The sequence below is a fragment of the Xenopus tropicalis genome, chromosome 8 (assembly GCF_000004195.4).
Source record: "Xenopus tropicalis strain Nigerian chromosome 8, UCB_Xtro_10.0, whole genome shotgun sequence".
Classification (NCBI taxonomy): Eukaryota; Metazoa; Chordata; class Amphibia; order Anura; family Pipidae; genus Xenopus; species Xenopus tropicalis.
The window spans coordinates 20,479,581-20,601,476 of NC_030684.2; the positions used below are offsets into that span (position 1 = coordinate 20,479,581).

At 45.1% G+C, this 121,896-nt stretch overlaps 3 long non-coding RNA genes across 8 annotated transcripts in view; 2 read left to right on the top strand and 1 right to left on the bottom strand.

Moving 5' to 3' along the window:
• LOC116406606 overlaps positions 1-18,982 on the bottom strand; it is a 23,913-nt gene extending 4,931 nt beyond the window's left edge. The window contains exons 1-4 of one of the 3 annotated variants that reach the window (XR_004219676.1): positions 8,046-8,088; positions 7,107-7,265; positions 4,024-4,213; positions 1-3 (exon numbers count right to left, since the gene is read on the bottom strand). The exon at positions 1-3 is cut by the window's left edge and continues 82 nt beyond it. This is a non-coding gene — a long non-coding RNA (uncharacterized LOC116406606). Of the gene's footprint in view, positions 4-4,023; positions 4,214-7,106; positions 7,266-8,045; positions 8,089-18,827 lie in introns of those variants that run through there. The other 2 variants (XR_004219677.1, XR_004219678.1) reach the window with 2 other exon arrangements.
• An 11,313-nt stretch (positions 18,983-30,295) lies between these two features.
• LOC108645168 lies at positions 30,296-31,911 on the top strand. Its single transcript, XR_004219707.1, has 2 exons — positions 30,296-30,383; positions 30,940-31,911. It is a non-coding gene; the product is annotated as an uncharacterized LOC108645168 (long non-coding RNA).
• A 6,297-nt stretch (positions 31,912-38,208) lies between these two features.
• Positions 38,209-115,868, top strand: LOC105948261. Of its 4 annotated transcripts, XR_004219661.1 has the most exons (5): positions 38,209-38,295; positions 38,537-38,653; positions 112,617-112,701; positions 113,089-113,196; positions 114,434-115,868. It is a non-coding gene; the product is annotated as an uncharacterized LOC105948261 (long non-coding RNA). The 4 variants fall into 4 exon arrangements; XR_004219662.1 differs by lacking the exons at positions 112,617-112,701; positions 113,089-113,196; positions 114,434-115,868 and adding an exon at positions 51,799-51,838; XR_004219664.1 differs by lacking the exons at positions 112,617-112,701; positions 113,089-113,196; positions 114,434-115,868 and adding an exon at positions 42,978-42,992.
• The last annotated feature ends 6,028 nt before the right edge of the window (positions 115,869-121,896 follow it).

The following is a 121,896-nucleotide window of genomic DNA, read 5'->3' on the forward strand; positions in this document are numbered from 1 at the left end:
TACCTGAGAGAACAATTCACTGACGTTAATATACTCGGCTCATTACGGCAGAACAGTAGAAGGGAATACAGAATGTGAGTTCTAGAGTACGGTAAGGATCTGACTGATCACTGCGCAGCCATACAGATCCCACAGGAAACGTATCTCCCAAAATACAAAGTAAAAAAGGGACCCAGTCTAAGGGTAATGGCACAGGGGGAGACGCCTGCGGTACCTACAGTCCCCACCGTATTGGCCACTCACTGTAGCACCCAGGCATTTCCATGTGCTCACACTACAGAGCAAACTGACATATCCTTTATGTTTCATCCATGTTGGCCTTTATAGCATTTAGTTCTGTTAGCCTAGAGCAGGGGTCCTCAAACTTTTTTAAACAGGGGACCAGTTCACGGGCCCTCAGACTGTTGGGGGGCGGAATACAGTGTGCATCAGCGCGTCACACCGGCCCAAGTGTCTAAGGGGCTAAGGACCACGCTGAGGCAGACAGGTAGTAGTCAGGGGTGAGGACGCAGCAGGAGCCGATAAATGACCTTGGCAGGCCGTATCTGGCCCACGGCCTATGGTTTGAGGAGCCCTGGCCTAGAGTCTTACTCGTGTCCTACTAAACTGTGTGCGGAACTAAAACTTGCAGTCTTGAACTTTTTGCAGTTTCTATTCTAATAATTGCTTTGTCTGTTGTTACTTTATAATACAAAAGAGCAATGAATATCCTAAAAAGTATATCCTTATAACTCCACACAAATTTAACATTAAGTCCAGTGGATCTCAGGTGTCCAGGGGTACATATAATACATGTACAGTATAATATATATATAAAATCAATAAAGTTTATTAATATGCCTCTTGCTCTAAAATACCCTACAGGGGGCCCTACAACAACAGTAACTCCTGTATAGACAAATACATTTTACCCAAACGAGAACCATTCCCAAAAGAAATAAAATAATAAGTCACACAAATCAATCGGTTGGGATTGGGAGTCGCACCACTCAATAGATTTAATATCAACAGGTTGATATATTTTCTTTAAGACAAGTCACAGAGTCTCAGTGGGGGTATGTGAATCCACATGACATTCAATGATTATATAATAAGGCTCCAAATTGATAATGCCTTGTATTTGATGGTAACTAAGCTGACTAGATCCATATTAGTGGCAAAACAATCCTACTGGGTTTATTAAAACCTAAATAGTTATTTATTGGGTTTATTTAACGCTTAAATGGTTTTAATCAGACTTAAGGCATGGTGATCCAAATTACAGAAAGATCCCTTATCCAGAAAACCCCAAAGCATTGGATAATAGATCCTATCCCTGTGCTTCAGAATATGTGCGCTGGTATTTCCCCACTCTTTGAAGGTTTGAACATAATTGTTATAGATCACAAACTCCCAGCAGCACACTGACCCATTCCTACAGCACTGCTCCAGTAAGCTGCACACTTCTGATTTCAAGGCCAAATGTTCCTCTAACAGTAGGTTTCCCCTAGCAAACCATACATTTCTGGAAAGAACAGATTCTGACAAATCCAATATAGGTAATTGTGCCTTTCTACTCCAAATCACCAAACTGCAATGCTTTACTAAAATTATCGTTTTTGTTAATAAAAATGTGTGAACTTTTTTAAAAATGGTTTCAGTCTACAGCATCTTATCTCCCACAGGTCATTAGGTACCAAAATAAAACACCCTAAATATGAATGCCAGGGGTCCAATAACCAGTTTGATGTCCAATGTACATAGGTACATGGCTAAATATGTGCCATTTAGGGGCCCCAAAATAAAAATAATTTTAGCTACTGGAAAAATAACACATTTATTGCATTTCATGTACTCTCACCCCAGAAAGTCATATAGTTTTGAAAAGTACACATTCCCCCAGAACCAAAACAAGCGCGCCTCTTTCAACTCCAACTATCAAACGGCAAAGCTTTCCTAGAGTTGGTGATTTTGATGACATTTCCAAAAATCCCCTCAAGGCTTCCACTCTGCAGCTTCTTATATCCCACATATTATTAGGTACCAAGATTAAATACCCGAAGTATGAATGCCAGGGGTCCTCTGAACAATTTGTAAAGGCCCCAAGATGAAAACAAACTATATTTTTATATATTTATATATTATTCCCTCAAATCCATCCAAATGTCTTTCTACTCCAAAGTACCAAGCCGCATAGCTTTGCTAAAATCACCATAAAACTTCCACTCTGCAGAATCTTATCTGCTACATATCATTAGGTACCAAGATAAAACACTCTATATATGAATGCCAGGGGTCCTCTGAACAGTTTAATGCCCAACGTACAAAGGTTTATGAAAGTACAAGGCATAAAGAGACCCCAAAATATACCTTGGGCATACAAATTTCATGTTTTACATTTACACTAATTCGTAAACACACCACCAGTTTCAGGGTATTAGCACATAGGGAGATTAGCCGCCCGAGATAAATCTTCACTACCTCAGATCTCCCTGAAACACTTTCCCACCGGTTTCCTCACAAGGAAACTTCTTCAAAAACCTCAGACGGCAGCGCCCCCGGAGTTACCTGGGGTGGCAAAAAGCCGTTCCTGGTAACTTTAAAGGAGAAGGAAAGGCTAAGTCACTTGGGGGTGCCAAAATGTTAGGCACCCCCAAGTGACTTAGATCGCTCACCTCATACCCCGGGCTGGTGCCCCTGTACGGAGAGAACAGCACCAGCCCGGGGTAGCAGCGAGAGCTTCCTCCTTCCTGTAGCGCCGCGCGCACATGCGCAGTAGAGTGAAAAGCCGAACTTAAAAAACAAAGTCGGCTTTTTACTCTACTGCGCATGCGCCGGCCGACGGATTTCGCCCGGAGAAGAGAGAGGAAGGAGGAAGCGCTTCCTACAGGTACCCTGGGCTGGTGCTTTTTTCTCCTAACAGGGGCACCAGCCCAGGGTACAAGGTAAGCGATCTAAGTCACTTGGGGGTGCTTAACATTTTGGCACCCCCAAGTGACTTAGCCTTTCCTTCTCCTTTAAGAGCCAAATTTCCATTTCTTAATATGGAATTTCGGCTCTGCTAGTGTAGAGAGCTCTATTACACTCTCTACACCAGCGCTGCGCCCCCCTCTGGCGCTGTAAAGGTAAGCACAGGGGGGCCGAGAGGGGCAGCCCACCAGAGAGTAACATTATCGGCAGTGGGAAAGCATTTTAAAGAAAGCGTTTGCCCGCAGTAGGTAAGATTTATTGCCGGCGACTAATCTCCCCGTGTGCAGTCACCCTTAAATAATCTCTCCAAAATCGCAGACCTGTATCTGTAAGAGACCTGCTGTATGTACCCACATGTATAGCAGCCCCATGCAATAAACAGTAACGCCCCCATGTTCCTTACTATACACTCTATCCAAATACTGTCTCACTCCAGTTTTCAACGGAAAAAAAGAAGGAAAAAGTGAAAGAAGGGAAATCTGCCAAAACACAGCAAATGTCATTTAGAAAATTCTATTGTGGTTCAGCTATAACATACAGTATGTCAATATAAAAAAATTGAAATTTTAGATGGCTTTAGTTGAAAACTATTACAGACCAAATAGTTTTTTTTTTTTATCTGTGAAAGGGTCACAATCCACAATGTGCAAACAAAAAACGCATTAATAATAAAACATGTAAAATAATAATAATTTTAAACATTTTCATAAAACTTTGACACATTGCTCCCTGACACGTTTGGTCTCTTCAGCTTTATCCTGAGCATAAAAACATTGCTAATTCTTATTTCCAAATGATATAAAAATCCCTGAGCAAATGCCCTAAGCCGGACGTTGCAGGAAGTTGGTGCTAAAAGAAAAACCCTTCTGTGCCAATGTGCCACACACCCATGTGGTTTCCTCCTTGGTAGAGCAAACGTGGCTGTAATAGCTATATGGGCCATACTAGGGAACCATAACTATAAATAATATTTGTTTTATATTTTATTTATTTTTTTTGGTGTAAATTGAATTACTCTCATCAGTTTCCTACCATCTCCTAATTGTTTCCCCCACCCCACATGAGAGACTTTACCTTTTCTGGTAACTGTATTTTTCTGGTTTTCTTCCCAAGGTTGTTAGGATGAATGTGGGGCGGTGGCTGCAGCAGAGGCCAGAGAACCCCCTCCAATCTGACCCTCCTTCTACTGATTTCTTCTTTTTCACAATACAAGGCAGAGGCCGGAACTTGGAACCAACAGAGAAAGCTTCCGGAAGTCTCACTGCTGCAGTAATAAAAGTGAGTGAATGAAAGAGCAGCGCCCCCTGCTGTCCAAACCTGCTTCAGCTCTCCAGCGCTCCATAGAACTCAGTCGGGTGTGAAAGGCTTTCAGCGACTCTCATTCTGGGTTAAGCCCCGCCCCTCTGCTTGGGAATGTGAAATGGAACAGCCGGAAGCAGGAAGCGGAACTGGATTTGTGCTAAGAGGAGACTGATTTCAATTACCTGGGGGAGGTTACTAAATGGAGTAATGCATATTGGCAAATGAACCAAAGTGTATAATAATGTGTAATGCCTCAAACACCCAAAGCAAAATCAACTACAAAAAGCCCAAGATTGTAAAAATACATATATAATAAATTACAAAAATGTATTAAAGAAAACTGCTACTGGGTTTTATTGTGATGTGCTGCTATGTGAGTCTATAGGCCGGCACATGGGATGCCACTGAAGGAGGGGCGTATGATAGGCAGCACTGTCCCAGAGTACATTGGGGGCGGATAAATGTCTCTCCACAAGAGAAAGGGTAAATTAGACCAAATGTGTTTGTGGGAAACACACAGTCATTTAAGACAAATTGCACATAGGCTGCTCCTCTGCCCAACAGGTACAACTTCCACTCCCACTTAAAGGGGAAGCATGTCTTTTCACAAAATAATACAAAATCTGTTTATATATTATTTCCCCTAAATATTTCTTTGCAGGTAGGGATTAGTCTGTGGTTCTCCTTTAAGAGGAGAGGCTACCCATATAATTCATGTATATAATCTCTGGGTTTGGAAAATGATCCTCCCCTTTTCCCTCACTAGGGTTGTTCCCAATACACTGCTTACTAATGTTGCAAAGTCCTCAGAGCACTTCAAGAGAATATCAAAGTGCGTGTTATGTCTCCTCCAGACCCTGCAGACCAGTCAGGGTTCTCCTTTTTAGAATTTAGTTAATAACAATTTGGATAAAAAATGAGATTTTATCCGAGAGGCATTGCAGATACAAAGCGGCCATGTTACTAAGGTTCTGTTCCAAAGACCCACAGTAGGAGACCATTGCTTTCTCCTCCACTCCTTGACCTTCAGATAAATCATTTGGAGGACAATTTTCATTGTTACCAAACTTGCCATAAATAAAGCCATTTCCTGAATTTAACATGCTGATTTGATGCGTTCCTTCTTCCTGGAAATGATGAGAGAAAAGTCTTAAATTGAATGAAGCTGCTGATCCCTGGAACGAGCACTGTACTTTGTAGCACTTTGAGGTAAAGGGAATCGTGAAGGAGAAGGTCTTTCTGGCGATGGCCAACCCGATGATTGCAGGGTACATGGAGCTGTACTCAGTTTAGTTGGTAAGGCATTAGTACATCCAGCAGACTGGAGAGCGTCCTTGGTCTTATTCGGTGTAGGGTGGGAAAATGACTTGCCATTACGTGTAAATATCAATTTCAAGGGAAACCCCAGTGATAGCAGATCTTGTGAGATCTGGGGATCTGATCGATGTGCAGAAACTGAGATGGTAAATGGTAAAGCATTCTTGCAATTCTGACTCCAAGTGCTTATAAGATTCTGGAATTCCTCGTTTTCTTATCTCGACAAAACCTGTTCTCCAGGTATTCTAATTTCAATTGGAGGTTCAGAACCTGTTGTTTAATTCAATTACTTAATTAAGTCCATTTCCTGGGCCTCTAAAACCATTTTTCGTATTGTCCATCCTTGATTCGAGTGTATCTGTGTGTCTTGCCAATTCTTTATCTTTCTCAGAAACAGTAGTGATTCGTGCAGTAGCCTTGTCCATTAATGACTGGAACACCACTAGAACACTGTCAGATTGGTCCAAAGTTAGAGGACTTGTTTGAGTAGTTTGGGAAGTGGGAATTGCCGATTCCGCTTCCGTCCCCATCCGAGTTGTGTGCAGATTGTATCAAACAACCAATTTGTTGCTTCAAGAAAGCGACAATTGGTTTTGTGGATAAAGGAAGGGAGAGGTTTTGCTTTTTTCTTTGATCATTAAAGATAAATGAAATTGTAATCCAGGAGAAAGTTAAGTGGCACAGTAATGTGGAGGAAAATACTTGTAAAGAGAAATATTTAGCTGCACAGTAATAAAACATCACCTTTCCAAGATTATTTGGTGTTATGGTGCCATCTTATGGTGAAGGAGTTGAATTACAAAAGTATTTGACAATACAGTCCATAACCTCACAGTCCCAAAATGACTGAATATAACAGTGCATTTTTAAAGTGTTGAGAAAAAGCTGAAAGCCAGTGATAGGTTCTCCAATATCATAGAGCGATTTGAGATATAAACCTTTCAAAGTGTTGTAGGAGATCTTAACGTCAATACGTCAGGTTATTAAACTCTTTATGCAGTTGTATTAGTCCAAGGGGCATATTCATTATAGTGTGGAAGCCAACATCACCAGTCATGTTGCCAATAAAAACCAATTAGCAATTAGAATTTGAACGGTCAACTACAAAAACAAAGATCTTATTGGCTGCTATGGGCAACATCACCAGTAATGTTTGCCTCCAATGTTAATAATTACTGCCCCAAGTGTAAGACTAATAACCTTATGACTTACAATAACCATATGAATGCCATGGTCAGAACATAAAGTAAATCAGCCTATGCTTTCCCAAGTAGAAGCAACAAGGTCAATAAATTCATTCCAAGGCTTAATAGTTGCTATAGTTGCCTGGAGCTAAAACAAAAACAATTATGCCTCCATATAACTATAGAAAAAAGTCCAGAAAAATGGTAGAGAGGTTTTCCAAATGTCAATCAAATATACTTAAATTTGCATGTAGTTGACCGCTTAAAAGCTCAAAAAAGAGATAGGTATGTGGCAAAGCTAACTGGGCGCCAGGGTGAGAGATTCAACAAGAATAATTAGAAGCCAAAACTCACAATTTCCCTGTGAGCTGAAAAGCCTTAAGTACGTCACACCAGCCCTCCTGCCGGATACCGCGACTCACCATCCACACTGTAGGGAGCAGAGTCAGACAGAGATTTGCAGCCTCCAAATGGGCAGCGGGCGTCTCACTCAGGAGTACTCCAAGTCCATCTCTGTAAAGAAAAGGGACAGCTAGCGGGGGAAAAGGCATCCCTAATTTCACAAGAGAGACTGCAAATAGTCAACTCCAGTCAAGATTAACTGGCGCTCCGAGATCTGCGGCCTGCTTGCTGGGCGATGGCCATGCTCAGAAATACTTAGTACAAGTATTAAGTGAAGGGCTGTCATGTTCACTTACTAGAGTTTTTAATATCTTCCAAACAATTGTTGTTGTTTACTGCTTTGTTCAAAAAATAGCCTTAAAGAAATATTTTTCTATATATATTTTTCATGCAGGGAACTGGAGTTGTGAGAGTTGTGAGAGGGATGTTCCCTTGCAAGAACAATGTAATAAGGAACTGATAGATACTACCAAGTTTAAGCATAAGAGCAACTTTATCCTGGGCAATATGGAGGGACACTTCTAGATCCAGTTGTTCTGACCCAGTACAATAAGGCACTGGGCAGGTTAATAACAGAAGCTGCTGACACAGCAAATAAGTTTCTCTTTGATGCTGTTCAGATTCCCAAAGCTTGCTATTGAACCTTATAAACGCATACTGATTTGCAGAATGCAGTACGCTAGACTCAGGGATAACATTCCCCGTGTTGCTGCTGTTCAGTGCGTAACTGCATCTCCCACAGAGGCTTCTGGGAATCATAGTCGAACAACAGAAAGGCCAGTGACTGCTTGAGACCTGTGCCTGGGGAGAAACCTGTGTATTTGCCGGAAGGATGAAGAAGGCCTGCACAGAATGATGAGCACCATATAAAAACAATAAAAAAAATCTTACCTGACAACAATCTGCTTTCTGATTCCCAGCGTCCCTAAGTATATGTAGGGACCCATAGGGTTAAGCTCCCTATGGTGTTATCCCCTATCTTTAGTAATCTGTTTTGTTATAGGGCAGAGCCCTCTGATCTCAGGTTACTGTTATTAGGCTGCCCTCTATAGGTTTAGCCCAGGTTGACCACTCCCCTTGTGCAGACTATATAGTGTCTGGCACAAGGAAGTGTCTTCCTCTTTGGCTGCTGTTCTCTCAGGCTGCATGTCATCGGGCCTGAGACACACGGTCTCAGTAAAGAGAACTGCCAGTTTTGTAAGTCGGGGACAGGGCCCCGTGAATGAGAACTAGCCAGCACAGACAGGTTTACTTATAGCACCCTCTAGGAGTGGTGAGAGTAGTCAGATTATTTAGTAAGGGCAGTTAATAGCCCCAACCAGGAGTTGTAAAAGGGTTTAGTCCACCCCGGCTCTGTAGTCGTTCTTTAGGGACCGGTTTTATTAGACGCCAGGTACCAGTGTTAGGAGCTCTCCCCTGGACCACAGTCGGACGGAACACTCCCTTCTGAAAGGTCTATATCTCAGGTGTCAACTAATCCTCTGTGCATCCTCCAAGTGGGTTATTCTGTGCCTAAGTGTCACCTTTGTATTATCCACGGTGATCATACATTCTATACTGCTGTGTCTGTGAGTATACCCTGCTGCACTATTAAGCTGTGCCTTTGTCCAATAAATTGTACCATAGTTATTAAGCAAGAATCCTCTGGCGTCCATTATTCTCTATTTGCACTACACACCTCAGCTAGTGGTAGTTCAACTACACCCTCAGCTCCATCTAATTCTCCCATATAGCGGAGGCTCACCCCTTTGTATTAAGTGTCGCAATGTAACCCATGTTCATACTATCACTACTAGCCTGGGTTTGGTAAATTGGGTCAGAAAAGCGTTACATATAGATGACAAGAAACATTTTATGTTTAACTGTGGAGAGAGGCAAAACAGGTGTAAGAACAACATAGAAACTGGTTGGCATAGTTCCATCTGCAACATGTAGGCAGTTAACTTATGGGCAAACTTTGTCTTTAAAGGCACAGTAATACCAAAAAATAAAATTGTTTTTAAGTAATCATAATACAATGCACTGTTGCCCTGCACTGGTAAAATTTGCACATTTGCTTTAGAAACACTTCTATAGTTTATATAAAAAACTGCTGTGTAGTCATGGGGGCAGCCATTCAAGCTGGAAAAAGGAGAAAAGGCACAGGTTACATAGCAGATAACAGATAAAACACCATTGTATTGTACAGAACTTATCTGTTATCTGCTATGTAACCTGTGCCTTTTCTCTTTTAAATGGCTGCCCCCATGGCTACACAGCAGCTTAATTTACTAAACTATAGTAATGTTTCTAAAGCAAATACACCAGTTGCACCAGTGCAGGGCAACAGTACATTATACTGTAGTTCCTTTTATACTCTTTGATTTTTTGGTGTTACTGTTCCTTGAAGTGATAGAGCTCCTAATTTGTGTATGGCCACTCGGGAATTATTGGCCCTGCAAATTCATAGAACTGGGCAGCACTGCAACTAAAGCTCTGCAGCACCACTTGCCAATTCTTTAATACACATTGGGGCACATTCATCAAAGTACGAGTTCGAATCCCGAAATGGGAAAAATTTGGATTAAATACGATAATTTCTGATGATCGCAAATCGGAACAGTCATGGTAATATATTGTAAAATATTGTACATAAAATTTTCGTATCGAACGATCGTAAACGGCGGGAAAACCTTTCTGAATTTGATCCTTCAGTGCATGATTTTGGAAGTCTCCCATAGGACTCAATGGCACTCTGCAGCTCCAACCCGGCCCAAGGAAAGTCTCCCATAGGGCTCAATGGCACTCTGCAGCTCCAACCCGGCCCAAGGAAAGTCTCCCATAGGGCTCAATGGCACTCTGCAGCTCCAACCCGGCCCAAGGAAAGTCTCCCATAGGGCTCAATGGCACTCTGCAGCTCCAACCTGGCCCAAGGAAAGTCTCCCATAGGGCTCAATGGCACTCTGCAGCTCCAACCCGGCCCAAGGAAAGTCTCCCATAGGACTCAATGGCACTCTGCAGCTCCAACCCGGCCCAAGGAACGTCTCCCATAGGGCTCAATGGCACTCTGCAGCTCCAACCCGGCCCAAGGAAAGTCTCCCATAGGGCTTAATGGCACTCTGCAGCTCCAACCTGGCCCAAGGAAAGTCTCCCATAGGGCTCAATGGCACTCTGTAGCTCCAACCCGGCCCAAGGAAAGTCTCCCATAGGGCTTCAATGGCACTCTGCAGCTCCAACCCGGCCCAAGGAAAGTCTCCCATAGGACTCAATGGCACTCTGCAGCTCCAACCTGGCCCAAGGAAAGTCTCCCATAGGACTCAATGGCACTCTGCAGCTGCAACCCGGCCCAAGGAAAGTCTCCCATAGGGCTCAATGGCACTCTGCAGCTCCAACCCGGCCCAAGGAAAGTCTCCCATAGGACTCAATGGCACTCTGCAGCTCCAACCTGGCCCAAGGAAAGTCTCCCATAGGGCTCAATGGCACTCTGCAGCTCACACCCGGCCCAAGGAAAGTCTCCCATAGGGCTCAATGGCACTCTGCAGCTCCAACCCGGCCCAAGGAAAGTCTTCCCATAGGGCTCAATGGCACTCTGCAGCTCCAACCCGGCCCAAGGAAAGTCTCCCATAGGGCTCAATGGCACTCTGCAGCTCCAAACCTGGCCCAAGGAAAGTCTCCCATTAGGACTCAATGGCACTCTGCAGCTGCAACCTGGCCCAAGGAAAGTCTCCCATAGGACTCAATGGCACTCTGCAGCTGCAACCCGGCCCAAGGAAAGTCTCCCATAGGGCTCAATGGCACTCTGCAGCTCCAACCCGGCCCAAGGAAAGTCTCCCATAGGACTCAATGGCACTCTGCAGCTCCAACCTGCCCAAGGAAAGTCTCCCATAGGGCTCAATGGCACTCTGCAGCTCACACCCGGCCCAAGGAAAGTCTCCCTAGGGCTCAATGGCACTCTGCAGCTCCAACCCGGCCCAAGGAAAGTCTCCATAGGGCTCAATGGCCACTCTGGCAGCTCCAACCCGGCCCAAGGAAAGTCTCCCATAGGGCTCAATGGCCACTCTGCAGCTCCAACCTGGCCCCAAGGAAAGTCTCCCCATAGGACTCAATGGCACTCTGCAGCTGCAACCTGGCCCAAGGAAAGTCTCCCATAGGACTCAATGGCACTCTGCAGCTGCAACCCGGCCCAAGGAAAGTCTCCCATAGGGCTCAATGGCACTCTGCAGCTCCAACCCGGCCCAAGGAAAGTCTCCCATAGGGCTCAATGGCACTCTGCAGCTCCAACCCGGCCCAAGGAAAGTCTCCCATAGGGCTCAATGGCACTCTGCAACTCCAACCTGGCCCAAGGAAAGTCATGATACCGAAGCTTGAATGAATCCGAAACTTTTGTACTCTGCGCAACAATACGATTTTGTCGCACAAATTTTGTTGCAAAGTACGAAAAAGTCACGCAAATGTGCGAAAAAGTCGTGTAAAGTATGAAAAAGTCGCAGAAAATACCCACAGTACGAACCAATATGAATTTTTTGGATTCGGAGTCAATGGTACTTTGATAAATGTGCCCCATAATGTAAGTTTATGTTGAATAATTAATGCATACGTTGCCCCTGTCCCTATCTGGGAAGGACATACCATTTGGGGGCCTCCTCTCCTTATACAATAATCTCCTTTTCTGTCATACATACAATATAAAAGCTTCTCCCGGCTGTCTCACTACAGCATGTAGGTTTCCTACTAACCAACACCTGAACGCTCAGTCCCTAACTGCTGCACAATAGCCCAGGTTACTAACTTCAAATGCTACCTCCTTGTTGGGGCAAAAGACTGCCCTTGATACCCTAACAGCTACCTAACCAGCCCCAAGGTGGCACTGGCACACTGTGCTCCTACTTCCCCTGGTCTTGGCTAAGTGCAGCCCTCCTTACAGTCTCACAGCTGTCAAACTGACAGCACTGGCACAATGGGGGTATAGCATCTTATCCCAATAACCAGAAGTGACCTCACACACAAACACATTTCCAGAAGTGACATCACGCGTATCCACAAAATCGCTGCTGAAGCGGAAATATTGTACCCCCATATGTGCAAATGCATCAAATGCCGCCACCAAATGCTTACTGCACATGCGTGCCCGAAATTCCCCAAAGGACTTTGTGAGATAAATCAGGAGAATGCTGCTTGGGGACGGGAGAACGGGAGAGAGCCACCAAAATCTGGAAACTCCAGAAGAGTGCCAGCTCTGCAGTCTAGACTAGACACTTCCTTATATAAGCTCCTATGGGAGGGGGGTTCCCAACAGGCCAACCCTAAAGTGATACTGACATAAAAAAAACAACTCTTCATAATATGAATTTATACTAAAACATAGCTCCCAACATTTGAAAAATGAAAAGAGGGACAAAAAGATTTGGCACAAGTAGCGCAGCAATTTTTGACCACGCCCACTTTTGTGACCACGCCCCAATTGACACACCCCATTTTTTTTCTAAAAATACTCCTTTTATATAGTTGAAATGGTGGGCTATAGCAAATGTGCTATACCCTCATACTGTACTACCTAAGGAAAACAATATAGCAACTCCTACACATAAAATACAAATATAGAGAGAAGGCAGTCAGTTATAAGTGAGTTATAACTATGTATCAGTTTTGCCCCCATACACAGTGCCCCCTATGGCCTAATAGGCAGTACCCTTTTATAAGGCTGCGCCCCATGTGTACGTGTGACATCAGTAAAAGGGCCTGTCGCCGCCGCACAAGGATCCATATAAGAAGCAGAGCCGAACAAGGAGCAGGAGCGCCCGGCTCAAATCAGCGCATCCCTCCGTCCAGGCTAGTTCAATGAATGTCTATTACGTAAATGCGGGACATTCCTGGAACTATCAGAGACAGCGGGATGCGCTATTAAAAGCGGGACAGTCCTGCGCAAAGCGGGACAGTTGGGGGGTATGCTAAAAGTTATTTATAGGTCATGCTGATTATTTTCTACTGATATGTCCAGTCCTAAACCTGACTGTTCCTTCTCAATCTGTCAGTTATAGCGTCTAATGCTAACGGACTGGGAACATGGGTGATCAGATAGGTAATGTAAAAGCATCAGGCAGCAGATTTACAGCAAAATAATAAAGCTCGTGAAAAGACAATGTTATGATAGTTGCTTTCGCTACAGGTACAGTTCTGAGATCTATTCAAATGCAATGACTGCAGAAGTAGGACATGGAACTATTTAAGCCAAAGCTTAGGAACAAAGGTGCAGCACTCATAGGGCACATTTACTAAACCTCTAGCATTGCTCATATCTTTATTTCCATGTATGTCTGACATTTACAAACAAATCTGAATTGAGAAAGTCAGAGTAGGAAAAAGTCACAGAAACTGCAACTTTTTCAAACTGTGGACCGAAAGCTCGAATTTATCAAATTGTCACACAAAAACCAGCATCAAAAATGGAAGGGACATCTGCCATTGACTTCTACAAGATATCAGATATAAATTTAAGCTGTCAAACTGTCAGATTTGGATTTTTAGCCATTTGCAAAAGTCACAACTTTTTTTTTCTGTGACTTTTAACCCTAAAAATCTGAAAGAAAAAAAAAATTGGGGAAAAAAAAATCCCCCATATATCCCCCATAGAGACAGCAGAATTAGGAGAATGAGCCTTGGGTACAACTCGCAGTCTTGCACAGTGTCAGTATATGAATCCGGGACAGATCATCCCTCAACAAACAGCAGGTTTTTGCTGTGAGATTATTTATGGGGCATAGTGGTTTTATTAGGACCTTTTCCCTAGTCTATATTAATCAGATTAAACTACAAACTTTACTGGTACTATTTGCCATTAAACCTCTTTTTACCCCACCATGGGTACATACTAGTGCAACAAGTTATCAGTTTCAGCTCCATATAGCCCCTAAATGTCCAATGTCAAATGTTGAGATTTTCAGGGATCAAAATTAATTTCTTCTTTACAAAATGTATTCTCACCCTACAACACCCACAGGTTCCTGAAAATCTTACTCCGTTCTGCGGAGTTTAATGGGGTTATGTACTGCCCAGTAGCTGATTACTTATGTTTTCCCATGCAACCGGCTTATAAGGCACCGTCATTTTGCCATAAGAATGTCAAATAAGGGTAAAGGCACACCAGGAGATTTGTGCTGTAACATTTAAATGCTTTAGGTGGAGGCCATTATAGTCAAGGCCTTTGGCACTGTAGGCCATGGGTAAGCAGGCCCGGATTTGTGGCAAGGCCACAAAGGCCCGGGCCTTGGGGCGGCAGAAGTTTAGGGGCGGCATGCCGCCCCGCCGCAAGAACATTTTTAAATTTATCTCCCATACGGAGCAGTCGGGACCTCTCCCCACAGCTCAGTATGGGAGTTAAAAAGAGCGCACTCGCGGCTGCGGGGGGGGGGGGGGAGGGGGGGGCGGGTGGTTGTCGCGCGTTCGCGCATGTGCACAGGTGGAGGGGGGGCACCAACAGGGGCGGTCTCGGGGCGCCCAGAAGAGAAATCCGGCCCTGTGGGTAAGAGCACTAGCAAAGCGCCACGCGTGACATTATCCGTACTCCTTTGTGCTATATTGGGCATATATTGGGCATTGCTCTGCCTTTTATGTCTCATCAAGGGAAGAGGGAGAATTTTAGGAACTAAAAAATAACGTAAAATGTCTTTTTCCCTCAAAAACATTTAATAAAAATTGATAGTACTGGGGAAGCAACAGTTACAGTGACTCCACAACAAAAAAGATGTGTCCTTTCCTCACAAGTAAAATAATATAATAGTCTCACTTGAAAAAAAAATAACATACACAAAAATCCTTTTATTAATCCCTAAGGGGCTGGACAGCTGGTTATTACCAATAAATAATTACAAATAATTGACATTTCTGTTTGGTACTAAATAACTGCACTTGGGCTGCAGCTCTGTGCGTTATTCCTGCTTCGGAAACAAAGCCACCTGTATTAGAACCGAGATGCCTCATTAGATCATTTACTGAGTTCCACATCATAGACACGCTAAGCTAAGTCTAGACCTTCAGATCTTGCTCGGGCATTCCGGATAAGGGGTCTTTCCGTAATTTGGATCTCCATACCTTAAATCTACTAAAAAATCAAACATTAATTAAACCCAATAGGATTATTTTGCATCCAATAAGTATTATTTATATCTTAGTTGGGATCAGTTACAAGGTACTGTTTTATTAAAATAGGCAATCATTTTTAAAATTCTGAATTATTTGATTAAAATGGAGTCTATGGGAAACGGGGTTTCCGTAATTCGGAGCTTTCTGGATAGCGGGTTTCTGGATAAGGGATCCCATACCTGTACTATCTGCCATTGATATCACCATGCACCCACACAGTAGCAAATGCTTACCAGTTCTCAGTTTCTGACCCATTTTTTTAGATTTTAACATATAAATGGTTTATTGGCGTGCTTCCTGTGGCTGTGTCTAACGGGTTGATTCCCTTTCAGGTTAACATTTAGTATGTTATAGAATGGCTTCTTCTTAGCAGCTTTGGATTGGTCTCCTTTATTTTTTTTCAATGTAATTTAATTGATTTTATTTAATGAAGAACAATATGCAGGGTAGTTCGGTGTCTGGTGTTTACGGTGTCTATTTCTTCTTCTGTTCTGTACTTTCATGGTGTTCGTATTGTGCAGTAAGCTTTTGTAGGGTGATCCCTAGCTTAGGAGAAGATAGTATTCTAGAGAAAACCCTGGTCTAGGGTGCTGAGTGAATTCCTCTAGATCTTTTGTCCTGTTTCATTTAATAATAGCGTATACTCCTTGGTGAGGTTCCCTAATAGTGCTGCTTGGGGTGGTGGGGTTGCTTATTTATCTGCCTGAAGCTACCAGTTTGTCCCAAGTTTGTAGCACGTACATTAACTTTCTGTCATTTCTGTCTCTAAATACTCGTTCTTTCATTGGTAGCCACTGAATCGCCCAGAGTGGGGAGTGTGTTATTATGTCCCTTACATTCCCACTTCATTTCCCAGCAGGTCTAAACGGTGCGTTATAGTAATATTGGAATTAGAAGCCCCCTCTCAGGCCCTCTCTCAGATCTAGATGTCCCTCAACCCCTGTCACAACCTCAAATCATAACAAACCCCATTGAATGGGACTTTGCTGGGATGTCCTGTACGGCCAGTCTGGTTTAAATAAATATATTGTTTCAATGCGTTGGATAGTTTCATTATAAACACGACACTACATATCAGTCATTTAGTATTTATACATTGTTTCATATATTTCTGCCACCAGCAATGATTCACAATCTTCGCAACTTTTTTCAGATAACACACAAGTTAGTAATAACATATTAAGAGAACAGGGCCGTTAAATGAATACTACATGTACTGTGAGTGCAATAATATATATTATATATCTACAAGTTGCATAGCAATAGCTATCAAAATGTAGCCAAATCTGAATGCAATGGGCTATAGGCAGGAGATGCAAACAGCTTATCTCTAACGTTCCTGTCTAATATCAATATTGTCTTTATTAGGTGCCTTGTCACAAAGAAATATGGATTTCATCAGATGCTCTATTTGTTGTCTCTTTATATATTTATTCTGCCACTCGCTATCACCATGTATTTAGCAGTAACATTAAAGGGAAGCCCCACTCAGAAACTCTTTTGTAGTGTTACAAAAACCCAATGGTTTTAAAGTTGTCTGTAAATGTTATGACAAACAAACATTTCATGACATGTGACCAGAGATGACTTCACACACAGCAATGTGACAGTTGGGTTTGTCCGTTGGTTGACTTTGTGGCGAGAGGTAAGTCTGAATCCCCTCTGAGAGATTTTTTGCTAAATAACCCTTATTTTAGCTAAAAAAAGATGGGAAATAGTTGGGTGATGCCCCCCTAGACTAGCGGATGTTGCTCCTCTCACAGATTTTAGTGAATTTGGAGAATTTTAGAGATGACATTAATCTTAGCGCTGGTTGGGAGACACAGACACAGGGTTTGGCAGTTTTGCAGGCTGCAGCAAATATATCCTTTTTCTTTTGACTGGGGACCCCATAAACATTTGGAGGCCATACAATACATACATTTTTCCTCCCAGTATTGACAGGCTCCTTAGAGTTCTGCCCCTTTGCCCCGGGTATCTGCCCTGCTCTCATGTAGCAACCTTAACATTTAACTGAATACAAATGGCAGAGAGGGTCCGGATCACAAGAGCTCACAGTCTCTTCTCTCTCTCCCCATTACATGAAATAGAGCGATTTGAGAGATTTAAAGCGATTTTGAGCTATTTGCAGCGACTCTTACGATCCTCGGTGATACAGAAGAAGACAAACAAAAGTCTTTATAAAGACTACAACCCGACATCTATAGTAGAAGAACAGGAAGAAGAAGAAGAAGAAGAAAAAGAAGAGGAATCTGCACAGTGAGTTATTACTAAATCCTTATTTGTTTATTGGGAGTCTCCACATTAACCCTAACCTTCCCTCTATTTTATATTACAGAACCATCCGACATGGGCCTCAAGAACAGCTGCCTGAGACCCAGGAAACCAGGTAAGGCCGCTCACAATTTTTTTTTTTCTGCCCCTCACAGAAGTCACTGTTGAGAAAGGTAACCAAGGGGTTAAAGGAGAGCCTAACCCAATTATAAGCAGCATTTATGTTCAATTACTTTTAAATAGAAATATAAGGGATTATACAAGTGTGTGCCCTGGGAATTACATTTCCTATATTTACTTACAAGAGTCGCCATATCATGTACGTTATCTACCATCAATACAACAGCACCCCTAGTGGTAATAAATACCTGCCACTTTGCTATTTCCCTCTGTGGTAGGAAACTGGCACATTATTATTACTATGAATTTAATAAAAACTGCTTAAGCCCTTAATGTCTTCTCTTTTCCTTCATTTCTCTAGGGCTCAGCGAGAACATCCTGTGGCCCCAACGCTGACCCCTATCTGCGCTCTATAAAGAAGAAGATCGCAGAAGAAATCCACAGAGCACAGACAGAGCTGTGGATCAGCAAAGCTGCACTGACACTGGACCTGCCCAGGAAAAGTGCAGCTGAGTGGAAGAAGGAGAAGAAGGAGATAAAGGCCAGACTCAAACACCTGAACAAGGCCTTGCAGGAGATCAACGCTGCTATCCAGCACTGCACTGTCTAGGTGCCTTCTCCTTATCCGCAGTTCCACCAGCGCTCACCCCTCCTTCCAATATATGGTTTTATACACAGGGGCACACTGAAGGTACTCGCTAAATTCTGCATTCCCTTTCACTCCATCGGTTAGACTGCAGAAGCCGGGGGTCTGCAGGCTGCCTGGGGCCCAGTGGAATGGAAGGGAATGCAGAATTCACCTAGTGCTTAACTGCGCTCATGTGTATGCCGCCATATTCCTTCTCATTTAACATCGCGCATTGATTCTGGGAGAAAATCCGATTGCCCGTTAAGGAGTCAGGAAGGAATTTTTCCCTCTAATGAAGCAGATTGGCTCAAAGTTCTCAGAGGTTTTTTTTGCCTTCCTCAGAATCAAAAAGCGCATTTTATATCATCAATAAAACTGTGTTTCACAGATTTACCATCAAGCCGCTGTGTGTGTGCCCTTTATTCTGGGTATTGGTTGTCTCATTGACAAGGTTACATATGAGGGGTGGAGAGTGGAATGTATGTGAGATTGGATCAAATTCAGCAGTGAAGAAACACTGAAAGGTTCAGTACCTGTGAGTGACAGTGCTCTTGCGGGTATGGCCTGCCCCACCAAGCATTCTCACACTGGGCCCAACAGGGCTGGAGATTCTGTTCACAAAGGCCATTCCTGGCATTCCCCCCCACCATTCCCCATCATGGCATGAGGCTGTATATACATCCATCAAAAAGCTGTGGGGAAAGAAAAACAATGATTAATCAAATAAACTCAAACCAGGGATTAATGTGATAGTCACACAGTAACAGCTAATCCTTATAAAAGGGAACAAAAAAATAAGGCAATATTTTTGATTGCATTTCAGTCTATAGGGATATTGTCCATATTCCAAAATCAAGCAGCCCCCACTCCTGCCAGCACCTTCTTCCCTAGCCTACACTGCCATTTAAAAGGATCTACAATTTTGCAATCTGCGTAACCATACCATCAAGGAGCAAATGTCTGACACTATGAATGACACCCTAAGGGCTGTACCATAAGTGGGACAGGGGGGATTAGGTGACTTGCATGATCCCAAGCAGACAGTGACTGCAGGTTACACATGGGCAGATGCTGACCAGTTTAGCTGACAAATGACTGAAGGTTATCTGGCTCTTTCTACCTAGCTTTAGGCTGTCTAAAACACACACAAAATATATACAATGTATTTAAAAATTTGAGTTTTACCATATTAATACAAACTTTTGAGCATTTAAGTTTTGTATTTAGCTCCCTCAACAATTAGAGAGATTTGATCTCTTTTATAGTCAGTGATTGCTCTGGGCAGTATATACAGCACTACATTTATACATACGAGGTTTAGAGAATTATAACAAGTCTATTAGACAGGGTTGAAACTGACTTATGTGGAGTGAGAGAGTCCGCAATGTGCTCTGTCCTATCTGAGCTGAAGCTCCATTTAGTCAGTTCATCAATTCCTGCTCTGCTACAGCTATCTCAGTCACCTGTAAATAAAGTGATTGTGAATTGGAAATGTCTAGAAGCACCAACACTTTATTCACAAGCGGTAGGCAACCTTATCTCATAGAAGGCCCTACCAAGTGCTTAGCGAGTAGTGTGCTGTCTCTGGTACATAGGTCTAAAAGAACTAAAGAAAGACACATGTCGATCAAGTGCAACCGTTTGTATCCATATCAAAGACTGTAATTAAAACATTTTACTAACCTCGTATTGTGTATAAATGAGTGCTGTAATATACTGCCCAGACAGCAATCACTGACTATAAAAGAGATCAATCCTCTCTAATTGTTGAGGGAGTAAATACAAAACTTAAATGCTCAAAGTTTGTATAATATGGTAAAACTCAAACTTTTTTTAAATACTTGTATATATTTTGTGTGTGTTTAGACAGCCTAAAGCTAGTAGAAAGAGCCAGTAACTTCGTCATTTGTCAGCTAAACTGGTCAGCATCTGCCCATGTGTAACCTGCAGTCACTGTCTGGCTTGGGATCATGCAAGTCACCTAATCCCCTGTCCCACTTATGGTCAGCCCTTAGGGTGTCATTCATAGTGTCAGACATTTGCTCCTTGATGGTATGGTTACGCAGATTGCAAAATTGTAGATCCTTTTAAATGGCAGTGTAGGCTAGGGAAGAAGGTGCTGGCAGGAGTGGGGGCTGCTTGATTTTGGAATATGGGACAATATCCTATAGACTGAAATGCCAATCAAAAATATTGCCTTATTTTTTTGTTCCCTTTTATAAGGATTAGCTGTTACTGTGTGACTATCACATTAATCCCTGGTTTGAGTTTATTTGATTAATCATTGTTTTTCTTTCCCACAGCTTTTTGATGGATGTATATACAGCCTTCATGCCATGATGGGGAATGGTGGGGGATGCCAGGAATGGCCTTTTGTGAACAGAATCTCCAGCCTGTTGGGCCAGTGTGAGAATGCTTGGTGGGGCAGCCATACCCGCAAGAGCACTGTCACTCACAGGTACTGAACCTTTCAGTGTTTCTTCACTGCTGATTTGATCCAATCTCACATACATTCCCACTCTCCACCCCTCTATATGTAACCCTTGTCAATGAGACCAACCAATACCCAGAATAAAGGGCACACACACAGCGGCTTGATGGTAAAATCTGTGAAACACACAGTTTTATTGATGATATAAAATGCGCTTTTTGATTCTGAGGAAGGCAAAAAAACCTCTGAGAAGCTTTGAGCCAATCTGCCTCATTAGAGGGAAAAATTCCTTCCTGACTCCTTAACGGCAATCGGATTTTCTCCCAGAATCAATGCGCGATGTTAAATAATGGAATATGGCGGCATACACATGAGCGCAGTTAAGCACTAGGTGAATTCTGCATTCCCTTCCATTCCACTGGGCCCCAGGGCAGCCTGCAGACCCCGGCTTCTGCAGTCTAACCGATGGAGTGAAAGGGAATGCAGAATTTAGCGAGTACCTTCAGTGTGCCCCTGTGTATAAAACCATATATTGGAAGGAGGGGTGAGCGCTGGTGGAACTGCGGATAAGGAGAAGGCACCTAGACAGTGCAGTGCTGGATAGCAGCGTTGATCTCCTGCAAGGCCTTGTTCAGGTGTTTGAGTCTGGCCTTTATCTCCTTCTTCTCCTTCTTCCACTCAGCTGCACTTTTCCTGGGCAGGTCCAGTGTCAGTGCAGCTTTGCTGATCCACAGCTCTGTCTGTGCTCTGTGGATTTCTTCTGCGATCTTCTTCTTTATAGAGCGCAGATAGGGGTCAGCGTTGGGGCCACAGATGTTCTCGCTGAGCCTAGAGAAATGAAGGAAAAGAGAAGACATTAAGGGCTTAAGCAGTTTTTATTAAATTCATAGTAATAATAATGTGCCAGTTTCCTACCACAGAGGGAAATAGCAAAGTGGCAGGTATTTATTACCACTAGGGGTGCTGTTGTATTGATGGTAGATAACGTACATGATATGGCGACTCTTGTAAGAAGTAAATATAGGAAATGTAATTCCCAGGCACACACTTGTATAATCCCTTATATTTCTATTTAAAAGTAATGGAACATAAATGCTGCTTATAATTGGGTTAGGCTCTCCTTTAACCCTTGGTTACCTTCTCAACAGTGACTTCTGTGAGGGCAGAAAAAAAAAAATAAGTTGTGAGCGGCCTTACCTGGTTCCTGGGTCTCAGGCAGCTGTTCTTGAGGCCCATGTCGGATGGTTCTGTAATATAAAATAGAGGGAAGGTTAGGGTTAATGTGGAGACTCCCAATAAACAAATAAAGATTTAGTAATAACTCACTGTGCAGATTCCTCTTCTTTTTCTTCTTCTTCTTTCTTCTTCTTCCTGTTCTTCTACTATAGATGTCGGGTTGTAGTCTTTATAAAGACTTTTGTTTGTCTTCTCTGTATCACCGAGGATCGTAAGAGTCGCTGCAAATAGCTCAAAATCGCTTTAAATCTCTCAAATCGCTCTATTTCATGTAATGGGGAGAGAGAGAAGAGACTGTGAGCTCTTGTGATCCGGACCCTCTCTGCCATTTGTATTCAGTTAAATGTTAAGGTTGCTACATGAGAGCAGGGCAGATACCCGGGGCAAAGGGGCAGAACTCTAAGGAGCCTGTCAATACTGGGAGGAAAAATGTATGTATTGTATGGCCTCCAAATGTTTATGGGGTCCCCAGTCAAAAAAATATATATATATTTGCTGCAGCCTGCAAAACTGCCAAACCCTGGTCTGTGTCTCCCAACCAGCGCTAAGATTAATGTCATCTCTAAAATTCTCCAAATTCACTAAAATCTGTGAGAGGAGCAACATCCGCTAGTCTAGGGGGGCATCACCCAACTATTTCCCATCTTTTTTTAGCTAAAAATAAGGGTTATTTGGCAAAAAATCTCTCAGAGGGGATTCAGACTTACCTCTCACCACAAAGTCAACCAACGGACAAACCCAACTGTCACATTGCTGTGTGTGAAGTCATCTCTGGTCACATGTCATGAAATGTTTTTTTTGTCATAACATTTACAGACAACTTTAAAACCATTGGGTTTTTGTAACACTACAAAAGAGTTTCTGAGTGGGGCTTCCCTTTAATGTTACTGCTAAATACATGGTGATAGCGAGTGGCAGAATAAATATATAAAGAGACAACAAATAGAGCATCTGATCAAATCCATATTTCTTTGTGACAAGGCACCTAATAAAGACAATATTGATATTAGACAGGAACGTTAGAGATAAGCTGTTTGCATCTCCTGCCTATAGCCCATTGCATTCAGATTTGGCTACATTTTGATAGCTATTGCTATGCAACTTGTAGATATATAATATATATTATTGCACTCACGGTACATGTAGTATTCATTTAACGGCCCTGTTCTCTTAATATGTTATTACTAACTTGTGTGTTATCTGAAAAAAGTTGCGAAGATTGTGAATCATTGCTGGTGGCAGAAATATATGAAACAATGTATAAATACTAAATGACTGATATGATGATTTGTCGTGTTTATAATGAAACTATCCAACGCATTGAAACAATATATTTATTTAAACCAGACTGGCCGTACAGGACATCCCAGCAAAGTCCCATTCAATGGGGTTTGTTATGATTTGCGGTTGTGACAGGGGTTGAGGGACATCTAGATCAGAGAGAGGGCCTGAGAGGGGGCTTCTAATTCCAATATTACTATAACGCACCGTTTAGGCCTGCTGGGAAATGATTGAGTGGGAATGTAAGGGATTGTAAGGGACATAATAACACACTCCCCACTCTGGGCGATTCAGTGGCTACCAATGAAAGAACGAGTATTTAGAGACAGAAATGACAGAAAGTTAATGTACGTGCTACAAACTTGGGACAAACTGGTAGCTTCAGGCAGATAAATAAGCAACCCCACCACCCCAAGCAGCACTATTAGGGAACCTCACCAAGGAGTATACGCTATTATTAAATGAAACAGGACAAAACATCTAGAGGAATTCACTCAGCACCCTAGACCAGGGTTTTCTCTAGAATACTATCTTCTCCTAAGCTAGGGATCACCCTACAAAAGCTTACTGCACAATTCGAACACCATGAAAGTACAGAACAGAAGAAGAAATAGACACCGTAAACACCAGACACCGAACTACCCTGCATATTGTTCTTCATTAAATAAAATCAATTAAATTACATTGAAAAAAAATAAAGGAGACCAATCCAAAGCTGCTAAGAAGAAGCCATTCTATAACATACTAAATGTTAGCCTGAAAGGGGAATCAACCCGTTAGACACAGCCACAGGAAGCACGCCAATAAACCATTTATATGTTAAAATCTAAAGAAATGGGTCAGAAACTGAGAACTGGTAAGCATTTGCTACTGTGTGGGTGCATGGTGATATCAATGGCAGATAGTACAGGTATGGGATCCCTTATCCAGAAACCCGCTATCCAGAAAGCTCCGAATTACGGAAACCCCGTTTCCCATAGACTCCATTTTAATCAAATAATTCAGAATTTTAAAAATGATTGCCTATTTTAATAAAACAGTACCTTGTAACTGATCCCAACTAAGATATAAATAATCCTTATTGGATGCAAAATAATCCTATTGGGTTTAATTAATGTTTGATTGATTTTTTAGTAGATTTAAGGTATGGAGATCCAAATTACGGAAAGACCCCTTATCCGGAATGCCCGAGCAAGATCTGAAGGTCTAGACTTAGCTTAGCGTGTCTATGATGTGGAACTCATAATGATCTATGAGCATCTCGGTTCTAATACAGGTGGCTTTGTTTCCGAAGCAGGAATAACGCACAGAGCTGCAGCCCAAGTGCAGTTATTTAGTACCAAACAGAAATGTCAATTATTTGTAATTATTTATTGGTAATAACCAGCTGTCCAGCCCCTTAGGGATTAATAAAAGGATTTTTGTGTATGTTATTTTTTTTTCAAGTGAGACTATTATATTATTTTACTTGTGAGGAAAGGACACATCTTTTTTGTTGGAGTCACTGTAACTGTTGCTTCCCCAGTACTATCAATTTTTATTAAATGTTTTTGAGGGAAAAATACATTTTACGTTATTTTTTAGTTCCTAAAATTCTCCCTCTTCCCTTGATGAGACATAAAAGGCAGAGCAATGCCCAATATATGCCCAATATAGCACAAAGGAGTACGGATAATGTCACGCGTGGCGCTTTGCTAGTGCTCTACCACAGGGCCGGATTTCTCTTCTGGGCGCCCCGAGACCCCCCTGTTGGTGCCCCCCTCCACCTGTGCACATGCGCGAACGCGCGACAACACCCCCCCCCCCCGCAGCCGCGAGTGCGCTCCTTTTAACTCCCATACTGAGCAGTGGGCAGAGGTCCCGACTGCTCTGTATGGGAGATAAATGTAAAATGTTTCTTGCGGCGGGGCGGCATGCCGCCCCTAAACTTCTCCCGCCCTAGGCCCGGGCCTTTGTGGCCTCGCCACAAATCCGGGCCTGCTTACCATGGCCTACAGTGCCAAAGGCCTTGACTATAATGGCCTCCACCTAAAGCATTTAAATGTTACAGCACAAATCTCCTGTGTGCCTTTACCCTTATGGACAGTGCCTGTATGAGTGGCCTTTATGGTTAAGATCAGGCAGTTTAGACGGCATGTTTACTGGGTGTATCACAAATTGCTGGAATTTTTCCAAATGAACATTCAGTGTATAGATGTTTATGGCATTTTGACATTCTTATGGCAAAATGACGGTGCCTTATAAGCCGGTTGCATGGGAAACATAAGCAATCAGCTACTGGGCAGTACATAACCCCATTAAACTCCGCAGAACGGAGTAAGATTTTCAGGAACCTGTGGGTGTTGTAGGGTGAGAATACATTTTGTAAAGAAGAAATTCATTTTGATCCCTGAAAATCTCAACATTTGACATTGGACATTTAGGGGCTATATGGAGCTGAAACTGATAACTTGTTGCACTAGTATGTACCCATGGTGGGGTAAAAAGAGGTTTAATGGCAAATAGTACCAGTAAAGTTTGTAGTTTAATCTGATTAATATAGACTAGGGAAAAGGTCCTAATAAAACCACTATGCCCCATAAATAATCTCACAGCAAAAACCTGCTGTTTGTTGAGGGATGATCTGTCCCGGATTCATATACTGACACTGTGCAAGACTGAGAGTTGTACCCAAGGCTCATTCTCCTAATTCTGCTGTCTCTATGGGGGATATATGGGGGATTTTTTTTTCCCCAATTTTTTTTTTCTTTCAGATTTTTAGGGTTAAAAGTCACAGAAAAAAAAGTTGTGACTTTTGCAAATGGCTAAAAATCCAAATCTGACAGTTTGACAGGCTTAAATTTATATCTGATATCTTGTAGAAGTCAATGGCAGATGTCCCTTCCATTTTTGATGCTGGTTTTTGTGTGACAATTTGATAAATTCGAGCTTTCGGTCCACAGTTTGAAAAAGTTGCAGTTTCTGTGACTTTTTCCTACTCTGACTTTCTCAATTCAGATTTGTTTGTAAATGTCAGACATACATGGAAATAAAGATATGAGCAATGCTAGAGGTTTAGTAAATGTGCCCTATGAGTGCTGCACCTTTGTTCCTAAGCTTTGGCTTAAATAGTTCCATGTCCTACTTCTGCAGTCATTGCATTTGAATAGATCTCAGAACTGTACCTGTAGAGAAAGCAACTATCATAACATAGTCTTTTCACGAGCTTTATTATTTTGCTGTAAATCTGCTGCCTGATGCTTTTACATTACCTATCTGATCACCCATGTTCCCAGTCCGTTAGCATTAGACGCTATAACTGACAGATTGAGAAGGAACATTCAGGTTTAGGACTGGACATATCAGTAGAAAATAATCGGCATGACCTATAAATAACTTTTAGCATACCCCCCAACTGTCCCGCTTTGCGCAGGACTGTCCCGCTTTTAATAGCGCATCCCGCTGTCTCTGATAGTTCCAGGAATGTCCCGCATTTACGTAATAGACATTCATTGAACTAGCCTGGACGGAGGGATGCGCTGATTTGAGCCGGGCGCTCCTGCTCCTTGTTCGGCTCTGCTTCTTATATGGATCCTTGTGCGGCGGCGACAGGCCCTTTTATAAGGTTGCGCCCCGTGCGTACTGATGTCACACGTACACATGGGGCGCAGCCTTATAAAAGGGTACTGCCTATTAGGCCATAGGGGGCACTGTGTATGGGGGCAAAACTGATACATAGTTATAACTCACTTATAACTGACTGCCTTCTCTCTATATTTGTATTTTATGTGTAGGAGTTGCTATATTGTTTTCCTTAGGTAGTACAGTATGAGGGTATAGCACATTTGCTATAGCCCACCATTTCAACTATATAAAAGGAGTATTTTTAGAAAAAAAATGGGGTGTGTCAATTGGGGCGTGGTCACAAAAGTGGGCGTGGTCAAAAAATTGCTGCGCTACTTGTGCCAAATCTTTTTGTCCCTCTTTTCATTTTTCAAATGTTGGGAGCTATGTTTTAGTATAAATTCATATTATGAAGAGTTGTTTTTTTTATGTCAGTATCACTTTAGGGTTGGCCTGTTGGGAGCCCCCCTCCCATAGGAGCTTATATAAGGAAGTGTCTAGTCTAGACTGCAGAGCTGTCACTCTTCTGGAGTTTCCAGATTTTGGTGGCTCTCTCCCGTTCTCCCGTCCCCAAGCAGCATTCTCCCGATTTATCTCACAAAGTCCTTTGGGGAATTTCGGGCACGCATGTGCAGTAAGCATTTGGTGGTGGCATTTGATGCATTTGCACATATGGGGGTACAATATTTCCGCTTCAGCAGCGATTTTGTGGATACGCGTGATGTCACTTCTGGAAATGTGTTTGTGTGTGAGGTCACTTCTGGTTATTGGGATAAAATGCTATACCCCCATTGTGCCAGTGCTGTCAGTTTGACAGCTGTGAGACTGTAAGGAGGGCTGCACTTAGCCAAGACCAGGGGAAGTAGGAGCACAGTGTGCCAGTGCCACCTTGGGGCTGGTTAGGTAGCTGTTAGGGTATCAAGGGCAGTCTTTTGCCCCAACAAGGAGGTAGCGTTTGGAGTTAGTAACCTGGGCTATTGTGCAGCAGTTAGGGACTGAGCGTTCAGGTGTTGGTTAGTAGGGAACCTACATGCTGTAGTGAGACAGCCGGGAGAAGCTTTTATATTGTATGTATGACAGAAAAGGAGATTATTGTATAAGGAGAGGAGGCCCCCAAATGGTCAAGACATTCTGCTAGTGCGTTTCCACAGAGAAGCGAGGGTAAATTTGATCAACCAATAAATGATGATGATTAAGTGTAGCCGCAATATAATAAAGGTTGTGTCAATAAGCCAGAGGGTGATGCTGACAAATTGGCGCCCCCGGGGTTAAACCCTTTGTTTTCCTTTAACACGTGTTACTTCATTTGTGTAGTAATTTGTGCAACTTCTCTCTTTAAATCCTTTTTTTGGTAAATATGTTCATGTCATTCTCTATGTAGGTATAGTGTATGTCCTGCGCAATGGCACTTACACTGCACTATTTATTCTTACATACCCTGGCATGCCCCAATCAGCCCCCAAACCTGCCCTCTCTGTAATATTCCCACACATGGCATGTCCTTCCCAGATAGGGACAGGGGCAACGTATGCATTAATTATTCAACGTAAACTTACATTATGGGGCACATTTATCAAAGTACCATTGACTCCGAATCCAAAAAATTCATATTGGTTCGTACTGTGGGTATTTTCTGCGACTTTTTCATACTTTACACGACTTTTTCGCACATTTGCGTGACTTTTTCGTACTTTGCAACAAAATTTGTGCGACAAAATCGTATTGTTGCGCAGAGTACAAAAGTTTCGGATTCATTCAAGCTTCGGTATCATGACTTTCCTTGGGCCGGGTTGGAGCTGCAGAGTGCCATTGAGCCCTATGGGAGACTTTCCTTGGGCCGGGTTGGAGCTGCAGAGTGCCATTGAGCCCTATGGGAGACTTTCCTTGGGCCGGGTTGGAGCTGCAGAGTGCCATTGAGCCCTATGGGAGACTTTCCTTGGGCCGGGTTGGAGCTGCAGAGTGCCATTGAGCCCTATGGGAGACTTTCCTTGGGCCGGGTTGGAGCTGCAGAGTGCCATTGAGCCCTATGGGAGACTTTCCTTGGGCCGGGTTGGAGCTGCAGAGTGCCATTGAGTCCTATGGGAGACTTCCAAAATCATGCACTGAAGGATCAAATTCAGAAAGGTTTTCCCGCCGTTTACGATCGTTCGATACGAAAATTTTGTGACTTTTGGATCGCCAATACAATATTTTACAATATATTACCATGACTGTTCCGATTTGCGATCATCAGAAATGCTCGTATTTAATCCGAATTTTTCCCATTTCGGGATTCGAACTCGTACTTTGATGAATGTGCCCCAATGTGTATTAAAGAATTGGCAAGTGGTGCTGCAGAGCTTTAGTTGCAGTGCTGCCCAGTTCTATGAATTTGCAGGGCCAATAATTCCCGAGTGGCCATACACAAATTAGGAGCTCTATCACTTAAAGACAAAGTTTGCCCATAAGTTAACTGCCTACATGTTGCAGATGGAACTATGCCAACCAGTTTCTATGTTGTTCTTACACCTGTTTTGCCTCTCTCCACAGTTAAACATAAAATGCTTCTAGTCATCTATACTTGGGGATGCTGGGAATCAGAAAGCAGATTGTTGTCAGGTAAGATTTTTTGTTTTTATTGTTTTTATATGGTGCTCATCATTCTGTGCAGCCTTCTTCATCCTTCCGGCAGATACACAGGTTTCTCCACAGGCACAGGTCTCAAGCAGTCACTGGCCTTTCTGTTGTTCGACTATGATTCCCAGAAGCCTCTGTGGGAGATGCAGTTACGCACTGAACAGCAGCAACACGGGGAATGTTATCCCTGAGTCTAGCGTACTGCATTCTGCAAATCAGTGTGCGTTTATACGGTTCAATAGCAAGCTTTGGGAATCTGAACAGCATCAAAGAGAAACTTATTTGCTGTGTCAGCAGCCTCTGTTATTAACCTTCCCAGTGCCTTATTGTACTGGGTCAGAACAACTGGATCTAGAAGTGTCCCTCCATATTGCCCAGGATAAAGTTGCTCTTATGCTTAAACTTGGTAGTATCTATCAGTTCCTTATTACATTGTTCTTGCAAGGGAACATCCCTCACAACTCTCACAACTCCAGTTCCCTGCATGAAAATATATATAGAAAAATATTTCTTTAAGGCTATTTTTTGAACAAAGCAGTAAACAACAACAATTGTTTCGAAGATATTAAAAACTCTAGTAAGTGAACATGACAGCCCTTCACTTAATACTTGTACTAAGTATTTCTGAGCATGGCCATCGCCCAGCAAGCAGGCCGCAGATCTCGGAGCGCCAGTTAATCTTGACTGGAGTTGACTATTTGCAGTCTCTCTTGTGAAATTAGGGATGCCTTTTCCCCCGCTAGCTGTCCCTTTTCTTTACAGAGATGGACTTGGAGTACTCCTGAGCGAGACGCCTGCTGCCCATTTGGAGGCTGCAAATCTCTGTCTGGACTCTGCTCCCTACAGTGTGGATGGTGAGTCGCGGTATCCGGCAGGAGGGCTGGTGTGACGTACTTAAGGCTTTTCAGCTCACAGGGAAATTGTGAGTTTTGGCTTCTAATTATTCTTGTTGAATCTCTCACCCTGGCGCCCAGTTAGCTTTGCCACATACCTATCTCTTTTTTGAGCATTGTAGCTTTTAAGCGGTCAACTACATGCAAATTTAAGTATATTTGATTGACATTTGGAAAACTTCTCTACCATTTTTCTGGACTTTTTTCTATAGTTATATGGAGGCATAATTGTTTTTGTTTTAGCTCCAGGCAACTATAGCAACTATTAAGCCTTGGAATGAATTTATTGACCTTGTTGCTTCTACTTGGGAAAGCATAGGCTGATTTACTTTATGTTCTGACCATGGCATTCATATGGTTATTGTAAGTCATAAGGTTATTAGTCTTACACTTGGGGCAGTAATTATTAACATTGGAGGCAAACATTACTGGTGATGTTGCCCATAGCAGCCAATAAGATCTTTGTTTTTGTAGTTGACCGTTCAAATTCTAATTGCTAATTGGTTTTTATTGGCAACATGACTGGTGATGTTGGCTTCCACACTATAATGAATATGCCCCTTGGTCTAATACAACTGCATAAAGAGTTTAATAACCTGACGTATTGGCGTTAAGATCTCCTACAACACTTTGAAAGGTTTATATCTCAAATCGCTCTATGATATTGGAGAACCTATCACTGGCTTTCAGCTTTTTCTCAACACTTTAAAAATGCACTGTTATATTCAGTAATTTTGGGACTGTGAGGTTATGGACTGTATTGTCAAATACTTTTGTAGTTCAACTCCTTCACCATAAGATGGCACCATAACACCAAATAATCTTGGAAAGGTGATGTTTTATTACTGTGCAGCTAAATATTTCTCTTTACAAGTATTTTCCACCACATTACTGTGCCACTTAACTTTCTCCTGGATTACAATTTCATTTATCTTTAATGATCAAAGAAAAAAGCAAAACCTCTCCCTTCCTCTATCCACAAAACCAATTGTCGCTTTCTTGAAGCAACAAATTGGTTGTTTGATACAATCTGCACACAACTCGGATGGGGCGGAAACGGAATCTGCAATTCCCACTTCCCAAACTACTCAAACAAGTCCTCTAACTTTGGACCAATCTGACAGTGTTCTAGTGGTGTTCCAGTCATTAATGGACAAGGCTACTGCACAAATCACTACTGTTTCTGAGAAAGATAAAGAATTGGCAAGACACACAGGTACACTCGAATCAAGGATGGACAATACGAAAATGGTTTTAGAGGCCCAGGAAATGGACTTAATTAAGTAATTGAATTAAACAACAGGTTCTGAACCTCCAATTGAAATTAGAATACCTGGAAAACAGGTTTTGTCGAGATAAGAAAACGAGGAATTCCAGAATCTTATAAGCACTTGGAGTCAGAATTGCAAGAATGCTTTACCATTTACCATCTCAGTTTCTGCACATCGATCAGATCCCCAGATCTCACAAGATCTGCTATCACTGGGGTTTCCCTTGAAATTGATATTTACACGTAATGGCAAGTCATTTTCCCACCCTACACCGAATAAGACCAAGGACGCTCTCCAGTCTGCTGGATGTACTAATGCCTTACCAACTAAACTGAGTACAGCTCCATGTACCCTGCAATCATCGGGTTGGCCATCGGCAGAAAGACCTTCTCCTTCACGATTCCCTTTACCTCAAAGTGCTACAAAGTACAGTGCTCGTTCCAGGGATCAGCAGCTTCATTCAATTTAAGACTTTTCTCTCATCATTTCCAGGAAGAAGGAATGCATCAAATCAGCATGTTAAATTCAGGAAATGGCTTTATTTATGGCAAGTTTGGTAACAATGAAAATTGTCCTCCAAATGATTTATCTGAAGGTCAAGGAGTGGAGGAGAAAGCAATGGTCTCCTAGTGTGGGGCTTTGGAACAGAACCTTAGTAACATGGCCGCTTTGTATCTGCAATGCCTCTCGGATAAAATCTCATTTTTTATCCAAATTGTTATTAACTAAATTCTAAAAAGGAGAACCCTGACTGGTCTGCAGGGTCTGGAGGAGACATAACACGCACTTTGATATTCTCTTGAAGTGCTCTGAGGACTTTGCAACATTAGTAAGCAGTGTATTGGGAACGACCCTAGTGAGGGAAAAGGGGAGGATCATTTTCCAAACCCAGAGATTATATACATGAATTATATGGGTAGCCTCTCCTCTTAAAGGAGAACCACAGACTAATCCCTACCTGCAAAGAAATATTTAGGGGGAATAATATATAAACAGTATTTTGTATTATTTTGTGAAGAGACATGCTTCCCCTTTAAGTGGGAGTAGAAGTTGTACCTGTTGGGCAGAGGAGCAGCCTATGTGCAATTTGTCTTAAATGACTGTGTGTTTCCCACAAACACATTTGGTCTAATTTACCCTTTCTCTTGTGGAGAGACATTTATCCGCCCCCAATGTACTCTGGGACAGTGCTGCCTATCATACGCCCCTCCTTCAGTGGCATCCCATGTGCCGGCCTATAGACTCACATAGCAGCACATCACAATAAAACCCAGTAGCAGTTTTCTTTAATACATTTTTGTAATTTATTATATATGTATTTTTACAATCTTGGGCTTTTTGTAGTTGATTTTGCTTTGGGTGTTTGAGGCATTACACATTATTATACACTTTGGTTCATTTGCCAATATGCATTACTCCATTTAGTAACCTCCCCCAGGTAATTGAAATCAGTCTCCTCTTAGCACAAATCCAGTTCCGCTTCCTGCTTCCGGCTGTTCCATTTCACATTCCCAAGCAGAGGGGCGGGGCTTAACCCAGAATGAGAGTCACTGAAAGCCTTTCACACCCGACTGAGTTCTATGGAGCGCTGGAGAGCTGAAGCAGGTTTGGACAGCAGGGGGCGCTGCTCTTTCATTCACTCACTCTTATTACTGCAGCAGGGAGACTTCCGGAAGCTTTCTCTGTTGGTTCCAAGTTCCGGCCTCTGCCTTGTATTGTGAAAAAGAAGAAATCAGTAGAAGGAGGGTCAGATTGGAGGGGGTTCTCTGGCCTCTGCTGCAGCCACCGCCCCACATTCATCCTAACAACCTTGGGCAGAAAACCAGAAAAATACAGTTACCAGAAAAGGTAAAGTCTCTCATGTGGTGGGGGAAACAATTAGGAGATGGTAGGAAACTGATGAGAGTAATTCAATTTACACCAAAAAAAAAAAAGTTATTTATAGTTATGGTTCCCTAGTATGGCCCATATAGCTATTACAGCCGTGTTTGCTCTACCAAGGAGGAAACCACATGGGTGTGTGGCACATTGGCACAGAAGGGTTTTTCTTTTAGCACCAACTTCCTGCAACGTCCGGCTTAGGGCATTTGCTCAGGGATTTTTATATCATTTGGAAATAAGAATTAGCGATGTTTTTATGCTCAGGATAAAGCTGAAGAGACCAAACGTGTCAGGGAGCAATGTGTCAAAGTTTCCTGAAAATGTTTAAAATTATTATTATTTTACATGTTTTATTATTAATGCGTTTTTTGTTTGCACATTGTGGATTGTGACCCTTTCACAGATAAAAAAAAACAATTTGGTCTGTAATAGTTTTCAACTAAAGCCATCTAAAATTTATATTTTTTTATATTGACATATTTTATAGCTGAACCACAATAGACTTTTCTAAATGACATTTGCTGTGTTTTGGCAGATTTCCCTTCTTTCACTTTTTCCTTCTCTTTTTCCGTTGAAAACTGCAGTGAGACAGTATTTGGATAGAGTGTATAGTAAGGAACATTGGGGGCGTTACTGTTTATTGCATGGGGCTGCTATACATGTGGGTACATACAGCAGGTCTCTTACAGATACAGGTCTGCGATTTTGGAGAGATTATTTAAGGGTGACTGCACACGGGGAGATTAGTTGTCCGCAATAAATCTTACCTACTGCGGGCAAACGCTTTCTTTAAAATGCTTTCCCACTGCCGATAATGTTACTCTCTGGTGGGAAAACATACATGTTGCTCATGGGCGTTTCTGGCCTCCGATGCTGCCCCTCTCGCCCCCCCTGCGCTTACATTTACAGCGCCAGAGGGGGGCGCAGCGCTGGTGTAGAGAGTGTAATAGAGCTCTCTACACTAGCAGAGCTGAAATTCCATATTAAGAAATGGAAATTTGGCTCTTAAAGTTATCAGGAACTGTTTTTTGCCGCCCCTGATAATTCCGGGGGTGCTGCCGTCTGAGGTTTTTGAAGGCATTCTAAGTTTCCTTGTGAGGAAACCGGTGGGAAAGTGTTGCAGGGAGATCTGAGGTAGTGAAGATTTATCTCGGGCGGCTAATCTTCCTGGTGGTGTGTTTACAAATTAGTGTAAATGTAAAACATGAAATTTGTATGCCCAAGGTATATTTTGGGGTCTCTTTATGCCATGTACTTTCATAAACCTTTGTACGTTGGGCATTAAACTGTTCAGAGGACCCCTGGCATTCATATATAGAGTGTTTTATCTTGGTACCTAATGATATGTAGCAGATAAGATTCTGCAGAGTGGAAGTTTTATGGTGATTTTAGCAAAGCTTTGCGGCTTGGTACTTTGGAGTAGAAAGACATTTGGATGGATGGATTTGAGGGAATAATATATAAATATATAAAAATATAGTTTGTTTTCATCTTGGGGCCTTTACAAACTGTTCAGAGGACCCCTGGCATTCATACTTCGGGTATTTAATCTTGGTACCTAATAATATGTGGGATATAAGAAGCTGCAGAGTGGAAGCCTTGAGGGGATTTTTGGAAATGTCATCAAAATCACCAACTCTAGGAAAGCTTTGATAGTTGGAGTTGAAAGAGGTGCGCTTGTTTTGGTTTTGGGGGAATGTGTACTTTTCAAAACTATATGACTTTCTGGGGTGAGCGTATATGAAATGCAATAAATGTGTTATTTTTCCAGTAGCTAAAATTATTTTTATTTTGGGGCCCCTAAATGGCACATCTTTAGCCATGTACCTACATTGGACATCAAACTGTTTATTGGACCCCTGGCATTCATATTTAGGGTGTTTTATTTTGGTACCTAATGACCTGTGGGAGATAAGATGCTGTAGACTGAAACCATTTTTAAAAAAGTTCACACATTTTTATTAACAAAAACAATAATTTTAGGAAAGCATTGCAGTTTGGTAAATTGGAGTAGAAATGCACAATTACCTATATTGCATTTGTCAGAATGTGTTCTTTCCAGAAATGTATGGTTTGCTAGGGGAAACCTACTGTTAGAGGAACATTTGGCCTTGAAATCAGAAGTGTGCAGCTTACTGGAGCAGTGCTGTAGGAATGGGTCAGTGTGCTGCTGGGAGTTTGTGATCTATAACAATTATGTTTAGGCATTTTGAAGCCAATTTCTTGTTGCAGAAGGGGAATTACACCAAATGCTAGCATATTTTAATTTTAAAGTGTATGTAAAGGCAAATAATAATAACTACTATATGCATTCTTTAGTCCATAAGGAACAATTTTGCAATATATACTGATTAAAACTTATCCACCATTTACAAGACTGAAGCACTCAAATTGCCCTCGTTTGGGAAAACATTTGGTGGTTGCATATCAGCGCCAAAGTGAATTAGCAGGCAGTCCCTGTTCCCTGCTGTTCCCAATTGCCAATAAGAATAGTGCTGACGTGCCTCTTACTGTGTGCACCTATTGGCCCGCTCAAATCTTATTGGTGGCCAGTAACAGAAAGTTCTGGTCGGCCAGTGGCCCTTAGTGGGGAGGCACGCAGAGCTCAAGCAGGGGGGATATGCCCAACAAACAAAATTCCAGAGCTTCAATGTGCAAATGGTTTGAATCAGTGTGTACTGCAAAATTGCTCCCCACGGCGCAGTGAATGTGTTTAGCAATTATTCATTTTTGCCTTTACGTCCCCTTGAAGTTGTCCTGAAAAAAATGATATAGTTTTTTTTCCCTGGCTAAATTTAAATGCCCCCCAGGAAGGGCCCCCTAAAATTAAAGAGTGTACAAATGTTCAAAATCTGTTGGGCAATAAAAGTACCTGCAAAGTGACCAAATCGGCTGTCGGTGAAAGGGTTAAGTGACTGGTAGATGTGGAAGAAAATCATGTGTACTTTTTGGTAAAATATCCCAGGGAGACAAAGTGCCTTGTGTGACATGAGCCTAACCAGTGGCAGGAACACAAACCTATGGCAATTAGAGTGTGTCAGGGCACTACAGGGGTTTCTTCTACTGGCTGTTCCAATGTAATTTATTTTAAAAAAACAGCATTAAAAAAACAGTACCATACCAAAGCTGGAATGGGTAACGAAAAAGTACGAAAAATATGACTTTTTCGTGAAAGAATGAACATGCCACAGAAAGTCTTATTATTTTAAAAAATCATACTTTAATGAATGGGCCCCTAAGTGCAGTATGCCCATGTATTCTAATTGTGTTATCAGAATATTGACTGTTAGTCAATTTGTGCACTACCCTTAGTTTCCCACTAGATGTCACTACGTTTTGAAGTTCAAACCTTCAAAGAGTGGGGAAATACCAGCGCACATATTCTGAAGCACAGGGATAGGATCTATTATCCAATGCTTTGGGGTTTTCTGGATAAGGGATCTTTCTGTAATTTGGATCACCATGCCTTAAGTCTGATTAAAACCATTTAAGCGTTAAATAAACCCAATAAATAACTATTTAGGTTTTAATAAACCCAGTAGGATTGTTTTGCCACTAATATGGATCTAGTCAGCTTAGTTACCATCAAATACAAGGCATTATCAATTTGGAGTCTTATTATATAATCATTGAATGTCATGTGGATTCACATACCCCCACTGAGACTCTGTGACTTGTCTTAAAGAAAATATATCAACCTGTTGATATTAAATCTATTGAGTGGTGCGACTCCCAATCCCAAACGATTGATTTGTGTGACTTATTATTTTATTTCTTTTGGGAATGGTTCTCGTTTGGGTAAAATGTATTTGTCTATACAGGAGTTACTGTTGTTGTAGGGCCCCCTGTAGGGTATTTTAGAGCAAGAGGCATATTAATAAACTTTATTGATTTTATATATATATTATACTGTACATGAATTATATGTACCCTGGACACCTGAGATCCACTGGACTTAATGTTAAATTTGTGTGGAGTTATAAGGATATACTTTTTAGGATATTCATTGCTCTTTTGTATTATAAAGTAACAACAGACAAAGCAATTATTAGAATAGAAACTGCAAAAAGTTCAAGACTGCAAGTTTTAGTTCCGCACACAGTTTAGTAGGACACGAGTAAGACTCTAGGCCAGGGCTCCTCAAACCATAGGCCATGGGCCAGATACGGCCCGCCAAGGTCATTTACCGGCTCCCGCTGCGTCCTCACCCCTGACTACTACCTGTCTACCTCAGCGTGGTCCTTAGCCCCTTAGACACTTGGGCCGGTGTGACGCGCTGATGCACACTGTATTCCGCCCCCCAACAGTCTGAGGGCCCGTGAACTGGTCCCCTGTTTAAAAAGTTTGAGGACCCCTGCTCTAGGCTAACAGAACTAAATGATATAAAGGCCAACATGGATGAAACATAAAGGATATGTCAGTTTGCTCTGTAGTGTGAGCACATGGAAATGCCTGGGTGCTACAGTGAGTGGCCAATACGGTGGGGACTGTAGGTACCGCAGGGGTCTCCCCCTGTGCCATTACCCTTAGACTGGGTCTCTGTTTTACTTTGTATTTTGGGAGATACATTTCCTGTGGGATCTGTAGGGCTGCGCAGTGATCAGTCAGATCCTTACCGTACTCTAGAACTCACATTCTGTATTCCCTTCTACTGTTCTGCCGTAATGAGCCGAGTATATTAACGTCAGTGAATTGTTCTCTCGGGTAAAAAGCAACTCAGACACAGGGGGAAGATAGAATCTCCTAGAGCTCCATGAGGCGTGAGAACCTTGCTTCTGGGGCAGCATTGGTAAGTATACAGGAGACGGAAACCCAGACTTTATTACTTATTTAATAGGATATTATTTCATTTAGATGCCATTATTTTTTGTTTGTGGATCACTAACCTGACACCCTTGGTTCCCTAAAAAAGAGATCAAATTATATATACCCTTAAAAGAAAAGGAAAGGTGGAATCACTGGATGGTGCCCCCCAGTGATTATATTCACATTACTCTAATGTTTTCCAATATCTGTACTTATGTCCTTAGCTGAGGCGGGGCAATGACCAGACGTTGGACCTTCATGGAGCGACTCGGTCAAAGGTTGAACCTTTTGAGAGGAGCTTGAACTGATAATTCTGACTGGCTGAAAAGCACTGCCCTAAGGTAAGATGGTGGCACAAGAGGAAGTTCTTGTTCTTCTTCCAGTATCTGGGTCCAATGAAAGGCTCAATGGTCAGATCAGCCCTATTTGGCTCAGATTGTCCGTTTGGCATCAGACTCACAGATGCGTAGTAGATATAAAATCCAAAATCTGTAAAGTAGATTTATTTAAAATGGTATAAAGTTCAGTAGCTCAAGAGTTACAACCAGCAGTGCATCTCAGTAGTAATCAGCAGTGCATTTAGTCATGTCAGTAGCTCAGGAGTTACAAATCAGCAGTGTAGAAATTTCTGTCAGTAGCCCAAAAGTTACGCTCTGCAGTGCATTACAATCATTTGCTCAGGAGTTACAATCAGCAGTGCAGCTTTTAATGCCACTTACTCAGGAGTTACAATCAACAGTGCAGGAATTTCTGTCAGTAGCTGAGGAATTACAATCAGCAGTGCAGGTATTTCTTTCAGTTGCTCAGAAGTTACAATCAGCAGTGCAGGTATTGTTGTTAGTAGCTCGTGAGTTAAAATAAGCAGTGCATATGTTACTGTGAGTAGCTCAAGAGTCACAACTAGCAGTGCAGGTATTACTGTCAGTAGCTCTGGAGTTTTTAATCAGCAGTGCAGGTATTCTGTCACTAACTGAGAGGTTAGAATCAGCAGTGCCGGTCTGATAGTAGCTCAGGAGTTACAATAAGCCATGCATGTGTTACAGTCAATAGTTACAAGAGTTACAATCAGTAGTGCATGTATTTCTGTCTTTAGTTCAGGATTTACAATCATCAGTGAAGGTTTAACTGTCCTTAGCTCTATAGCCCTGATACAAATTGTGTGGGTGATGGGGAGGAGTATTTGGTTGGGGCAGATGGTAAAGTGTCTCTCAGGTGGGATACACAGTGTGTGAGTGATGGGAAGTAGTATTTGGTAGGGGCAGAGGGTAATGTGTTACTCAGGTTGGATAGAAAGTGTGTGGGCGATGGGGAGAAGAAGTTTTTGGTGCGAGTAAAGGGTAGAGAGTTACTTAGGTGGGATACAAAGTGTGTGGGTGATAGGAAGGAGTATTTGGTTGGGGCAGAGGGTAAAGAGTTACTTTGGTGGGATACAAAGTGTGTGGGTGATGGGAAGGAGTATTTGGTTGGAGCAGAGGGTAATGTGTTACTCAGGTGGGATACAAAGTGTATGGGTGATGGGGAGAAGGAGTATTTGGCCGGTGCAGAGGGTAAAAATGAGAAAATGAGTATTCGGTTTTGGTAGAGGGTAAAGAGTTCCTCAGGTTGGATAGAAAGTGTGTGGGCGATGGGGAGAAGGAGTTTTTGGCACGAGTAAAGGGTAGAGAGTTACTCAGGTGGGATACAAAGTGTGTGGGTGATAGAAAGGAGTATTTGGTCGGGGCAGAGGGTAAAGTGTTACTCATGTGGGATACAAAGTGTGTGGATGATGGGAAGGAGTATTTGGTTGGGGCAGAGAGTAAAGTGTTACTCAGGTGGGATACACAGTGTGTGGGTGATGATGAGGAGTATTTGGTTGGGGCAGTTAGTAAAGTGTTACTCATGTGGGATACAAAGTGTGTGGATGATGGGGAGGAGTATTTGGTTGGGGCAGTTAGTAAAGTGTTACTCAGGTGGGATACAAAGTGTGTGGGGGGATGGGGAGGAGTATTTGGTCGGAGCAGAGAGTAAAGAGTTACTCAGGTGGGATACAAAGTGTGTGGGGGGATGGGGAGGAGTATTTGGTTGGAGCAGAGAGTAAAGAGTTACTCAGGTGGGATACAAAGTGTGTGGGGGGATGGGGAGGAGTATTTGGTCGGAGCAGAGAGTAAAGAGTTACTCAGGTGGGATACAAAGTGTGTGGGTGATGGGGAGGAGTATTTGGTTGGGGCAGTTAGTAAAGTGTTACTCAGGTGGGATACAAAGTGTGTGGATGATGGGGAGAAGGACAGAAGGACTGCGCTATTTTGATTTTGGAGTTTCTATAGATCTGATACTTTGGTAATTCTATGCACACTGGGCTTCACATTGTTCGGTTTCCCCCTGGCATTGGTTTTTAGGATGGTTTATCTTGGCACCTGATGATGAGGGAGATAGGATGCTGGAACATGCAAGCTTTGTGGTGATTTTCAGGTATTTTGTCAAAGCTGTTAATTTTAGGGAAACCTTGCGACTCATTAATTCTTAGTAAAAAAAAAAAAACAAAACTTTTTACCCATTTAGGATTTACTGTCCTAAAATACAAGGTTTTCTTGAGTCAACATTTTATTTGTGGTTTTACCCAGCATAATATGCTGAAAATGTGACTATTACATGGCTATTTGTATGCACTTTTGTGATATTTAAGTCTCTACAAGCCAGATCCTTATGTAATGCTATGCATACCGGGTATCAAACTGCCCAGTAGCGCCCTGGCATTCATATTTAGGGGATTCAGGCTGATTTACCTTGGTTCTATAGGAGCACAGCACTTCCGTTTAGCCCGGCACGTTAGAGGGACTTGTACCTGCGTATACCCCCATTCCTCCCAGTTGCACCGCTTCCTTCTTTGCCGCTGCAGCACCTCCTACAATTAGATCTACTCACAGACCAAGCAATGTGTCCGCTGTGGCGGGGCCCACAGAGTTTTCTCCCAGTGCCTCGCTAGCCCAGTCTGCCTCTACCCCCAACCATTTTACATACCTTGTATTAAATTGTCCCTTGTGTCATTTCCCTCTTTTCTTTATCTTGTTGGTCAGTCTCTTCACTATGGCTTTTATCCCAATATCTATTTGTGCACCCCCCTCCCACCGAGTCTGCCTCCAACTCTAGTTGTCGGAATTTGCTCAGCTTTTTCTCCCTGCCTTACCAGTTGGTAATTGCCGGACTATTGTGTTGACTGAGGTAGCCCCAGTACATTGTGTTTCCATCTGCTGTGGCCCTCAGGTGGCCAAAGTTTGTTTATATGGGGGTCATACACACTGAGATGGTGGGGTGGACACTGAAGGCATTGTAATGTGCCTGTCACCATGTGTAGGACCCCTGTAGATGAAACAGATCAGGGCTGGAACTAGGGGTAGGCAGAGAGGCACGTGCCGAGGGTGCAATGGTGTGGGGGCACTAGGAATGTATCTCTTTTGTCGCCCCTTTACCCCTGGGCCCTGTGACTGCACCTATGCACATACTGGTTTATTCACGCACCATAAATGAATGAAAATGTGCAAATTAACACAGGCAGGGGAGGGGCGAGGTGCCCAGCACTGGTGTAGGTAGGCATTAAACTTTGCTGTCGGGGAGGGGTCAGCTGTCGTGGCGGTTTTTCATAAATGAACTCTGTTATAATATGACACTAGGCGGCGGGGAAACAATATAGTTAGAACGCCTAAAGTAAAGGTGTGTAATGGGACCCTTCATACTGCTGGCTGCTGCACCCTGGCAACAGAGCAAATAACAAATAGCTCTGTTTTTTCTTAACCCTACATGTTTTGCGGACATTAAGTATTATTAACATGTATTTGTAAACCGCCAACATATTCTGCAGGGTTGTACAATAAATCCATGTATACATTAAACATACAAGAAACCATACAAACCGACCTATAACAAGTACAATAGCTATAGAGGGCCCGACCCAAAGGAGCTCCCATCTAAAGAAAGGTATTGGCACTAGTGATGAGCAAATTTATTCGTTAGGCATGGATTCACAGTGAAATTATACATTTCGTAATTGGTAAAATTTTTCGTTAAACTGGGGCAAAAACTGACCACAACAAAAATAACAATGATTTTGATATATTTGGTGAAAATAGTTGTGTTGAAAAATAAAGTGCGTGAAAAAAAAAGGCACGATAGTAAAATTGAGAAAAAAATGCCCATTGACTGATTTGAGTGTGAAAAAAGTTGCACAGCAAAAAAAGTTGGCGGTAGGAATCAGAAAAAACCACTCATTGACTTTAATGTGTTTGGAATGAGAATAAAAAATAGTTGTATGCGAAAAAACATCATGTCTGCATGTCAAGAATTAGCATTTGACAAATTTTTACTTTTTTAGTTGTAATATTGGTGTGTAGGGAACAGGGTTTCTACTGCTTGGGTGCTATTCTCCTGCCTACCACAAGGTGGGGCTACTGAGAACATTTGGCAACACAAAAGATTTCTGACCCCTTTCTGAACTCTATCATGCTGAGATCTTCAGGTACAACATAAGGCAGCCTACAGGAGACCTGCTTTTTGGAAGGGTAAGGGGTCTGGGGTTTCAGAGATCATTGTATGTAATGGGTTTTAAGCTATGGTTCTCACTGCTTCTCACTGTGTGTATAATTAGTGTATTTTGTGTGGTGTTAACAAAGTGTTCATTTCCCAGTCTTTCAGGCATTTCTGGAGTTCCAACTCCCTGGTAAGGATGATGGCACACTAGGAGATTAGTCGCCCACAGTAAATCTGCGCTACCGCCGGTGACTGCTCTCCTGAAAATGCTTTCCCATTGGCAATAATGTAAATCACTGGGGGGAAACGTATGCGCTGCTTCCGGTTTCTCAAGTCGCCCAAAGATTCCCCGCGAGGCAACTTAGGAAAGCGGAAGCGCATTGTAGGTTTCCCCACCGGCGATTTCCATTATTGCCTGTGAGAAGGGAACTAGGGACGTTTCTTCGCCCGCGGTTGTTGGCGCTGCATATATACTGGCTGTGTGCCCTGTGGGCATTATGCATGGTGTTAGCACTGCATATTTACACTGGCTGTGTGCCCTGTGGGCATTATATATGATGTTGGCGCTGCATATATGCTGGCTGTGTGCCCTGTGGGCATTATACATGATGTTGGCGCTGCATATATACTGGCTGTGTTCCCTGTGGGCATTATACATGATGTTGGTGCTGCATATATACTGGCTGTGTGCCCTGTGGGCATTATACATGATGTTGGCACTGCATATATACTGGCTGTGTGCCCTGTGGGCATTATATATGATGTTGGCACTGCATATATACTGGCTGTGTGCCCTGTGGGCATTATACATGATGTTGGTGCTGCATATATACTGGCTGTGTGCCCTGTGGGCATTATACATGGTGTTAGCACTGCATATTTACACTGGCTGTGTTCCCTGTGGGCATTATACATGATGTTGGCACTGCATATATACTGGCTGTGTTCCCTGTGGGCATTATACATGATGTTGGCGCTGCATATATACTGGCTGTGTGCCCTGTGGGCATTATACATGGTGTTAGCACTGCATATATACTGGCTGTGTGCCCTGTGGGCATTATACATGATGTTGGTGCTGCATATATACTGGCTGTGTGCCCTGTGGGCATTATACATGGTGTTAGCACTGCATATTAAACTGGCTGTGTTCCCTGTGGGCATTATACATGATGTTGGCACTGCATATATACTGGCTTTGTGCCCTGTGGGCAATATACATAATGTTGGCACTGCATATTTACACTGGCTGTGTTCCCTGTGGGCATTATACATGATGTTGGTGCTGCATATATACTGGCTGTGTGCCCTGTGGGCATTATACATGGTGTTAGCACTGCATATTTACACTGGCTGTGTTCCCTGTGGGCATTATACATGATGTTGGCACTGCATATATACTGGCTGTGTTCCCTGTGGGCATTATACATGATGTTGGTGCTGCATATATGTATGTATTTATATCTTTATTTATAAAGCGCTACTTATGTACGCAGCGCTGTACAGTAGAATTCATTAATACAGACAGGGGGGTTAAAGATAATGGATAAATACAAAGTACAACAATAAATACAAATAAATACAAGGTACAGTTGCAATAAGAGTCAGAACCACAAGATGAAGGAGGTCCCTGCCCCGTAGAGCTTACAATCTATATGGGAGGGGTAACTAACAGACACAAATAGGCAAATATAAGTGCTATAGGTCACAGTGGGTGACATTACAGTATAAGTGCCAGTTTCCAGATCAGGTTGGCGCTGCATATATACAGGTTGTGTTCCCTGTGGGCATTATACATGATGTTGGCACTGCATATATACTGGCTGTGTGCCCTGTGGGCAATATACATAATGTTGGCGCTGCATATATACACTGGCTGTGTGCCCTGTGGGCATTATACATGGAGTTAGCACTGCATATTTACACTGGCTGTGTTCCCTGTGGGCATTATACATAATGTTGGCACTGCATATATACTGGCTGTGTGCCCTGTGGGCATTATACATGGTGTTAGTGCTGCATATATACTGGCTGTGTGCCCTGTGGGCATTATACATGATGTTGGCACTGCATATATACTGGCTGTGTTCCCTGTGGGCATTATATATGATGTTGGCACTGCATATATACTGGCTGTGTGCCCTGTGGGCATTATACATGGTGTTAGCAATGCATATATACTGGCTGTGTGCCCTGTGGGCATTATATATGGTGTTGGCACTGCATATATACTGGCTGTGTGCCCTGTGGGCATTATACATGGTGTTACCAATGCATATATACTGGCTGTGTGCCCTGTGGGCATTATACATGATGTTGGTGCAGCATATATACTGGCTGTGTGCCCTGTGGGCATTATACATGATGTTGGTGCTGCATATATACTGGCTGTGTGCCCTGTGGGCATTATACATGATGTTGGTGCTGCATATATACTGGCTGTGTGCCCTGTGGGCATTATACATGATGTTGGTGCTGCATATATACTGGCTGTGTGCCCTGTGGGCATTATACATGATGTTGGCACTGCATATATACTGGCTGTGTGCCCTGTGGGCATTATACATGGTGTTAGCACTGCATATTTACACTGGCTGTGTTCCCTTTGGGCATTATACATAATTTTGGCGCTGCATATATACAGGTTGTGTGCCCTGTGGGCATTATACATGATGTTGGCACTGCATATATACAGGTTGTGTGCCCTGTGTGCATTATAGATGGTGTTGGCACTGCATATATACTGGCTGTGTTCCCTGTGGGCATTATACATGATGTTGGCGCTGCATATATACTGTCTGTGTTCCCTGTGGGCATTATACATGATGTTGGCGCTGCATATTCACTGGCTGTGTGCCCTGTGGGCATTATACATGATGTTGGCGCTGCATATATACTGGCTGTGTTCCCTGTGGGCATTATACATGATGTTGGTGCTGCATATATACTGGCTGTGTGCCCTGTGGGCATTATACATAATGTTGGCGCTGCATATATACTGGCTGTGTTCCCTGTGGGCATTATACATGATGTTGGTGCTGCATATATACTGGCTGTGTGCCATGTGGGCATTATACATGATGTTGGCACTGCATATATACTGGCTGTGTGCCCTGTGGGCATTATACATGGTGTTAGCACTGCATATTTACACTGGCTGAGTTCCCTGTGGGCATTATACATAATGTTGGCGCTGCATGTATACAGGCTGTGTGCACTGTGGGCATTATACATGATGTTGGCACTGCATATATACTGGCTGTGTGCCCTGTGGGCATTATACATGATGTTGGTGCTGCATATATACTGGCTGTGTGCCCTGTGGGCATTATACATGATGTTGGCGCTGCATATATACTGGTTGTGTGCCCTGTGGGCATTATACATGATGCTGGCGCTTTATATATAATTTCTATGCGCCCTGTGGGCATTATACATGATATTGGCATTGCATATATACTGACTATGCACCCTGTGGGCATTACATTTAAGGCTGGCATTGCATTTATACTGTTCAATAATCATAATTCATGATGTCGGTGTGAGGTTTAAATATGACGTTGACACAGTATTTCCAATTTCTGAGCTTTGTGGGCATAATTCATGATGTCGGAGCAGAATATTATATTCGCAATTGTTCTGTGGGTATGAAATATGATGCTGGCATTTTTTCCTGTTTCCCTTGTGTGTGTGGGTGGTTACATAGGGGCTCTGTGTATATGGGGGAAATGGGTTGTTTTACAGGCTTCATATCCTCACACCCCCAACAAGCGCTAGTGTTGACATCAGTTTCATTTTTACTTGGACAGCCCTGTTTTCAGAAGCGCTATCCAGGTAAACATTGCCTGTTTGGATTTCCAAATGCCCCCTGATAGCACAGACCTGCCCCAAAATATCACCGGCCACACCCTGATGTCACTGGCCCACCCCCTTGAAATGTCTAGTTTGCTGTCGGAGAGGGGATACTGGGGTACATAAACATTCTAGTTTGCTGTCGGAGAGGGGACACTGGGGTACATAAACATTCTAGATTGCTGTCGGAGAGGGGACACTGGGGTACATAAACATTCTAGTTTGCTGTCGGAGAGAGGACACTGGGGTACATAAACATTCTAATTTGCTGTCAGAGAGGGGACACTGGGGTACATAAACATTCTAATTTGCTGTCAGAGAGGGGACACTGGGGTACATAAACATTCTAATTTGCTGTCAGAGAGGGGACACCGGGGTACATAAACATTCTAGTTTGCTGTCGGAGAGGGGACACTGGGGTACATAAACATTCTAGTTTGCTGTCGGAGAGGGGACACTGAGTAACATAAACATTCTAGTTTGCTGTCGGAGAGGGGACACTGGGGTACATAAACATTCTAGTTTGCTGTCGGAGAGGGGACACTGGGTACATAAACATTCTAGTTTGCTGTCAGAGAGGGGACACTGGGGTACATAAACATTCTAGTTTGCTGTCGGAGAGGGGACACTGGGGTACATAAACATTCTAGTTTGCTGTCGGAGAGGGGACACTGGGGTACATAAACATTCTAGTTTGCTGTCGGAGAGGGGACACTGGGTAACATAAACATTCTAGTTTGCTGTCGGAGAGGGGACACTGGGGTACATAAACATTCTAGTCTGTTGTCGGAAAGGGGACACTGGGGTACATAAACGTTCTAGTTTGCTTTCGGAGGGGGTTCAGCTGCTCTGATTACTTACCATGGCTTTGTTATAATTTGACTGGGGTAACAATTTCTTTTAAGGATCGGATTGGTTTATTGGCCTAGACCCGACCCTTCCTGGTGCTCCCCCTGTCCGACCGTTCCTCCCCGACGCATTAAACTTACGCGAGCTCAGGGGAGGACGTCTGGTGGGGGACCCTGTGGGGGGGATTACGGGACACGCACCTGCAGGGCCCCTGGGGTAGGATCCCCGGTCTGCCCTGCCCCCCCACTCTGCTAAAGTGATCTCAGGGGCAATATCTATGCACTAACTTACTTTTGGGGTCTCTAAATGCCAGATACATCGGTGATCCTATGCACAATTGGCATCAAACTGTTCAGTGGGCCCTTGGCTTTCATATTTAGGGTGTGTTTTCTTGGTACCTAATGTTATGTGGGAGATATGATGCTTGAAAGTGGAAGCTTTGAGACAATGTTTTAGAATTTTCATTTTTTTTTTTGGAAACTGCTAAACTTAGAAAAGCATTGCTGTTTGGTACTTAGGAGTAGAAACACATGGTTACCCATTTGGATTTGGCAGAATGTGTACTGTTCAAAAATATATGGGTTCCTGGGGTATTGGCACGTTTGGGAGACATGAGGCTTTTCAAATCAGTTTGTATTTTGAGCTCTAAATCTTGTCCTAAAATTTCTACGATCTGCTTTATGGTGTGTCTGAACCCATATCTGGCACATGGAGCGGATTTTGGCAGGAAAGTAGATACCGACTGCGCCAAAATCTGCACAGACGCGCCATGAAGCAGATAGAAGTGGAGGGGCGGTTTCTCAGCCTGCGCTTATACACAAGCCAGGAAAGCGCCTTGTGTGGCAGGAACCCTAAACACCATTATGGGGACCTGAGGCTTTTGCCCTGTTTGAGGGAGAAAAATAGGGGGGGGACGGGGCAAATGCCCAACTGGAGAGCAGTAATGACAGCAGTAAGTGCTGATTCTGTGCCTCTGTCTCCTGATAACATTGCAGCTCTCTCTCTGCCAGGCACCAGCCCCCCCCCCCATACTTTTTACTTTGTATCTTTTCTGAGCCCCACCCTGGTCACATGATGCTGTGTGTGTGTGAGACATTATCCTACAAAATGGTGCTGCTTCCAGGAGGGTGAGATGCTAATTCTGCTTTTTTCTGTGTGTGAGTGTGTGACTGAGTGTGAGTGAGCATGATTGTGCAGTGAGTGGGGAGGGCATGGCTACCTGCTCTGTGGCTGCTGCACTGAGGGAACCCACCAAATCACAGTTCCCTTTGGGGGAAAGAGTGGGCCGTTGGGCAGCAGGGACCTTCCTGTTCCTTCAGCCTTTGCCCCCCCTGCAATTCTCTGCATCATGGCGGCCCTCCTCTGGTTTCAGCAGCCCTCCTGCCTCTCCAGCCTGTATACAAGTTAGTGACACACACGTATACATATATTTCTGGGGGGTCGAGGGGGTCGCACACTTACAGCACTTGTACATACACACACTGTGCAATTTGCCACATGCACACACTTTTACTATTGTTTAGCTTTTATTTATTTTACTATTGTGTGGTTATTTTGCCTTCAAAAACTGCCCTAATACTAATGCAGTATCTTTTGTATTTCATGTCAGTTGGATTTTTAGCGTTATTCAGTTTTTAGCCATTTTATTGCATTTTCAGCTCTGCATATTTGTTGCCTGTAAAACCGAATTGGGGAAACAAGTGAAACTTGGGTTCTGGCTGCTGCTCTCCTTGGGTTGGTTTTATTGCATTCTACCATGTTGTTTACCCCTTTGTATTTCCCTGAATATGTACAGGTACTTTCCCAACTTATGTGGCTTTCTGGGGTAAACAGATTTGTGTCTCTTTATCCACATAAATGAGTGTATTTTGCTGTAGTTGTGTTGTGTTAACTAAACCCGCGCCAATATTTAGATAATTCCTCAATAAAAAAGTGTAAATGATGTGTCAGTGATAAACTTATATAATGTCTTCAGCAATGGACAGTCTGTGGGCTACATTGGACATGCGTTCACAGAGAATTTGAAAATCCTGACGCTGAAACGATGAGTCCACTTTAACAGTTTCAAGTTGGGCGGCCATTGATGGGTAAATCCATTTAATCACTAAGAGAATCTCCGAGTTCAGGATCAGGTATTGTTTTAGTCGCGATGCTTTGCACTGAGTCCAGGGAGGGTGAATAGTCTTCTTGGTCTGCAGCCTGGTCAGCGCTTTGGGAAATGTTTGGGTTCCTGTTAGTATGGTTTTCATTTCTATTTACTATGTTTTATTTGCCATCTTGGCCACACCCCTGCTGGCATTTATATTTACTATGTTTTATTTGCCATCTTGGCCACACCCCCGCTGGCATTTATATTTACTATGTTTTATTTGCCATCTTGGCCACACCCCCGCTGGCATTTATATTTACTATGTTTTATTTGCCATCTTGGCCACACCCCCACTGGCATTTATATTTACTATGTTTTATTTGCCATCTTGGCCACACCCCCGCTGGCATTTATATTTACTATGTTTTATTTGCCATCTTGGTCACACCCCTGCTGGCATTCATATTTACTATGTTTTATTTTCCATCTTGGCCACACCCCCGCTGGCATTTATATTTACTATGTTTTATTTGCCATCTTGGCCACACCCCCGCTGGCATTTATATTGACTATGTTTTATTTGCCATCTTGACCACACCCCCGCTGGCATTTATATTGACTATGTTTTATTTGCCATCTTGGCCACACCCCCGCTGGCATTTATATTTACTATGTTTTATTTGCCATCTTGGCCACACCCCCACTGGCATTTATATTGACTATGTTTTATTTGCCATCTTGGCCACACCCCCGCTGGCATTTATATTTACTATGTTTTATTTGCCATCTTGGTCACACCCCTGCTGGCATTCATATTTACTATGTTTTATTTTCCATCTTGACCACACCCCCGCTGGCATTTATATTTACTATGTTTTATTTGCCATCTTGGCCACACCCCCGCTGGCATTTATATTTACTATGTTTTATTTGCCATCTTGGCCACACCCCCGCTGGCATTTATATTTACTATGTTTTATTTGCCATCTTGGCCACACCCCTGCTGGCATTCATATTTACTATGTTTTATTTGCCATCTTGGCCACACCCCCGCTGGCTTTTATATTTACTATGTTTTATTTGCCATCTTGGCCACACCCCCGCTGGCATTTATATTGACTATGTTTTATTTGCCATCTTGACCACAACCCCACTGGCATTTATATTTAGGATGTTTTTATCTTGGTACCAAATGACCTGTAGGAGATAGGATCCTGTAAACTGGAAGCTTTGAGGTGTTTTTTAACTAATTTCATATTTATAAAAACCAATAACTGTAGAAAAGCTTTACAGTCTGGTAGTTTGGAGTAGAAAGACATATTTGCCCATTTCGGATTTTCCAAAATAGTTTTTTTTTCCAAAAATATATGGTTTCCTGGGGTAATCCTACTGTGAGTAGAGTCTGGCCTTGCTGTGTAAAGTATTTCAGGCACGATCTGTTAGTGTACTGCTGGGTGTTTTTGACACATACCCAGGGCCGGAACCAGGGGTAGGCAGAAGTGGTACCTGCCTAGGGCGCAACTATGTGTGTGTGTGTGTGTGTGTGTGGGGGGTGCTCAGCAGGTACCTCTGCCTACCCCCTTCTTGCTGCTGCGCTTCCCACCCCATGACATTAATACGTGTGCACTCACTCTCAAAAATGTGTTAATAGCCCAGTACTTAGGCCCATTCCAAGAGTAATTATGTCATCTAATTACATAAAGTCCCCCACCCCCCCTCAGTGCCGCTGAAGACAGGAATGAAGAATGTATTCATGGGGAGTACGCTGGTCTCTGTGCTCCCCCAACTTTTTTTGCACTGCATTCAGTTAACGTTATCTTCTAGTATGTTATTGAATGGCCTATTCTAAGCAACTTTCCAATTGGTCTTAATTATTCATTTTTTTATAGTCTATTTGTCTTTTTCTTCTTCCAACTCTTTGCAGCTTTCAAATGGGGATCACGTACCCCAGCGTCCAACAACTGGTTGCTCTGTTAAGCTGAAGTTTTATTGTTATTGTTACGTTTCCTAACTTCTTTTTCTATTCTGGTCCTCTCCTATTCATATTCCAGCCTCTCATTCAAACTACTCACTGGTTGCTAAGGTCATTTAGTTCTAGTAACTTGCCCAAGTCTTCAAACCCCTGCCCTATTCTCTTCATTACTGACCCACAAGTCCTACATTGAAGTTGTTTTCTGAAATTTTATTTCTTTAAAGCACTGACTTCTTATCATGGAAACAAAAGAAAACGAGAGAAACCACCGAGACCAACAATGACTTGGAAGGAGCTACAGAGCCCAGTATTTGGCAACTGAGTAAAAGTGCATCAGGCAGCCGTATCAAGCTCTGTGTATGGCACTGAGGGGCGCTCGCGCCATCTGAATAAACAACTGCCTGCAGCAAATGTGCCGAAATCAGAATGGGGCAAAATCTTTCCCAAGCAGTGAGCCTAGCTGGTACGTATTTACATCAACCGCTTCTCTTACTGCGGCGGCTCTATACAATAGAGTGTTGGCACTGAATGCACAGAGATGGGTGGGTATTGAGACGGCCAATTCATTACAATAGATTTTATTCTCAGTGAAACAATTTAGGCCGAAGGTACACAGAGCGTTTGCTCTTAGTCTGCGTTTTTTCTGCAGGGTGAGAATCCCTTCCGTATTTCTGCACCTCAGTAAAACTGCATCTGCCCAAAAACTCCTGCTTTGGTGTTTTCAGGCCGATCGCTGCTCGGGGAAGGAGGATTCTGTACTTCTCAATGCAGTTTTACAGAGGTGCGTAAGGGTGTGGATCCGCTTTCTTAGCCTGCAAAAAAAAACAGAGCAGTGGAGCAAACACTCCGTGTTCCCTCACTTTAACTGCATTTCTGCCGGCTGATCTCACTGGGCGAGCAAAAAATGTGCTGTTTTTTTATTCCCTTTTTTTATCCTTGTTACCTAATGACATATGGGAGACAGGGTGCTGTAAAATGTAAGTTTTGAGTTGTAAGACATAACTACCTATAAGTGCCCATTTTGGTAAATGTATATTTTGTCATTTTGCGCCACATAAAATACAGTAAATGTATTGATTTTGCAGTAGCTGTAGTGCCCTGCGGGACAACTTGTATGCACTATTGTGATGCTATAGGCCAGATACTTTGGCAATCCTATGCATATGGGTGTCAGCGGCCCATTTCTTGCTGGTATTATTTTTTCCATCTCCCCCTATGTTAGTGCCTAACACCTCTCCTCTTGCCTTTGGCCTCTTAAGCTCTCACATTTCATTTTTGCAGGCCCATTTTTACCAGCCCCATGTAGCTTGTGCCCAATTCGCAGCTATTCAGGAGAGCCCAGTACACACCACCAAAATCCCCAAACTGAAACCTGGAGGGAGCGAGTGTAAATACGCAGGGACATCAGCACAGCGTTACCCAATGAGATGTATCCCCCTGCCCAACGGCTGCACAACTCTGCTGATATTAAAGCTTTTTGTACCTTCCTATTTAGTTGGTGCTGCAATTCATACAGTTCTGCCTACGCCGCGCAACTCCTGCACAATGTCACAACGCACTACGCAGACAAAGCTGTACATGGCGGGGCAGTGCAATTGGACATTGTGCAGGAGGTGTGTGGCCGAGGCGCTACTGTATGAGGGTACAAAAAGCTTTGATGTTACCAGAATTACAGGCACAGCCATTGGACAGGGGGATAATATTAAATGTGTAATGCTGTGATTTTATGCCCACATGAATTTAAATTCGCTCCCTCGTGGTTTCCGCTCCTGTGCCGAGGCCCCCAGACCCTGCTCCTGTGTTGTTTTGCTCTAGAACTTGATGAGAACAGAAGATTTTATGACCCACGAAAGTTAACTTAAAGATGGACTAGCTTTTGTTCTGCTTTGAAGGTGAACTTGCCCTTTACATTACATTGTGCTGTATTATTACTTAGCCACAGCAATTGGTTCAGGTGCCGAGGGTCCGGCTGTCCTGGGCCTGCGCCGATCCCTGCAGAGAAATGTTCTGCCCTTTTGTTCTGCCACCAGATTTAACAGAAAGTTATTTAATTCCCCATATAGGCACCTGAGGGTCTTCCCTTAGCGCTTTTCCTGGCAGGCACGTATTCCGACCACTAACCACGCTGGGAAATAATTCATTTTGTTATTTCATTGATTTGCCCAATTGTCTTTCATTTTTGTGATTTTATTGCAGTTTTACACTTGCACTGTTGTTCGTTGGATTTCTTTTTGGTATTTGGTATTGGCACGTTCAGGAGAAATGGGACTTTCCAAATCAGTTGTATTTTTGTGCATATGGATTTCTCGCCTGCCAACCCAGCTTTTGCACACAGAGCCCCCTGTCAGCGTATTATGTGCTGTAACCCCCCTAACACGGCAAAGCCATGCTAAAAACGGATCAGGAACACTAATAAAGGGATAAAACAAAAATTGTGCAAATCAGTGAAACAACAAAATAAGTCACATGACAGCGTAATTAGTATGAGTCAGAATATTTGAATATCTAAATTGTGTGCTGTATGTGTGTGTAAATGTATGTAAGTGTGTGTAAGTGTCCTGTCCTGAAGCGTGCCTGGTCCTCTGTGCTACAGTCCTAGTCCTCCATGTGCAGGAAGTCAGTGGGCCGGCGCTGGGGGGAAGAAGGAAGCGGAACCAAGCAGCAGACGTGATGCGATCGTGCGACGATCAATGTCAGAGCCGACATGACAGCCCGCCTGGCTCGTTGCCCAGGGAGCTGTCATCGCTAGAAACCCTCTGCAGCGCCTCTCCAGAGAGAATCTTTATCTGCCAAACAACAGTAAAAGTGTTAAATGTTTTTTTTGAGTGAGAAAAAATAAGTTGCACAACAAAAAAGTTGCACAACAAAAAAGTGCTGTAGGAAAAAAGTTGCCCGCGTAAAAATACATCACGTCTGCATGTCAAGAATTACCGGTTTGCTAATTTTTGGTGAAACAGGACATATTCGCTCATCACTAGTTGGCACCTCATTTATACTACTTAAAGGATTCCGACTTGATAGGTATGGGGTACTTTATTTCTGAATTACACTTTTTACATTGCAAATAATTCACTCTACCATTTCCATTTTTATTCTTGGACCAACTAATATACAGTGGTGTGAAAAACTATTTGCCCCCTTCCTGATTTCTTATTCTTTTGCATGTTTGTCACACAAAATGTTTCTGATCATCAAACACATTTAACTATTAGTCAAAGATAACACAAGTAAACACAAAATGCAGTTTTTAAATGAGGGTTTTTATTATTTAGGGAGAAAAAAAATCCAAACCTACATGGCCCTCTGTGAAAAAGTAATTGCCCCCTGAACCTAATAACTGGTTGGGCCACCCTTAGCAGCAATAACTGCAATCAAGCGTTTGCGATAACTTGCAACGAGTCTTTTACAGCGCTCTGGAGGAATTTTGGCCCACTCATCTTTGCAGAATTGTTGTAATTCAGCTTTATTTGAGGGTTTTCTAGCATGAACCGCCTTTTTAAGGTCATGCCACAACATCTCAATAGGATTCAGGTCAGGACTTTGACTAGGCCACTCCAAAGTCTTCATTTTGTTTTTCTTCAGCCATTCAGAGGTGGATTTTCTGGTGTGTTTTGGGTCATTGTCCTGCTGCAGCACCCAAGATTGCTTCAGCTTGAGTTGACAAACAGATGGCCGGACATTCTCCTTCAGGATTTTTTGGTAGACAGTAGAATTCATGGTTCCATCTATCACAGCAAGCCTTCCAGGTCCTGAAGCAGCAAAACAACCCCACACCATCACACTACCACCACCATATTTTACTGTTGGTATGATGTTCTTTTTCTGAAATGCTGTGTTACTTTTACGCCAGATGAAACGGGACACGCACCTTCCAAAAAGTTCAACTTTTGTCTCGTCGGTCCACAAGATATTTTCCCAAAAGTCTTGGCAATCATTGAGATGTTTTTTAGCAAAATTGAGATGAGCCATAATGTTCTTTTTGCTTAAAAGTGGTTTGCGCCTTGGAAATCTGCCATGCAGGCCGTTTTTGCCCAGTCTCTTTCTTATGGTGGAGTCGTGAACACTGACCTTAATTGAGGCAAGTGAGGCCTGCAGTTCTTTAGATGTTGTCCTGGGGTCTTTTGGGGCCTCTCGGATGAGTTGTCTCTGCGCTCTTGGGGTAATTTTGGTCGGCCGGCCACTCCTGGGAAGGTTCACCACTGTTCCATGTTTTTGCCATTTGTGGATAATGGCTCTCACTGTGGTTCGCTGGAGTCCCAAAGCTTTAGAAATGGCTTTATAACCTTTACCAGACTGATAGATCTCAATTACTTTTGTTCTCATTTGTTCCTGAATTTCTTTGGATCTTGGCATGATGTGTAGCTTTTGAGGTGCTTTTGGGCTACTTCTCTGTGTCAGGTAGCTCCTATTTAAGTGATTTCTTGATTGAAACAGGTGTGGCAGTAATCAGGCCTGGGGGTGACTACAGAAATTGATATTGAAATTGAAAATTGAAATTGATAAACCACAGTTAAATCACTTTTTCACACAGGGCCATGTAGATTTGGAGTTTTTTTTCTCCCTTAATAACGTAAACCTTCATTTAAAAACTGCATTTTGTGTTCAATTATGTTATCTTTGACTAATAGTTATGGTTTTTGATGATCAGAAACATTTAAGTGTGACAAACATGCAAAAGAATAAGAAATCAGGAAGGGGGCAAATAGTTTTTCACACCACTGTATATGGCTACACACTAATGCTGGATGCTGGCACAGGTACACGGGGAAGAAAGTGGGGGCTAAATAAATATATGGCTACACACTAATGGTGGATGCTGGCACAGGTACATGGGGCAGAAAGTGGGGGCTAAATAAATATATGGCTACACACTAATGCTGGATGCTGGCACAGGTACACGGGGTGGAAAGTGGGGGCTAAATAAATATATGGACACACACTAATGCTGGATGCTGGCACAGGTACACGGGGCAGAAAGTTGAGGCTAAATAAATATATGGCTACACACTAATGCTGAATGCTGGCACAGGTACAAGGGGCAGAAAGTGGGGGCTAAATAAATATATGGCTACACACTAATGCTTGATGCTGGCACAGGTACATGGGGCAGAAAGAGGGGGCTAAATAAATATATGGCTACACACTAATGCTGAATGCTGGCACAGGTACACGGGGCAGAGAGTGGGGGCTAAATAAATATATGGCTACACACTAATGCTGAATGCTGGCACAGGTACACGGGGCAGAAAGTGGGGGCTAAATAAATATATGGCTACACGCTAATGCTGGATTCTGGCACAGGTACACGGGGTGGAAAGTGGGGGCTAAATAAATATATGGACACACACTAATGCTGGATGCTGGCACAAGTACACGGGGCAGAAAGTGGGGGCTAAATAAATATATGGCTACACGCTAATGCTGGATGCTGGCACAGGTACACGGGGCAGAAAGTGGGGGCTAAATAAATATATGGCTACACGCTAATGCTGGATTCTGGCACAGGTACACGGGATGGAAAGTGGGGGCTAAATAAATATATGGCTACACACTAATGCTGGATGCTGGCACAGGTACATGGGGCAGAAAGTGGGGGGGCTAAATAAATATATGGCTACACACTAATGCTGGATGCTGGCACAGGTACATGGGGCAGAAAGTGGGGGGGCTAAATAAATATATGGCTACACACTAATGCTGGATGTTGGCACAGGTACATGGGGCAGATAGTGGGGGGGCTAAATAAATATATGGCTACACACTAATGCTGGATGCTGGCACAGGTACACGGGACAGAAAGTGGGGGCTAAATAAATATATTGACACACACTAATGCTGGATGCTGGCACAGGTACACGGGATGGATAGTGGGGGCTAAATAAATATATGGCTACGTGCTAATGCTGGATGCTGGCACAGATACACGGGATAGAAAGTGGGGGCTAAATAGATATATGGCTACACACTAATGCTGGATGCTGGCACAGGTACACGGGGTGGAAAGTGGGGGCTAAATAAATATGTGGCTACACACTAATGCTGGATGCTGGCACAGGTACACGGGGCAGAAAGTGGGGGCTAAATAAATATATGGCTACACACTAATGCTGGATGCTGGCACAGGTACACGGGGCAGAAAGTGGGGGCTAAATAAATATATGGCTACACACTAATGCTGGATGCTGGCACAGGTACACGGGGCAGAAAGTGGGGGCTAAATAAATAAATGGCTACACACTAATGCTGGATGCTGGCACAGGTACATGGAGCAGAAAGTGGGGGCTAAATAAATATATGGCTACACACTAATGCTGGATGCTGGCACAGATACACGGGATAGAAAGTGGGGGCTAAATAAATATATGGCTACACACTAATGCTGGATGCTGGCACAGGTACACGGGGCAGAAAGTGGGGGCTAAATAAATATATGGCTACACACTAATGCTGGATGCTGGCACAGATACACGGGATAGAAAGTGGGGGCTAAATAGATATATGGGTACACACTAATGCTGGATGCTGGCATAGGTACACGGGGCAGAAATTGGGGGCTAAATAAATATATGGCTACACACTAATGCTGGATGCTGGCACAGGTACACGGGGCAGAAAGTGGGGGCTAAATAAATATATGGCTACACACTAATGCTGGATGCTGGCACAGGTACACGGGGCAGAAAGTGGGGGCTAAATAAATATATGGCTACACACTAATGCTGGATGCTGGCACAGGTACACGGGGCAGAAAGTGGGGGCTAAATAAATATATGGCTACACACTAATGCTTGATGCTGGCACAGATACACGGGATAGAAAGTGGGGGCTAAATAGATATATGGCTACACACTAATGCTGGATGCTGGCACAGGTACACGGGGCAGAAATTGGGGGCTAAATAAATATATGGCTACACACTAATGGTGGATGCTGGCACAGGTACATGGGGCAGAAATTGGGAGCTAAATAAATATATGGCTACACATTAATGGTGGATGCTGGCACAGGTACACGGGGCAGAAATTAGGGGCTAAATAAATATTTGGCTACACACTAATGGTGGATGCTGGCACAGGTACACGGGGCAGAAATTGGGGGCTAAATAAATATATGGCTACACACTAATGCTTGATGCTGGCACAGATACACGGGATAGAAAGTGGGGGCTAAATAGATATATGGCTACACACTAATGGTGGATGCTGGCACAGGTACACGGGGCAGAAAGTGGGGGCTGAATAAATATATGGCTACACACTAATGCTGGATGCTGGCACAGGTACACGGGGCAGAAAGTGGGGGCTAAATAAATATATGGCTACACACTAATGCTGGATGCTGGCACAGGTACACGGGGCAGAAAGTGGGGGCTAAATAAATATATGGCTACACACTAATGCTGAATGCTGGCACAGGTACACGGGGCAGAAAGTGGGGGCTAAATAAATATAAGGCTACACACTAATGCTGGATGCTGGCACAGGTACACGGGGCAGAAAGTTGAGGCTAAATAAATATATGGCTACACACTAATGCTGAATGCTGGCACAGGTACACGGGGCAGAAAGTGGGGGCTAAATAAATATATGGCTACACACTAATGCTTGATGCTGGCACAGGTACATGGGGCAGAAAGTGGGGGCTAAATAAATATATGGCTACACACTAATGCTGAATGCTGGCACAGGTACACGGGGCAGAGAGTGGGGGCTAAATAAATATATGGCTACACACTAATGCTGGATGCTGGCACAGGTACACGGGATAGAAAGTGGGGGCTAAATAAATATATGGCTACACACTAATGCTGGATGCTGGCACAGGTACACGGGATAGAAAGTGGGGGCTAAATAAATATATGGCTACACACTAATGCTGGATGCTGGCACAGGTACACGGGATAGAAAGTGGGGGCTAAATAAATATATGGCTACACACTAATGCTGGATGCTGGCACAGGTACACGGGGCAGAAAGTGGGGGCTGAATAAATATATGGCTACACACTAATGCTGGATGCTGGCACAGGTACACGGGGCAGAAAGTGGGGGCTAAATAAATATATGGCTACACACTAATGCTGGATGCTGGCACAGGTACACGGGATAGAAAGTGGGGGCTAAATAAATATATGGCTACACACTAATGCTGGATGCTGGCACAGGTACACGGGGCAGAAATTGGGGGCTAAATAAATATATGGCTACACACTAATGGTGGATGCTGGCACAGGTACACGGGGCAGAAATTGGGGGCTAAATAAATATATGGCTACACATTAATGGTGGATGCTGGCACAGGTACACGGGGCAGAAAGTGGGGGCTAAATAAATATATGGCTACACACTAATGCTGGATGCTGGCACAGGTACACGGGGCAGAAAGTGGGGGCTAAATAAATATATGGCTACACACTAATGCTGGATGCTGGCACAGGTACACGGGGCAGAAAGTGGGGGCTAAATATATATATGGCTACTCACTAATGCTGGATGCTGGCACAGCTACACGGGGCAGAAAGTGGGGGCTAAATAAATATATGGCTACACACTAATGCTTGATGCTGGCACAGATACACGGGATAGAAAGTGGGGGCTAAATAGATATATGGCTACACACTAATGCTGGATGCTGGCACAGGTACACGGGGCAGAAATTGGGGGCTAAATAAATATATGGCTACACACTAATGGTGGATGCTGGCACAGGTACACGGGGCAGAAATTGGGAGCTAAATAAATATATGGCTACACATTAATGGTGGATGCTGGCACAGGTACACGGGGCAGAAATTGGGGGCTAAATAAATATATGGACACACACTATTGCTGGATGCTGGCACAGGTACACGGGGTAGAAAGTGGGGGCTAAATAAATATATGGCTACACACTAATGCTGGATGCTGGCACAGGTACACGGGGTAGAAAGTGGGGGCTAAATAAATATATGGCTACACACTAATGCTTGATGCTGGCACAGGTACACGGGGCAGAATGTGGGGGCTAAATAAATATATGGCTACACACTAATGCTGAATGCTTGCACAGGTACACAGGGCAGAATGTGGGGGCTAAATAAATATATGGCTACACACTAATGCTGGATGCTGGCACAGGTACACGGGGCAGAAAGTGGGGGCTAAATAAATATATGGCTACACACTAATGCTTGATGCTGGCACAGGTACACGGGATGGAAAATGGGGGCTAAATAAATATATGGCTACACACTAATGCTGGATGCTGGCACAGGTACACAGGGCAGAAATTGGGGGCTAAATAAATATATGGCTACACACTAATGCTGGATGCTGGCACAGGTATACGGGGCAGAAAGTGGGGGCTAAATAAATATATGGTTACACACTAATGCTGGATGCTGGCACAGGTACACGGGGAAGAAAGTGGGGGCTAAATAAATATATGGCTACACACTAATGCTGGATGCTGGCACAGGTACACGGGGCAGAAAGTGGGGGCTAAATAAATATATGGCTACACACTAATGCTGGATGCTGGCACAGGTACACGGGGCAGAAAGTGGGGGCTAAATAAATATATGGCTACACACTAATGCTGGATGCTGGCACATGTACACGGGATTGAAAGTGGGGGCTAAATAAATATATGGCTACACACTAATGGTGGATGCTGGCACAGGTACACGGGGCAGAAATTGGGGGCTAAATAAATATATGGCTACACACTAATGCTGGATGCTGGCACAGGTACACGGGGCAGAAAGTGGGGGCTAAATAAATATATGGCTGCACACTAATGCTGGATGCTGGCACAGGTACACGGGGCAGAAAGTGGGGGCTAAATAAATATATGGCTACACACTAATGCTGAATGCTGGCACAGGTACACGGGGCAGAAAGTGGGGGCTAAATAAATATAAGGCTACACACTAATGCTGGATGCTGGCACAGGTACATGGGGCAGAAAGTTGAGGCTAAATAAATATATGGCTACACACTAATGCTGAATGCTGGCACAGGTACACGGGGCAGAAAGTGGGGGCTAAATAAATATATGGCTACACACTAATGCTGGATGCTGGCACAGGTATACGGGGCAGAAAGTGGGGGCTAAATAAATATATGGTTACACACTAATGCTGGATGCTGGCACAGGTACACGGGGAAGAAAGTGGGGGCTAAATAAATATATGGCTACACACTAATGCTGGATGCTGGCACAGGTACACGGGGCAGAAAGTGGGGGCTAAATAAATATATGGCTACACACTAATGCTGGATGCTGGCACATGTACACGGGATTGAAAGTGGGGGCTAAATAAATATATGGCTACACACTAATGGTGGATGCTGGCACAGGTACACGGGGCAGAAATTGGGGGCTAAATAAATATATGGCTACACACTAATGCTGGATGCTGGCACAGGTACACGGGGCAGAAAGTGGGGGCTAAATAAATATATGGGTACACACTAATGCTTGATGCTGGCACAATTACACAGGATAGAATGTGGGGGCTAAATAAATATATGGCTACACACTAATGCTGGATGTTGGCACAGGTACACGGGGCAGAAAGTGGGGGCTAAATAAATATATGGCTACACACTAATGCTGGATGCTGGCACAGGTACACGGGGCAGAAAGTGGGGGCTAAATAAATATATGGCTACACACTAATGCTGGATGCTGGCACAGGTACACGGGGCAGAAAGTGGGGGCTAATAAATATATGGCTACACACTAATGCTGGATGCTGGCACAGGTACACGGGGCAGAAAGTGGGGGCTAAATAAATATAAGGCTACACACTAATGGCTGGATGCTGGCACAGGTACACGGGGCAGAAAGTGGGGGCTAAATAAATATATGGCTACACACTAATGCTTGAATGCTGGCACAGGTACACGGGGCAGAAAGTGGGGGCTAAATAAATATATGGCTACACACTAATGCTTGATGCTGGCACAGGTACACGGGGCAGAAAGTGGGGGCTAAATAAATATATGGCTACACACTAATGCTGAATGCTGGCACAGGTAACGGGGCAGAAGTGGGCTAAATAAATATATGGCTACACACTAATGCTGGAATGCTGGCACAGGTACACGGGGCAGAAAGTGGGGGCTAAATAAATATATGGCTACACACTAATGCTGGATGCTGGCACAGGTACAACGGGGAAGAAAGTGGGGGCTAAATAAATATATGGCTACACACTAATGCTGGATCTGGCACAGGTACACGGGGATGGAAAGTGGGGGCTAAATAATATATGGCTACACACTAATGCTGGATGCTGGCACAGGTTACACGGGGCGAAAGTGGGGGGGCTAAATAAATATATGGCTACAACACTAATGCTGGATGTTGGCACAGGTACACGGGGCAGAAAGTGGGGGGGCTAAATAAATATATGGCTACACACTAATGCTGGATGTTGGCACAGGTACACGGGGCAGAAAGTGGGGGGCTAAATAAATATATGGCTACACACTAATGCTGGATTCTGGCACAGGTACACGGGGCATGGAAAGTGGGGGCTAAATAAATATATGGCTACAACGCTAATGCTGGATGCTGGCACAGGTACACGGGCAGAAAGTGGGGGCTAAATAAATATATGGCTACACACTAATGCTGGATGCTGGCACAGGTACACGGGACACGGGGCAGAAAGTGGGGGCTAAATAAATATATGGCTACACACTAATGCTGGATCTGGCACAGGTACACGGGGCAGAAAGTGGGGGCTAAATAAATATATGGCTACACACTAATGCTGGATGCTGGCACAGGTACACGGGGCAGAAAGTGGGGGCTAAATAAATATATGGCTACACACTAATGCTGGATGCTGGCACAGGTACACGGGGCAGAAAGTGGGGGCTAAATAAATATATGGCTACACACTAATGCTGGATGCTGGCACAGGTACACGGGGCAGAAAGTGGGGGCTAAATAAATATATGGCTACACACTAATGCTGGATGCTGGCACAGGTACACGGGGCAGAAAGTGGGGCTAAATAAATATATGGCTACACACTAATGCTGGATGCTGGCACAGGTACACGGGGCAGAAAGTGGGGGCTAAATAAATATATGGCTACACACTAATGCTGGATGCTGGCACAGGTACACGGGGCAGAAAGTGGGGGCTAAATAAATATATGGCTACACACTAATGCTGGATGCTGGCACAGGTACACGGGGCCAGAAAGTGGGGGCTAAATAAATAAATGGCTACACACTAATGCTGGATGCTGGCACAGGTACACGGGGCAGAAAGTGGGGGCTAAATAAATATATGGCTACACACTAATGCTGGATGCTGGCACAGGTACACGGGAGCAGAAAGTGGGGGCTAAATAAATATATGGCTACACACTAATGCTTGATGCTGGCACAGGTACACGGGCAGAAAGTGGGGGCTAATAATATATGGCTACACACTAATGCTGGATGCTGGCACAGGTACACGGGGCAGAAAGTGGGGGCTAATAAATATATGGCTACACACTAATGCTGGATGCTGGCAACAGATAACACGGGACAGAAAGTGGGGGGCTAAATAAATATATGGCTACACACTAATGCTGGATGCTGGCACAGGTACACGGGCAGAAAGTGGGGGCTAAATAAATATATGGCTACACACTAATGCTGGATGCTGGCACAGGTACACGGGGAAGAAAGTGGGGGCTAAATAAATATATGGCTACACACTAATGCTGGATGCTGGCACAGGTACACGGGGCAGAAAGTGGGGGCTAAATAAATATATGGCTACACACTAATGCTGGATGCTGGCACAGGTACACGGGGCAGAAAGTGGGGGCTAAATAAATATATGGCTACACACTAATGCTGGATGCTGGCACAGGTACACGGGCAGAAAGTGGGGGCTAAATAAATATATGGCTACACACTAATGCTGGATGCTGGCACAGGTACACGGGGCAGAAAGTGGGGGCTAAATAAATATATGGCTACACACTAATGCTGGATGCTGGCACAGGTACACGGGGCAGAAAGTGGGGGCTAAATAAATATATGGCTACACACTAATGCTGGATGCTGGCACAGGTACACGGGGATGGAAAGTGGGGCTAAATAAATATATGGCTACACACTAATGCTGGATGCCTGGCACAGGTACACAGGGGCAGAAGTGGGGGGGGCTAAATAAATATATGGCTACACACTAATGCTGGATGCTGGCACAGTACACGGGCAGAAAGTGGGGGCTAAATAAATATATGGCTACACACTAATGCTGGATGCTGGCACAGGTACAACGGGGCAGAGAAAGTGGGGGCTAAATAAATATATGGCTACACACTAATGCTGGATGCTGGCACAGGTACAACGGGGCAGAAAGTGGGGGCTAAATAAATATATGGCTACACACTAATGCTTGATGCTGGCACAGGTACACGGGGCAGAAGTGGGGGCTAAATAAAATATATGGCTACACACTAATGTGGATGCTGGCACAGGTACAACGGGGCAGAAGTTGGGGCTAAATAAATATATGGCTACAACACTATGCTGGATGCTGGCAGCAGGTACACGGGGCAGAAAGTGGGGGGCTAAATAAATATATGGCTACACACTAATGCTTGGATGCTGGCACAGGTACACGGGGCAGAAAGTGGGGGCTAAATAAATATATGGCTACACACTAATGCTGGATGCTGGCACAGGTACACGGGGCAGAAAGTGGGGGCTAAATAAATATATGGCTACACACTAATGCTTGGATGCTGGCACAGGTACACGGGGCAGAAAGTGGGGGCTAAATAAATATATGGCTACACACTAATGCTGGATGCTGGCACAGGTACACGGGGCAGAAAGTGGGGGCTAAATAAATATATGGCTACACACTAATGCTGGATGCTGGCACAGGTTACACGGGGCAGAAAGTGGGGGCTAAATAAATATATGGCTACACACTAATGCTGGATGCTGGCACAGGTACACGGGCAGAAAGTGGGGGGCTAAATAAATATATGGCTACACACTAATGCTGGATGCTGGCACAGGTACACGGGGCAGAAAGTGGGGGCTAAATAAATATATGGCTACACACTAATGCTGGATTCTGGCACAGGTACACGGGGCATGAAAGTGGGGGCTAAATAAATATATGGCTACACACTAATGCCTGGATGCTGGCACAGGTACACGGGGCAGAAAGTGGGGGCTAAATAAATATATGGCTACACACTAATGCTGGATGCTGGGCACAGGTACACGGGAGGAAAAGTGGGGGCTAAATAAATATATGGCTACACACTAATGCTGGATGCTGGCACAGGTACACGGGGATGAAAGTGGGGGCTAAATAAATATATGGCTACACACTAATGCTGGATGCTGGCACAGGTACACGGGAAGAAAGTGGGGGGCTAAATAAATATATGGCTACACACTAATGCTGGATGCTGGCACAGGTACACGGGGCAGAAAGTTGGGGGCTAAATAAATATATGGCTACACACTAATGCTGGATGCTGGCACAGGTACACGGGGCAGAAAGTGGGGGGCTAAATAAATATATGGCTACAACTAATGCTGGATGCTGGCACAGGTACACGGGGCAGAAAGTGGGGGGCTAAATAAATATATGGCTACACACTAATGCTGGATGCTGGCACAGGTACACGGGGCAGAAGGTGGGGGCTAAATAAATATATGGCTACACACTAATGCTGGATGCTGGCACAGGTACACAGGAAGAAAGTGGGGGCTAAATAAATATATGGCTACACACTAATGCTGGATGCTGGCACAGGTACACGGGCAGAAAGTGGGGGCTAAATAAATATATGGCTACACACTAATGCTGGATGCTGGCACAGGTACACGGGGCAAAAGTGGGGGCTAAATAAATATATGGCTACACACTAATGCTGGATGCTGGCACAGGTACACGGGGCAGAAAGTGGGGGCTAAATAAATATATGGCTACACACTAATGCTGGATGCTGGCACAGGTACACGGGGCAGAAAGTGGGGGCTAAATAAATATATGGCTACACACTAATGCTGGATGCTGGCACAGGTACAGGGCAGAAAGTGGGGGCTAAATAAATATATGGCTACACACTAATGCTGGATGCTGGCACAGGTACACGGGGCAGAAAGTGGGGGCTAAATAAATATATGGCTACACACTAATGCTGGATGCTGGCACAGGTACACGGGGCAGAAAGTGGGGGCTAAATAAATATATGGCTACACACTAATGCTGGATGCTGGCACAGGTACACGGGGCAGAAAGTGGGGGCTAAATAAATATATGGCTACACACTAATGCTGGATGCTGGCACAGGTACACGGGGCAGAAAGTGGGGGCTAAATAAATATATGGCTACACACTAATGCTGGATGCTGGCACAGGTACACGGGGCAGAAAGTGGGGGCTAAATAAATATATGGCTACACACTAATGCTGGATGCTGGCACAGGTACACGGGGCAGAAAGTGGGGGCTAAATAAATATATGGCTACACACTAATGCTGGATGCTGGCACAGGTACACGGGAAGAAGTGGGGCTAAATAAATATATGGCTACACACTAATGCTGGATGCTGGCACAGGTACACGGGGCAGAAAGTGGGGGCTAAATAAATATATGGCTACACACTAATGCTGGATGCTGGCACAGGTACAGGGGCAGAAAGTGGGGGCTAAATAAATATATGGCTACACACTAATGCTGATGCTGGCACAGGTACCAGGGGCAGAAAGTGGGGGCTAAATAAATATATGGCTACACACTAATGCTGGATGCTGGCACAGGTACACGGAGCAGAAAGTGGGGGCTAAATAAATATATGGCTACACACTAATGCTGGATGCTGGCACAGGTACACGGGGCAGAAAGTGGGGGCTAAATAAATATATGGCTACACACTAATGCTGGATGCTGGCACAGGTACACGGGGCAGAAAGTGGGGGCTAAATAAATATATGGCTACACACTAATGCTGGATGCTGGCACAGGTAGACCGTCCTAGTTCAAATCTAGGACAGGATGTTACAGTAAGCCACATATCATAAATATTTACTTCCAGTTATATTTTTTATAGGTTGGAACCTCCCATAGTAGAATTTCTTGGAAAAGTGTCTCCAGACCAGGGCATTGGTCTCAGCATTTATAGAAGAGAGATTACCAAGACCAACACCCATTTTTAAAAAGTCATAAGACAAAAATTAAATGGACAGGTGTGAGGGTGTAACTTTGTAAATAGAACCCCCCCTCCTTTAAAAAAAAAAAAATACACACACTTGTATAAATGCTAAAAAGGCTTGTGAAGCAAGGGGCCAGGGAATGTGCATTGTCCAATAATCCCCTCCTTTTCTATGTTTGTAGTAACTTGGCAAGATCAGTTGCACTTTCATTGTACAGGTATAGGACCCATTATCCAGAATGCTCGGGACCAAGGGTATTGAGATCCAAATTACAGAAAGACCCCTTATCCGGAGATAAGGGGTCTTTCTGTAATTTGGATCTCAATACCATAAGTCTACTAAAAAATCAATAAAACATTAATTAAACCCAATAGGATTGTTTTGCATCCAATAAGGATAAATTATATCTTAGTTGAAATCAATTACAAGGTTCTGTTTTATTTCTACATAGAAAAGGAAATCAGTTTTAAATTCTGAATTATTTGATTAAAATGGAGTCTATGAAAATATGGCTACACACTAATGCTGGATGCTGGCACAGGTACACGGGGCAAGAAAGTGGGGGCTAAATAAATATATGGCTACACACTAATGCTGGATGCTGGCACAGGTACACGGGGCAGAAAGTGGGGGCTAAATAAATATATGGCTACACACTAATGCTGGATGCTGGCACAGGTACACGGGCAGAAAGTGGGGGCTAAATAAATATATGGCTACACACTAATGCTGGATGCTGGCACAGGTACACGAGGCAGAAAGTGGGGGCTAAATAAATATATGGGTACACACTAATGCTGGATGTTGGCACAGGTACACGGGGCAGAAAGTGGGGGTAAATAAATATATGGCTACACACTAATGCTGGATGCTGGCACAGGTACACGGGGCAGAAAGTGGGGGCTAAATAAATATATGGCTACACACTAATGCTGGATGCTGGCACAGGTACACGGGGCAGAAAGTGGGGGCTAAATAAATATATGGCTACACACTAATGCTGGATGCTGGCACAGGTACACGGGGCAGAAAGTGGGGGCTAAATAAATATATGGCTACAAACTAATGCTTGATGCTTGCACAGGTACACGGGGCATAAAGTGGGGGCTAAATAAATATATGGCTACACACTAATGCTGGATGCTGGCACAGGTACACGGGGCAGAAAGTGGGGGCTAAATAAATATATGGCTACACACTAATGCTTGATGCTGGCACAGGTACACGGGGCAGAAAGTGGGGGCTAAATAAATATATGGCTACACACTAATGCTGGATGCTGGCACAGGTACACGGGGCAGAAAGTGGGGGCTAAATAAATATATGGCTACACACTAATGCTGGATGCTGGCACAGGTACACGGGGCAGAAAGTGGGGGCTAAATAAATATATGGCTACAACTAATGCTTGATGCTTGCACAGGTACACGGGGCAGAAAGTGGGGGCTAAATAAATATATGGCTACACACTAATGCTGGATGCTGGCACAGGTACACGGGGCAGAAAGTGGGGGCTACATAAATATATGGCTACAAACTAATGCTGGATGCTGGCACAGGTACACGGGGCAGAAAGTGGGGGCTACATAAATATATGGCTACATACTAATGCTGGATGCTGGCACAGGTACACGGGGCAGAAAGTGGGGGCTAAATAAATATATGGCTACACACTAATGCTGGATGCTGGCACAGGTACACGGGGCAGAAAGTGGGGGCTAAATAATATATGGCTACACACTAATGCTGGATACTGGCACAGGTACACGGGGCAGAAAGTGGGGGCTAAATAAATATATGGCTACACACTAATGCTGGATACTGGCACAGGTACACGGGGCAGAAAGTGGGGGCTAAATAAATATATGGCTACACACTAATGCTGGATACTGGCACAGGTACACGGGGCAGAAAGTGGGGGCTAAATAAATATATGGCTACACACTAATGCTGGATGCTGGCACAGGTAAACGGGCAGAAAGTGGGGGCTAAATAATTATATGGCTACACACTAATGCTGGAAACTGGCACAGGTACACGGGGCAGAAAGTGGGGGCTAAATAAATATATGGCTACACACTAATGCTGGATGCTGGCACAGGTACACGGGGCAGAAAGTGGGGGCTAAATAAATATATGGCTACACACTAATGCTGGATACTGGCACAGGTACACGGGGCAGAAAGTGGGGGCTAAATAAATATATGGCTACACACTAATGCTGGATACTGGCACAGGTACATGGGGCAGAAAGTGGGAGCTAAATAAATATATGGCTACACACTAATGCTGGATGCCGGCACAGGTACACGGGGCAGAAAGTGGGGGCTAAATAATTATATGGCTACACACTAATGCTGGATACTGGCACAGGTACACGGGGCAGAAAGTGGGGGCTAAATAAATATATGGCTACACACTAATGCTGGATGCCGGCACAGGTACACGGGGCAGAAAGTGGGGGCTAAATAAATATATGGCTACACACTAATGCTGGATGCTGGCACAGGTACACGGGATGGAAAGTGGGGGCTAAATAAATATATGGCTACACACTAATGCTGGATGCTGGCACAGATACACGGGGCAGAAAGTGGGGGCTAAATAAATATATGGCTACACACTAATGCTGGATGCTGGCACAGATACACGGGGCAGAAAGTGGGGGCTAAATAAATATATGGCTACACACTAATGCTTGATGCTGGCACAGGTACACGGGGCAGAAAGTGGGGGCTAAATAAATATATGGCTACACACTAATGCTGGATGCTGGCACAGGTACACGGGATGGAAAGTGGGGGCTAAATAAATATATGGCTACACACTAATGCTGGATGCTGGCACAGATACACGGGGCAGAAAGTGGGGGCTAAATAAATATATGGCTACACACTAATGCTGGATGCTGGCACAGATACACGGGGCAGAAAGTGGGGGCTAAATAAATATATGGCTACACACTAATGCTTGATGCTGGCACAGGTACACGGGGCAGAAAGTGGGGGCTAAATAAATATATGGCTACACACTAATGCTGGATGCTGGCACAGGTACACGGGGCAGAAAGTGGGGGCTAAATAAATATATGGCTACACACTAATGCTTGATGCTGGCACAGGTACGCGGGGCACAAAGTGGGGGCTAAATAAATATATGGCTACACACTAATGCTGGATGCTGGCACAGGTACACGGGGCACAAAGTGGGGGCTAAATAAATATATGGCTACACACTAATGCTGGATGCTGGCACAGGTACACGGGGCAGAAAGTGGGGCTAAATAAATATATGGCTACACACTAATGTTGGATGCTGGCACAGGTACACGTGACAGAAAGTGGGGGCTAAATAAATATATGGCTACACACTAATGCTGGATACAGGCACAGGTACACGGGGCAGAAAGTGGGGGTTTAAATAAGTATATGGCTACACACTAATGCTGGATGCTGGCACAGGTACACGGGGCACAAAGTGGGGGCTAAATAAATATATGGCTACACACTAATGCTGGATGCTGGCACAGGTCCACGGGATGGAACGTGGGGGCTAAATCAATATATGGCTACACACTAATGCTGGATACTGGCACAGGTACATGGGGCAGAAAGTGGGGGCTAAATAAATATATGGCTACACACTAATGCTGGATACTGGCACAGGTACATGGGGCAGAAAGTGGGGGCTAAATAAATATATGGCTACACACTAATGCTGGATACTGGCACAGGTACATGGGGCAGAAAGTGGGGGCTAAATAAATATATGGCTACACACTAATGCTGGATGCTGGCACAGGTACATGGGATGGAAAGTGGGGGCTAAATAAATATATGGCTACACACTAATGCTGGATACTGGCACAGGTACATGGGGCAGAAAGTGGGGGCTAAATAAATATATGGCTACACACTAATGCTGGATACTGGCACAGGTACATGGGGCACAAAGTGGGGGCTAAATAAATATATGGCTACACACTAATGCTGGATGCTGACACAGGTAGACGGGGCAGAAAGTGGGGGCTAAATAAATATATGGCTACACACTAATGCTGGATGATGGCACAGGTACACGGGGCACAAAGTGGGGGCTAAATAAATATATGGCTACACACTAATGCTGGATGCTGACACAGGTACACGGGGCACAAAGTGGGGGCTAAATAAATATATGGCTACACACTAATGCTGGATGATGGCACAGGTACACGGGGCAGAAAGTGGGGGCTAAATAAATATATGGCTACACACTAATGCTGGATGCTGGCACAGGTACACGGGGCAGAAAGTGGGGGCTAAATAAATATATGGCTACACACTAATGCTTGATGCTGACACAGGTACACGGGGCAGAAAGTGGGGGCTAAATAAATATATGGCTACACACTAATGCTTGATGCTGACACAGGTAGACGGGGCAGAAAGTGGGGGCTAAATAATTATATGGCTACACACTAATGCTGGATACTGGCACAGGTACACGGGGCAGAAAGTGGGGGCTAAATAAATATATGGCTACACACTAATGCATGATGCTGGCACAGGTACACGGGGCACAAAGTGGGGGCTAAATAAATATATGGCTACACACTAATGCATTATGCTGGCACAGGTACACGGGGCAGAAAGTGGGGGCTAAATAAATATATGGCTACACACTAATGCTTGATGCTGGCACAGGTACACGGGGCAGAAAGTGGGGGCTAAATGAATATATGGCTACACACTAATGCTGGATACTGGCACAGGTACACGGGGCAGAAAGTGGGGGCTAAATAAATATATGGCTACACACTAATGCTGGATGCTGGCACAGGTACACGTGACAGAAAGTGGGGGTTAAATAAATATATGGCTACACACTAATGCTGGATACTGGCACAGGTACACGTGACAGAAAGTGGGGGCTAAATAAATATATGGCTACACACTAATGCTGGATGCTGGCACAGGTACACGTGACAGAAAGTGGGGGCTAAATAAATATATGGCTACACACTAATGCTGGATGCTGGCACAGGTACACGGGATTGAAAGTGGGGGCTAAATAAATATATGGCTACACACTAATGCTGGATGCTGGCACAGGTACACGGGGCAGAAAGTGGGGGCTAAATAAATATATGGCTACACACTAATGCTGGATGCTGGCACAGGTACACGGGGCAGAAAGTGGGGGCTAAATAAATATATGGCTACACACTAATGCTTGATGCTGGCACAGGTACACGGGGCAGAAAGTGGGGGCTAAATAAATATATGGCTACACACTAATGCTGGATGCTGGCACAGGTACGCGGGGCACAAAGTGGGGGCTAAATAAATATATGGCTACACACTAATGCTGGATGCTGGCACAGGTACACGGGGCACAAAGTGGGGGCTAAATAAATATATGGCTACACACTAATGCTGGATGCTGGCACAGGTACACGGGGCAGAAAGTGGGGCTAAATAAATATATGGCTACACACTAATGCTGGATACAGGCACAGGTACACGGGGCAGAAAGTGGGGGTTTAAATAAGTATATGGCTACACACTAATGTTGGATGCTGGCACAGGTACACGGGACAGAAAGTGGGGGCTAAATAAATATATGGCTACACACTAATGCTGGATGCTGGCACAGGTACACGGGGCAGAAAGTGGGGGTTTAAATAAGTATATGGCTACACACTAATGCTGGATGCTTGCACAGATACATGGGACAGAAAGTGGGGGCTAAATAAATATATGGCTACACACTAATGCTGGATACAGGCACAGGTACACGGGGCAGAAAGTGGGGGCTAAATAAATATATGGCTACACACTAATGCTGGATACAGGCACAGGTACACGGGGCACAAAGTGGGGGCTAAATAAATATATGGCTACACACTAATGCTGGATGCTGGCACAGGTACACGGGGCACAAAGTGGGGGCTAAATAAATATATGGCTACACACTAATGCTGGATGCTGGCACAGGTACACGGGGCAGAAAGTGGGGGCTAAATAAATATATGGCTACACACTAATGCTGGATGCTGGCACAGGTACACGGGATGGAACGTGGGGGCTAAATCAATATATGGCTACACACTAATGCTGGATGCTGGCACAGGTACATGGGGCAGAAAGTGGGGGCTAAATAAATATATGGCTACACACTAATGCTGGATACTGGCACAGGTACACGGGGCAGAAAGTGGGGGCTAAATAAATATATGGCTACACACTAATGCTGGATGCTGGCACAGGTACATGGGATGGAAAGTGGGGGCTAAATAAATATATGGCTACACACTAATGCTGGATGCTGACACAGGTAGACGGGGCAGAAAGTGGGGGCTAAATAAATATATGGCTACACACTAATGCTGGATGATGGCACAGGTAAACGGGGCAGAAAGTGGGGGCTAAATAAATATATGGCTACACACTAATGCTGGATGCTGACACAGGTAGACGGGGCAGAAAGTGGGGGCTAAATAAATATATGGCTACACACTAATGCTGGATGCTGACACAGGTAGACGGGGCAGAAAGTGGGGGCTAAATAAATATATGGCTACACACTAATGCTGGATGCTGGCACAGGTACACGGGGTTGAAAGTGGGGGCTAAATAAATATATGGCTACACACTAATGCTTGATGCTGGCACAGGTACACGGGGCAGAAAGTGGGGGCTAAATAAATATATGGCTACACACTAATGCTTGATGCTGGCACAGGTACACGGGGCAGAAAGTGGGGGCTAAATAAATATATGGCTACACACTAATGCTGGATGCTGGCACAGGTACACGGGATAGAAAGTGGGGGCTAAATAAATATATGGCTACACACTAATGCTGGATGCTGGCACAGGTACACGGGGCAGAAAGTGGGGGCTAAATAAATATATGGCTACACACTAATGCTGGATTCTGGCACAGGTACATGGGATGGAAAGTGAGGGCTAAATAAATATATGGCTACACACTAATGCTGGATTCTGGCACAGGTACATGGGATGGAAAGTGAGGGCTAAATAAATACATGGCTACACACTAATGCTGGATGCTGGCACAGGTACATGGGGCAGAAAGTGGGGGCTAAATAAATATATGGCTACACACTAATGCTGGATACTGGCACAGGTAAACGGGCAGAAAGTGGGGGCTAAATAATTATATGGCTACACACTAATGCTGGATACTGGCACAGGTTGGGGGCTAAATAAATATATGGCTACACACTAATGCTGGATTCTGGCACAGGTACACGGGGCAGAAAGTGGGGGCTAAATGAATATATGGCTACACACTAATGCTGGATGCTGGCACAGGTACACGGGGCAGAAAGTGGGGGCTAAATAAATATATGGCTACACACTAATGCTGGATGCTGGCACAGGTACGCGGGGCACAAAGTGGGGGCTAAATAAATATATGGCTACACACTAATGCTGGATGCTGGCACAGGTACACGGGGCAGAAAGTGGGGGCTAAATAAATATATCGCTACACACTAATGCTGGATGCTGGCACAGGTACACGTGACAGAAAGTGGGGGCTAAATAAATATATGGCTACACACTAATGCTGGATGCTGGCACAGGTACACGTGACAGAAAGTGGGGGCTAAATAAATATATGGCTACACACTAATGCTGGATGCCGGCACAGGTACACGTGACAGAAAGTGGGGGCTATATAAATATATGGCTACACACTAATGCTGGATGCTGGCACAGGTACGCGGGGCACAAAGTGGGGGCTAAATAAATATATGGCTACACACTAATGCTGGATGCTGGCACAGGTACACGGGGCACAAAGTGGGGGCTAAATAAATATATGGCTACACACTAATGCTGGATGCTGGCACAGGTACACGGGGCAGAAAGTGGGGCTAAATAAATATATGGCTACACACTAATGCTGGATACAGGCACAGGTACACGGGGCAGAAAGTGGGGGTTTAAATAAATATATGGCTACACACTAATGTTGGATGCTGGCACAGGTACACGTGACAGAAAGTGGGGGCTATATAAATATATGGCTACACACTAATGCTGGATGCTGGCACAGGTACGCGGGGCACAAAGTGGGGGCTAAATAAATATATGGCTACACACTAATGCTGGATGCTGGCACAGGTACACGGGGCACAAAGTGGGGGCTAAATAAATATATGGCTACACACTAATGCTGGATGCTGGCACAGGTACACGGGGCAGAAAGTGGGGCTAAATAAATATATGGCTACACACTAATGCTGGATGCTGGCACAGGTACACGGGGCAGAAAGTGGGGGTTTAAATAAGTATATGGCTACACACTAATGCTGGATGCTTGCACAGATACATGGGACAGAAAGTGGGGCTAAATAAATATATGGCTACACACTAATGCTGGATATAGGCACAGGTACACGGGGCAGAAAGTGGGGGCTAAATAAATATATGGCTACACACTAATGCTGGATACAGGCACAGGTACACGGGGCACAAAGTGGGGGCTAAATAAATATATGGCTACACACTAATGCTGGATGCTGGCACAGGTACACGGGGCAGAAAGTGGGGGCTAAATAAATATATGGCTACACACTAATGCTGGATGCTGGCACAGGTACACGGGATGGAACGTGGGGGCTAAATCAATATATGGCTACACACTAATGCTGGATACTGGCACAGGTACATGGGGCAGAAAGTGGGGGCTAAATAAATATATGGCTACACACTAATGCTGGATACTGGCACAGGTACATGGGGCAGAAAGTGGGGGCTAAATAAATATATGGCTACACACTAATGCTGGATACTGGCACAGGTACATGGGGCAGAAAGTGGGGGCTAAATAAATATATGGCTACACACTAATGCTGGATACTGGCACAGGTACATGGGGCAGAAAGTGGGGGCTAAATAAATATATGGCTACACACTAATGCTGGATGCTGGCACAGGTACATGGGATGGAAAGTGGGGGCTAAATAAATATATGGCTACACACTAATGCTGGATGCTGACACAGGTAGACGGGGCAGAAAGTGGGGGCTAAATAAATATATGGCTACACACTAATGCTGGATGATGGCACAGGTACACGGGGCAGAAAGTGGGGGCTAAATAAATATATGGCTACACACTAATGCTGGATGCTGACACAGGTAGACGGGGCAGAAAGTGGGGGCTAAATAAATATATGGCTACACACTAATGCTGGATGCTGGCACAGGTACACGGGGTAGAAAGTGGGGGCTAAATAAATATATGGCTACACACTAATGCTTGATGCTGGCACAGGTACACGGGGCAGAAAGTGGGGGCTAAATAAATATATGGCTACACACTAATGCTTGATGCTGACACAGGTAGACGGGGCAGAAAGTGGGGGCTAAATAAATATATGGCTACACACTAATGCTTGATGCTGGCACAGGTACACGGGGCAGAAAGTGGGGGCTAAATAAATATATGGCTACACACTAATGCTTGATGCTGACACAGGTAGACGGGGCAGAAAGTGGGGGCTAAATAAATATATGGCTACACACTAATGCTGGATGTTGGCACAGGTAGACGGGGCAGAAAGTGGGGGCTAAATAAGTATATGGCTACACACTAATGCTGGATGTTGGCACAGGTAGACGGGGCAGAAAGTGGGGGCTAAATAAGTATATGGCTACACACTAATGCTGGATGCTGGCACAGGTACACGGGGCAGATAGTGGGGGCTAAATAAATATATGGCTACACACTAATGCTGGATGCTGGCACAGGTACACGGGGCAGATAGTGGGGGCTAAATAAATATATGGCTACACACTAATGCTGGATGCTGGCACAGGTAGACGGAGCAGAAAGTGGGGGCTAAATAAATATATGGCTACACACTAATGCTGGATGCTGGTACAGGTACACGGGGCAGATAGTGGGGGCTAAATAAATATATGGCTACACACTAATGCTGGATGCTGGCACAGGTAGACGGAGCAGAAAGTGGGGGCTAAATAAATATATGGCTACACACTAATGCTGGATGCTGGCACAGGTACACGGGGCAGATAGTGGGGGCTAAATAAATATATGGCTACACACTAATGCTGGATGCTGGCACAGGTACACGGGGCAGAAAGTGGGGGCTAAATAAATATATGGCTACACACTAATGCTGGATGCTGGCACAGGTACAGGGGGCAGAAAGTGGGGGCTAAATAAATATATGGCTACACACTAATGCTGGATGCTGGCACAGGTACACGGGGCAGAAAGTGGGGGCTAAATAAATATATGGCTACACACTAATGCTGGATGCTTGCACAGGTACACGGGGCAGAAAGTGGGGGCTATATAAATATATGGCTACACACTAATGCTGGATGCTGGCACAGGTACACGGGGCAGAAAGTGGGGGCTAAATAAATATATGGCTACACACTAATGCTGGATACTGGCACAGGTACACGGGGCAGAAAGTGGGGGCTAAATAAATATATGGCTACACACTAATGCTTGATGCTGGCACAGGTACACGGGGCAGAAAGTGGGGGCTAAATAAATATATGGCTACACACTAATGCTGGATGCTGGCACAGGTACACGGGGCATAAAGTGGGGGCTAAATAAATATATGGCTACACACTAATGCTGGATGCTGGCACAGGTACACGGGGCATAAAGTGGGGGCTAAATAAATATATGGCTACACACTAATGCTGGATGCTGACACAGGTACACGGGGCAGAAAGTGGGGGCTAAATAAATATATGGCTACACACTAATGCTGGATGCTGGCACAGGTACACGGGGCAGAAAGTGGGGGCTAAATAAATATATGGCTACACACTAATGCTGGATGCTGGCAAAGGTACACGGGATGGAAAGTGGGGGCTAAATAAATATATGGCTACACACTAATGCTGGATGCTGGCACAGGTACACGGGGCAGATAGTGGGGGCTAAATAAATATATGGCTACACACTAATGCTTGATGCTGGCACAGGTACACGGGGCATAAAGTGGGGGCTAAATAAATATATGGCTACACACTAATGCTGGATGCTGGCACAGGTACACGGGGCAGATAGTGGGGGCTAAATAAATATATGGCTACACACTAATGCTGGATGCTGGCACAGGTACACGGGGCAGAAAGTGGGGGCTAAATAAATATATGGCTACACACTAATGCTGGATGCTGGCACAGGTACACGGGATGGAAAGTGGGGGCTAAATAAATATATGGCTACACACTAATGCTTGATGCTGGCACAGGTACATGGGGCAGAAAGTGGGGGCTAAATAAATATATGGCTACACACTAATGCTGGATGCTGGCACAGGTACACGGGATGGAAAGTGGGGGCTAAATAAATATATGGCTACACACTAATGCTTGATGCTGGCACAGGTACATGGGGCAGAAAGTGGGGGCTAAATAAATATATGGCTACACACTAATGCTGGATGCTGGCACAGGTACACGGGATGGAAAGTGGGGGCTAAATAAATATATGGCTACACACTAATGCTGGATGCTGGAACAGGTACACGGGGCAGAAAGTGGGGGCTAAATAAATATATGGCTACACACTAATGCTGGATGCTGGCACAGGTACACGAGGCAGAAAGTGGGGGCTAAATAAATATATGGCTACACACTAATGCTGGATGCTGGCACAGGTACACGGGGCAGAAAGTGGGGGCTAAATAAATATATGGCTACACACTAATGCTGGATGCTGGCACAGGTACACGAGGCAGAAAGTGGGGGCTAAATAAATATATGGCTACACACTAATGCTGGATGCTGGCACAGGTACACGAGGCAGAAAGTGGGGGCTAAATAAATATATGGCTACACACTAATGCTGGATGCTGGCACAGGTACACGAGGCAGAAAGTGGGGGCTAAATAAATATATGGCTACACACTAATGCTGGATGCTGGCACAGGTACACGGGGCAGAAAGTGGGGGCTAAATAAATATATGGCTACACACTAATGCTGGATGCTGGCACTGGTAGACGGGATAGAAAGTGGGGGCTAAATAAATATATGGCTACACACTAATGCTGGATGCTGGCACAGGTAGACGAAGCAGAAAGTGGGGGCTAAATAAATATATGGCTACACACTAATGCTGGATGCTGGCACAGGTACACGGGGCAGAAAGTGGGGGCTAAATAAATATATGGCTACACACTAATGCTGGATGCTGGCACAGGTACACGGGGCAGAAAGTGGGGGCTAAATAAATATATGGCTACACACTAATGCTGGATGCTGGCACAGGTACACGGGCAGAAAGTGGGGGCTAAATAAATATATGGCTACACACTAATGCTGGATGCTGGCACAGGTACACGAGGCAGAAAGTGGGGGCTAAATAAATATATGGCTACACACTAATGCTGGATGCTGGCACAGGTACACGGGGCAGAAAGTGGGGGCTAAATAAATATATGGCTACACACTAATGCTGGATGCTGGCACAGGTAGACGGGATAGAAAGTGGGGGCTAAATAAATATATGGCTACACACTAATGCTGGATGCTGGCACAGGTAGACGGAGCAGAAAGTGGGGGCTAAATAAATATATGGCTACACACTAATGCTGGATGCTGGCACAGGTACACGGGGCAGAAAGTGGGGGCTAAATAAATATATGGCTACACACTAATGCTGGATGCTGGCACAGGTACACGGGGCTGAAAGTGGGGGCTAAATAAATATATGGCTACACACTAATGCTGGATGCTGGCACAGGTACACGGGGCAGAAAGTGGGGGCTAAATAAATATATGGCTACACACTAATGCTGGATGCTGGCACAGGTACACGGGGCAGAAAGTGGGGACTAAATAAATATATGGCCACACACTAATGCTGGATGCTGGCACAGGTACACGGGGCAGAAAGTGGGGGCTAAATAAATATATGGCTACACGCTGATGCTGGATGCTGGCACAGGTACACGGGATGGAAAGTGTGGGCTAAATAAATATATGGCTACACACTAATGCTTGATGCTGGCACAGGTACACGGGGCAGAAAGTGGGGGCTAAATAAATATATGGCTACACACTAATGCTGGATGCTGGCACAGGTACACGGGGCAGAAAGTGGGGACTAAATAAATATATGGCCACACACTAATGCTGGATGCTGGCACAGGTACACGGGGCAGATAGTGGGGGCTAAATAAATATATGGCTACACACTAATGCTGGATGCTGGCACAGGTACACGGGGCAGAAAGTGGGGACTAAATAAATATATGGCCACACACTAATGCTGGATGCTGGCACAGGTACACGGGGCAGATAGTGGGGGCTAAATAAATATATGGCTACACACTAATGCTGGATGCTGGCACAGGTACACGGGATGGAAAGTGGGGGCTAAATAAATATATGGCTACACACTAATGCTGGATGCTGGCACAGGTACACGGGATGGAATGTGGGGGCTAAATAAATATATGGCTACACACTAATGCTGGATGCTGGAACAGGTACACGGGATGGAAAGTGGGGGCTAAATAAATATATGGCTACACACTAATGCTGGATGCTGGAACAGGTACACGGGATGGAAAGTGGGGACTAAATAAATATATGGCTACACACTAATGCATGATGCTGGCACAGGTACACGGGGCAGAAAGTGGGGGCTAAATAAATATATGGCTACACACTAATGCTGGATGCTGGCACAGGTAGACGGGGCAGAAAGTGGGGGCTAAATAAATATATGGCTACACACTAATGCTGGATGCTGGCACAGGTACACGGGGCAGAAAGTGGGGGCTAAATAAATATATGGCTACACACTAATGCGGGATGCTGGCACAGTTACACGGGATGGAAAGTGTGGGCTAAATAAATATATGGCTACACACTAATGCTGGATGCTGGCACAGGTACACGGGGCAGAAAGTGGGGGCTAAATAAATATATGGCTACACACTAATGCTGGATGCTGGCACAGGTACACGGGGCAGAAAGTGGGGGCGAAATAAATATATGGCTACGCACTAATGCTGGATGCTGCCACAGGTATACGGGGCAGAAAGTGGGGGCGAAATAAATATATGGCTACACACTAATGCTGGATGGTGGCACAGGTACACTGGGCAGAAAGTGGGGGCTAAATAAATATATGGCTACACACTAATGCTGAATGCTGGCACAGGTACACGGGGCACAAAGTGGGGGCTAAATATATTTATGGACACACACTAATGCTGGATGCTGGCACAGGTACACGGGGCAGAAAGTGGGGGCTAAATAAATATATGGCTACACACTAATGCTGAATGCTGGCACAGGTACACGGGGCACAAAGTGGGGGCTAAATATATTTATGGACACACACTAATGCTGGATGCTGGCACAGGTACACGGGGCAGAAAGTGGGGGGGCTAAATAAATATATGGCTACACAGTAATGCTGGATGCTGGCACAGGTACACGGGATAGAAAGTGGGGACTAAATAAATATATGGCTACACACTAATGCTGGATGCTGGCACAGGTACACGGGGCAGAAAGTGGGGGCTAAATAAATATATGGCTACACACTAATGCTGGATACTGGCACAGGTACACTGCGCAGAAAGTGGGGGCTAAATAAATATATGGCTACACAGTAATGCTGGATGCTGGCACAGGTACACGGGGCAGAAAGTTGGGGCTAAATAAATATATGGCTACACACTAATGCTGGATGCTGGCACAGGTACACGGGATAGAAAGTGGGGGCTAAATAAATATATGGCTACACACTAATGCTGGATGCTGGCACAGGTACACGGGGCAGAAAGTGGGGGCTAAATAAATATATGGCTACACACTAATGATGGATGCTGGCACAGGTACACGGTATAGAAAGTGGGGACTAAATAAATATATGGCTACACACTAATGCTTGGTGCTGGCACAGGTACACGGGGCAGAAAGTGGGGGCTAAATAAATATATGGCTACACACTAATGCTGGATGCTGGCACAGGTACACGGGACAGAAAGTGGGGACTAAATAAATATATGGCTACACACTAATGCTTGATGCTGGCACAGGTACACGGGACAGAAAGTGGGGACTAAATAAATATATGGCTACACACTAATGCTTGATGCTGGCACAGGTACACGGGGCAGAAAGTGGGGGCTAAATATATATATGGCTACACACTAATGCTGGATGCTGGCACAGGTACAAGGGATAGAAAGTGGGGGCTAAATAAATATATGGCTACACACTAATGCTGAATGCCGGCACAGGTACATGGGATAGAAAGTGGGGGCTAAATAAATATATGGCTACACACTAATGCTGGATACTGGCACAGGTACACGGGATAGAAAGTGGGGGCTAAATAAATATATGGCTACACACTAATGCTGGATACTGGCACAGGTACACTGCGCAGAAAGTGGGGGCTAAATAAATATATGGCTACACACTAATGCTGGATACTGGCACAGGTACACGGGATAGAAAGTGGGGGCTAAATAAATATATGGCTACACACTAATGCTGGATACTGGCACAGGTACACTGCGCAGAAAGTGGGGGCTAAATAAATATATGGCTACACACTAATGCTGAATGCCGGCACAGGTACATGGGATAGAAAGTGGGGGCTAAATAAATATATGGCTACACACTAATGCTGGATACTGGCACAGGTACACTGCGCAGAAAGTGGGGGCTAAATAAATATATGGCTACAAACTAATGCTGGATACTGGCACAGGTACACGGGGCAGAAAGTGGGGGCTAAATAAATATATGGCTACACACTAATGCTGGATACTGGCACAGGTACACTGCGCAGAAAGTGGGGGCTAAATAAATATATGGCTACACACTAATGCTGGATGCTGGCACAGGTACACGGGGCAGAAAGTGGGGGCTAAATAAATATATGGCTACAAACTAATGCTGGATGCTGGCACAGGTACACGGGGCAGAACGTGAGGGCTAAATAAATATATGGCTACAAACTAATGCTTGATGCTTGCACAAGTACACGGGGCAGAAAGTGGGGGCTAAATAAATATATGGCTACACACTAATGCTGGATGCTGGCACAGGTACACGGGGCAGAAAGTGGGGGCTACATAAACATATGGCTACAAACTAATGGTGGATGCTGGCACAGGTACACGGGGCACAAAGTGGGGGCTAAATAAATATATGGCTACACACTAATGCTGGATACTGGCACAGGTACACGGGGCAGAAAGTGGGGGCTAAATAAATATATGGCTACACACTAATGCTGGATGCTGGCACAGGTACACGGGGCAGAAAGTGGGGGCTAAATAAATATATGGCTACAAACTAATGCTGGATGCTGGCACAGGTACACGGGGCAGAAAGTGGGGGCTAAATAAATATATGGCTACAAACTAATGCTTGATGCTTGCACAGGTACACGGGGCAGAAAGTGGGGGCTAAATAATTATATGGCTACACACTAATGCTGGATACTGGCACAGGTACACGGGGCAGAAAGTGGGGGCTAAATAATTATATGGCTACACACTAATGCTGGATACTGGCACAGGTACACGGGGCAGAAAGTGGGGGCTAAATAAATATATGGCTCAACACTAATGCTGGATACTGGAACAGGTACACGGGGCAGAAAGTGGGGGCTAAATAAATATATGGCTACACACTAATGCTGGATGCTGGCACAGGTACACGGGGCAGAAAGTGGGGGCCAAATAAATATATGGCTACACACTAATGCTAGATGCTGGCACAGGTACACGGGGCAGAAAGTGGGGGCTAAATAAATATATGGCTACACACTAATGCTGGATACTGGCACAGGTACATGGGGCAGAAAGTGGGGGCTAAATAAATATATGGCTACACACTAATGCATGATGCTGGCACAGGTACACGGGGCACAAAGTGGGGGCTAAATAAATATATGGCTACACACTAATGCTGGATGCTGGCACAGGTACACGGGGCAGAAAGTGGGGGCTAAATAAATATATGGCTACATACTAATGCTGGATGCTGGCACAGGTACACGGGGCAGAAAGTGGGGGCTAAATAAATATATGGCTACACACTAATGCTGGATACTGGCACAGGTACACGGGGCAGAAAGTGGGGGCTAAATAATTATATGGCTACACACTAATGCTGGATACTGGCACAGGTACACGGGGCAGAAAGTGGGGGCTAAATAAATATATGGCTACATACTAATGCTGGATGCTGGCACAGGTACACGGGGCAGAAAGTGGGGGCTAAATAAATATATGGCTACACACTAATGCTTGATGCTGGCACAGGTACACGGGGCAGAAAGTGGGGGCTAAATAAATATATGGCTACACACTAATGCTGGATACTGGCACAGGTACACGGGGCAGAAAGTAGGGGCTAAATAATTATATGGCTACACACTAATGCTGGATACTGGCACAGGTACACGGGGCAGAAAGTGGGGGCTAAATAAATATATGGCTGCACACTAATGCTAGATGCTGGCACAGGTACACGGGGCAGAAAGTGGGGGCTAAATAAATATATGGCTACACACTAATGCTGGATACTGGCACAGGTACACGGGGCAGAAAGTGGGGGCTAAATAAATATATGGCTACACACTAATGCTTGATGCTGGCACAGGTACACGGTGCAGAAAGTGGGGGCTAAATAAATATATGGCTACACACTAATGCATGATGCTGGCACAGGTACACGGGATAGAAAGTGGGGGCTAAATAAATATATGGCTACACACTAATGCTGGATGCTGGCACAGGTACACGGGGCAGAAAGTGGGGGCTTAATAAATATATGGCTACACACTAATGCTTGATGCTGGCACAGGTACACGGGGCACAAAGTGGGGGCTAAATAAATATATGGCTACACACTAATGCTGGATGCTGGCACAGGTACACGGTACATGGGGCAGAAAGTGGGGGCTAAATGAATATATGGCTACACACTAATGCATGACAGGCGCATCGTTGGGACTTTGCCCTGCCCCTTAACAACCTACCACACCACTCCCCTCTGTCCCTTGAATCCCAAATGAATTACACAGACACCAGTTTGGATGAAAAGGGCCGCAGAACATTTATTAACAATAGACTTTTAATTTAGAACATACCATAAGCAAATGGCATAACCTGAACATATGATAACATATCAAAACATAACATTAAATTATGGTAAACATATCATGAACATTTGATAAACCTAACTTGAAACGTTTGTATAACAAACAACCGCAACCATCCACTAACTGCACAACGCCACTCGCGCTGCCAGCTGCCATCCTAGCCCAGAACCACCTACTCCTCAAACACTTCACCTCCTGATACACCTCCTTACCCCTGAGGTGCCAGGTGTGACAACCACCAATAACTATGCAACCATTGGTTTCCGGTACGCTTTTCCTGCCTGCTACCAAACCCCCCGGACCACTCCTCAAGCTGTCTCCACTCGTTCCATGCCTTGCTATATGCAGCCCATGTTGACTCCACTACTGACGCCTTTACAAACTCCAGCAATCGATGTTCGCTAGCCGCCATAGCTTCTGAGGAAAGTGGCATGGCCGCTGCACTGCCTCCGGTGCCGCGACCCGGAAACGCTCCCACTGAAATCGAGAAAGTGCATCGGCAATGACGTTTTTCTCACCTTCTACATGTACTGCCCTACATTTTACGTTCATGTGGAGGCACCGCAGGACTAGTGCTCGCAACAATCTCAAGACAGGGGGTGACGCTGCTGACCAGCTGTTAATGGCCTGAACCACTGTCATGTTATCTGAGTGGAATACGATCCTACGGTCACTCAACTCCTTTTCCCAGGTATACATTGCTACCACAATAGGAAACAGTTCTAGAAAGGCAATGTTCCGCACCAACTCTGTGTCTATCCAATCCCTTGGCCACGGTGCCGCACACCACTGCCCTGCCAGGTATGCCCCAAAGCCTGAACTCCCTGCTGCGTCAGTATATAGTTGCATTTCTGGCGTGGAGATCTCCTTAGCCTGGAATAACACTTTGCCATTGAAATCCCGCAAGAAATGCCCCCATACGGCCAAATCTGCCCTAACTTCCTTAGAAATGCTCACGTGGTGGTGTGCCACTTGCACTCCCGTTGTCGCTTGTGCCAACCTCCTGCTGAAGACCCGTCCCACCGGGATGATCCTGCAAGCAAAATTCAATTTTCCTAGGAGTGATTGGACCTGTCTCAACGTAGCTCTCCTGGCCTTGCCCATCTCCTCTACTGCCTGCCGCAGCTCCACAACCTTACTCTCCGGTAACCTGCATTCCCCCACCATGGAGTCTATCTGTATACCCAAGAACTGAATTATGGTAAACATATCATGAACATTTGATAAACCTAACTTGAAACGTTTGTATAACAAACAACCGCAACCATCCACTAACTGCACAACGCCACTCGCGCTGCCAGCTGCCATCCTAGCCCAGAACCACCTACTCCTCAAACACTTCACCTCCTGATACACCTCCTTACCCCTGAGGTGCCAGGTGTGACAACCACCAATAACTATGCAACCATTGGTTTCCGGACTCAACTACCCCGCCGTCAAAACTTCTATACTAACTCACCTGTGTAGGGAGGGAGGGTGGGCGTTTTCCTGCACTGCCTAAGATGGAAGTGAGCGGGAGAAAATCCAACCCCCCTATTTATACCCTTGCCTGCATCATTCAAACCCACCAATCCCTTACAGCTGGGCGTGGCTTAAATCCCCTTACGGCTCTGTCATGCCCCACGCTCCCTACACTTCATTACGGGTCACTGGTCACTTGACAGGCGCATCGTTGGGACTTTGCCCTGCCCCTTAACAACCTACCACACCACTCCCCTCTGTCCCTTGAATCCCAAATGAATTACACAGACACCAGTTTGGATGAAAAGGGCCGCAGAACATTTAATAACAATAGACTTTTAATTTAGAACATACCATAAGCAAATGGCATAACCTGAACATATGATAACATATCAAAACATAACATTAAATTATGGTAAACATATCATGAACATTTGATAAACCTAACTTGAAACGTTTGTATAACAAACAACCGCAACCATCCACTAACTGCACAACGCCACTCGCGCTGCCAGCTGCCATCCTAGCCCAGAACCACCTACTCCTCAAACACTTCACCTCCTGATACACCTCCTTACCCCTGAGGTGCCAGGCGTGACAACCACCAATAACTATGCAACCATTGGTTTCCGGACTCAACTACCCCGCCACGGACGAGCGCGCTTGACACCTCATGCGCGCCGCGCCCCATCCAACAGCAACAAGGCCCTTTCTATCCCCTCACTCAATGCCAACATAAAGAGATCCAACCCGACCTCGGAAAGGTGGACCCCATCCCGGGCGTAATAGCCCGCCAATGCTTCCTCTAATATGCTGTGCCTCACCACTACACCCCCGGACTTGCGGATATAAGGAGCTACCAACTTGTTAACCTTCTTTCTGCACCTCTCTATAGCCCTTGTATCCCTTGCATGTCTCCACACCAGCCGTGGGATAATCTCTGACCAAACGACCACAATGTCGGGGAACCTCCTCCTAATGTTATCCAGGTCCCTCTTCATCGTGGCCACTAGCTGTTTCTGTGGCACTGCTCCCAAATCATTTCCGCCGGCATGTATCACTAATATATCTGGTCTGCGGCCAGACCTAACTGAACTAAACAAAGATGTCAAAACACCAGACCATTTCAAACCCGGAAATCCAAACCACTTGAGTGAAACGAGGTCCTCCGGAAAGCCCAGCTGCGCTCCTGTTTTCTTAACTGCGGCTCTCCTACGGGCCCAACTCATGTACGAATGCCCCAGCATCCACACCACCGCTGTGCAGCCTGCCAAAACAAAGTAAATGTAAAACAACAACAATGGCATGTACATTGCATTCAAATGAGGAGGTCACCTGTCCTCCCAAGCACCCTTGCCCTCAAAGACAACTTCACCCCTTTCACCAATTGAGCATTTTTAAACTAGTAAACCTGGCCGTATGTAACTTCGGAACCTCTTGGACTCCCATCTCCCAATTTGCATAACCATTCGATCCCCCAAACCGAGGCTAGCGGCCTCGGTTGCTGCCCCAATGCGAAAGGAATGGGTCCCGAACTCCTCCGGGAGCACTCCTGATAGCTGCAAACTCCTCTTCATTATACTAGTGAACTGGAAGCGGGTCAAAGGGGTCCTATTCTCATGTGTGAGGAACACCTCATTTCCCTCCTGCCTTACCTTCAAAAACTGAAGTACGCAACCAACCGGGCATGACAGCCCGCCGTCCACCTTAAAGAGTACAATGTCCTTCCCCTTCCCAAAGGTATCCGTTTTTGATCTTCTTAGCCGCACCCTAACTTCATCATCGCTGGCTTTAACCTCCTGATGTAACAGCCCACTTAGGGAGGTCTTACTCTTACACACGAGCTCCCCTACCCTAAAGGCTCCAAAAAACGCCAGCGCAAATGCTGCTCTGAATAATGTAACCTCATAGGTGGATCGGCAGCAACTGCCCAAGGCCACCTGCATCTTGCCCAACAACTCGAATGAGATGGGCCTTCGTGAATCCCTTGACCGTTTTCCCCTTTTTTATTCCCTTCAGCGCCTGCCTAATGAGGAATTCCTTTGTCAGGTCCTCTTCCGTTCTGAGTTTAAAGTGGAACGCCAGCGCCGCCATCCTTTTTTCAATGAATGCTGCCGACTTACCCTGCTCCGCAAGCCACACTACATACCATATCAGTCCGGTACGCTTTTCCTGCCTGCTACCAAACCCCCCGGACCACTCCTCAAGCTGTCTCCACTCGTTCCATGCCTTGCTATATGCAGCCCATGTTGACTCCACTACTGACGCCTTTACAAACTCCAGCAATCGATGTTCGCTAGCCGCCATAGCTTCTGAGGAAAGTGGCATGGCCGCTGCACTGCCTCCGGTGCCGCGACCCGGAAACGCTCCCACTGAAATCGAGAAAGTGCATCGGCAATGACGTTTTTCTCACCTTCTACATGTACTGCCCTACATTTTACGTTCATGTGGAGGCACCGCAGGACTAGTGCTCGCAACAATCTCAAGACAGGGGGTGACGCTGCTGACCAGCTGTTAATGGCCTGAACCACTGTCATGTTATCTGAGTGGAATACGATCCTACGGTCACTCAACTCCTTTTCCCAGGTATACATTGCTACCACAATAGGAAACAGTTCTAGAAAGGCAATGTTCCGCACCAACTCTGTGTCTATCCAATCCCTTGGCCACGGTGCCGCACACCACTGCCCTGCCAGGTATGCCCCAAAGCCTGAACTCCCTGCTGCGTCAGTATATAGTTGCATTTCTGGCGTGGAGATCTCCTTAGCCTGGAATAACACTTTGCCATTGAAATCCCGCAAGAAATGCCCCCATACGGCCAAATCTGCCCTAACTTCCTTAGAAATGCTCACGTGGTGGTGTGCCACTTGCACTCCCGTTGTCGCTTGTGCCAACCTCCTGCTGAAGACCCGTCCCACCGGGATGATCCTGCAAGCAAAATTCAATTTTCCTAGGAGTGATTGGACCTGTCTCAACGTAGCTCTCCTGGCCTTGCCCATCTCCTCTACTGCCTGCCGCAGCTCCACAACCTTACTCTCCGGTAACCTGCATTCCCCCACCATGGAGTCTATCTGTATACCCAAGAACTGAATGGACGTAGTGGGGCCCTCAGTCTTCTCTCTGGCTAGGGGAACCCCGAAGGAAGCTGTTACGTCCTGTATGGTCTCCAGGAGATAGAAACATATGTCGCTATTCGCTGGACCAATGCAGAGGTAATCATCCAAATAGTGAACCACTGAAGTGTAACCTGCCTTCTTCTTGACCACCCATTCCAAAAAACGACTAAACATTTCAAAATAGGCGCAAGAGATAGCGCACCCCATTGGTAGGCATAGATCCACAAAGTAATAGCCCTCGAACCAGCAGCCTAGCAGATGATGACAGTCCGGGTGGATCGGCAATAGGCGGAAGGCCGACTCGATGTCCACCTTCGCCATTAGCGCTCCCTTCCCAGCTATCTTCACCAAGTCCACTGCCTGATCAAATGACGTATAAGACACTGAGCTCAATTCCTTGTCGATGTCATCATTCACCGAGCTCCCTTTCGGGTACGACAAATGATGAATCAAGCGGAATTTGCCGGGCTCCTTCTTTGGGACTACACCCAACGGTGAAATTCTTAAGTTGCTCAGGGGCGGGCTGCAGAAGGGGCCCGCCACCCTGCCCAACTCCACTTCCTTGGCCAGTTTTTGCCTGACTACCTCGGGGAATTGTTCTGCGGACTTCAAGTTGCGTGGGGCAGGCACTGGCCCCTTTTGTTTAAATGGTATCCTAAATCCCTCCCTAAAACCATCTTCTAAGGCCTGAGCGTCCCCTTTCTTACCGTAGCGGCCTAGCCATGGTTGCATCCCTTCTAACCTCACTGGTGTCCTCCCCTTTTGCAGCGTCACCCTGCTTCCCCGTTGACTTACCTCGCTTGAAGCACTTGCTGTAAGAGTGTGCTCCCCCACACCCCGAACACTCATGTTTGTATTTACATGAGGTGCCCCACCGACATTGGCTGTCGTTGAACAGCCAGCAGTACCCAGGTTTGAAAGGGGCCGAGGTGCTGCCCTGCCCCCCGGCCCCTTTTGGAAAGGGGGTGGAGCGCTGCGCCATCATGAGCCGGAGCCAGAGGGTGATGTCCATCTGATCCCATCTCATGGTTGGATTGGCTGCCAGCCTTTGGCGGAACTGCTCGTCGTAACGCCACCAGGCCAAGCCCCCATATACCCTGAACGCTTCCCAAATGCCGTCCACGTAACAAAATAGTGAGGAGCATTTTTCGGGGGATTTCTCCCCTATGATGCTGGCCAAAATGCCCTCAGCCAATTCCCAAATGTTTTGGGCAGCCTCCTGTACTTCTTTTTCTTTTCCTCCTCCTCCTTCTTGCTGTCCTTTTTATCCTCCTCCTTCAGCTCAATGACCTCATCTAAGGGAAGCAAGGAGAACAGCTCCACAAACTCCCCTTTCCATATCTTTTCTTTAGTTTCTGCCTTGATGTGCACCCCGAGCGGACCTGCGAATGATACATATGCGTTCTGCCGCGCTGCGTCTGCCACCCCGCTGACAATGGCCTCCCTCTCTGCTTCCCTTTCCTTCTTGCCCTCTTCTGGCTCTCCTGGGGTTAGCTCTGGCCTCCTCCCCGCAGCTCCTTCCCCTGACTGAACTACTGGGGCCGTGTTGGTGCCCGCCCTGGCCCCCGCTCCCTGTTCAGCCGCTGCTGAGCCCTGCACTGTGGCTCCTTGTTTCGCCACCCATGCCCTGGCCGCGTTTTGTTCCATGGTCCCGCCCTCCCAACTCTCCAAGAGCTGCCTGAGGCCATCCAAAAGTGTCCGGTTCTGCCCCCTTGGTGTAGTGCCTTGCTCACCTCCAGGCCCTGTGGACGCAGCCGCGCCCTGGGCCGTCACCGTGCTTGCCACCTGGTCCCTTTCTGCCTGATGTCTCCGCTGGGTGGGAATGCTCCGCCTGGTTCCTTGGTTGCCCGAATGGCTCCCGTATGGCCTGTCGTCCCGTGTCGTGCTCCTGGCTCGTGATCTCCTCTCTGAGCCGCTAGGACTGCTCCTGCAAGAGAACCGACAGCAAGAGTGCCGGTGCGACCCACACCTTGACCTGCTCCTGCTCGCCCTCCTGCGATCCCTCGCTCCGCTTGCCTCTGTGCGGGCCATGCTGTCCCTCCTCCTGCTCCTAGCCAGGCTATGCCTGCGTTCCTGGCTGCCCCTATGCCTATGCTCCACGCTTCTGGACCGGCTCCTGGGCCGGGTGTTGTGCCTCCCTCCTTGCCCGTGGCTGCTGTCTTCCCCCCTCTGGCTGCTCCCTCTGGCCTCATCGGGCCTGCTGTTGTGCCTCCTTCCCCTTGCTCCAGTATCATGCTCCCAGCCCTGCTGGGCCGTAGGGATGCCCCTCCTTGATGCTCCTGGCTCCGGGCGCTGCCCCTGGGCCGTGCCGCTAGCCCCCGTGGTCCCCTGGCTACCTGGTGGGCCAGGTGCCGCCTCCCTCCCGTCCTGCCCGGGTCCCGTGCTGGGCCCGGGCCCTGTGCGGTGTTGGGCGCTGCCCCCTGCCCCTTCCCTTGTTAGGCCAGTGGCTCCCTCCTGCTGCGGGTGTTCCGGGCGTACCGCTTCCCCCTCCTGAGTGCCCCGTGGTGATGCTGCTCCCCCTCCTCCCCTTCGCGCTACTGATCTCGGAGCCGCAGGTCGGGCCTTGCCGCATACTTGCCTGACTCCCGGAACTGCGACGTCGGCCTGCGCTCCCTCTGCTGCCGCCGAACTTCCGCCTCCGCTGCCGGCCGTGCGTCCCCGGGTCCTCGCCTTCTTCCCCTTCGGGCTTGCGCTGGTCCTCCGCCTTCGCCTTCCGGGTCCCTCTTCCTGCTGCGGGCTCAGCCTCGCCGGTGGCCTGGATCTCCGCGTCGGGCGCGCCTCCCGCGGTGCCTCTCCGTCTCTCCCGAGCAGGTCCTGGAGCTGCTGCTGGAGCCATCCTGGGTCTTGCCGCGCCGCCGCCTCCCGGAATCTCTGGACGAGGTCAGCCAGTTCCTGGTTCCCTTCCATGTTAGGTAGGACAGGTACGTGTCGGTTTCACGTTTTCCTGCACTGCCTAAGATGGAAGTGAGCGGGAGAAAATCCAACCCCCCTATTTATACCCTTGCCTGCATCATTCAAACCCACCACTCCCTTACAGCTGGGCGTGGCTTAAATCCCCTTACGGCTCTGTCATGCCCCACGCTCCCTACACTTCATTACGGGTCACTGGTCACTGGATGCTGGCACAGGTACACGGGGCAGAAAGTGGGGGCTAAATAAATATATGGCTACACACTAATGCTGGATGCTGGCACAGGTAGACGGGATGGAAAGTGGGGGCTAAATAAATATATGGCTACACACTAATGCTGGATGCTGGCACAGGTACACGGGGCAGAAAGTGGGGGCTAAATAAATATATGGCTACACACTAATGCTGGATGCTGGCACAGGTACACGGGGCAGAAAGTGGGGGCTAAATAAATATATGGCTACACACTAATGCTGGATGCTGGCACAGGTACACGGGGCAGAAAGTGGGGGCTAAATAAATATATGGCTACACACTAATGCTGGATGCTGGCACAGGTGCACGGGGCAGAAAGTGGGGGCTAAATAAATATATGGCTACACACTAATGCTGGATGCTGGCACAGGTACATGGGGCAGAAAGTGGGGGCTAAATAAATATATGGCTACACACTAATGCTGGATGCTGGCACAGGTACACGGGATAGAAAGTGGGGGCTAATAAATATATGGCTACACACTAATGCTGGATGCTGGCACAGGTACACGGGGCAGAAAGTGGGGGCTAAATAAATATATGGCTACACACTAATGCTGGATGCTGGCACAGTTACACGGGATGGAAAGTGTGGGCTAAATAAATATATGGCTACACACTAATGCTGGATGCTGGCACAGGTACACGGGGCAGAAAGTGGGGGCTAAATAAATATATGGCTACACACTAATGCTGGATGCTGGCACAGGTACACGGGGCAGAAAGTGGGGGCTAAATAAATATATGGCTACACACTAATGCTGGATGCTGGCACAGGTACACGGGGCAGAAAGTGGGGGCTAAATAAATATATGGCTACAAACTAATGCTTGATGCTTGCACAGGTACACGGGGCAGAAAGTGGGGGCTAAATAAATATATGGCTACACACTAATGCTGGATGCTGGCACAGGTACACGGGGCAGAAAGTGGGGGCTAAATAAATATATGGCTACACACTAATGCTGGATGCTGGCACAGGTACACGGGATAGAAAGTGGGGGCTAATAAATATATGGCTACACACTAATGCTGGATGGTGGCACAGGTACACGGGGCAGAAAGTGGGGGCTAAATAAATATAAGGCTACACACTAATGCTGGATACTGGCAGAGGTAAACGGGCAGAAAGTGGGGGTTAAATAATTATATGGCTACACACTAATGCATGATGCTGGCACAGGTACACGGGGCACAAAGTGGGGGCTAAATAAATATATGGCTACACACTAATGCTGGATGCTGGCACAGGTACACGGGGCACAAAGTGGGGGCTAAATAAATATATGGCTACACACTAATGCATGATGCTGGCACAGGTACACGGGGCAGAAAGTGGGGGCTAAATAAATATATGGCTACACACTAATGCTGGATGCTGGCACAGGTACATGGGGCAGAAAGTGGGGGCTAAATAAATATATGGCTACACACTAATGCTGGATGCTGGCACAGGTACATGGGGCAGAAAGTGGGGGCTAAATAAATATATGGCTACACACTAATGCTGGATGCTGGTACAGGTACACGGGGCAGATAGTGGGGGCTAAATAAATATATGGCTACACACTAATGCTGGATGCTGGCACAGGTAGACGGAGCAGAAAGTGGGGGCTAAATAAATATATGGCTACACACTAATGCTGGATGCTGGCACAGGTACACGGGGCAGAAAGTGGGGGCTAAATAAATATATGGCTACACACTAATGCTGGATGCTGGCACAGGTACACGGGGCAGAAAGTGGGGGCTAAATAAATATATGGCTACACGCTAATGCTGGATGCTGGCAAAGGTACACGGGATGGAAAGTGGGGGCTAAATAAATATATGGCTACACACTAATGCTGGATGCTAGCACAGGTACACGGGGCAGATAGTGGGGGCTATATAAATATATGGCTACAAACTAATGCTGGATGCTTGCACAGGTACACGGGGCAGAAAGTGGGGGCTAAATAAATATATGGCTACACACTAATGCTTGATGCTGGCACAGGTACACGGGGCAGAAAGTGGGGGCTAAATAAATATATGGCTACACACTAATGCTGGATGCTGGCACAGGTACACGGGGCAGAAAGTGGGGGCTAAATAAATATATGGCTACACGCTAATGCTGGATGCTGGCAAAGGTACACGGGGCAGAAAGTGGGGGCTAAATAAATATATGGCTACACACTAATGCTGGATGCTAGCACAGGTACACGGGGCAGATAGTGGGGGCTAAATAAATATATGGCTACACACTAATGCTGGATGCTGACACAGGTAGACGGGGCAGAAAGTGGGGGCTAATAAATATATGGTTAAACACTAATGCTGGATGCTGGCACAGGTAGACGGGGCAGAAAGTGGGGGCTAAATAAATATATGGCTACACACTAATGCTGGATGCTGACACAGGTAGACGGGGCAGAAAGTGGGGGCTAATAAATATATGGTTAAACACTAATGCTGGATGCTGGCACAGGTAGACGGGGCAGAAAGTGGGGGCTAAATAAATATATGGCTACACACTAATGCTGGATGCTGGCACAGGTACACGGAGCAGAAAGTGGGGGCTAAATAAATATATGGCTACACACTAATGCTGGATGCTGGCACAGGTACACGGGGCAGAAAGTGGGGACTAAATAAATATATGGCCACACACTAATGCTGGATGCTGACACAGGTACACGGGGCAGATAGTGGGGGCTAAATAAATATATGGCTACACACTAATGCTGGATGCTGGCACAGGTACACGGGATGGAAAGTGGGGGCTAAATAAATATATGGCTACACACTAATGCTTGATGCTGGCACAGGTACACGGGATGGAAAGTGGGGGCTAAATAAATATATGGCTACACACTAATGCTGGATGCTGGCACAGGTACACGGGATGGAAAGTGGGGGCTAAATAAATATATGGCTACACACTAATGCTGGATGCTGGCACAGGTAGACGGGGCAGAAAGTGGGGGCTAAATAAATATATGGCTACACACTAATGCTGGATGCTGGCACAGGTACACGGGGCAGAAAGTGGGGGCTAAATAAATATATGGCTACACACTAATGCTGGATGCTGGCACAGGTACACGGGGCAGAAAGTGGGGGCTAAATAAATATATGGCTACACACTAATGCTGGATGCTGGCACAGGTACACGGGGCAGAAAGTGGGGGCTAAATAAATATATGGCTACACACTAATGCTGGATGCTGGCACTGGTAGACGGGATTGAAAGTGGGGGCTAAATAAATATATGGCTACACACTAATGCTGGATGCTGGCACAGGTACACGGGGCAGAAAGTGGGGGCTAAATAAATATATGGCTACACACTAATGCTGGATGCTGGCACAGGTACACGGGGCAGAAAGTGGGGGCTAAATAAATATATGGCTACACACTAATGCTGGATGCTGGCACAGGTACACGGGGCAGAAAGTGGGGGCTAAATAAATATATGGCTACACACTAATGCTGGATGCTGGCACAGGTACACGGGGCAGAAAGTGGGGGCTAAATAAATATATGGCTACACACTAATGCTGGATGCTGGCACAGGTACACGGGCATGAAAGTGGGGGCTAAATAAATATATGGCTACACACTAATGCTGGATGCTGGCACAGGTACACGGGGCAGAAAGTGGGGGCTAAATAAATATATGGCTACACACTAATGCTGGATGCTGGCACAGGTACACGGGCAGAAAGTGGGGGCTAAATAAATATATGGCTACACACTAATGCTGGATGCTGGCACAGGTACACGGGGCAGAAAGTGGGGGTAATAAATATATGGCTACACACTAATGCTGGATGCTGGCACAGGTACACGGGCAGAAAGTGGGGGCTAAATAAATATATGGCTACACACTAATGCTGGATGCTGGCACAGGTACACGGGGGCAGAAAGTGGGGGCTAAATAAATATATGGCTACACACTAATGCTGGATGCTGGCACAGGTACACGGGATGGAAAGTGGGGGCTAAATAAATATATGGCTACACACTAATGCTGGATGCTGGCACAGGTACACGGGGCAGAAAGTGGGGGCTAAATAAATATATGGCTACACACTAATGCTGGATGCTGGCACAGGTACACGGGGCAGAAAGTGGGGGCTAAATAAATATATGGCTACACACTAATGCTGGATGCTGGCACAGGTACACGGGGCAGAAAGTGGGGGCTAAATAAATATATGGCTACACACTAATGCTGGATGCTGGCACAGGTACACGGGCAGAAAGTGGGGGCTAAATAAATATATGGCTACACACTAATGCTGGATGCTGGCACAGGTACACGGGGCAGAAGTGGGGGCTAAATAAATATATGGCTACACACTAATGCTGGATGCTGGCACAGGTACGGGGAAGAAAGTGGGGGCTAAATAAATATATGGCTACACACTAATGCTGGATGCTGGCACAGGTACACGGGGCAGAAAGTGGGGGCTAAATAAATATATGGCTACACACTAATGCTGGATGCTGGCACAGGTAGACGGGGCAGAAAGTGGGGGCTAAATAAATATATGGCTACACACTAATGCTGGATGCTGGCACAGGTACACGGGGCAGAAAGTGGGGGCTAAATAAAATATATGGCTACACACTAATGCTGGATGCTGCACAGGTAAGCACGGGATTGCAGAAAGTGGGGGCTAAATAAATATATGGCTACACACTAATGCTGGATGCTGGCACAGGTACACGGGGCAGAAAGTGGGGGCTAAATTAATATATGGCTACACACTAATGCTGGATGCTGGCACAGGTAGACGGGGCAGAAAGTGGGGGCTAAATAAATATATGGCTACACACTAATGCTGGATGCTGGCACAGGTAACGGGGCAGAAAGTGGGGGCTAAATAAATATATGGCTACACACTAATGCTGGATGCTGGCACAGGTACACGGGCAGAAAGTGGGGGCTAAATAAATATATGGCTACACACTAATGCTGATGCTGGCACAGGTACACGGGGCAGAAAGTGGGGGCTAATAAATATATGGCTACACACTAATGCTGGATGCTGGCACAGGTAGACGGGGCAGAAAGTGGGGGCTAAATAAATATATGGCTTACACACTAATGCTGGATGCTGGCACAGGTACACGGGGCAGAAAGTGGGGCCTAAAATAAATATATGGCTACACACTAATGCTGGATGCTGGCACAGGTACACGGGCAGAAAGTGGGGGCTAAATAAATATATGGCTACACACTAATGCTGGATGGCTGGCACAGGTAGACGGGCAGAAAGTGGGGCTAAATAAATATATGGCTACACACTAATGCTGGATGCTGGCACAGGTAGACGGGGCAGAAAGTGGGGGGCTAAATAAATATATGGCTACACACTAAATGCTGATGCTGGCACAGGTACAGGGGGCAGAAATGGGGGACTAAATAAAATAATATGGCTTACACACTAATGCTGGATGCTGGCACAGTACAACGGGGCAGGAAAGTGGGGGCTAAATAAATATAATTTGCTACAACACTAATGGCTGATGCTGGCACAGGTAGACGGGGCAGAAAGTGGGGGCTAAAATAAATATATGCTACACACTAATGCTGGGATGCTGGACAGGTAAGACGGGGGGCAGAAAGTGGGGCTAAATAATATTTATGGCTACACACTAATGCTGGAGATGCTGGCACAGGTAGACGGGGGGCCAGAAAGTGGGGCTAAATTAAATATATGGCTACACACTAATGCTGGATGACTGGCACAGGTAGACAGGGCCAGGAAAATGGGGGCTAAATAAACATATGGCCACACACTAATGCTGGATGGCTGGCACAGGTGTTAGACGGTGCAGAAAAGTGCCGGGGCAAATAATTATATGGCTACACCACCTAATGGCTGCGATGCTGGCACAGGTACACGGGGCAGAAGTGGGGGCTAAATAAATATATGGCTACACCACTAATGTGGATGCTGGCACAGGTACACGGAGATGGAAAGTGGGGGCTAAATAAATATATGGCTACACACTAATGCTGGATGCCGGCACAGGTACACGGGGCAGAAAGTGGGGGCTAAATAAATATAAGGCTACACACTAATGCTGAATGCTGGCACAGGTACACGGGGCAGAAAGTGGGGGCTAAATAAATATATGGCTACACACTAATGCTGGATGCCGGCACAGGTACACGGGATTGAAAGTGGGGGCTAAATAAATATATGGCTACACACTAATGCTGGATGCCGGCACAGGTACACGGGATGGAAAGTGGGGGCTAAATAAATATATGGCTACACACTAATGCTGGATGCCGGCACAGGTACACGGGATAGAAAGTGGGGGCTAAATAAATATATGGCTACTCACTAATGCTGAATGCTGGCACAGGTACACGGGATGGAAAGTGGGGGCTAAATAAATATATGGCTACACACTAATGCTGGATGCTGGCACAGGTACACTGGGCAGAAAGTGGGGGCTAAATAAATATATGGCTACATACTAATGCTTTTTCTTGGCGCAGGTACACGGGGCAAAAAGTGGGGGCTAAATAAATATATGGCTACACACTAATGCTGGATTCTGGCACAGGTACACGGGGCAGAAAGTGGGCGCTAAATAAATATATGGCTACACACTAATGCTGGATGCTGGCACAGGTACACGGGGCAGAAAGTGGGGGCTAAATAAATATATGGCTACACACTAATGCTGGATGCTGGCACAGGTACACGGGGCAGAAAGTGGGGGCTAAATAAATATATGGCTACACACTAATGGCTGGATGCTGGCACAGGTACACGGGCAGAAAGTGGGGCTAAATAAATATATGGCTACACACTAATGCTGGATGCTGGCACAGGTACACGGGGCAGAAAGTGGGGCTAAATAAATATATGGCTACACACTAATGCTGGATGCTGGCACAGGTACACGGGCAGAAAGTGGGGGCTAAATAAATATATGGCTACACACTAATGCTTGGATGCTGGCACAGGTACACGGGGCAGAAAGTGGGGGCTAAATAAATATATGGCTCACCACTAATGCTGGATGCTGGCACAGGTACAATCGGGGCAGAAAGTTTTGGGTTAAATAAATGTATGGGTACACACTAATGCTGGATTCTATGCTTCTTTTCTTCCCCGCTGTGTAATTCTATTATTAAATATGCTAGACAAGTCTGTAAAAGAGCTGCAGTTCAGCTGCTTGTAAACATAATAAATCTGGGTGCAGGGAGAAAGGCATGTTATTGTGGGGGCTTTCTAGAGTAATTTTATGGGATTTTAAAATAAAAGGGCCAAAAGGCCAAGAATCAACCACTACGATCCAATCAGCTTCAGATATGCCCACCCCCCTGAGCCACTGTATCGGCAAGGTGCACACAGCGGATTTCAGTGCTGAAACACGTGAGTATGCATTTCGGCACACAATCCACCGCGTCTGCATGTTTAATACCCGTTATATAACTTATAATGTAGAGTTAGCGGGATGCAACCTGAATCCAAAAGCAGCGTTTAGCCCTACCCTGTGGCACTCACCCATTCAGAGCAAAGTTCTGCCTCAACACAACCTTCCTGCTACTGTTCCAAGTCCAGGCAAGAAAGAACCCGCAATGTTGCGCTAGGGAGTTTATTCATTTTTGAGGGAAGAGGAAGATGGGACAGACCTGCGGGATTCTAATGTGGTGCATTGTGGGGGTGCTGACAGGTCACAGAAAGGAAGGAGGACAGAGTTGGCATGAAGGGGAAGGTAACTGATAAGGCCAGAGACAGAGTCATCGGATGCAATAAAAGTATGACGGGCATTGGGAATGCTGGAATGTTGGGGTACAATAAGGCTATTGTGCTTTATAGAAGAGCCGGGGCCTTGCAGAGCCATAGCTAGAGCTTTCCATGTCCCTCTCCTGTTCACATCTAAAGAAAGCTATTGGCACTAGTGATGAGCTCATTTTTTTGCCCCCACGTGGATTCACAGTAACATTCCACATTTCGCCATAGTGAAGTTTTTCCTTGAAACTGGGACATAAAATTTTTTTAATGTATTTGGAGAAAAAAAGACAAAATCAAAGACGCAATGTAAAATTGAGGGGAAAAAAGCGCCCATTGACTTAAATGATTTTTGAGTGAGAAAAAAATGTTGCACAACAAATGAAAAGAGTTGTGCGCATCAAAAAAAGTTGCGCGTTAGGAAAAAAAAGTTGCCCGCGTTTAAATACATCACATCTGTATGTCAAGAATCACTGATTTGGAATTTTTTTTCAAAAACAGGACATATTCGCTCATCACTAGTTGGCACCCTCATTTATACTTCTGAAAGAATTGTGACTTGATAGGTATGGGGTACTTTATTTCTGAATTACACTTTTAACATTGCAAATAATTCACTCTACCATTTAAATTTTTATTCTTGCACCAACTAATATATATTTGTTTTAGTTTTAATATTGGTGTTTAGACACCAATTGGCTATAGGGCCCAACAGGGCCGCCATCAGGGGGGCACTGGGGGGACAATCATCCACGTTTCTAACTTTAAAGGGGGCCCGGCCGTGCTAGAGTTTTCTTAGGTCGGGCCCCCTTTAATCGAGTCCGGGCCCTGTCACTACTGGCGTCCGCCGCTATGTCCCGCTGCTCTCCGCTCCATCTGCACTTATATAAGGTTGCGCCCCATGCGTAGTGACGTCACACGCACGGGGCGCAACCTTTATAAAAGCGCAGATGCCGCAGACAGCAGTGGGACATAGCGGCGGACGTCAAGGAACCAGCAGGGGAGACAGCAGGGGGTGAGGAACTGAAGGATGCTTGGGGGAGCTGGAGAAAGCAGGAGGACACTGGGGGGAGAACTGGAGGGTGATGGGGGAGTTGAAGGATATTAGGGGCTGAGGGGCTGGAGAAAGCAGCAGTATGCTTGGGGGGGCCTGGAGGAAGCAGAAGGACATGGGGGGGGGGAAACTGGCGGATGCTTGGGGGGCCTGGAGGAAGCAGGAGGACACTGGGGGGGGGGACTAGTGGATGCTTGGGGGGCCTGGAGGAAGCAGGAGAACACTGGGGGGGGGGAACTGGAGGATGCTTGGGGGGGCCCTGGAAAAAGCAGCCGTATGCTTGGGCCCTGGTCTGGGGTGGAGCCAAAGGACACGGGAGGAAGCAGTAAGCAGCGGGGAGCGGGCCATAGTATGAGTAATTTGGGGGAGGACCAACAATGTTTTAGGGGGGCCCTGGCTACCAATGTTTTAGGGGGGCCCTGGCTACCAATGTTTTAGGGGGCCCTGGCTACCAATGTCTGTGTGTACTTTGTATTGATGGGAGGGGTCACTGGGGGAGGGGCCATTGGGGGCGTGGGAGGGCCTAGAAAATTTAGTTGTGAGGGGCCCCGTGATTTCTGATGGCGGCCCTGGGGCCCAAGTCTAAAGAGCTAAAGGGGTTTCTCCTGCTTGGGTGCTATTCTCCTGCCTACCACAAGGGGGGCTGCTGAGAACATTTGGCAGCACACAAGATTTTTGAGCCCTTTCTGAACTCTATCATGCTGAGATCTTCAGGTACAACATAAGGCAGCCTACAGGAGACCTGCTTTTTGGAAGGGTAAGGGGTCTGGGGTTTCAGAGATCAGTGTATTTATTGGATTTGACGCTATGGTTCTCACTGCTTCTCACTGTGTGTATAATTAGTGTATTTTGTGTGGTGTTAACAAAGTGTTCATTTCCCATTTCCCAATCTTCCAGGCATGTGTGGAGTTAATGGAGCGGTACATCAGGGTAGGGGCCCATTTCTGGCCAGACTATACAGGTGGGGGCACATACCATGAGCAGGAGAGAAGGAGGATCAGAGAGGAGCTGCAGGGGGTGAGTATGGAGAGAAATCCCTCTATATTAACCCTTAGCAGTGTGTTTGCTCCCTGCTGTCTCTCTTCAGCCCCCTCTGCCTCTGCCCCCTACCAACTCCCTGGTAAGGATGATGGCACACTAGGAGATTAGTCGCCCGCAGTAAATCTGCGCTACTGCCGGCGACTGCTCTCCTGAAAATGCTTTCCCATTGGCAATAATGTAAATCACTGGGGGGAAACGTACGCGCTGCTTCCGGTTTCTCAAGTCGCCCAAAGATTCCCCGCGAGGCAACTTAGGAAAGCGGAAGCGCATTGTAGGTTTCCCCACCGGCGATTTCCATTATTGCCTGTGAGAAGGGAACTAGGGACGTTTCTTCGCCCGCGGTATCTCAGTTTATCGTGGGTAAGAAAACGCCCTGTGTGCCGGTGCCCTAACCCATTAATAGTTTATCATTTCCTGCTACACATTTACAAAGCCTCTTTTGCCTCTGCCCCAAGACATGGCACTATTAACCCCTTGATAAGATTAGAGCTCACTGACCCATCTGTGCTTCAGCAGCTCCGTATTCTCATTATCCTTAGTCGCTATTGCTGAACAGTTAGCATAGTTACAGCACAGCAGAGTGAGGGACTGTTCGGCTATAGAGAATAAGAATAATTATAATACGGAGCTGCTGAAGGGGCTTTAGCCATGCTGTTGCATTGTGGCCTTTGGAGCAAAGCAATATTCTACTTCCTTCCAATCATTACAGTACAGTAGATACTTATATAGTAGGTTCGTTGCCCTCATTTCTGTATCTATGGCTCCCTGTATGTTTTTTAGCTCCATTAGGAATATATTAACCAATTAAGTCCTGCCGCGGAACCCACTCAACTCCTTGCACAGATTTTAACCTATTCATTTTTCAACTAATGCCCTCTGTCAGCAACACCACTGAGTTTTACCTCACCCTACCTTTACCTTACCTACCCATTTTTATCTGCCCCCAGCAGTGTTAATTTCTCCGTTACACAATTGGTCAGTCACCTTTAGCAGAATGAAGCATAGGAGCCCCCCCCCCCACTGAGTATTTTTAAATCTTTTCTTTTAAACTTCCCCATACAGGGGTACAGAGTATAACTGTGGGATAGTGAGTATAGTAAGGCAAGATGGTATCAGGGGTACAGAGTGTAACTGTGGGATAGTGAGTATAGTAAGGCAAGATGATATCAGGGGTACAGAGTATAACTGTGGGATAGTGAGTATAGTAAGGCAAGATGGTATCAGGGGTACAGAGTGTAACTGTGGGATAGTGAGTATAGTAAGGCAAGATGGTATCAGGGGTACAGAGTGTAACTGTGGAATAGTGAGTATAGTAAGGCAAGATGGTCTCAGGGGTACAGAGTGTAACTGTGGGATAGTGAGTATAGTAAGGCAAGATGGTATCAGGGGTACAGAGTGTAACTGTGGGATAGTGAGTATAGTAAGGCAAGATGGTCTCAGGGGTACAGAGTGTAACTGTGGGATAGTGAGTATAGTAAGGCAAGATGGTATCAGGGGTACAGAGTGTAACTGTGGAATAGTGAGTATAGTAAGGCAAGATGGTATCAGGGGTACAGAGTGTAACTGTGGAATAGTGAGTATAGTAAGGCAAGATGGTCTCAGGGGTACAGAGTGTAACTGTGGGATAGTGAGTATAGTAAGGCAAGATGGTATCAGGGGTACAGAGTGTAACTGTGGGATAGTGAGTATAGTAAGGCAAGATGGTCTCAGGGGTACAGAGTGTAACTGTGGGATAGTGAGTATAGTTGTAATCCTAAGCACATTAGGCATTAAACTGTTCGGGGTCCCGTGGCGCTGCCATTCATTTTTAGGGAGAAATGATGTAAAATGCAAGCTGTAAGGTGATGTTTAGGTGCTGCTTCAAAGCGCTAATTTACGAAGAGTTTTGCAACTTAGTAGTTTGGAATAGAGAGACGTGGTTACCCCGTTCAGATTCACCCTAACGTGTAGTGTCCAAAATATTTGGCTTTCTTCTGTAAAGTTGGGGATATTTTTGTCACTTTTCTATACCCTTATGTAATGCTGTACATACCGGCACCAAACTGCCCAGCACTTCCCTTTAGCCCGGCACGTTTGCGGAACTTGCACCTCAGTTTGAGCGCATACCTGCTTTCTCCAGATGGTGGCGCCATTGGGCCGCAGTTGTGTCAGGCACATCACCATCTCTCCGGCTCATGTGGAATTGTAGGGGGGTAAAAATGCTGAGTTTGGGCTAAAATACAACATGGTTACTTAAAATGGCACTTTGTATGCCGCACTTCCGCTTATAAATGACCCCTGCGGCATTCTTGGTTTCGCTTGTAGATTTGTTCCACTGTTATTAAGGGGGAAGTTGACCTTTAAATTAGCATTAAGTGTGATGTACAAAGTTATATTCCAAAACAGTTTGCAGTTAGTCTTTATTTTCTAGCTTTCCTATTATTTAGCTTTTTGTTCAGCTGAGTGTCTTGGCGTTTCAACAGACAGCTAGTTGCTAGGTCCAGTTTTCCCTAGCAACCCAATTTTGGTTTGAAAGAGAGAAAGGAATATGAATAGGAGAGAAATATTAGTAGTACAGTCAAACCCTTAGTTCAGCTCCTGCACAGGGTACAATGGCGCTACCCAAACAAAGCTGTACATGGGGTGGGTACGCAGGTTGGTAACATCTTGCCCTACTGACGCCATCTTGTTCTGCTGAACCTATGTTACCTTCCGCTGCTGCTGTGCAGGAACCTTCTGTGCTTGGGGGAACTCGCATGAATGGTCCTGCAGCTCCAGTGGCTTTGGTGCTACAACTCCCAGTACCCTGCATCCACCTTAAGGCAATGTTTTATATACATAGTACATAGTATTACTGGGAAGGAGCACACACAGAGCAGGTGAATGCTGCTTGCTTAGACTTTATTTTAGTGTTGCCAGGATGCTTGAAAAAGGTGCAGGTCTCCCCAAAACACGCCCCAAACTACAATAAAGTATAAGTAGAATGAAGCTGCTAGTTGTGTGCTCCATCTATGCTCGGCCCAGGGCACGGGCACTTGTTTGTCTGCTTGTACTGCCGTATATAAACTGCTCTGCCCGGCTAGTAATGGGAATCCCATAGGTAGCAGCACCGGCGATTTTGTCTGAACATGAGCAGCGTTGGGGTTTAATATCGTTTCCATTGCTGCAAATATCTGGCAGTGGTGCGGATTCCTGGCACGCTATTGGCAAGCAGAGAGCGGATCCCACTCTGGGCTGTTACCCCTCTGTACATTACTGGGGGCTATTCTTCATAACTAAATGATGGGAATAATAGCATGTAACAAACTGGGATACACACGCGGGGCACAGTATTAACCCTTTCTCCTCTGTAGCTTTACTTCTAGCAGTAATTGTGTTACTCTTCTATAAAACTGTGTTAGTAACAGAATTGGGTCTCAGTTTGGGGCAGAGATAGGACAGGGGGGCAACGCTGGCATATTAAAGTGAAAGAGTTGGGTTTTGCTTGTATCGCTGTTGATTGTTATAATAAACGCAGGCCAAGTATCAGCCAATCCGCTGGCATGGGCCTGGGTGCCACACACAGCGGGTAATAAGTCCCATCTGGCAGTAGCTTAAAGCTTTAGGGGAATGTTGATGTTACGCCATGCTGGTGTTTGTATCAAGCAATGCTAGGAAGGTCTTTATTCTGCTCTTGTATACGGCGCGGTGCCACAGGGGTTCTGCCCGCTGCTGCTTCCCGGTGCCTCATTCAGTTGCACCTGGTTCAGATGGCACCGGCAGGACTAGGGATCCATATATTTTGAAAAGGGAATGGATTTGATACATACAAAAGCGTTACCTGTTTGTCGGAAATCAGAAGGATTTCCCTTCCCCTCAGTATGGGGGTTCCATAACATGGGTGGGTTCTGTGCTTTACTGCTCACCTGGCAATATTCTGTGTATCCAGGGAATATGGCTGCATAGTAACCCTACAGGAGCAGGTTTTGTACCCACAGGCACCTTCACATCTGCCCAATGAATATTGTGTTGTGCATTTTACCCTTCAGTGATTTGGTCTCAGGGCTGGATGCCATGATGGGGAATGATGGGAGGATGCCAAGAATGCCCATTATAAACAGAAGCTCAGCCCGTTAGCCCGGTGTGAGAATGCTTGGTGGAGCAGCCATACCCGCTGGAGGACTGGTGTGTGTCACTCACAGGTACTGAAGTGCTGGGGGGTGTAAGGAATCAGACTGACACATACAGTGGAAAGCAGGGTTTCTTATAAAGCAGCAACATGTGTACATTTCTCTTTCTTTCTTCTTTCACTTTTCAGTGTCTCTACTTTGCTGATTTGTTCCATTCTCAGTCTCTCCCCCTCTATGTGTTTCCCCTTCCAAATGAGCCCAATACCCAGAATAAAGACACACACACGGCTTGATGGTTCATCTGTGAAAATCACAGTTTTATTAATAATACAAATAATAAATTGTGTTTTTCATTGATTCTGAGGAAGGCAAAAAAAACCTCTGAGAAGCTTTGAGCCAATCTGCTTCATTAGAGGGAAAAATTCCTTCCTGACTCCTTAACGGCAATCGGATTTGCTCCCAGAATCAATGCCTTCACCCTGCTTGCCATAATCAAGGGAAGCAGGGTGAGGGAAACAAGGGAATATGGTAGCATACACACCATTCCATTGGGCCCCAGGCAGCCTGCAGACCCCGGCTCCTGCAGTCTGAGGGATGGATGGAAAGGGAATGCAGTTTTTACCAAGCACCTTAAGGTGCTCTTGTGTATGAACCATATTTTAGATGAAAGGAGGAGCACCGCTGGTGGAATTACGGTGGATGGGAGTGCAGGCACCGCTGGTGGAATTACGGTGGATGGGAGTGCAGGGACCGCTGGTGGAATTACGGTGGATGGGAGTGCAGGCACTGCTGGTGGAATTGCGGTTGATAGGAGAGAAGGTGGATCTGGGCAGATCTTAGCTTTTGCCTTTTAGTTCCGAGGGCCACCTGCAAAAATCAAACAAAAGAACTTATTTATACCTTAGCAAGCGATATCCCTGGAGAAACCCTATTACACTTAGGGGCACATTAATATCAAATCGGGCGCTGAAGCAAAATTAAAACACTGAACAAGTGGGTTTTTTCCCCACAACGTTGGCATCTTACATGAGCTTCACACATTGCACAAAATCTGAGAATTGCAATTGATTTCAGTCCATCAGCCCCTTTCCATTACAAAATAGCCATCATTTAGGGAATATTTCCATTTCAGCAAACAGCATAGAAAGAAGAAAGGGAAAGAAGGATGGATTCTATACTGCACCTTAATATCTCTCGCTGTTCCGCGTCAGGATGACCTTGTTGATAGCCTCTAGGTCTTTGTAGAGGCCCTTTAGGTGGGCTTTGATGTACCTGTAGTCCCCTCGGAAGTCGGCCTTCAGGCGAAATTGCCACCACTTTGTGATCTTCACACAATCTCTGGCCATCCACAGATCATAGAGTGCCATCCTGATGTCTCCTCTTATCTGGTCCCTAATGCACTCCAAATAGGGACCCGCCCGTGGATCTTCAAAATCCCTGATCTCGAAGATGTCCCGATCAGGGGGGATCCACCATGAGATCTACAGAAATGCAGGAAACAAGAAGACATTAAGGTCTCCAGCAGGTTTTCTTTAATCCTCAGTAATAATAATTAGAATTTCTTAGCCCACATACCACAGCAATGTGTATTTATTAGCACTAGGGGCGCTTACCTTCCCATAGCGGTACTCGTAGTACTGCCGGCTGCTGGCACTCATGCCCATCTCTGCTGCCTCTGTCATATAAAATAGAGATTTGGGAAGGTTAGAGTTAATCTAAAGATGTCAAATTAAAAGACCCCAAATAAACACAGTAAAGATCAGAGTTAGGGGTAGAACTCCATGGATGTGCCTCTTGTTTAACCTCATCTACTATGTAATACATATTGCAGAGGGAAAAATGCTGGTTCCTTACCAGGTGAACCACAATGGGTCCGGCAGGTTCTTCTTGTTCTTCTGCTGTGGAGAAAAGGTGTAGTCTTTAAAAAGACTTTTGTGTGTCTTCTTCTGTATCTTCTTCTATATCGCAAGGATGGTAGGAGTCGCTGCAAATCTCTCAAATCGCTCTATTTCTCAAGTCTCTCAAATCGCTCTATTTCAGGAGAGAGAAGAGACTGTGAGCTCTTGTGATCCTCTCTGCCATTTATAGCAGTATATACTAGGGTTCCCTTTCTGTATCCCTCCCAGTTGTACTGCGCTACTGAATATGTTTGCTGCTCTATAAATAACCAGTAGCACCAATTATTAGAAGCTTTAATAGAATGAAGACTTTGATTGGGAGAGATACAAAAGTTTGGTGCAAAGAAGGGCTCCGGACAGCGCTGCCAACCAAGCGTGGGTCCTGGTGTCACAGTGCTTTTAGGGGGCTGTACAGGCTGATGGGAAAAGATCAACCCCATTCATTTCTGTGCCAATTGCTTTGCTTTGCAAGGAAAAATGTATTGAAATGTATTCAGTTAAATGTTAAGGTTGCTACATGAGAGCAGGGCAGATACCCGGGGCAAAGGGGCAGAACTCTAAGGAGCCTGTCAATACTGGGAGGAAAAATGTATGTATTGTATGGCCTCCAAATGTTTATGGGGTCCCCAGTCAAAAAAAAAATATATGTATTTGCTGCAGAACTGCAAAACTGCCAAACCCTGGGTCTGTGTCTCCCAACCAGCGCTAAGATTAATGTCATCTCTAAAATTCTCCAAATTCACTAAAATCTGTGAGAGGAGCAACATCCGCTAGTCTAGGGGGGCATCACCCAACTATTTCCCATCTTTTTTTAGCTAAAATAAGGGTTATTTGGCAAAAAATCTCTCAGAGGGGATTCAGACTTACCTCTCGCCACAAAGTCAACCAACGGACAAAACCAACTGTCACATTGCTGTGTGTGAAGTCATCTCTGGTCACATGTCATGAAATGTTTGTTTGTCATAACATTTACAGACAACTTTAAAACCATTGGGTTTTTGTAACACTACAAAAGAGTTTCTGAGTGGGGCTTCCCTTTAATGTTACTGCTAAATACATGGTGATAGCGAGTGGCAGAATAAATATATAAAGAGACAACAAATAGAGCATCTGATGAAATCCAGATTTCTTTGTGACAAGGCACCTAATAAAGACAATATTGATATTAGACAGGAACGTTAGAGATAAGCTGTTTGCATCTCCTGCCTATAGCCCATTGCATTCAGATTTGGCTACATTTTGATAGCTATTGCTATGCAACTTGTAGATATATAATATATATTATTGCACTCACGGTACATGTAGTATTCATTTAACGGCCCTTTTCTCTTAATATGTTATTACTGACTTGTGTGTTATCTGAAAAAAGTTGCGAAGATTGTGAATCATTGCTGGTGGCAGAAATATATGAAACAATGTATAAATACTAAATGACTGATATGATGATGTGTCGTGTTTATAATGAAACTATCCAACGCATTGAAACAATATATTTATTTAAACCAGACTGGCCGTACAGGACATCCCAGCAAAGTCCCATTCAATGGGGTTTGTTATGATTTGAGGTTGTGACAGGGGTTGAGGGACATCTAGATCAGAGAGAGGGCCTGAGAGGGGGCTTCTAATTCCAATATTACTATAACGCACCGTTTAGGCCTGCTGGGAAATGATTGAGTGGGAATGTAAGGGATTGGGGAATTTCATGCATTTAAAAGCAAAATATCCAGGCTCCTAAATTGAGATTAAGAGCAGTTAAGAATCTGAACGGATGGAATTGATAGATGGATTGTACGATTGAAGCAACTGTTATTGAGAGTGTTAGTGGGAGATGTAACCCAGGGCTGTGCTCAGGCCGGAGGGGTAACTGTAGGGCTTGCCCCCTCTTGGGGTCTGGAATGATAGTTTAAATATATGTTTATGAAAATGTCTTGAAATGATATTCTGTGGAGCCCACTAACTTCTGTTTATGCGCTACAGTGCTGTTTTGGGGCTTATTATTGCCCATGGCAATTTAGCTAAAATAAACCTCATCCACATATTGTTTTTGTTTATTTCACAACATATGTTCCTTAGGGAGAAGATGCTGAAATGTGGATGTGCGCATATATGGGGTACAAGCTGAGCACAGAGAGCTGTCAGAGTAACATTTTAGCCCAAGCGCAGTGTAAGTGCCTGGCAGGTTTCTGATCTGAAGGCAGGCTGCCCTGCTTGTATTGGCTCAAATTATATATTTAATGGAAGCGCTTTGTGGGTCTGTTCAGAAATTCAGAGGTTTGTAGCTATAGAAATCTATATAACTGGGGATTTCTATCCTTTTAGTATTATGTAGCGAGTCATATTCTGAGACAATTTGCAATTGGTCTTCATTTTTTATTATTTGTAGTTTAATTCAATTTTTGTTTAGCAACTTTCAGATTGTCAACAACTGTCTGGTTGCTAGGTTGCTTACCTTAGCAACCAGAAGTGGTTTGAATGAGAGACTGATATATGAGTAGGAGGAGACAAAATAGAAATAGAAGAAATAGAAAAAAAGAGTTATAAAAAGTAACAATAGAGCTGTAGCCTCACAGAGCAATAGTTTTTGGGCTCTTGGGTCAGTGACCCCCATTTGAAAGCTGCAAAGAGGTTGAAGAAGAAGGCAAATAATTAGCACAGTATAAGAAATAAATAATAAAAACCAATCAAAGATTTGCTTAGAATTGGCCACTCTATAGCATACTAAAAGTTTAGTAGCATGTTGATCCAGGGACTTGGGTTTCCATCTGGCTGATGTTTCACGGCTCTAGCTGGTAAAATATCGGCCAAGGCCTGGACCGGAATTAGCGGAAATGTACTTGGGTCTGTCGAGGGGGGTGGGGGGAGGAGATTTGTAGTGTTACTTGGAGCTATAAATTCCTGGTGGGACAGAATGCTGCCCGTCTCCCCCTGTGCCATTACCCTTAGACTGGGTCACTGTTTTACTTTGTATTCTGTGAGATCAGTTTCCTGTGGGATCTGTAGGGCTGCGCAGTGATCAGTCAGATCCTTACCGTACTCTAGCGCTCACATTCTGTATTCCCTTCTACTGTTCTGCCGTAATGAGCCGAGTATATTAACGTCAGTGAATTGTTCTCTCAGGTAAAAAGCAACTCAGACACAGGGGGAAGATAGAATCTCCTAGAGCTCCATGAGGCGTGAGAACCTTGCTTCTGGGGCAGCATTGGTAAGTATACAGGAGACGGAAACCCAGACTCAACCAATGCTCTTTATTACTTATTTATTAGGTTATTATTTCATTTCATGGCTACTGTGTATGCGCGGGAGAGTGAATACAAGTGACCAAATTAACTTTGCTTGACTGTTATAATGCTGGTTCTTTCATTCTCCATGATTTCAGCGGAATATCCATAGAAGGATAAGCCTTCTTGTTCTGTGGCCTCAACATGAAGGCCAGTGAGGGTCAATTGGGAAGACTGGCCATTTGCCCTCCTAGATGCACCTGAAAGCCCAGCAGTTCAGTTGGGGAGACATTTAGGCTCAATATGTAATTGCTGCCCTTGATATTCCTGACACAGTAAATGACCCACTATATCTGTACTTATTTCCTTAGTTGAGGTGGGGCCATGACCAGAGGTTGGACCTTCATGGAGCGGCTCGGTCAATTGTTGTACCTTTGAGAGGAGCTTGAAATGAAACTTCTGACAAGCACTGCCCTAAGGTAAGATGGTGGCACAAGAGGAAGGTCTTGTTCTTCCTCCAGTATCTGGGTCCAATGAAAGGCTCAGTGATCAGATCGGCCCTATTTGGCCCAGAATGTGGATCTGTTTGGCATCAGACTCACAAATGTGTATTTAGTAGATGTAAAATCCAAATGACTGTAAACTAGATTTATTTACTATGGTATGAGCACTCTGGCCTCTGCACTAGGAAGGGGCTCCCAGTGTGGGGGCCAATGCACTGAATATGGTGAAACAGTTTTTAGGGAAAAGGGATTCTTTAAGATATGATATGCAGTTAGGGTTACCAGACTAGAAAATCCAGTTGGAAGGGCTGCGCTGATTACAATTTCTTCAACATGCCCTTCAACATGCATGTATTATATATGTACCTGAATTTTCAAGTGACCTGTAAACTGTGCCCTTAGCCTTTGCCCTGTGTTGGTCAGATAGCTGCAATGGGCTCTGCCATCAGTGGGCCTGGTAGCTCAGAGCTGCTGGAATAAGTTTCCCCACATTGTCATGTTATTTTTACAGCAGCAGAACACTTAATAATGCATTGTTTCTCTTTATACAAGAAAATACTTGCTATGCTGAGTATTCACAATATAAAACTCTCTGCATTTGTACATTACAGAGTCCAACTGCTGTTATTTAACTACTGTACATTTGGGGCAGATTTAGCAAAATATGAGTTTAATACAAATTTACCCACATTCTATTCATTCCCATAGGATTTTTTGAAGTGTATTTATCAAAAGGTAAAAGTTTGAGTTCACCATTTGATAAATAAAAAGTCTAAAAATCCCAAAGGAATGAATAGAAAGTAGGTGAATTTTCCTGTGGTGGGCTCACACTTTAATAAATCTGCCCCTTAGTAATGAACTGGAGGTCATTCCAGCAGCGCCCGGCCAACTCGGCCGCCTCTGCGTACAGCTTTAGGGTAACGGCACAGAGGCAGATTCAGGATATTTTGTCGACTAAGCAATTGCAGCTCAGTGTGTGGCCAACAAATTGCTCAAAATCACCCACATTATTGTCCGTGGCAATCACCACAAAATGACTGTCACGTGGCCCCCGGTCCAGGCAATTCCCATGGAAACGAATGGGGGTGATTCCAAGCGTTTTTACCATTAGTCTGTACAGCCCACTTTGTGACAAACTGCATATTGTGTTGGAACTGCATATTGTGTTGAGCTGTCTGCTTGATCAGAATGGTTTTGTTCTTTCTGCTTCCAGGTTGGATCTGGCTGAACTGTCTATGGGAGATAAAGGCACAGGTGCATGATGGGAAAGCGAGAGCTTTTCACATTTGAATCCTGAGCGAGAAGGAGCCATGTGAGCAAGTCGTATTGTTTGGTGTTCGGGCCGCGCAGCGCAGGAGGAGTTCCATCACTATACCATTAACTGAGAGACTTCAAAACCCAATAGGACTTTGCCTGGGAGTCCCTGCCCTTCGTACCTATTGTGACCAGCCCATTCTGGAACCCTGCTCCGCTGTGTAGGAGTTTTCTAGTGCATTTTACTGCTGAGCCATGGGAAGCCTTTTTTTCTGCTTGCTGTGACCCAAGGTTTGTATACTAGACTCTGCCTTGCCTGCTGCCTGCCCTGACGGCCAACTTCCAATCTGTATCTTCCAATAAAATCAAGACTTGTCTCTTTCAAATTCCTGACCTTTATTTGGAATGCTTATCACACCTCAGTATTTCAGCTACTTTTTCTGTCTCACATGCTCTGTGAGCAATAATGTATCTTTTCTGCACAATTGTGGAGTGGTTGCTTAGTGCACAGCTTAGAGGTAACATATAAATAATTGGATGTAGTCAGAGAAGAGGATCCCCTGAGCTAGAATATGAGCAGCCAATAGTGACAACAAGAAGTGTTAGTAGGCATAGGTATCCATGCAAGTGTGGAGCATGAAGGGTCACTTGTACGTAGGGTGTACTCAACAGAACTGTTGGGTATAGTTGCATGCAAAGTAAGACCTACCTGCCACCACCTAGCAGTCACTTTGTATTTGTAGCTCAGCAAGATCCAGAGGGAGGCAATGGATTTTGTGCACCCCTAATAATAGGCTAGAAGACTCATGAGTAAATGGCGCACATAGTGCCAAGTGCTTTTTTGGATGCAATTTGCTATTTTCCCCCACAATTACAGCATCATTGTGCCTGTGTGCCAAGCTGCGAATGATGTTATTAACGGCAATAGCATGGGATTATGAACAAGTCAGTAGTGCTGATTGGCCAGCCCCCTAGTGGAACCCTGAAATGCCCCAGCTTGAAATGATTCCAGGGTTCTCTTGCATCAATTCCTACACTTGTGCATATCATTCATTAGAGCAGGCTGGTTGGGCACATTAGTGCTCCCCACAAGTACTCGCTCGTTTGCACATTAGCGCTCCCCGCGAGTAGCAAGTACACGCAAGTGCAAGGAGCATGTATGGGGCGAGTACCTTTTATGAATGCTGTTGATGTTTTTTCAAATATAGAGGGGGTTTGCCAGGTCGGCCTTTGGTATTGCACTTGTAATTCTGTCTCAGTTTGCACTACTGAATCAGGTCCATAAATATTTGGACAGAGACAACTTTTTTCTAATTTTGGTTTTGTACAACTGACATTTTTATGCAATCGTTTTGTTCACCCCGCTGAATTAAAGCTAAAAGTCTGTACTTCAACTGCATCTGAGTTGTTTCATTTAAAATTCATTGTGATCCCCATATGGTTGTAATAGGATTCTCACTGGGGAGGGGTGGCAAGGGGGGGACTTACTGGATAACTATTTTTTTGAATAACAGCAGATTTCTCATATTTGACAACTGTTATTAATATTTTTTCCTCTCAGTAAACTAACTGCCTGCGTGTCAGTGGGCCCTCTTGCCCACCCAGCCATTTGCCTTGTATGCCTATACCGTGGCCATTACTCAATTCTATAGAGAAGAAATGGAGGAAAGGATAGATAATAGTATGAAAAAAGAAGTAATTAAGAGACTACAGAAAGTGAGTGAACAGAGAAGGGGAGAGTGGGCCTAAGGTCTAAGCCAGTGATCCCCAACCAGTGGCTCCGGGGCAACATGTTGCTCCCCAACCCCTTGGATGTTGCTCTCAGTGCCCCCAAACCAGGGAGTTATTTTTGAATTCCTGACTTGGGGGCAAGTTTTGGATAAATAAAAACAAGATTTCCTACCAAATAAAGTCCCTGTAAGCTGATAGTGTGTATAGAGGCTGCCTAATGGCCAAACATTTTTTTTTTTACTCAGGTAAGTTTATTGAGAAAGCCTATAACAATGCAAACTGACAATTGACAATTGCTTCTGACAGTTATGACTCGGAGCTTAGTGTTACACCCACATCGCAGAAAGATTATTTTACAGAGCATCAACATTTTATATCCAGGTGACTAAGTGTTAATACATTGGTTTCTATAATATATTATTATAGGCGTTGTTCCATTTATTCCAAATTGCCACATATTTATTGTGATTTCCATTTTTTGTGTAAGCGGCTTTTTCAATGTTACACAAGTCCCCAACCGAGTTATACCATTGGTTATAGGATCAGGGCATTTCCAGAGTCGTGTGATCCCTTTTCTGGCTATAAATAGGACTTTCTGCAAAAATTGTACATCTGTTTTAGGTCATTTTAATGATGTGGTTACCCATAGTAGACACAGTTCCGGTGCTCTAGGGATTGGATATTGTAGTAACTCAGATAGGGCACCTAGAATTTAATAAATATTCAGTTTGTTGCAGGACCATAGTGTATGTATAAGCGTACCCTCCTCATGATCACATCTGTTACACATCAATTTTGTGTAGCCTGACCTTGGTTAGGTAGGCCATATGGATAATGTAGAGTTGGAACAGTCTGTATTTATAGTTTAGCGACACCTGGGTTGGGGTCTTACGCGTTTGCTGCCATTGACAACCAGTGAGGATGGGGAGGTCTTTTTCCCAATTGATTTGCGATCTGGGTATAGTTTTATGCACCTTTTGCTTTAGCAGCATCGTATATAGGTTAGATATGAGCCCCTTGTTATTTGGAGAAACTGATTGTTAAGTATATGGAACCAGATTGGAATGGGTGGTTGTTGGAGGGTTACAGATTGTTAGCACTGCCAGCATTGGGGCATGGTCTGAGATGCCCCTGGGTAAGTATTTAGTTTGTGAGACTTTAGGAAGGAGACGTTTGCCGACATCATGTCTAGCCGTGAGAGAACATTATGGGAAGCAGAGAAGCAGGAAAACTGTTTCTCTTGCGGGTGGTGGTGCCTCCAAATCTCATGCAAAGTTCCTCCATTAGATATCGGAGGTTAGTGGGGGGTTCAGTTATGTTTGATCCTACTTTACGTAAACGATTGGTTTCTGGATTGAGGATAGTATTAAAGTCCCCAACTAGTAGGCTAAGGGCAGAGTGTTCTGCCCATGTTTTCATGCAGTCGTCTGCATAGGGGGGCGCTATATACATGTTTTCTAACACCAGCTCACGTTGCCCATGTTGTATAAAAATGTATCTGCCCTTTTGGTCTATGCTTAGGTTCTCCAGCTTAAAGGGTATTTGTTTATGCACTAAGATTGATACCCCTGGCGAGTATACTGAGTAGGATGAGTGCTACGCCCACCCTATCCAAGGGCGTTTAAGCGCCAGTGTTTTGCTGCCCACCAAGAGGGTTTCTTGCAGAAATGCAGTATGTATTTTGTTGCGTTTCAAAAAATCAAGTACTTGCTTACGCTTGATGGGGTTGTTAAGACCCCGTACATTCCAAGTCAGAACATTAACCGCCATTAGCAGTTTGTGGGTATGGTGTACTTGCGCATATTGCTGGATCTAGTAAATCCTGCGCCTGCATCCAGATCCATTCATATTTGGCACCTGAGTTAAAACCATAACTTAAAAACTTAAAACCTTTATGCGTAACATTGCATAACCTGCCCTGCCCCTCCCTTTAGGGTGCGTCATTTCTCGAGTCAAGCCATTGGTTCAGGTCCTGCGGCGAAGTGAAGAACAGGTTGCTGCCATTAGTTGAGACACGGAGCCTTGCTGGGTAAAACATGGCGTATTGGATGTTTTCTGCTTGTAGTCTCCATTTTGCATCCTGGAATTCAGCTCTCGGCTTTTGTACTTCGGACGAGAAGTCGGCATAGATGGAGATTTTCCTGGCTCGGTATTGCAGATTATATTTTCCCCTGGCCATGCGAAGGATGGAATCTCTGTAAATCGCGTTTAGTATGAGTGTCAGAAGGGGTCTAGGCGGTGCGCCCGGTGGTGGTTTTGTCGGAACTCTGTGTGCCCGTGTCACAGCAAAGGTGCCCGACAGCTTGATTTTATCAAAGTTGTTTAGAAGCCACGTTGTAATGAACGCCGGTGCCGTACCTTCCGCTCTTTCAGGGAAGCCGACCAATCGTAGGTTGTTAAGCCTGAGCCTATTCTCCAGGTCATGTGATTGCGCCATGCAGCTTTGGACATCTTTACGGAGGTTCTGCATTGTTTGCTGAACTGGGGCACAGGCGCCCTCTCGCTCGCTGAGACGCTGTTCTGTAGCAGCAGTACGTTCCCGCAATTTTTGGAGATCTTGCCTGATTATGGATAGATCCAGTTTAATTTCTTCTGCTTTGGCGTTTATCAGCGTGGTGCAGACCTCTTTAGTAGATTTTATTTCTGTAATTACATCAAGTAGAGTAAGCGGTTCAGAAAATTGAATATATAAACGCTTTACTGCTCACACGGCACGATGCGTCAATCCCCAATAGCCCACCGCCTGGCTTTTTGAAATATCACAGAAAAAGAGGAGAGCACCTTCACGCATATGAATTGGTGCTTGAAAATATCCAGCCAAATTACTTTAGATCACCATTTATTTCCTTTTACAAAATATTTATAGAAAAGTCCATAATTAGAGAAAAGTCCATAGTTAGAAAAATCTGTATAAAAAATTTCTTAGATGATCCAACCTTCGTGCACAAAGAACTGTGAAAAAATATATTAAATCACCAATTAAACATACATATACCAGGGTGCCTGGGACTGCACGTCACCATGCCTGCCAAATAAGCACCATGTATAACAAATATCTCAGGGGGAGTGCTATCCGGGCCTGCTCTCTGGACGCCATCTTGCACTTTCTTGTTGTCGCGGGAAACTTCTCCAGCTTTGCAGCTGTCTCCAAGGTTCTCTTTTGTGCTTTGTTTTGGCCCATCAGGTTCCTCTGGGGTAGCACTTCCCAGTGTAGTTGGTGTGTGTCCGTGGTGGCTCGCTGGAGTGTATTTTTTACAGGATATATGAGCCCTGGAAGCGGAGCCCAACAAAAGTGCGTCTTCTCACATGGAGTTGCTGGCCACGCCCCCCTAATAGCCAATCACAGCCCTTATTTGGCTCCTCCATGAACTTTTATGGTGCTTGTGTTGCTCCCCAAGTCTTTTTACCTTTGGCTGTGGCTCACGAGTAAGAAAGGTTGGGGCCCCCTGGTCTAAGGTTTGGCACGCAGCCTTCACATAGGATTCTAATGGTGCCTAAAAAGAAACCAGAATCCATTATAATCATCTCTATGAGACAAGCACATACATTTTGAATCATCCCATCAAGGTGCAAAAGAGCTGCATAGGGTTAGAAAGAAATGAATTTGCCCCACCCAAATGTCAGGAGGTGCATTGGAATATTTCCATTTGGACTGAGAGTCCATAGGATTCCAGGGTGGTTTTGGAAACTGCCCTTCCCCCAGAGTAATATACATGCCCAGGCAGTTGCCAGTATGGTGGGAATCATCCAAAACCCCTGCTGTTCCAGGGAGAGTATAACCACTTTAATTCATTAAATGGGTGTCCAGGCTCAATGTTATACAGATGTTGTATGTGGAATTCCCAGTAACAATTAATGAGATTTTTATCAATATCATGTAAAACTCACCTTCATCTATTTATTGCAATTTACAACTGTACAAGCCACAAGCTCATTGGATGTTTGGCTCATCACCATTTGTAACATTTGTGTGTGGCTGCCAAGTAAAACATGCTGGGGATCCCTGGTCTAGATAATATGTTCTGATTTTCTGGCCCCTCATGGTGAGCATTATGCTCCAGGAGTTGCTCCAGCTCCGCCTGATATTAATGTGCTTAGACATAAGGCCAATGCCGCACCAAATGTATGGCGCATATTTTCGGCAAGCAAAAAGACATGCTATGCCAATCCAAAGTAACTGGGGGTAGAATCCTGTGCAAAAACACTTTTGGAGATGTGGCCCTAAGGCCCAAAACACACGACCTGAACTTGCATTTTTACTTGCATTGACCCACAACCTGACTTGACCTGCAACTGCCTTATCCGCAACCTGAACTGTGACCCGCTGACCGCCATTAAACAGGACGTGCTTTTGCTTCAAGCTGGAAGTGGCATAATCAGAATTGTTTAAAGGGGAAGGAAAGGTACAGGTATGGGATCCCTTATCCGGAAACCCGTTATCCAGAAAGCTCCGAATTACGGAAAGCCTGTCTCCGATAGACTCCAAATAATTCAGAAATTTAAAACTGATTTTTCTCTGTAATAATAAAACAGTACCTGTACTTGATCCCAACTAAGATATAATTACCCCTTATTGGGGCAGAACAGCCCTATTGGGTTTATTTCATGGTTAAATGTTTCCCTTTTCTCTGTAATAATAAAACAGTACCTGTACTTGATCCCAACTAAGATATAATTACCCCTTATTGGGGCAGAACAGTCCTATTGGGTTTATTTAATGGTTAAATGTTTCCCTTTTCTCTGTAATAATAAAACAGTACCTGTACTTGATCCCAACTAAGATATAATTACCCCTTATTGGGGGCAGAACAGCCCTATTGGGTTTATTTCATGGTTAAATGATTCCCTTTTCTCAGTAATAATAAAACAGTACCTGTACTTGATCCCAACTAAGATATAATTACCCCTTATTGGGGCAGAACAGTCCTATTGGGTTTATTTAATGGTTAAATGATTCCCTTTTCTCTGTAATAATAAAACAGTACCTGTACTTGATCCCAACTAAGATATAATTACCCCTTATTGGGGCAGAACAGCCCTATTGGGTTTATTTAATGGTTAAATGATTCCCTTTTCTCTGTAATAATAAAACAGTACCTGTACTTGATCCCAACTAAGGTATAATTACCCCTTATTGGGGCAGAACAGCCCTATTGGGTTTATTTAATGGTTAAATGATTCCCTTTTCTCTGTTATAATAAAACAGTACCTGTACTTGATCCCAACTAAGATATAATTACCCCTAATTGGGGCAGAACAGCCCTATTGGGTTTATTTAATGGTTAAATGATTCCCTTTTCTCTGTAATAATAAAACAGTACCTGTACTTGATCCCAACTAAGATATAATTAATCCTTATTGGATGCAAAACAATCCTATTGGGTTTAATTAATGTTTTATTGTTTTTAGTAGGTATGGAGATCCAAATTACGGAAAGACCCCTTATCTGGAATACCCTTGGTCCTGAGCATTCTGGATAACGGGTCCTATACCTGTATAATCACTGGGGAGTGGCGAAATGTTAGGCACCCCCCAGTGATTGTAACAGACCCGCTGCAGAACCCTAACTGTTAGCCTGGGAAACCATTGTGGAACAGACACATTTACAATGTACAATTTTGCGCCAGCCCAGTTGCAGGCACACACCATGGACTCCGGCACAGGAATGTATACTTACATGTTTCCACTCTG